Raw genomic sequence first — 144,179 nt, forward strand, 5'->3', positions numbered from 1 at the left:
CAACTGGTGGTCCACAGACCACTGGTGGTCGGTCCGTGAGGTCTGAAAGGTTGGTGACCGCTGTTCTAAAGAAATAATTTTTTAAAGGCTAATTCCCTGAAGTCAAGAGTTGGCTATTTTTAACTTCCATGAGCTATTTTAAAAATCAGACTTTTGAACCTAAATCAGGAAATCCAGTTTAGACCTTTGTAATTATGCTGCCCTGGGTCACAGGAACATAGGCCAAGGCCATCTTTCATTTATTCATTCAGCCATTCAATAAATAGTTAAGTACCTACAAAAGTGAGATGGGTAATGCAGGCCAAACGTCCTGCTCTCATGGATTTACCTACTACCAGGCATTTTTCAGTAGCCCCCATTTATTGAGCTATTACTATGTATCAGAAGTAGTAATGAGCCATTTAAATAAACCATTTCCTTAGACTCACATCCTCTGTTTCCCACTAGAAGCTAAACTCTTAAGAACGGGTAACCTTTCTATTTTGTTTCACTGAGCTATTCCCAAGGCTTGTAACTGTCCCTGGCACATAACAAATATTTCTGAATGAAATAAATCACTTTGTTAATGAGTACTTTGGTGGTTTCAATTTTTTTTTTCCATTAAGATAATGAATTCTGCTGACTCTCAGTTCAGTAATCTTGGCTTTAGACACATCTTCCCTGTCCCTGTTCCCATCCCATCCCACTGTCTGAGAAGCTGGGGAAAGAGCCACAAATATAATCCCATTGTCAAAAAGTTTCATCTTGCCTCCCAAGGTTCTGACATAACCCTCAGAGCTGCACAGAGCCAAATGTGTGTCCCAGCAGCCTTTCCTCAGCAGGAGGCATAGTCCCAGAGCCTGGCTGTGTGGGTGGTACCCATTCTAACTTCAGGGAGACAGGACTTTGAGGGGATGCTCCATGTTGGGACAGTATGGTCCAGGCCTCGGGGGCGGGGGACGATTCCCAGGGGCCTCTGGAAGGAAGGCTCAGTGTGCACCTAAGGGTGATGACAAGGCCCCACCTCCCAAGACCACTGGCCGGATGTAGAGACTACTGTGCTCTGTCAAAGCACATGCTTCCCCTCTAACTTTGTGCAAATGTTATATTTAAACCCTCTATATAGGTTTCACCCTGGACCCAGGGCTGCTTTTATAGGATTCCAACACAAAGTTGGGGCCACTTGACCTCTCCCTTGTGGCTCCCACTCTTTTTTTCTACCAGCCCTCCCCACCAATCCTCTGACTTTCATCAAATACTGTGTTTAAAATAACAAAAGAGCATTTGAAATGCTATGGAGTCATAGGGTCCATAAAGTCATAAAGAATCTCAATGGTCACTGAACCCAATGTCCTACTTAATACAGGGAAAATGGAAAATAATACTTTTAAAATGCATCTTAAAGCCTGGAGAGTTGAAGTGATGTTAACAAAATCAAGTGTTTATTAATGAAATGTTTCATTTTCATCCCAGTGCATGAAATAGGCAGATCTCAGTATGCTGAGCAAATGGTTACATCCTGATTAGGTTTTCTTACCCTACTAAAGGCCATTCACACAAAAATCTCTTGTTCAATAAACAGCCACATGAATTGTCATTAAAATAATAATAATAGCCCAGCTTGCATGGCTCAGTGGTTGAGCATCGACCTATGAACCAGGAGGTCTCAGTTCGATTCCCAGTCAGGGCACATGCCAGGGTTGTGAACTCGAACCCCAGTGTGGGACATTCAGGAGGCAGCCAATCAATGATTCTCTCTCATCATTGATGTTTCTCTCTCTCCCTCTCCCTTCCTCTCTAAAATCAATAAAAATATAAATAATAATAAGGTTGCTACCTCCCTTCTTTGCTAACCAGCAAACTTGCTCACTTCCCGCAAATACACACTTTGACGTCTATATTTTTTCTCAGGGTGAAGAGATGTCTGAGAAACTGATGGGGCCAACAGATGCTGAATTGTGGATTGTGATCATCCCACTACTCTGGCCCAGTGCTTAGCTCTATGAAGCCTCTGTTGGTCCTGGGGTCCACTCACACTGCTGACCTTCAGAAGTCAGAAGCTGAATAAAAGCCTGATGCTCAGCCACAGCTGCCAGAATCCATTCCTGATGAGTCTCATCTTCTCATGGTAACAATCCTTTTATATTTTTTCACATAGATCACTCCCCTTCCGTCTTATCTGTGCTTAGTGAAATACCACATTCAGTGTTGGCTCAAATGAAAAATCTAAGCCTTCCCAACTGTTCCTCCTTCCTTTTGCCTGTACAAATGGCACACTGTAATTCCCTGCAGCCAGCGCACTGTAGCAGCTACTCAGGAATGTCTTACCCACCTTATGTATCTGCAAATTCCTTGAGGGAAGGGACCGAGAGCCTTTTGTAAGCCTGGACTGTGCTCCCATTAATGCTCCTGCTCTCTCCTTGGTAATGTGGCCATACTGGAAAGGAGATGGAGCTTCTACTTAGGCTCTAAGCCACAGGTAATGGCAACAAAGGCATTTGCCACACCCTTCCTGTCACCTCAGCAGGTGGGAAACACTGATCCCAAAGGGAAGACAATCACAGAGGACCCAGAGTAAACAGAGGGCTTGATTATTCAACAATGTCTGTGTGCGCCTTCTGTGTACCATACACTGTGGTAAGGACTGGGAAGATGAACATGAGGGAGGGCCCAGACTCTTGATGCTTACTGTTAAAGGGTGAATGTTGACTTATAAACCAAATAAATAAGTAACATTTATAACATGTTGAATGGGAAAAATAATGCAGGGGAAGGAGAAAAGCATTATGAGGTAATATTATGCAGGATAGTCAGGATGGGTCTTGTTGAGAAGGCGTCTTCTGAGCAAAGTCTTGCAGCTGTTGGACATGAGTCAGGCATATATCTAGGGACGTTCTCTGTAGGCTGAGAAAGGCAAGTGCAAAGGCCCTGAGATGAAAGTGTGGCCTGTTTGAAGGCCAGCAAGGAGGCCAAGAGAGTTGACGTGAAAGAAAGGAAAAGGTTCTTGAAGTCTTGGAGAGGCTGATCAAAGAGATCTTTGCAGATCATTTTGAGGACTGGCTTCTGTTCTGCATAAGATGGAAAATTTAAGCTGTTTTTTTAAAGAGATAGTATCTGATTTATGTTCTTAAAAAAAGGACTCAGTCTGCTGAGTTGAAAATAAGGGGACAGAGTGGCAGCAAAGAGATGGGTGAGGGAGCTCCTGCAGTAATCCAGCAAGGAGAAATGGGACCTTACTCCAGAAGGAAAGCTGCAGCAGGAAAAAAATAAGTGGATTCTGTATTAGCTGATGGGCTGGCAGTGGGCATGGGTGTGGGAGAGTGCGTGAGGACAGCTGTCAAAGGTCAGTCCAGCCACAGGGGCTGGAACAGTCATTTTCTGAGGTGGGGAAAATGCAGGGGAGCAGATGTGTTTCTTTGTGGAGTATATGCAGAGAAGACGAGAGTTTGCTTTTAGTTATATTGTTTGGGACATTGAACATCCATGTGGAAATACTGATCTGGAAGTTTGTTGACTATACACATCTGAAGTCTAGGTTTGGAGGAATATGTTTGCGATTAACCAGCAATAGGAATATCTTTGCCTCCTCAGCAAAAAATAAATAAAAATTATATATATATATATATATATATATGAGCCTGGGTGAGAAAAGGTCTAAAACCTGAAACCTGGAAATTTCAAATATTAAGAGGTTCTCACAAGAAGAAACTAGCAAAGGTAAGTGAGAAGATATGAACAGGAAGAATAAGAAAAGTAAGGAGAGTTGGATATTGTAGAAAAAAAAGAGAAGAATGTATTTCAAAGGGAAGTCATTACAGAATAGTGTGTTCACAAGCTGGCCACTGTTTCTCACAAAAACACAGCTGGTTGCTTGGCCATTTAGGACATCTCCAGAGAGATTCTACATGGACCACTGCATCTCAGAATAGCTTGCTAAGGTAGGGCAGAAAAATTGAAACAATAATTTATCTAGCCCTGGCCGAGTGGCTTAGTTGGTTGAAGCATTGTCCTGTACCCCAAAAGGTTGCAAGTTTGATTCCACATCAGGGCACATGTCTAGGTTGCTAGTTCGATCAATGATTGCACAGGAGGCAACTGATCCCTGTTTCTCTACCTCTCTCTCTCTCTCTCTTCATTTCTTTCTCTCTCTAAAAATCAATAAAAAAATATCCTCAGGTGAGGATTAAAAAAATTTTATGTACTGACATCCTTGCCACATTCTGTTTTCCATTGACAAAAGTCTCCCCGGTGGCTATTACTTCTGGGTTATACTGTCCAGCCGCACTATGAAGCCAGAGACTCTGTGGATCCTATCATAGCTGAAGTTCTGGCTCTAACTATGGTTGGTTCAATGGAGGCCATGGCCAAAGCCAAGCCCTGACCTGGGAAAGGAGAAAGCTAGGCTATGTAACCATAAGAATATTCTGAGCCATCAGCAGGGCCACTCTCGCCTGGAAGCCAGCGAAGTGTCTGAGTTTTAAGATGCATTCAGCACTACATAGATTTGAAGTATGCATAAACTGAGTTCATACATTTTGTGAAGGTATAGAAGATCCTCCATTGCATTGCTGTGTCTTTCTCAGTTCTGCCAAAACCACACTCATCATACCCAGCCCATACATTTGTTATCTCTTTCATAAAGCCTTCCTAAACGATTTCAGCCTTTCTTTCTCTCTTCCTTCTTAGTGCCCACACTGGTCAGTCAAGGACTTGGCTTCAGATTTAAATATTCTGAGATTCCAGTTCTGGTTCTACTCGCGGCCAGCCAGGTGAACCTGAGTAGACCATCTTTCCTTTCCTAATATCAGTTTAATCATGTATCAGTTCAAGAAAATCCTATTTGCTCAGTGTCACCTGAAATGATTTCTGTAGGTTACAGCATGTGATAAGATTTTTATAAATCACTACATTGTGTACATCTACATCATTATTATTCCATCTTTGTTTTGTGTGATTGAGACCTTGAAACCAAGGATCACACCTTTTCTTTTACTTGCCCTCCCCCCAAATTTCCAGCACAATGATAAGCCACTCAGTGAAAAATTTTGGCCTGACCCAGAGTTCCCAAAACTTGAAAAAGAAAAAATTACAAATTCTTTGTTTCAAATCCTTTTTGCAACTTGGCTAACTATAAATAAATAAATAAGCACATGGAAATAAATTATAAACCCAACTGTATGCCTTGCTCTGAACTTTGAGTTTGCCATTAAAAATGGCCTCTCCTTTTAAAATTGAAATATGAAACATTGTGTGCAATTACTTTCTTTCCCTTTTAAAAACAGAGCTGCGGTTGCAGAAATAATTTAATATACCACTGTGCATTTCCCCTGCAATTGTGCTGATTCTGGTTACACCCTTCCAGATGCTGCTGTTTGTTGTGGTTCATTCACTTCTACCTGGCCAAGGAGCGGGATGGTTTGTCTTTTCTAGCAGCTCCAGCCAGGAACCCAAAGCTGATATGCGCTCTCGGTGATAAAGCACCTGGGTGATTGGTCACCCTGGAGCAAGTGTCCCCACCTCTCTGAACACCCAAGCTCAACACCTGTACCTTATGTTTAAAAGCCAAGGCATTGAGGAAGATGTTGAACTGGCCAACACAGGACAGCAGGAAATAAGCCTAAAACAGATGTAATAGAAGATCTCATTTGTTTCCACTATGTTTTGGTAAGATATTTCATGGGAATTGCCACTTGGGAGACACATAAAGTCAGCCCGGGGTATGGCCAACCCCAAGAGGTAAGCTGAAGGCTTCCCAGGCTGACCCCTGGGCTATAGGCAAAAAACCATGAGGAGTGGAGACTTCCTTCACGATGCCCAAGGCCATGGGATTTCTGCAGAAGTGCGGGCATGGGCAGTACACTGAGGGCAGAGACTGGAATTTTCATCCAGTCATCCATTTGCTGCTACCTGAGATAAGTCAGGGTGATTTTTCCCCCTTTGGGGCTCAGAATTCCCATCTATCAATTGAGGAGGCTTGGGTTTGTGAAGGCATCTTTTTCTAAGTTCTACTCTTTTGTAATACTCCATTATTATGCTCTGTGGAGGTGTGATATGGGAAAAACAGCACTCAATTTGGAGCCACACACCCGGGTTCTCACCTGCTGTTGTTTTTACTGCCTTTTTTGCTGTATGATTGGACCCAAGTTGCCCCCTTCCTGGTCCTCAGTTTTCCAAGATTTAAAATAAAGAAGGAACTGAGCAAACTTTCCGAGCTCTGATTTGATGGTATGGCATCCTGCTCCACTCCACACTGTTGATTTGCTAGAGGGCTATACCCTATAACCTATCAGTTCCCACACCAAGGGGGGAAGAAACCAGTGGAACCTTCCAAGGGGTATTCAGTGCTAATTTCTTTAAACCCCCTTCTCTCTCACCTTATCTGGTTGCTGGAACTTCTACGATAGAGTATTCACTCACAGTCCTGGCTATAGGGATGGAGGTAGAAAGGCCGCCTTGAGGTAAATCAAAACCTGCACCTTCTCCAAATTTTGGTTTTGCCCTTACTGGTGCAGGAGTGTAGGATAGGGGGTAGAGGCAGGAGGTGGGGTCCAGACTCACACTAACTTTTTGATTCTTCCACTTACCAAGCACTATCAGCTCACATCCCCTATTCAGTGCCCCACCCCCATTATATCTTGGGTTCCAGCCCAAACACATTTGCTCAGGTTGCTCCTAATCCAGAAAACCTACGCATCTTTTCCTGCCTGCTCCCTTCAATAACAGATGACCGTGAGCACACTGCTAATATAGCAACAATACATAAAACAGCTATCACTTATTAAGTAATCATTATGAGCAAAAGCAATTCAGTGTGATTTACATACATATCTCATTTATTCCTTATAACTGTCCTGTAGGTAATTTTTATCCTCCTCCCCAACTTTATGGATATGAAAACTTTAGCAGATGGAGGGACACTGATCATGTAACTGTTAGTGGCGGAGGACAGACTTTCATTTTGATGTGTCTGAATTATCTATCCTTGCTCTGAATCTGACCATCTAATGCTTGCATTCCTGGTGCTGTTGTTTACTCCTGGTGGTAGATCTCACCACTACAAGACCTCCAGAGGTCAGATTCCAACTGTTGATTTCTCTATATCTCTCAAGTATCTCTCATTTGGCCTGGTGCATGGTAGGTACTCAAGAGACAGTAGATTCAGTTGTCTCATTTAATCATCACATCAGATTGGAGGAAAAATATTAAGAGATACTAAGACTCTTTGCAAGGTCACACAGCTAATGTAAATGACGGAGCTGAGATTTGAGACTGTAAGGTTATGAATTCCATGAGGTTCTATCTTACCACAAAGTACATATATACACCTCAAGCCTTATTTTTTTTAACCATTGCAGGAAAAAGCATCAGGCTGTAATGAGGGCATGACAAACTAGGAATAACAAGTAAAGCAACCAGATCCAGAGGCTTCTATGCATGTGATTTGCTAGCAGGAAGGAGGAGAACAGTGTGCATGGTGGTGGAGTTGTTGCTGGCAGAAAATTCTCTTAGCTTCCACTTGAAAGTCCTCTCTCTTTTAAGTACATATTGATCAGAATCCAAATACCTTAATTCTATTCTTAGACCAGCACTTTAATTGCAACGGATTCTCAGTTCAGCCTGATGGTTCAGCTCTCTGCCATTCTCCACCCGCCCTCTTTTTAACACACAGATCAAAATAATGCATTGAAATGGCCTTCTTTTTGAAAAAATAAAAAGGATGATCTGCAAGCAAACTATATTAATAATATGATAGTCATGTTGAAATTACAATCTTAAGGACCCACAGAGCTATTTTCCTTGACTGGCTAATGTTTAATGCCCAACTTTAAAAACAGAGTTATATAGTATTTATTTATATATATATATATATATATATATATATATATATATATATATATGCCTAATATGCAAAGTGTCCCCTTGGGGGTGGTGTGGAACGAAGGAAGGCCCCAGCTGGCATCCAGCAGCCACTAGGAACCCTACCCGTGCACGAATTTTGTGCACTGGGCCTTTAGTAGTTGTATAATATTCATAATAACCATGATGACAGCAATAATTAGCTTTAGTCACTTGCTATGTGCCAGACACTATGCTGAAACAAGTATATGCATTATTTCATTAAATTCAATCAACATATTATTAAGAAAATACTGTCATCACTCCTACATTCCAGAATTGGGGTTTAGAGAAGTTAAGGAATTTGTCCAAAGTCACACAGCCAGTGAGTGGAAGAGTCTGGAAACTTCCTGGCCTGGAGGCTGAATTCTTAATTATTAATATAAAGTGATTCTCTTAGTGAAGAACTAGATCAGTGGTTCTCAACCTTCTGGCCCTTTAAATACAGTTACTCATGTTGTGACCCAGCCATAAAATTATTTTCGTTGCTACTTCATAACTGTAATGTTGCTACAGTTATGAATCATAATGTAAATATCTGATATGCAGGATGGTCTTAGGCGACCCCTGTGAAAGGGTCGTTCGACCACCAAAGGGGTCTCGACCCACAGGTTGAGAACCGCTGCACTAGATGATTCAAGAACCTTAATCATCAGAGAGGTTAACCCCACAAGAGATATGTTATCTTAGATGTGAAAAAGACAATAGACAGCCACACTTAAGGTAAAGATTGACCTTTATTAAGGAAGCTCCAGTCCTAGGATGTGATTGCCCACCATGACCCTTTTAGTTTGGAATTTTTATGTTCACACCATCCATGTGGTTGCTTTTGGTCTCTGAGTTTGTAGGGCCCATCATGCTGACCTCCCCTGAGCTTGTCAGGTTTAGTATGTGGCCCTTTTTCTGTCCACATTAGAGACACTGGGTAAAAACCAGAGGAAGCAAAAAGGGGCTTTACAAGAGGAACTATATGCACCAAACCACAACCAGCAAAGATCTAGATTATACAATTGTCTTTATCAAGGACTGACATTGTGTGGCTCCAGCTGGACATGGGGACAGGGTCCAGAATTGCCTTACTTATGAATACTCAGAAAAGAGATCCCAGGAAATATGAAAGGCACAGCTTGCACAGCTTTCTCTATAAGATTCTGAGATCCATCATCAAATCCTTTCATGATGATCAACCTGAGTTATGAATGTGAATTCAAGCAATGGGAACATTTACTACAATTTCCAATCCAAATGGAAGCCAGATCATAGGGGCAGACATATGAGGGCAGCATTTTTTACACCACGAATTCTTCTTCTCTTTCCATTTTATAAATTCTTTTCCAGAGTGAAACATTGCAGCTGTGGAAATATGAGAGCTCAGTTTCTCCTGGTGACTTCCATTGAAAGGCTGAAATGAGAGGCCGAACTAGCCTTAAGCTTTCTTGTGGAAGCTCATTTAGGTTGTCTTTCCAGACTTGTTTGTAACAGAGAGAGAGAGAGAGAGAGAGAGAGTGTGTGTGTGTGTGTGTGTGTGTGTGTGTGTGTGTGTGTGTTGTTCTATCCTGGTGATATTTTTTTAGACTGAATTCTCTATTGTTGTTTCTGTAGCAAAAGAAGACAGCAGAAATAAAATGTCATGGTATATGTTATTTGCTGTACATGTGGGGAGTTGGAAAGTGATGAGGGACATTAAAAAAAGGATGGGGCTATTCCATTCCAGCAGAGCTCCAAGAAGGGGCACCCCTATATTGTGGGTCGGTACAGAGGTGCCACACCTTGATTACTTTCTCTGCTTGTCTCACAGTCTGACTCTTTGCTACACCTTAAATATGACAGGCATGCTTCTGCCTCATGACCTTTGCACTGACTGTTTTCTCGACTTGAAATTCTTTATTTCTAAGCTGGCTTCCACACTTAGCGCTTATTCAAAAGTCATTGTCTCAATGAAGCTCACTCTGATCATCTTATTTTTAAATGCAACTTGCATCCTACTTCAAAATTTCCTTGTTTCCCCTCATAGCACTTATAAGTTTCTAATTTATTCATTTATTTAAATTGTTTACATACATCAGTACCTTTCAGAAGATGCACTCTGAAAGAAGAGCTCCACCCACTTTGTTTCCCAGTAAATCTCAATCACACAGGGTGTAGGCTACTCAAATATTTGTTAAAGAAATGATTGTTTATTCCATATTGCTTCCTTCAACTACTTTTCATTATGCTTGTAAAACCTGTCAATAGATTGTCTTTAAAAAAATAGATTGTCTTTAAAATGTATTTTTTAAAGGTGCCAAATTTTGAGAACATGCACAGATTTACAACTGTACCCACCTCTAACTCAGATAATATAATTAGTTAAACCAACCAAAACATGATGAATGAATGAATGAATGAATGTCAAACTGATGTAAATTACCTTTAAGGGAAAAGGTGAGGAGGCAGAGGTACTTTGTATATATTGTGTTCTGGGAGCCAGGCATTGTCAATTACCATTTTACAAAGGAAAACCTGAGGTTCAGAAAAGTTAAGTGACTTATGCAAGTTGTACAACTAGTGAAAAGAAGAGGCACGATCCAGATTTGTGAATCCTGACCCCAGAGCCTATGATTAACTACAACATACTGCACCATCTTCCTCCCCTAAATTCTGTGGAGATAATAGTTACACATAATTGGTGTCTTGGATTCTGTGATGTTCTATGCAGAAACCCTCTTTCAGGACTAAAGGATTCATTTGCCCAGAGGTTGAGATTGCTGGTCACTGTCAGCTCTCCAGCTACCAGTTGCCCTGCATGGTAGGAACACACTTGAGCCAAGGTCATGGGTCAGCCCATTTCCAATGACTCTTCAATCTGAGGTTCAAAGGCCTGGCTCTTTGCCTCGTGTGGAGCCACTCTGCAGGGCCATCCTAGCTTCATAGTCCCTGGGGCCTCTGGTGGCTGCATCGCAGCTCAATTCCTCCCTCTGCCCAGTGCTGGCACCTTCAGTCCCCACAAGTGAATCTCCCCAAAACACTTCCTTCTAAACTCCCCCCCCACATGCAAATCTCTGCCCCAGAGTCTATTTTGAGTCAATTTATTAGGTACTATTGTTGAGCTGAGAGATTTGCAATGATGATACCAGTAGCATACTCCTTCAATCTAGTCTCAAACAATAGGGAGTGCTGGCAGCTCATAGCTTTACCAAGTCAGAGGCACTCTCTCTTAACTTCCAGAAGCATGTTGGAGAAAACAACTGATTTACAATTTAGCCCTTGTGGGATCATCTGTTTCCTTGATTAGCTGAGTTTGAAATATCAAACCAGGTTGGTAGTCATCACAGCCCATAAGGAACTGCCCCTGAGAGCTCCTTTATTCAATAGGTTAGGCCAACTATATGTTGGGCATTATGCTCATTACACTTGAGGGAATCAAAGGTGCATAAAACTACCCCTGAAAGCTTCCCAGTCAATGAGTGAGAGCCATTATGTGCTGGGTACTAGGCTGTATTACACTCCAGAGAACCAAACAAGTAGCTGCCACAAGTAGCTCTCACAAGTTTAGAATGTGGTTCTCAAAATTGTGTGCATCAGAATCATCTGTAGAACTTGTTGAAAAATACCATGATTGGTCTTGGAATGGGACATATTCTTACTTAATTTTTATATTCTAATACAAGTGGTCCATGGACCACTTGTGGAGAAATTTTAATCCTGAAGGTGATATAAAACATGCATTGATTCATCTGCTATTACTGAGTATCACCTTCTGTGTTAGGCTCTGTGGAGAATCCTATATAATAAAAGTGTAATATGCTAAATGTCCAACCTATCAGTCAACCATTTGGTCAGCCGCTCAACCAGTAGCTATGACATGCACTGACCACCAGGGGCAGATGCTCAGACCAGTAGGTTAGCTTGCTGCTGGGGTCGGGCCGATCGGGACTGGGCAAGAGGGCCGGCCGCCCTCCCTCTCCCCCCGCCAGCCAGGCCAAGGGACTCCACCCATGCACGAATTCATGCACCAGGCCTCTAATATATATATATATATATAAATAAAATACTATACTGGTATAGTATATGGTATATAATATATACATATATAAAATGACATATGTAATATATAGTTTACATACTTTGTGTATTTTATACTTATTGACTATATTCCATAGTATATAGAGACATACTCTACTAGGAGAAATAATGTTTCAACTAATCTGTGTGCATTTACTGAGAAACCATTATGTATCAGATACTATGACAGACTCTGTGGCGACACAAAGATAAAACATGCATGGTTCCTCTCCTCAAAAAACTTTAGAACTAGATAAGAGTCATTAATTTCTGCCTTCATTTGTTTACCTATTCCTTCAATTAATTCATCCCTTCATTCATTCAATAAATATTTACTAAATTACCTACTAAGTGAAATATTCAATCAAAATGACAAGGAAATATATGATTTTTATGGGGGTAGTTTTATGCACCTTTGATTCCCTCAAATGTAATGAGCATAATGCCCAAAATAAGTACCTTCATGGAAGTATCAATATCCTACCATGGGAGGGTTGAAACCTTAGCTTCCATACACTTTTTGATATTTAAAGCTTAATTAAAATACATCCTATGGCAACAAACGAGCAACCGTAGCAGTCATCTTGAGGTGGTAGTCATTGTAGAGGTATCTGTTATTAATCATCCTAATTCCCTTTAGTTCACAAATCTGGGGGTTGTGAGGGAGGAGGAGCAGTGGCAAGAGTTCCCTCTGCTTTGCCTGACTCAAATGAACAATTTTTTAATTTGGAGAATTTCACAATCATCAATCTAACTGGCTCATGCTAGCAGTTTTCTGGATTTCTAGGAAAACCTCTGGTGTGTGTCATAGTGAGAAAATGCTCAAACAAGATAAAGAGGTAAATGAAGAACCCTGATGATTTAGAAAGAACTCACCCAGAAATAGAAGTCCAGGCTATGTAACTGACCAATTGCACATGCGGTTGCAGGAAATGCCTGATACATAGCAGGTGGGGCTGCGCTCCTCCCTCACCCACTCAAGGCAGACAGCAGGAGTGCGTCCTAACTCTCTTTCCTACGGAGGCAGAGGGAACCACAGAATCCTTCTGCAAATGCTGATTCCTGAAGCCCAATGCCAGCTCATTGTCATTGGTACAAGAGATATTATACCTAATTTCCACTCCTAGTGGAGTGATTCGGATATGAGAGTGTGGAGATTTGGGATTTGGGTCCAGTTCTTCTATCTACCAGAACATCCTGTCTCTAGTCTCTTATTCATGCCTCTGTGTGTTTATGAAAATCGAAGGTGAGAAAATACAAGCTATGCTCTCTCCTGCCCTCCAGGATTCTAGGGTTTTGACCATTTTGAACTTCTATCATTTTCACAAATGTCCTTACACTCTTTTACCTATATTCTATAATAAATGCTCTTCCCTCTCTCTACCTTCTCCCCTTACTCTCTACGCCTTGTCCAATCGCAGTCTGCTCATTACTTTAATACAGGATGTATTCTAACTCATTCATTAGCTTTACTGTTCCTTCCTCTGTGTGTTTTTCTCTTATGACATCAGCCTGAGTTGGACTATGTTTGTCTACAGACCCCCATTAGAACCTTATCTTGCCACTAACCTTTGACTTCTTTGAGTGCAAATACTATACCTCATGGCCTCCATTCTTTCTATAGTGCCTCACAGGGTGTTAACACTTAGTAGGTGCTCAATAAATAATTTGAGTTGATAATATAGTAGCAAGCATTTGTTACTGACAATGATAAACATGATGGTTTTACCTCCCTTTATTTATACTGGTTTCTTATACTACTGTTCTTTGTTTTATTTCATATTTTATATAATACATACTTAGTAAAATAATTATTAACTAGTTAATAAAGTAGCTAATTTAACAAAGACTCTAAACATATGAGAGAGGTTTGGTTAAATGTTTATACCATTAACATTTACTGAAACCTTCTAAGTCCTAGTAAATGGAAAAATCTAGAAAAAAATGGAGCTATCTCTTTGAGAAATCATAGTCTAGTTATGGAGACAGACATAAAATAATTGACTAATGAAATGAGTGCTAATTATTTGTTCCTATTAATTGCATACTGTTCTAGGCAGTGGGACGCAGGTGAGCAAACCAAAGTCCTGCCCTCAGTGAGTTTCTATTACGGAGCTATAAGTGAGGGGAGATGGAGAGGTATGAAGCATACTCCTAGAGAATGCCTCATTTGAGCTAAGGTAGGGGTTCAGAGATGGGTTCTATAGGAGGTGACATTTTTGCTAATCTGAGTGGAGCAAATCAGTGCTAACTTTTAAGAACAAAGGGATGCTTATTTAAGTATGGAACATCAAATGCATGACAGACATGGTTGTAGAAGCAGAGTTCCTAGCACCAAGTGGGTGCTTTATACACATGTCATTCTGGATAAATAATCTCATTCCAAAATGAGTAAAAAGTGGCCCTTCCCTCAAGAATCATGCATTCTAGTGGAGGAAATCAGTGAGGTACTAGACAGTGAATAAGAGGAGAAACTGAGAGAGCTGAAGCTCTGAAACTCACTCATCCCTCTCCTCCCACCACCCTCCCTAACACCCACTGTTCCTTCTGTCCCCTCCTGTGAAAAGTAATATTCTTCTTGGGAGTTCTAAGTTCTCTGGTGTATCTGTTTCCTTTGCTGGGTGCTCAACCTTGGCCTCCTCCCAAATGCCTCCTACAAATGTTTATTTTTATAAATGTTGCATGTACAGAGCAGGAGATAGGGAAGAGGGTGAGCCAGAGTCACTTACGAAAGCACTTTGGCACTCTACTCGGAAATCATTTCTGCACGGAGCTGTCCTGGACAGAGTGCACTTACTCTCAGACTTCCTATCCCCACTTCAAGCAGAAGCCATTGCAGTTTTTATTTACAGTCATGAGCTCCATGGAGTTCCAGGCCAAAGCCTTCTTTCCTGAAAAGCCAGCAGTGGTCTCCAGCATTCATCCTCACCTGTAACAGGGATGCTTTCCTGTTTGATATAAACCACCACCCAGGTACTTGGGCCAGAAGGAAAACTATGGACCTAATTAATCCCCATCAAGGGCATTTACTAGGAATTGTGCAGATGGTATACCCATCACTGAGGGCACGGACATGGGGTCCTGAAAGGGCAGGAAGGGTCTAGCTTTTCTTGAGAACATGCCACATATTGCCATAACTTACATACATGACTTCATACAATCCTCATGAAATAGAAATTATTTTACCACTTTTTTTAAAACGTTTTTTTATTGATTTCAGAGAGGGAAGTAGAGGGAGAGATAGAAACATCAATGATGAGAAAGAATCACTCACTGATCAGCTGCCTCCTGCATGCCCCCTACTAGGGATTGAGCCCGCAACTTGTGCATGTGCCCTGACCTGGAATTGAACTGGCAAGCTTTTGGTTCCTGGGTGGATGCTCAACTGCTGAGCCACACTGGCCAGGCTATGTTACCACTTTAAAGATCAGGGGAGGAGGGAGGGAAGGAAGGAACAGGTGAAGAATTTGAGGTTCTGTAACTTGTACAATGTCCCAAGCTGGTGAATAGAGTCATCCATTTTCCCTCCGTCTCTTCCAATCAAGCTTTCACCTCCGCCTTCCACCAAAACTGTTTTTCTCAGGGTCATCATTGACACCCACATGGCTTAGCCCAACAGTCAGTTCTCAGTCCTCATTTTGGTTAATCTATTAGCAACAAATGATATACAGTTCATCCCTTTGTCCTCCTTAAAACACTTTCTTCACTTGACTCCTAAGACATTTTTTTAACTTGTTTTGTTTTTTTATTCTTATTTAAAAAAATATTATAATAAGTATTACAAAGGGTATTACATATGTGTCCTTCCCCCACCCACCGCCCTTGACAATCCCCTGCCCTAAGACATTATAAACACTGGTTCTTGGCTCTTCACTGCCAGGTCTTCCCGGTCTCTTAGCTGACTTCTGCTCATCAATCTGATGTCTCAAAATTGGAATTTCTCAGAACTCAGTCTTTGGACCACCCCTTTTCTCTCCTTTCACTCCCTGGGTGATCCCATTTCTTATCATTGTTCCAAATATCACCTGCACACCAACAGCTCTTTTTGCCCTCGATTATGGACCACTTCTCTGAGCTTCTGATTGGTATATACAACGGGGTGCTTGACAGGTTTGGTACTCCCCCTGGTTTCAGGTACCCACTGGGGGTCCTGAAATATAATTCCGATAGATAAGAGGGAGAGTACTGTATAGTATATGTGGAATCCATAGGGAAGAAAAGTAAATGGAGTATCTCCTGTCCTTGAGGAACACACAGTCTCGGAAAGCTGATATTAACATAAAATTATAAGTGTTTTAAGAGCTTTGTGCTTTAGGAGCACAGAAGAGGGAGCAATTGATTTTATCAGATGGAATCCGATAGGAAGACCTCAGAGAGATGTCTAAACTTATTCATACAAGAGGGGGAGCCTTTGCATTCCAGCCAAGGCTACAGTAGGGATGAAGGATGAAGTCTGGCAGTGTGGGACCAACCCAGGGCAAAGCAGATACAATAAGGGGAGGAAGGGGGATCTGGAACTTTTTCCTGTTAAAGTCAGTTGTTTTCAAACTTGACTGTCCATCAAATTACCTGAGGAGCCTTAAACAATTCTGATACCCAGGACACAGCCCAAACCAATCCAATCAGAGTAGGGAGGGCAGGGGGCAGAGTAGTTTGTAAAGCTCCCCAGATGATTTCATTGTGCAGCCAAGCTTGAGAAGCACTGGTTTATGAATTACAGGTCTGGGTGACTAATTAAATGTGACTAGGAAAGAAGAAACATTAGAGATAAGGTTTTCCAGACCCCACGACTTGGGGAAATGCTATTGTTTCCATGTATTTTCTATAGGATCAGACTGTTTACAATTAGTACTTGATGAGTAGCCTTGAGCAAAGGACATACTTCTCAGCAATAGAAAATGGTAAACTTATCTGATATAATTACTGTGAGGATTCAATACGATAGTGTATTGTAAAAGACATAGCATGATGCCAGGAACATGATGAATTCCCCCCAAATTTATTGTATTAATTATTTAATTCTATTAGGTAAGAAGGGGCCTATAGGAAAAGAAATGGTGTGCAGATGAGGGATACTAAGTTTGGTCCTCAATATTGAATTTTGAGTATATGTAGGATGTCTAGGAGTCCTTTAGAAATAATACTTTAGCCCTGACTGGTTTGGCTCAGTGGATAGAGCGTTGGTCTGTGGACTGAAGGGTCCCGGGTTTGATTCCGGTCAAGGGCATGTACCTTGGTTGCGAGCACATCCCCAATAGGGAGTGTGCAGGAGGCAGCTGATCAATGTTTCTCTCTCATCGATGTTTCTAACTCTCTATCCCTCTCCCTTCCTCTCTGTAAAAAAATCAATAAAATATATATTTTTAAAAAGAAATAATACTTTAGTGTTCAAGATATATGTAGATACAAATCTGATACTGTTTGGTGTCATTATTGTTCAAGCACATCAGTGCATCATATCATTCAGAGAGGATTACAGTGAAGAAAGGGAGTGAAAGAAAGCCTAGTATTATTAGGTAGATGCAAATCATTCAAAGCCTCGGTTTTCCTTCTGTAAAGTGAAGATCATGGTAGAGTATGTTTCAGAGCATTTCTGTGTAAAGCACATTAAAATGTGGAATATAAGAGGCACCAGAGTGCAAAATGAGCCCTTGAATAAAATGGTATTTACTTGTTAATATATTGCCCTTCTTTAAATATGAGCTTCCTAACATTGAAAAAAAAAAAGAGGAAAATGCAATCAGTCATAAGAATCAAACAACACTTCTCACGAGAAAACAGTTATTTGCTGTTTTTAAGGCTGAAATCAATTTCTTTCCCAGGTCCTCATTGAAGGATTAACGTGTAATGTAATGGGTGGTGTCCTCTTCAATATCTCAAAGGCTTTTAAAAATGAGTTTTATGAGGCTCCTTCTCATAAAGGCTCTCTGTTTACACTACTCCATAAATGCATATTTACTTGGGACCAGATGATAATAATAGTGTCTGAGATTACCATAATAACGAAATCAGCCACCATTTAGCAAGCATTTATTATGTGTCATGCACTGTGCAAAGTACTTTATTTACATTGTTTGTATGCATCCCCAGAAGAAGTGAGAGGGCAAGTACTATTATTCATGTTTCCCATGTAACGAGTCGGAGGTTCCAAAAAGTCAAGTGACCACTCATTGTCAATATGTGATATGGCCAAGATTTAACACCAAGTCTACTCACCTCCATGGTGTATGCTGTTAATGTTACCCTGCTCTAGAGTTTAACCTACTATTTTGTCAGCACAGTTTCCAATGTGCGTGGGTAAGGCAGAAATCAACAGATCTTCTAAATTTGGGAAAAGAGACTCCAAAAGGTAAAATGAATTTACTAGGGGCCTCTGAGCCTTTTGATGAAGGTGCCAGCCCCTTCTGGCTAACATTGTCTTGTGTTCTGCCCTGCCAGATCTAACACCGGTTGACAGGAACAGAGAACAGAGATTCTTATGTTCCTGCTCTCTTATGGGCAGAGGGTATTTTTTAGAAAAGTGTAGAAAATGTCAAGCAGATCGGTTTAGCTCTAACTCCTGACCCCCAGTGATCAAAAATGATATTGCTTTCTACTTGTCCTTTCTAAACAAAGCAGCCCTTTTATGTTTAAGGTGAGTCAGTAGCCAGTGGGAGAAGACTTTGAGTGGAGGCATTTTCGCCCACATCATCTGGTTCTATAACACTTAATAAGGGCACACCCTCTCCAGGGGAGTGTTGTCAACCAGTCTCCCTGCTCTCACAATTTACATCTTCCATCCCTCCTCCGCTACAAAGAAAACTCCTCCTGTACTTCAAACAGCAGAGCCCTGCCAAATCCTCTGCCCTCATCAATCTCCATTCACATGCCAGCAAAATGACCCTTCGGATAAAGGTAGTGAGTTAATAAATCAGCATCCTTCTAAAGCATTTTCTTTTAACTGACAGAGGGAATTGGAGTGACCACCTTCGAGAAAGAGGCAGTGATGTAATGCAGCATATTGTTTAGACCTAAGGGACCTGCTGAGCCAGGGCTGTTTCCTTGTCATGTGACAGAGCAAGTGCCTCGCTCTCTGAGCCCCAGCTTTCTCATTTATAAACAGGTGAAATGAATGGCACTTCTTTCCCATGGTAGCTGGGAATATTGTTGGGGGAAAGGTTGTGTATTTCCCTGTGGAGGGACATCCACAGGCAAGCACCTCTAGGTTCTGTCCACCCCTCACTTATCTAACTGGGACAAAATGAGGAATCCATTCATAGCTCAGCACCATCTCTTTTCTCTTTGAGGTCTTCCTGTCTGAGAACTTGAGCACTGGTTTGCCCTCTGACCTGTAATAAACTAGGCAGTAAGGCCCTGGACATGCCCCGGAGGCCTGGAGATGCCCAGGGCTGCTATAACCAGCTGTGCACCTCTGTCTAGTTCTGGAAGAATCCACTGCACATTCTCAAACAGCTCTTTCAGTAATAAAGTCAACATTTTGCTCTCTGTCTTCCAAGCTTCTTTGTGTCACTTGGCTTCACATCTTCAGAACTTGGGAGACTCCCTAAATTCCCAACAAGTAAAATAATGTGGGTCACGTGATGCTCTGGGCTCCTTGTAAGAGGCATGTTCTCAGGTATATTCCTGACTAATGTGGACTTCATGTGGCCTCAGCAGCAGCATTTTAATTGACACCCTATCTCCCATTATTAATCATCAATAACTATTTAGAGCTTGCCAAGAGCAGAGTTCTGTTAAGAGACAGGGCATGGTAAGGCAGAGCCCTGCCTCCCTGTGCCTGCCTTACCTCTGCATGATTTTATTTTATCCCAGGGCATCTCTCAGAGGGGCAACTCACGCATTTCTGGATAATGTGGCACCACTCATGTCCTCCTGGGTACCATCTCCACTCTTTCTTCAGTCAAAACGAAAGCCAGCTTCAAAGCGACCAAGATGTGTCCCTGGTCTTGCTCAGGCAAACCATAATGGGCAACACCAAATTTTGGCTTTATCTATATATAAGCAAAGACATCCCATAACATCCCAGGGGAAGCCCCACCTGGGGTGTAAAATTTGGCATGTCCACTCTCTCACTGGGAGAAGGGAAGAGAGAGGGGTGGAGGAAGCACACACTGGGTTCAGTGTAGCCCAGCTATTTCAGTCCCACCCATGCCCAACGCTAAGAAATTAGGGAATCCAGCCCATCTCTCCCCCCAGTCTCCTGCACAACAGAATGGAAATAAAAGACCAGTGCCCACACCGCCACTTCTCATGTTGGAGGCCAAGGTAGGGAAGGGAAGGAGAAGATATGATGATGATAGTATGATTATCTATTTGGTAGTTACTACGTGCCAGGTACTGGACTAAGTGCTTTGTATACCATTCCATTGAATCCTGGAAACACTAGGATGTAGATGCATTATGATCCTAATTTTACGCGTGAGGAAACTGAGGCACATAGAGTTGCAGTCACTCATCCTAGGTCACACACCTAGCCAGTGGCCATGCGGAGACTGAATTCTTGTCTCCCTCCTAAACCTCTGCCCTGCACTGCATTTCTATGTGACATCCCTCCTATGAGGTCCATGGATAGCAAGTCAGTTTTTCTCCACTGGCCGCAGTTTCTTTGTCCAAAAAATGTCTCTTTCCTTCAAAAGAAATCCTTTTATATATGCCTTCTTCTCTCCATCCTGCCAATGTTGCCCTGGCCCAAGGTCTTTTTTGCCTCTCATCTAAACTGGACCTTCTGAGGCTGCCTCTTACACATCCACCTTCCACAATGACATATTTCTCAAAGCCAGCCCGGGCACCAGATCTGACCCTTCCATAAACTCCTCAGTGGCACATCCTTAAATGTTGAACGTGCATTCCACATTCCAGTTCTGTTTGCCCCTTCATTCTCACCCCCTGCCACTTTTTTCCTGTAATACACTTTATTCTCTACGCAGAGTACATTTCTGCTGATTCTATTGAGTGGCATAAGTTTCCCTCGACTCTGTAAGGTGGCATGTGCTGCACCTTCAACCTGTCCATGCCCCATCCCCAATGCACCCCAACCCTGTCAATTCCTATTTATCCTTCACCTGTACGGAGGCTGCCTCAGGTGTCACCTCTCCAGGACGTCTGCTCTGGCTCTCCTTGTAGGTTAGGTGCTCTTCCTGTGTGCATGTGCGGCACAGATGCCTGCTACACCTTCTCTCCTGTGTCCACACTGTTATTCTTCACCACCTTGTCAGCTCCATTAGAGCAAGGGCAGTGCCTTACTCATCATCATTTCCCTCGTCAGTAGCTCCATTGTATTTGCTGAATGGACAAAGTAACCAATAAAGGAGCAGATGAGAGAAATCTGGATTTGGAAATCATGGGAATTAGAATCCAGTGCTATTGCTTCTCTGGTGCTCTAGAGGTTCTTGGAAATTTGAAGTATAAAAATGGCTAGCAAAGAGGGAGTTGCGGCTCTCATTAAAGTCACTGATGCTCCCATTCTCCTAAGAGACTCTTGCTTCCTAAAGGTGGAAGCGCCCATGCCTGGTTGCAGCAGGACACTCAGCAGACGCTCTCTAAGCACGTCACACATCTGTCTGGGAGTATTAGAGCTGGATGGATTAATAGCGCATTAATCACCCCACCATAAAATACCATAGGTATTTTAGATAACGGGAAAGAAGCCCTTTTGCCCTTGAATGTGCTTTGATGTGCACTGAGGCAATGAGAATTTCTCAAAAGCAAGGGGTGGGGGGACTTCAAAGTTTCTTATACTGAGGAAGATTGAACTTTTCAGACTTAACCTCATTAAGGATACTGTGCAGTTTCAAGTCCACTAAAGACCCTCAATAAATATTAATTGAATGTGAATTGAATTAGATAGAGAACCCAATAATGACTCTTGTTTTTCTCCTCAGCAGAATTTAAGGAGCACTAATAGCTGTCTATTACCTTAAGATAATGGAAATTTCTAGTGCCAGCTCTGGAGAGAGAAGAAAAGATGTGAAAGGAAAGAAAGGAGATATTAGAATCAAACAGATCTAGGTTCAAATCCCAGTTGTACCATTAAAAGGGACTGTGTGTCCTAAGGGACTTATTCAAATGAACCTTAATTTGCTTATCTATAAACTGAAGATATTGGTACTTATTTTTGGATATTCTGGGATTTGATGAGAATAAAATATATGAATATGTTTATCTCTAAATTAGAATCTACATTTAAGAAATCTCTCATCTATCCATCCATGTCTGTCAACATTTCAGGCTCATCTTGATTCATTCCTGAATCATCTTGAGGTTGCTGCGGAGGGCTCACTGCTCACTCTCCCTCTCCCTCTCCCCTATTCTCTGCATTTAACTGCACTTCATTAAAAATAAGTGTCCCTTCCTAGATTTCTCTTTCTAGGCTAATGTCAGGCAATCAATTGTTCTATTTGAACTTGAGAACTCTATTTTCATGTCTTAGCTTCTCGCAGTTTTAGAGAGCAACAGCTAGTTACCTGGGGGATGTAATTTTTAACTCCACACTGAGGGGTTCCTGGGATTGAGACTTTCATTGCTAAAATTGGGAGAGTCCCAGACCAACTGAAAAAAGTTGGTCACCTACCTTCTAGCTTTGGTTCAATTGAAAAATAGACTCAGGATTCCATAGGGAACAAAAAAACTCCTTTAGAACTTACCATATGGCAGTAAAAGCCAAGAAAAGAAAGCACTTCCTAAAGGAAAGTTAGTCCAAAAGAGGGGGGATTTGCAGGCCAAATGGAAATAGTGATGGTTCACACCACACATTGAGCACTAATTGTCTAATACAGTGGTTTTCAACCTGTGGGTCGCGACCCCTTTGGCGGTCAAATGACCCTTTCACAGGGGTCGCCTAAGACCATCCTGCATATCAGATATTTACATTACGATTCATAACAATAGCAACATTACAGTTATGAAGTATCAACGAAAATAATTTTATGGTTGGGTCACAACATGAGAAACTGTATTTAAAGAGCCAGAAGGTTGAGAACCACTGGTCTAATAGAATAACAAGGCTCAGTGGAAGGCAGACTCTCCCTGTCTCATTCCTTAGAGAAGAATGAGTATGAGACCAATGAGTTAGAGAGGAAGAGGGTCTGCCATGCTTGTCTCTTCCAGATGTTTCTTCATGGATCTGTGATGATCTCGGAGTGACTGCTTGGTTAGGACAGGGTGGCTCTTCCAAGTTCCTCCCTGAGAGTACATAGTACACTGGGCCAGGAGGAATGGTGGAGGAATTTGGGACACCAGCTGACTGAGCTTGAATCCTGGCTTCCCAGACTCCCAGTTGTGTGATCTTGGGCAAGTAATTCTCTTTCTCAGATCCTTAGTTGTGGGGAATTTAATGTTTAACCGATTTTAAAAGAATTTAATATTCAACATATTTTGCAAAATACTGCATGAATGTGTTGGTTCATATTATTTAAAGCAGTAGTTCTCAGCTGCACGTAACTCCCCCACTCCTGGACAGGAACCTTGGGCGACCTCAAGACGCATTTTTGGTCGTCATGGGTGATACTGGCATCTAGGAGGCAGAAGCCAGGAGGCTGCTCAACATCCTGAAACACACAGGGCAGCTTCTTTTTATCTCCCAGCAAGGAATTATCCAGACCCAAACTGCAGAGGTGGAGAAATCATCATTGAAAGGTAGATATATGCTAATTATTGTTTGCCCCAGCATTTAAAAGTAGTATCTGAATAAAACCATTCAAGGACATTTTTTCTAACATGAACAAACAGTAAGAGCCATCAGTGCTTAGATTCACCACTATCAGGGGCACTAATATTACGATTCCTTTATCTAGTGGCTTTTCAAAAGCACAAGTGTGTGTGTATACATACCTGTGTGTATGTATGTTGTGAGTGTATATGTGTGTTCAACATCCCCTTTTAATATTTTCTGGTTTTACCAATAAAATAACAAATTTGAAAGGTCATAGCAGGCCTATGAATTTGTGGAAGAATACTTTAGGCTGTGTTTCTCTCTGGGTAAATGATACTGTTCACAACCTCTTAAAAGTGTTGCACATTGAACAGGATTCATAGAATTTTCATGTGTTAGTTGATCCTCAGAACACCCGTGAAAGGGAAGGAGTGCAAACAAGTATTCCCATTTAATAAGTGAAGAAACTGAGATCTGAAAGTTCCAGGACGACTTGCCTACAGTCACAAAGTTATTATCTAGGGAAGTTTTTTTTTTGTGTCTCAGCACTGGCAAAGTAACAGATAGATAGAAGCCAGTAGAGATATGCATTTGAACTAAGGTTGAGTATTTATTTTGGTTCAACAACCTAGTGAAAATTACCAAACATTTCTTAGGCACCAACCTTAGTTTTGAAGATAACCAAATGACACAATTCCTGCTATCAAAATTTCAGACACTAGTAGAAATTTAAATCTAAATATTGGGTAGATATAATAAGAAAAGTATTGTTGATTTTTACAGAGGAAACAGATGTTCAAATGAATTTGCTAGGAGAACTGTGTCATCACATAAGAGTTAATTAAAAAGTTAAGGCAAATAATTCTTTTTAACGACATTTTATATAATTAAACCTGTGTATATACAGATGTGTTTTATATTCCCAGTTGGATTTCAAGTACATTGCAATAGTGGTCTTTCTCATATCATGCATAGGATGTTTCCTAGCTCATATTTGGGTCCTAATTTAAAGAAAATGCTTTTGAGGGGAGGGAGGCAATGAATGACTGTATTGAAAAGATGAGGCCCTGGCCAGGGGCTCAGTTGGTTACAGTGTCATCCCAGTATGCCAAGGTTGCAGGTTTGATCCCTGGTCAGGGCACATAAAAGAATCAACCAATGAATGCATGAATAAGGGGGGACAATGAATAGATGTTCTCTCTCTCTCTCTCTCTCTCTCTAAAAGAAAGAGAAGATGAAGTAGAAAACAAAGGACTACGTTCATATGGTAATAATTATATTTAAAATGTGTGGTGGATTATTAATTTTAAAGTGTTTTCTGATTAATATTATCCCTCAAAATAAGAAGCTCTTCACTGAACCCAATGTATATGTTCTCATTTATAAATTAATTTATCTATCAGCAGCTGCTGTCAGACCCTTTGTCTCTGCTTTTCCAGTCCATTTTCTGATAGAAACTCTCGTCTCTGTTCACAGTTTGCTAAGAGGGTGGCGGCACGTACAATTTTAACCACTGAGGACAAACATTCCCTCTCTCTCTCTCACTCGTTCTTATTTTAGTTTTTGTTCATCTCCAATGGAGAGGGGGAAAATGGATGTATTTACTAGCTGAAATTTAGAAGCTAGTATATGAAACTCTATTGTTCTAGAAGGCAAAGCCCTTTTAGGTACTTTTATTGCTTTTGTGTCCAGCACATGCAGATTATATAACCCCTTTGAAGATTGTAAAATGATGTATAATGGCTATTATGTATTCTCACTATGGGGACCTTTAAGTTCTGGGATTCTTCTTGGTAAATCCAGGTTCACTGGTCATGGGTACATCTTAAGGTCACACTCTGGGGTCTTTGGATCTGACGGGCAGGTGTTGCAGCCCTGGTTCTTCTTACTTACTAAACTCTCGAGACAGTTGTTTTGCCACTCAATCTCCAATTTCCTTTTTTTTTTTTAATTTATTTATAAAATGGGGCAAATTCAGTCTGAATTCAGGATTACTGGGAGATTTCACTATGGGAATGGGATGCAAAAAACCTAAACTGGGATCGTGTCAATGGTAGCCACTCAGTGGCGGCAGCGTAGTTACCGTCATCACTGTAATTGCACACCGTCACCTCTGCTCTCTTCACAGATTTCAGCCCCGTAATCTTTTGTTCTTTATCCTAATCCTTCACTTCCTCTGACTGTTCCTTTTTGGTTCCGAGCAAAGCAGGCCACTTATATCTGGATCTGGCAAATCCTGCAATCTCTGCTTGGCTTTGTCAGACAAGTTCAGACTTGTACAGACATGTCCACAAGTTTCTTAGGAGGTTGACATTGCCAAAGCCAGAACCACTGCTCACCCTCCCTTCCCACTGGGTCCTGTGCTCCAAGCCGTTGGACACAAGTTCCTGCTGTCGAAACTTCAGGATGTACACAGAGTCTGTGCCTTTGGTTTACCCTGTGTCCAGCTGCTGATACTTATCTTGAAATTCGAAGTGCAAGGCTGCCATCAAAGCATCAGGGAGGGCATAATGTGAACAAATAAAGATGTTTGGGGACTGCCTGCTTCTCTCGTGCGATTTGCACATTTTTCTTGGCTTGCATAATCCGAGGTGGCTGGGCCCACAGGCCCCTTCATTCCTTGGCCCCGTGATACAGCACATGGCAGGGTTACAAATACAGAAGCTGAACATAGGAGAGGCCTCACCCCTGCTAGGAAAGCATCCACCTCTGTGCCTCCCAGACAGCGTTGACGCATTCAGACAAGCTGGACAAAGAACGCACAGTCTACATTCCCTGGCCTTTGAAGGGGAGATGTTGCAATGCAGAGGCAATGCGAGTGTTTGCCTAATTCATCAAAACATTCACATTTGCTAGTAATACAATGCATCTATGATGAGAAGGACTCAGGGGGAGCTCTGCAGATTAAGGGTAGGATGGCTCATGTCTCCTAATTTCTATCATTCTGTGAAGCTTTGAAGCAGCCATCCCTTCAATAAGGAAAGTGTTGCAGGGTTGTTTACAAGGCCTGGGCTTTGGGACCAGATGGATCTGTGGCTCCTACTTGCTCCCTGTGGGATCTTGGGCAATACACCCTTTCTAAAGCCTCTGTTCTCATCTGGAAAGTGAGGGTAGTAAAACTAAACTCTTTGAACTTTTCTGAGGATGGAAGTTGGGAGATCTGGAGAAGCATATTTTGAAAGAGGCAAAGAAGACTTGAGACTGGTTCCTGTATTACCTCTGACTAATCTACATGGCCTTGGACAAGAGACATGTCTCTGAAATTCAGTTTCTTCAGCTGCCAAGCAGAGTAATTCTTATATCAAAAAGCAAATGGAAATATCTAATAATAATTATAACTAGCATTAATATGCAGCTTATTAGTTTCCTAGCACTTTATAAGCATTTTAAATTTACTGTTTTATTTGATCATTGCAAGATCTCTAGGAAGCATTATTATATACATTTTACAAATGAACCAGAGGGGGAAGAATTTCAATGGCTTGTCCACAGTTAGCAGTCAGAAACCAGCTAGTCTGGCTCCAGAGGCTTTTTTTTTCATCATCCCACTTTGTGTCTGGTGGACTATACAGCCCTGTATAAATGTAGAGATTTATTATTATCACTTTGGAAAATTATTCCTAATGAACTTCATTTTGCTCTAATGGTTGTAGGATTCAACATGATTATTTTTAAGGAAACTGAAGCAATTGCTCCACAGTGTATTTTTTCCTAACATTTTATTGTGAAAAATAGTAGACATACAGAAAAGTTGAAATATATTTTTACAGTCAACCTCTCTCTTAAATAAAATCTAGATTCTGCTTTACTGTTCTAGCTTTATCACTATCTCTAGACCTCTATCAATCTGTCTTGTTTGTGATGCATTTAAAAATGAGTTGCACAATACCACCATACTGTCCTCCAGTACTCCAGTGTGCATATCATTAATTAGAATATAATATACCTTATGATTTTTTTTCCAAAATGCATTTCAGGTTCCTATTTGGGATGAAGTTATGGCAATCTCAAAAAATAAACTAACATTTAACCATGGGATTTTCTGTTTTTAATATTGTCATTTTTTAATTATTGTTGTTACTGTTGTTGGTGGTGGTTTTTACACCTGATTTTTCAATACTAAGGGCCAGTCTGCTGCTCAGCTGCTTTCTTCCCCGCTCAGCCCTTCTATTTCATCCCAGACATAATGACTCCTGCTCAGCTTTTCCCATTCCCACTCTCACCCTCTTGTGCCCAAACCCAACCACAGTTTGCTCTCTGCCAGACCTCCATATATCCAGTGGCATCCCAGGGCTTCCACAGAGTTCCACACAGTATCCAAGTATCTGTCTGACCCAGCCAATTATTACAACGACACCTTCTACTTCGCTGGTGCTGGTTAATTATTTCATTCAGTAAGTATTTATCGAGAGTCTGTGTAACCAGGCGACCAGGAGAGGGAGAGGCAGTGAGTGGGCAGGGCGCTCTGAATACCAAAATAATTCAACAAGTCAGCATACATTTATTGCTTGACTTTTGTGTACCCAGAATTACCATCAAGGAATTTATAGTCTAGTTGAAGGAAGAAAACAAACGTGTGTGTGCGCGCGCACACACACACACAATTGGAGACCAGCTGTAGAGGGAAAAGCAAGCAAAAATTCTCTGTAGTCATGTAGATTTGTTTGTGTGCATGTCTGTCAAAGAGATGGAGAGTAATGCTGCTCATGGGATTCCATTGGGATTTCTGGAGGGAAATGGGGCTGTAAATAAATATTGGATAGAACCAGGGCCATACACCCATGGAAGGATAGAAGAGGACTTTTGTTTGAAAAGAGGGAAGAATTATGTTGGGCAATTGTTAAAATGTCTTAGCATTTGTGGAGGAATTGAATGATAGAGTCAAGAACTTAGAGCTGCAGGGATTGCTGCAAAGATCATCTCTATAAAATGATAAAGATGACTACACAGCAGAATTGAGATATTTTCTGGGACTGTCAGAACTGAGACTGTTTAGCAATGTGCCACGTGCCCCAAAAGACAAAAGTGAGGATCATCACCGAACCCAGCCCATGTGCAACTCTGCCCTTGACACACGTGGTGGTGGCTTTGAGTGAATATTTTTTTAACAAGAGAAAAATTGCATTATTTAGGGAAATTTAATTTTTCAAATTGACGGGTTAAAGACAGCAATGACATCAACACATCATTTCGCCCAGCCCAGGCACATGGCTGGGAGAGCAGAGCCCAGGTGGGTTTTAGCCCCACTCATACTCCTCTTCTCAGCCATGCTGTCTGGTTTCCAAACAACATTAGTGAGAGAAGAGCTATTACCTGCTCTACCAAAAGGGAGTCAGTGGGTCCCACCGAAGGTGCTATTCAGGGACTGAAACCATCTCTCTGGGTGGCTGTGGAGTTGAATGGAGGCATTAGAAAACCTCCAGCGCTCAGACTCTTTCTTCTGTTGTAACCCCAGTTCCCTGACATCACACTTCCCTTTACATATAGACAGGGTCACATGGCCATGTTGACCCATTTTTCTTCTGCATCACAAAGAATCCCAACTCCAAACCTCTACTTGTTAGGTCTCTGAAGACTTCAGGAGAGAGATGTCCTGCACAGGTTCACAAGTCCACTCATGCAGGTGCATTACGGTGGCCTTGAGCCCCTCCTTCACTTCGCCAGTGCCCCCTCTTTTATGTTGGATGATGGCGAATCCATTTGGGGAGGGATGCTCAGCACTTCTGAGGGTACTTAGGATCCTCCCAGAAATGGTTCTTTCTGCAAATTTTCAGGCATCTTCAAAATGCTCAGGTTGGAATGTGTTCTCCCCTGAGTGAGGAGGAGGTTATTTTGCGCCCATTCTGTGCCATGTTTTATCTCCTGGGACCAAGCATGCCCTTTTGTACTTTCGTGTCCCACAAAACCGTTGAATAAATAGCTCCTTCAGACACATCATAGGTACCCAGTTGTTCTCACCACCCCCCCTTTCCCCTTTTTCTGAAGCCTTCCCCACTCCACCCCCTCTAACCAGTGCAAACTGCACGTATAAATAAACATGCACCCAGCCAGCTCTCCAGACATGTATGAATCCCAGTGTCAGCCTCATTTGGACTCATATTGCTACATAGTAAATCTATCATGAGTATTTGTGAAGTCCTCACAGGATGTCCACTGAATTGAGTTCTTGAGACACATTTTAAACAGAAAGTCAGTGGACCATGCTGTGCAAAAGTGAAGTCAAATAAGGACAGGTTTACTTTAAAAACAACTTTGACTTTTTTTTGTTTTACAAAATATAACTGTCTCATTTCAAGCAGATTAAAAATTCAAACAAACAAAAAGAAAAATAGAAAAAACATTGATTTGCTGTTTCGCTTATACATTCATTGTTTCCCCTCTCTCCCTCCCTCCCTACTTCTCTCTCTTTCTCCCTCTCCTCCTCTCCCTTCCACTGTCTCTAAAATCAATAAATAATTTTTTAAAAAAGAAAGCAAAATAATAACTATAAAAAAGTCACGATCAAGACAAAATATCTGCTAATTTTTTATTTGCATCATCCCAGGACTTTCTGTAATTTATTTAACTAGGTTGAACGTTTCAGGAATGCAAGTTATTTCTAACATTTGGCTTTTTAAACCATGAACAATCTTATAGTACCTTTGAGGAGATCCATGATTATTACCTTGGAATAAATTTATAGGAGTGAAATTAGTGCCACAGATCTCCACAATAGATTACTTGGAGAATCATGCTAGCCCCAACTTCAAATATATCCCAAATCCCAGAACTGCTCACCAGTTCCACTTCCACTACTCCACCGTCTCCTAAACCATCACCCTAGTCCACCTCCCCTTAGTCCATCACCCTAGAACATTCTCTCATAAATGTACTTTTCTGTCTTACCACACTAGAACTTAAGCTTTATGAATCCTTCATCACTGTGCCCCCAAGAGCTAGAAAAATATCTGGATTAGTAGATGCTCAATAAAATATTAATTGATGTATAAATGAAAGAATGAATTGTTTTATCAAAGTGTATAAAGAATATGAAAGCTTTTGATATCTATTGCCAAATTGGCTTTTTTCTCTTTTTTTCTTTAAGTGTATCTTACCTCTACTCCTACAAGCAGAGGATTCAAGGGGATAGTTTTAACTTGACTGGCCCAGATTATTTTCATGTTTATTTTCTTAACATCACCACAAAATAATGTTTTTTAAAAGTGCCACTGATTAGGAAAGAAACACACTAGATGTTTCATCTGGTTAAAACTTTCCCTAGAAAGTGACTCAAAATAAGTGTGACATAAAACTCTGAAGATGAAGCAGAATTTTCCCCACAGTGGAGCTTTCTTCTCTATGTGTATAACTATGTGTGTGAAGGGAGGCAAATGAAAGATGAAAAATGCCAAAGTAGGTAAAACTCAAAAGACAGTTTGGTATATGAAAAAAATCTTAATCTCTGAAATCAGACCTAACTGAATTCAAATTCTAGAACCACCATTTATTCCTAGAATATCTGGGGACATTTTATACTACGTCATTGAGACTAATTTCCTTGTCCATAACATGGAGATAATCATTACTTCCCTTTCTTATTTGCAGTGAATACCAGGTAGGGTATTTTATTGAGCACATCTAGAATAGAATTGAATGTGCTCCATAAAGGAAAACTATTTTTATCTACATTCTTGTCATATTGGTGACTTCAGCTATTCACTCTGAAACCATATAGAGAAAGGATATCCTGAGATACAAGAACTGTCCTCCAATATGTGAGGAAGCATTTTTGTGGAGGAAGGGGATTCACTTAGGAAATAATTAAAATTAAACATTCCCTGGCCAATAAATGAACTCGGCTCTATAAGCTAGAACTGTCCAACAAATAATGAGATTCCTCATGGAGCACTACATACATGAAATGCTTAAGAAGAGGCTGGAAGGACAGATGGAAGTGAAATATGACTCTGGATAACATCACCCCTGAACTATTATTGGTGCTTGACCTTCCTCTGTCAATGCACCTCTCTTCTGCTTGTCACTAACAGAGATAATTAGAAAGAATTGTTCTATGGCTTCTAAGACCTCACCTCACAACAGTCTCCTCCATTAATATAGAATATTATATTAATGTACAATTATGAGAAAATGAACCCCAACATTCCTTATAAATATCAGTTGACGAAGAGTGTGAAGATTTCAGTGTTCTGTGAAAACTCTTGTTTACTAATATAATTTGCATATCCCAAATCCTTTGGTTGTCAGCAAATTTCAGTAAGAATAAAATCACTTCTTTTATTCTGGTACCCACTAAGGAAACCCAACAGATTGTCCCCTCTTTCTTCTTTAAATCCATTGCCATCTTTAGTCCTCAAATCAGTGGAGTAGGCAGCTCATTGGTTGGAGACTTAACAGAAATAGAGGATTTACTGGTATCTTCCTTGTGAATTGCACAGTTTTGAATTTTCTTCAAAGTGGTTTGCACACATCTATAGCATAAGTCTTAGAGTAGAGTCTCACCAGGGTTTCCCAAGTTTTCTCAGTTAAAAGATGTGGTATGAGAGAATGAGATAGCTTCAGTCCCAAGAAATTTTTGCTTATTAAGTGACCTTAAGCTAGTTGTTCTCTCTCAACCTCTAAGTATCATCATTGAAAGTGTAGGCTTTGAATCACACTGACCTGGGTTCAAATCCTGGCTCTGCCACCTAGTAATTTTGTGACCTTGGATTATTGTCTTAAACTTTCAGAGCCTGAATTTCTTAATCTCTAGGATGACTATTACAGTAATTGCTCATTGCTCATAGAGGCATCATGAGCATTGATTGCAATACCAGAATGTAGTGTTTCACCAAGTGCCCAGTTCATTGGAAGAGCTCAATTCATGTTCCACTATTATGATAACTAGATGAATATGTCCTTGTTTGAGAGAAGCCTCCTGTACATCAGATAGTGTCCCCAATTCTGCTTCATTAGTTGAATCCTGACTGCAGCTTTCCTATTCTCCCAGTCACCCAAGACAGAAATGTTTACTTATTGAACAATGAGTCATCAGGGTCCTATTATGATTCAGGCACTGTGCACATTATTGGGAGATATGCCCCCAGGCCAGATGTGTTTCATTCTCCCATGGTTCTTACTATTTACAGAGTCATCTTGGTTTCCTTCCTCTCTGATACCCCTCCCCCAGCCAATAACTTACTAAATTCAGTTGAGTCTTTTGCTAAAACATCTCTCAATTCTACCCTTTTGCTCCATCTCACTCTCACCAACTCTTCAGTTCTCCTTTCATCATGTCTCACTGTATCACCACAGCCACATCTTCACCATTTTCCTGGTTCCATATTCACACTCCTGCCTGCTACGCTCCACAATCAGTCAGAAGTCTCCTACCCACATACAAACCAAATCCTGCCCAGAACAAAACCAAAACTCCTTGGCATTTCATGTGAGCCCTTTCATCATATGACTCTTTTGACCTCTAGCCTGATTTTCTGGCCCTCTTCCAACACGGCAGACTGACCACATGAAACAACTTAAAATGATCTGAATTCACAGTTGCTATTTCATGTTTTGTGCTTTCGTGCTTTTGCATATGCAATTTCCTCTTTTAAGAAGCCCCTTCCCCCTTGCCTACTAGGAAAATTCACTCTTCAATATTTATTTCAAATGTCACATCTACTGTGACCCATTCTCAGAGAGAGGTCACTTCATCTTCTGAACTGTCTCTATACCTTGAACTATTTATGGTTTCTCTTAAATTTTTATTAGTTACCAGCTCAAATATCACCTCTATAGAGAAGGCTTTGTTGACCACTCCCTATCCCTGAAGAACTCCCAAAGCATGAATTTCTACACCAAATTATTTCTCTTGCATCTTCTTCCTGCTTACAATTATAGTTCATTGAGTCTTAAAAACAAGTCTTTGCAAAACAACTACATCTTTATGTAACTGTGAAACAATGAAAAATTTCCCATATCAAAAATTAAGAAAAAAATACCATGCATTTCATTCTTCATGCACAAACAAAACAAAATCTTAACCATCTCAAGGAAGTACTGGGCTAAGAACATGCTGCCTAGTCAAACCTTAAAATTCTCTACATTGTATCCATATGTTAAGCCAGACCAGGAGAAAGTCACATCCCTGGACCATGTTCTTTGGGCCCCCTTACCAATTGTCCTTTGTAATTATGATTTAGCACTATTCTGTCTATGTTCATCCAGGCTGCTGCGATTATAAAAAACAGATGTTTCCAGAACATCTTTTGGAATCTTGATCAAAGTGCTACTGAGAACATCTTCCAATGTATTGCTCAGTGTCTTTTGTGACAAGTTCATCTCAGAAGTAAAGTCCAGGACAACATGTGAATCCATCTATGTTTTCTTCTATGAGATGCCAAGAGATAGATACTCATCATGTTTCTCTCTTTGCTTAGACTTCCAGGAAACTCAAAACTGCTTTTGGCATTTAATTGCTATAACTTTGCTCAACCAAGATATTTTTTAAAATATACTTTTATTTTCATTTCTCTTTCTGTTACTAACTCTGCTACCTCTTTTTCAGCTTTTAATATGTGACTTTTTCCACATATTGGTTAAATGATTTGGAACCAAGAGAGAATGAAGTGTGTGGTAGAAGAAGCAACATGCATTTTAGAGTTATATGATACTGAATTTCAAAGTTAGTTCTGTCTGTTACCAGATTTATACCTTGGTTGCCTCTACTCTCAGTTATCCCAACCCCCCAAAAACCGAAATATAATGTCAACTAGATGTGATTATAATATTATAAGTGCAAAAAAGCATATACATAAGCATACCTACTACAATGCTTGAAATTTAAGAGGGGAATGCTTTTTCAATTATATCTGTGCCTCTTCAAATCCTGTTGGAAAGTGGGGAATAAATGCATTGATAGACAAATGATAAAAGGGTAAAATAAAAATAAAGATGACGGTATTGTCCATGATCAAGTATGTAACAGATTATAAGAATTTGATATCAGATGAGTTTGTAGAGGAGATAAAACATTGGGCTTTGAAGGGTGTGTGTGATTTACATATATGAAGAATAGAAAGAATATTCTGGACAGTGAGACTTTGGTGGGAAAGAGTAAACTGAGAAAACCTAAATCTTGTAGATCTCATAGCAAGTTTCTTAGCAGAAGTACCAGAGTATGGGTTACAGTGATAAAATTAAAAATTCCGAAAGCTTTTATTTATAAAACTAAGTATTAAAAGGAAAACGGGTGGTATTTGGAGTGTTCCTTTCCCTCTTCAAATTCTAAACAATTGAAGATTCAGAAAATGTAAACAGGAGTAACTCTAGGGAATCCCAGGATCATCTATTCACCCTTCAAAAGTCAAGAAAATGATCATAGAGCAGAGGCACTAGATATGCTGCTCAGCATCCAAGGGTTGGACATCTGAAGAAGAGAAGAGAGGTCCAAAGTATCGTACCAAGATAGGGGTAGAATGTGGACAAACATTCACATTCCCCAATTCCCAGTCCACTCTGAGACTTCTGCTTGGTCAGTATACCAAGTCCTATCCACCTCCAGGTCACTGCATCCTATCCTATTCCATGTGGGTATGTGAAAGGGAAGTTTGTTTAAGTTTGTTAAACAAACTTATATTATTTTTCACCTCCTGAATCTTGATCCATTTTAGTCACAAATTTACAGTGATCAGAAATGGTCTGCATTGTGTTTGGAGCATGTTCCTTGCTCGTTTGTATGGCTGGATCTGAAATACCAGCAGAAAGTGTGTTTTGAGAGTCTGTTGTGAGGTTGCCAACAGAGTGTTTGGATTCAGATGGATCACACGCAACACTTCAAATGGTTTTCAGCTCAGTATCCAAACATTTGGTTTCTTATCTACACTAATTCCAAATTTTATAAAGTTGCTGAAAGTTTATTGTGGATAAATTCAGACATGCCTGAAGAAGATGCAACTAAAAGGAGGTCTTCATTCGTTGGGTGGGGTTGGGACATGCCTTCCAAAGAAAAATATGTATGTACTAGTAGATGAAGAGAAGAAATATTCTTCTCTGGCAATGGAATTTTTTTAAAAATCTAGAAAGGATATAAAAAATGATCTATTCTGGAGATGAACAAGAGGCTTAGCAGACAGCTGTTCTCTACTGGGATGTGTTGAGAATCCTGAAGCTACACTCTTGCATAAATCATGAAAGATGGTCACAATAGATTAGTGATGTCTGCCTTGTGTACGGAAGGTATTGGTGGCAGCACATGGGTCAGACGTATGCCATTCCTGATCTGACCTGATGCACTCCTTTTCTAATGTCAGAGAGTGATAATGACTAGACAGATGTCAATCAGGTGCAGAACCTAGATTTTTTGACTTTCCTTCTATGGCTTTTATTGTTCTAAACTAAATTCAGACTTGGTATCTTCTAGTTTAATAGAGAAGAGACTTACTATCTGCTCAGCAGTGTCTCCATGTGTTTTATTCTTTGAAGCCAAATCCAAACTACTAGGGAACTAAGGTTTCCTCCATTCTGTAAGAAATGTCCCAGATGGGACCTCTAGAGCTTTATGTGGGCTTGACACAACATCTCAACTCTAGCCACCCTCCATGGGAAGAACTTGTGGATTCCTCATAGATGTTCTCGAGTTAGAAGGCAAAGCCCAGCCCTTCTTGCCTTTCTCTAATTGATGGTTGTCTGCACAAGGAGTAAATAAGCCCCAGATTTTTACTCATCTGTGAAGATGTGGCTATTTTTTTTCTTTGAGCCTGCCAGGTTCTATATTACATAAAGGAGAATTTTAGAAAGGAGCCCTGCCTTAATCCAGGGAGGAACCAGCCAGGCAAAACATACTTGTAACATATGGGAAGAAGCTTGAGCAGGCGTGAGCAGTGTTGGACAGATGTGCAGATGTGCAGAGGAGGGGCGGAGGAGGAACAGAATCCTCCCCTCCACTCTCTAATCCCTCCAGCTTATCCTACCCAAACAAACCACGCTTAGGATTTCAGAGACACTGCACAGAAAGCGGCACATACCTTCCGGCTCTCAAACTCTCATCCTCTTTTATTCCTTAGGGGACTCTGAACTTTGAGCTTTCCCCCCACTAATTCAGAGTATATTTTAGGCTTCTAGGGACACCAACCTCCCCACAAACATGCATACCCAGATATAAACATCTAATACAAAAATATAAAAAGCTGAGATTTGACTCCAATTTGTAGGATCCACTGTGTTTTCTAAAAAGAAAATTCTAGTGTCACCTGGGCCCGTATGGAAACAAGTCCTGAACGTTTAGAATGTAAAAATTCAAATGGTGGAGAGTGAGCAACCCAGGACTGTGCCACATGGGTTGGACTTGACTTTAGAACATCTCAACATTAGCCCCTCCTTTTCTGGGCCTAAGTTTTTTCTCTGCCCATTCTATCTATCCCCCAGCTTCCTTGCCCTCCTCTAGCAGCTGCTCCTACTGACCTTGGATTAACTTCAATCATCCGACTGCTACTGCTGCATTGGATTGGAATTATGTGCTTGGTCTGCTTCTGTAAAGTGAGATAATCTGAGGTTTAGAGGGAGTTTTGGATTGAAACCCTGGATCTGCCCCCTCAAGTGTATGGCCTTGAGCAAGACATTTAGCCAAGCTTAATTTTATAAAGAGAGGAGAACTTGGTGATGATAATGTCTACTTATGAAAGTTCTTTAGAAGGTTAAACCATTAGAGCACATAAGAAAATATCTTCCTGTGTATAATCTTCAGATTTAGGAAATTTTAGTTTCCCTCCCATTTCTTTAATATCTAGCATAAGCTCGGAGAATTCCTGTTGGAAGAAAGAAAGGAAAGGAGGAAGAGAGAGAGGGAGGGAGGAAGGAAGGGGTGGGGTGAAAGGAAAGGGAGAGAAGGAGGGGTTAGGGAGAAAGGAGAGAAGAAAAGGTGATGGGAAAGAGGAAATGCTATAAATCATGCCATCTTCATTAGACTGTTAATTCCCAGGAGACCATCTGTGGTATTTTCACATCTGTATCCCCAATTCCTAGTATTGACATTAGTATATCATAACTACTCAATGTTTTCTGGCCAGATTTTATTAATCTTTAAAATGGGGATAATAATTACATAATTTATGAAGTTATTCCCCTGATCATTGTTTAACCACTCTGTTGTACACATGAAACAAATATAAAATAAAATAAAAATAAAATGAGGATAATAATAGCTGCTGTGCTGTACATAGGGCTTTCATGGGCACCTGATGAAATCCTGAGTGTGATTTCATCCGATGTCCATAGAAGCCCTTAAGCACAGGAGGTATTATTATAGTACTAGGGGCCCAGTGCACAAATTCATGCACCTTGAAAGGAACTGTGGGCCGTGAGGCTGCGGTGAGCACAGGGACGAGTCTCGGCCCATCCTCTGCATCCCCGCAGGGCCCCTCTCACTGCGGCCTCTGGTCCCCTGTCTGCTGGCAGCCCTGCTCCCGCCGCCGCTGCTCCCGCTCACGCCTGCTGATGGCGCGGAGCTATTAGGGCTGGCACTGTCAGCGGGTGTGAGTGGAAGCTTCTGCCCCAATTGTCCCTCAGGAGCAGGGGGAGGTGGAGTAGCCCTCAGGGGCAATCAGGGCTAGCAGCCACAGCTTACACCCACTGACTGCACCCAGGGATCGGGGCCGGTGCTGGGTGCCAGCAGCAGGTGCGAGCAGTGGCTCCAGTGCTGGCTGCGGGTGCAAGTGGGGCTGGCACCAATAGTGGATGTGAGTGGCGGCTCCTGTGCTGTCAGCGGGTGCGAGCGCTCAGTGGGACCGCAGCACACAGGAGCAAATAATTTTCAATAACCACCTGAGGCTCGCCCCAATGACAGTGACCGGCGCCCTGCCTTGGTATGGCACCCCCGCTCACCTGCTCCACCATCACACCATGGCTGTTGCCCATCATGTTCTGCATGTGCCCCCTGGTGGTCAGCGCATGTCATAGCTACTGGTTCAGTTTGGTTGTTCTGCTGTTTGGTCTATTTGCATATTAGGGTTTTATATAGATAGATAGATAGCCAGAGTGCTGATAACTGACCTAAGATCTGGAATATGATGTTAAGCCACACTGCTTGTCCCAAGTCCCTACTTGTATAATCTAGTAAAATGGGGACTAAGGAGTCTAATTAGAAAAATTAGCACTCACATTTTAAGTACAGACATACAGACAAATTTGATAACAGTCTGTTTGGAAGGGATGAGAAAGAAAGGAGAGCTGAAAACTGGATTAGAAGGAAGAATTGGACCATGGATTTGTAGACAAAAGAATGCATGATCAAGGAAGAAGGAATTGGAATGACAAGAGTGCTTGAGGAGTAAAAGGGTCAATAGAATAGGAAGAGTTGTAAGCTCCATATCACTTAGAGACCCAAGGAGCCCTGTGGTGGGACTTGCCCATGGGAAGAAATAAGTAATCTCCCCCTTTGCAGGAAAGTGATGAGCTGTCACATAGGATTGGGAGCATGGTACACCAGATGAACAAGGGCACATCTGAGCCAAAGACAACTTTGTACAGACTCCATAGTGCAGGGTGATAGACAATGCTTTATCACAGATCTATTTTAAATATATAAATTGATTTCAGAAAGGAAAGGAGAGGGAGAGAGAGATAGAAACGTCAATGATGAGAGATAGTCATTGATCAGCTGTCTCCGGCATGCCCCCTACTGGGGATCAAGCCCCCAAACAGGAGGCATGTGCCTTGACCCCAGGAATCGAGACTGGGAATTGAACTGTGATCTCCTGGTTCATAGGTCGACGCTCAACCACTGAGCCATGCCAGCCGGACTATCCCAGATCTTTAGGGTAGACACCACTGGTTCATGCTAGGTAGTCAACAGTGATTAATAAACTATCATAGAGGAATCCAAAAATTATTGTAAATGGTAGAAAAGACTGATATGGTTTTACGATAAGTTTCATCATATTGGAAGCCACATGTAATGTATGTCTTCTTTTCTATTCTGACGATTCTAAAAAATGAGGACATTTATGTTATATGAAGTAGCATGGTATGTAAACAGGATTGCTGTGCTAGATATTCTAAATTCCTTGACTCAGAGTTTACATACTTTGCTGGGTGTAGGATCCATGCATAAAATTTCCTTTCTCAGTCAGACCAGCTGTGTCTTATTGGACTAATTCCAAAATCAAAATAAAATAAAAATTATGCTGGGGCTGAAGGAGGATTGCCTTCTAAGAAGGCAGTATATTCTTTATCCAACGGGAATCCCACAGCATCTTTCCATTCTAAGTGGCATTTGCTCAGATTGAGAAATATATAGCCCATTAATTTAGCTGTTTAGGTTGATCAGGGAATTTAGAATGAATTTCCTCTTCATCTGCTCTTTCAGAACCAGAATGACCTCAGGAAATATGTCTCAAAAGAGAAAATTATTTTCTAGGTGTTGCTCACCATCTGTGAAATCCAGCCAGTAGGGTAGGGGCAGAGGTGTATATTTCTTATAGTCAAGAAGAGCCCAGAAGCATGCATACCTGAACCTCAGACAATAGATCGCTGTAGGTAACAGATATTCATCATTGAAAGGAAGGTGACCATAGCCATTTCAACAAGGAGGCAATAGGATATATGAAATGAAAAATGAAAAATAATTAGACCAGTACTGAGCAAGAATAAGTAGCCACTACATTGTAGATATCAGTACTGTTATTATTAGTAAACTATTGCCAACAGAGTTAGATAGAAATTTGACAGCAGGATTTAGGGAAGATGCCTCTATTTAATTCACTGAAATTGCTGAGCTCTTAATATTGGCTAGGAAATACAAAGAGTATTGAAGCTTTTTTTTTTTTTAACCACAGAATCTCAAAATTTATGTGATGAGAAGACAATTTACAAAAGCGGTGTGAGATAGAGCAAAGAGTAATTACATTCATTAATGTTAAGAGATTTTTTGGCCTTTCAAAGAGGGAATTATTTTACCTAATGGGAAGGTCAGGACGGACTTCATGAAACAAGGAGTTTTGGACAGCTCTGGACAAAAGGGGCTGAAGTTTGGTCAAGCACAGATTAAATGATGAAGGACAGCCATGTTAGTGTGAGAAAGAAGGAAGTACAAAGATACAGTAGACTAGTTTATATGCAACAACACAACTAGGAAATGAGGCTGAAAATGTAGGCTAGGAGAACATCAATGTCTTAGAAATTCTTAGATCTGTAGGCAATGGAGAAGAATTACACATCTTTCTTGAGTGGACTGTAATTTCTCTATAGACAGGACATTTAGTTTTATATCCGAACTTCTTGTGATCTCAATTAACATGCAATAATTACTTGCATAATTGGTGGGTGGGTGTACACATAAGTAATAGTTATGGAACATATTCACCCAGCTGTCTTGTATTCATCGACTTTTTCATTCATTCACTCATTCAGTATTTAGTAAATATTAAATATATTGATATTTTATTAACTGTGCTACATGCTATTTGTGCCTTGAACTTGACAGTGATTCTCCTCTCTGTATAGGAAGCCCAGGGAAGTAAGCTCAGGGAAGAGCCTCTTGCCCCCCTGTGGTGAGATTAACTTTCTGTGTAGTATACTCTACCTATTGGAAGCCAGGGATATTTTTTTCCCTTAGTCATTTTTTTTAAATAATTAATTTTGTTAAGGACAGCTCTTTAAAAATTTGAATCCCCCCAAAACCAATTTTTATGTTTCCCCAAGCACTGCAATGGAGGCTGCTGTGCCTGGCTATTAATACTCTAATGGAACAGCATGCCCTCCTGCAGAGGGGAAATCAGACATTGTGCTGAGCTGATTAGAAGTGATGGCATGGAGCTTCTTCCTGAGAACGGAAGTCCTGTAACCTCAAATACCAAAGACTATAAATCTCAGCAATATATAATGGTAATTGGTTTGAAAGGCCTAATCGACACAGAGAACGGAAGCCAAGTGCAGAATGCTCAGGCCTGGGAGCTCCAGGCCTCCGCCTCCTTCCAGAAGGAGATGTGTCATTTTCTCCCTCAGTGCTGGGAATAGCAATAAGGGATTTCAAAGCGGGGCCTTGCTAACTGCCAGACTCGGAGCCCTGCCTGGTGGCTCGTAGGGGCTAAATGTGGAGTTCACTTGCAGCACACTAATCTGGGAAGCTGGTAAAAACGTGGATTCCCAATTATCATTTTAGAAGTATTGAATCAGAATCTCTAAATTTGGGCTCCGCCATTAGTATTATTAACAAGTGCCTAGTTGATTTTTGTGTGTGTGTGTGTACACATTTAGTTTTATTGTAACAGAGCAACTTGTACACTTCTAATGTTTAAAACTGAGCATTATCTTTCCAGTGAAGCAAAAAGAAAATTTAAAAATAAACAGAACAAAATTACAATAGAGAAATGTCAATTCCGAATAAGATCCTACAGGTTCTGCTGATTCTCCCATCGAGTGGCAGGGCTCAAGTCATCATTAGGAGAGAATTTTATTTTAAAAGTGTCATCTTAGACTGCAAGGATGTCTGTTAAACATCACAATTAAACATGCCAAAGGAGAAGCCATGTTGTCAAAATGCCCACTTAACCCACCCAAACATCTCAAACCTACCCTTTGCTGACTTTCTATAACCCCCCCTTTTTAAGTTTTTTTCTTTTTTTAAACAAGAGAAAGTAGACAGATACAGGTTGGTAAATGCTAACTGTCCATATTCACATAGAGACATAGTTTAATCTCTGAGCCCAATATACAGAGAAAGGAGGGAAAAAAGCTAGAATTCCTTGCATTTCTACACAGGAGCCTAGCCACCTCCAGCTCCCAGCAGAGCTAAGGGAGCAGAAGGTTTTTCTTTGCCTAGTTGATTCTTACCCACAGTGATGTTGGAGGACTACTGCTACAATATTGATCCCCATCTACTCCATGAGATCTTCCCCAGTCCCTGCCTCTGTTTTAAGGAAAACACCTGTGACCTTGGGTAGAGCCAACCCATGTTCACAACTTAGGTCACCTGCCCACTCACTGAGTCCTTTAGGCAAGCTCTGCTTTCTTCCTCCAAACCCCATTCTTCTCATTTGTAAAATGAAAGAAATAAAACCTACCAGGCTAGACTCTTTAAAGGTCCTGAATGATTAGACAGTATATGAAGTCATTAACAGATGATAAAGAATCATTATTATTGGTCATGCTCTTGAGACATGCATAACTTTGGAGAGTGCAAAAAAGGGAGTTGATATTATGTGTGCCTTCATTTAAAACTAACATACTAGTAGGCAAACCTTTTTGAGCCCAGATGTAGGATGACTGATACAGAGTTGGAGAGACCTGGGTTTGATTCTCAGTCTCATTGCTTATTATTACAGAGGCTTAGGCAAGTCAATTAGTTTCCCTCAAACTCTAATTTGTCATCTGCCAAGTAGGCATAAACCATCTACCTCTCCTAGTTACCATATTAGAGCCTTGAAGTGGAACTGTTAAAGGCTCTCATAACCTTCCTTAGTCATACCCCCATTATGATATTCAAGAATTGAAGTTTTCTCCATTACATGTAATGTGTTAAAATTAAGTTTAAATAGTGAAATAAAAAATGCGGAAATATTCTGCATATGTAGACACCTCAGCACATAATCACACACAGTAGGGGAGTATCATGGTGGTATCTAAGAGAGCTATTAAGTAGACCTAAGGATATCAGGCCTGGCTCTACTATTTGCTGGTTGTGAGATCCAAACTCCTTAGAATGGTATGCAAGCCCCTCATGGTTTGGAATATACCAAAATCTGAGAGCTGAGCACCTTTCACCATTCTTTCCTGCATGTGCCCTCTGTTACAGCTAGAGCAAGCTTTTAAGGTCCCATGTGTGTCCCTCGTGCATTCTTTATTTTATACAGGATTTCAATATCTCCTACCATCACAAGTGTGGACCTGTCTCTACCCTCGGCCACACACACACACTTCTATGCAGCTCCTACCCAATCTTTACATGGATCTCCATCTCTTTCATTAAACTTGTCTCCACCTTATTTTTGCCTTATTCCCTATGGTCCCGTCACTGGGCTTAAGCCACTGATAGCAGTTGTTGGGATATTTTCTAATTATTTATGTGGCTTCCTCTCTCACTAATCTATGGGCAAAGAGTTTATAGTTTTTATGGAAAATAATACCACAATTAATAATAATACAAGAATAAAACTACTTTTGCCCACCCCTGTATACATATTTTTCCCCAGCATCTAGTGCGGTGCATGATGCATGATGGGCATTCAAGGCACATTTGTTAATCAAATTGTTTTTGCAATCATTTGTTCTCTTTCAGACTCAGTGTTTTCACCTGTGGAAATAAAGAGTACTTGCCCTACTTAATTCATCCATGTTCCTGTTAAACCAGGAAATGTACGTACAGTGCTTAGCGAAGAGCCTGTTGTATAGTAAGTGTGAGTGATTGGCTCAACAGACATTTTAGCACCTACTACATCCTTGATCAAGCACATAAAAATACTTTGCCAGCAAGTAAGCCCTCTGGAAATAGAGGCATACATTTAATGATCATAATGTATTGATATAATATTGAGACAAATATGTGTACACACTACTGCTTGTTTAATTATAATAATGATAACAATATCAATAACCCTGTTCCTGTTCTTGAAGAATAATAAGACTAAGGAATTTGGAGTTTGCAAACATTGGGGTTCTGAACAAGATGATAGTACTTGATGCATAACCAGTTATGAATTCCAGGGTCAGTGAATTTAATACATTTTATATCATTGCAAATGTTTGTTCTACTCCCAGGGAAGATTTAAAAAAAAATTCCTGTGTTTGGCTCAGGAGCTTGCTTCTCTCCTGGCAATGCTAATCAGGCTAAATGTCACAAGAATATTTCAGCATATGTGGGTAAATATTTACACTCATTTTAAACAGATATTCCAAATTCCTTGTTGTTTTTCAGTAGAGGCCTAAACCTGGTGGTAAAAGTTATGAATAAAACTTTTTCATTCTCACTCAGTGAGAAGGGGCTTTGCAAGGATTCTTGCCTCCAGGGTGCTCTATATTTTTGCTTCCATTCTCTTTGGGTTGAGCTGTTGGAAGGAAGAACTGGCCCTCTGCCATGGAACTCTCTACCAAGCCACTTCGAATTATTGCTCCATGGTCCCTGAGAGCCAGTAGAGATTCAGCTGTGATCTCTTGCGGGGGGGGGGGGGGGGGGGGCGGGGGGCAGATGGTATAAAGGAAAGAAATATAGGAGCTATACTGTGAAGAACTCACTCTTGGAAAAAAATGCAAAATGCATAGTGTTATGGCCTTGGGTTGCAAATCAGTGGACAATCAGTCTAAATTTCTGATTCTAAGAGGAATGAGAAATCATGGCTGGAACAAATCAAAGATTGGGCTAGTTCTTTGGGGGATGTAGAGAGTTAAAGAATATTTCTAGGTTGACAAGTTGATATTATACAAAGCTTGGGGTATAGTCATTTCTGTTTGTGTTTGAGGTGCACTGAAATGCTGTGTGTGTGTGTGTGTGTGTGTGTGTGTGAGAGAGAGAGAGAGAGAGTGAGAGAGAGAGAGAGAGAGAGAGAGAGTGTGAGAGTGTGTGTGTATGTATTTTCCTAGTAATTTCTTTTGCTTTCTTTCTTTACTAAAATACCTCAAGACTAGAGGCCTTCATCTGAGGAAAAGGCATAACAATATCTGCTAATAGAGCAAAGGAAGAATCTAGGCAAAGCTTCCTTCTGGTCTAATGGGATACTCTGAAACATCCTGGGAGCCGTAGGTTTGCCCCATCTCGAGGCAAGCAGGTCCAGTCTTATGGCCCTGTATCAGCTAGTTCTTGGCTGCAGGATTTCCAAGGAGTTTGAATGCAAGGGCTACCTCCAAGGTTGTCTGAGTAATGAACCTCAGCCTTGGCCGAGGGGAATTCTGTGGCTGGGAGTGTGAGTGCACTATGAGCTGTTAGCAGCCAAGGCCCACAACTGCTAAGGGATGAAAGGGAATCTGTGTGGCACCATCAGCAACTACTGGATAGGAATTGAAATCTGTTGAGGGGCAAGTTAGAATCACAGAGTGCTGAAAGTTCAGAACGAGAGGAATTGATTATTTTGTTCTATTGAGTGTCTACTCTGCTAATAATGATGCCAGGCACCAGGGATATGAAAACCAGAGGGAGCCATTCTGCATTATATATCCTAGTATAATCAGGGCAAGAATTATACTTTAGGATCCAATAAAAGAGACCAGAGGAAAGGACACAGGAGCTTCTGATCACAAGCCAGTACATATATATTGTGAACCTGCTAAGTGAACAGTTCTATGATGAGTATTATGGAAGCAACAAAGAAATGTAAACTTGGCTTCCACCTTTGGCAAGATAACAAGTGAAAAGGACTTAAGAAAATACAAGGCATAATGTACTCAGTGTCTCATAAGAGGCAGGAAGATGAAGTATAGGAGAGCCCAGAGGAGAGGGAGGTCATCAAATGGAAAAATTTCCAAAATCAGAGAATTAACATTGGAGGTAACTTCTCAAGAATGGGCAGCATATCAGCAGATGTCAATGGGGGGAAAGGTATTCCAAATAGAGAGAACGACTTACAATAAGGAGGAAAAAATAGTTTCACATAAATTATGCTATATGATTTCCAAAAAGTGGAATTTTGCTACGGTCGCAAATACAAATGGAGAAGCCATAGGAGATAAACCTGGAGAAACAGGCAGCAGTAGAGGATCTTCAAGTCTCAACAAACAAGGATGGGGGACTTGAACCTCAAACTAGTGGGTAGATATGAATAGATTATGAAGAGTAAAAATTCATAATTAGAGCAGTACAGTGGGAGAGTAAGTTTGGCAATGCATAACACATATACTAAAGCATCAAAAGCTTCTTAGAAGAGACTAAAATAAAGTACCTCGTAATTCTGTGTGGCATGCAGTTTACCTGGCATGGGTTTGTTAAAATAGAACACTTTAAAACAAAGAGTAAGCCCTAATATAAACTAGAAACTTTCATTAATAATAAATTATAAATATTTGTTCATCAGTTGCAACAAATGTACCACAGGAATGTAAGATGTTCATAATAGAAGAAACTATGGGTAGGAGAAGAAGAGGTATATGATAACTTTCTGTTCCATTTTTATGTAAACCTAAAACTGCTGTTAAAAATACTATTAATTTTAAGAAGATCTAAAATAATAACACCTTTACCCAGCCCTTTCCCATTGCCAGTTTCAACTCATTCTTCGGAATCTCAGTATAAACAGTGTTTCTGTTCCTCTGTATGGTTTCAGACCACCCTGAACTTGTCCTTGATTTGGTTATTATTTTTATAAGGTTAATGACTAGGAATACTCTCATTACACTGTGATATGAATGAAAAGATACATTTTATTCTATTAAATCATTGAGATTATGATGTTGGTTATAGCAACTAATGCTGCTTATCCTACTATCTGTCTTTACAAAATATGAATCAGGATTGTGTTTGTCTTATTCATCCATAATTTTCTGTCTGAAAGAGCACCTGGCTCATAAGAGGTATTCAATAAATATTTATTGGTTGAATGTTTCATTACAAATTATTTGGTCATAGGTATGGGATAGCCTATATAATTAAAGGATAATATGCTAATTGACCGAACGGCAGAATGACCAGTCGCTATGACATGCACTGACCACCAGGGGGCAGATACTCATCGCAGTAGCTTTCCTGCGAAGCATGAAAGGATAGACATACTAGTAACTGCAAGGTGATGAATTCTTCTGCTATCCACTGTTCTGTGATCAACCATGAAGGAACACAATTGTACCATAGAGGGGGGGGTCCATTTGGTCAGATGGGCCATCTCCAATCAGTGAGTATGGAGAATCCATACCTCAGAACAGTCCATGTGACAGAAGAAGGATATGGGATTGACCCTCCTGCACTTTGTTTCTCATGGTGACCAGCCCACATGTCTGGACTGCTGCATCTGGCTCTTTGGGCAGCTGTTCCAAAATCCTGATCCCCCACCCTGTGCTGTGCATGTCATCCAAGTCTGGAAGTAACAGGGAAAACATGAAATTCAGGACATGCAGCTAGTCGGTCTGACTTTCCATGGGCAACCAAAGAGTAGGAGGCCCACCCTCCTGGGGAAGTTTCTGGCCAGCTCTAAGAGGCACAACCACGCATATTCAAGCAGAGGTTCTTGGCCATTGATAGACAAGCTTGTGAACAATCAATCCTGGATAAAGAGCGGTGATGGTTGATTTGAAACTAGCAGTTGAGGACCAGAAGAATGCAAAATCCAATCTAGCGTAGAGGATGCATCCAATAGGGCATGCAAATAATTGATCACAGTGTCTGGCACATAGGAGAACTTAATAAATATTAGTTATTGTTTTATCTTCCTTTATTCAGTTACTTCATATTTAAAGCTATCATCTCTATGTCAAAGGAGATAGATTGAATAGGAGAGAATGAGACCTTAAAACCGAAGATAAAATGTTTTAAATAATAAATTATGATGACTACATGACATCACCTATATCCATATGCCTATATGCTCTATGTACACATACAGTGGGGCCTTGACTTTCGGGTTTAATTCGTTCCGAGACCGAGCTCGTTAAGGAGCTCGTTAATTCAAATTACTCTGTCAACTCAATGCAAAAAATCAGCTGAGAGACAGCTGATATCTCAAAAAACTCGTTAGTCGGGACACTCGTAAGTCAAGGCCCCACTGTATATGATATGCAATAAGGGCTGATATACAATAGATTTTATTTGAAATATCTGTTGGACGAACAGATAAATGAATAATAAAAGTCAGTCTGATAAGGCTATAATTCTAGGCTATTGGAATTAGAAAGGATTTTAGAGATTGGTTATTGCAAATTCCTCTTTTATAGAAAACCATATTGAGGCTCACAGAGGAAAAATGCTTTCCTAATATCCAACAGCTAATAGGCAGGCATTCAGGATTATTTGTGATTACTTTAAGCCTTATTCTAATAATCTATTGATCATATCCTTGTAGTGCAAAGGAATCTGATAATCCTATGTAATAAAAGCCTAATATGCAAATCGACCAAATGGCAGACTGACCGGTGGAACAACGGTAGCTATGACACGCACTGACCACTCAATGCAGGAGCTGCCCCCTAGTGGTCAGTGCACTCCCACAGCGGGAGTGCCGCTTAGTTGACTGACCTGGTGACCCACCAGCCTGGCGGCAGCCACTCCCACAAGTCCTGCAGGTCCAATCTCCAGCGCTGGACCTGCGCTGCTGGCAGGATCCCAACAGCCCATCAGCCTCCTGGAAGTTGGCCTCAGGCACCGAGGCCGTTTCCCCTCCCTAGCTGCTCCACAAGGAAGAAATGATATAAAAGCAGCTGCCAGGTGGCTTCCAACAACCTGCATGAATGTCAGCTGGACAGATCTGGATCCCGGGCCAGCAAGGGCATCCCACCACCCACCGCCCACCCCCCACCCAGAAGGCCGATAGCATCCCAGCCTCCCCTAACCCCTCGGGACAGGCACTAGACACAGGGCTCATAGCTGGCGAGCACTGCTGTGATGGCACAAGCCTGTCCCGATCAGGACTGACTGGTTGCGAACCCATGGCAGGCACAGTGAGGCCGGGATGAGCAGGAGCGGCAGGCAGCATTGGATTGCTGGTTTCGGCCCGATCCCCACAGGCCACGCCGAGGGACCCCTCCTGTGCATGAATTCGTGCACCCGGCCTCTAATTATTATAATAAGAGCTATCCTTTTTCTAATACTGAGAATGTGTCAAGCACATTCACCTGCCTGAGGAACTTACTATCCTTATTTCATACATAGGGAAACCATGGTCACGTGTTGAAAGTACCTTGCTGAGTTATTAAAAGGTAGAGTCAGAAATCAAATACAAGTCTCCTTGTATCTGATGGTGCTCTGACCTTCTGTCTCTACATTACATAGCCTGAGGTGATGAATGTTCCCTCTTGTCATTCTTACAAAGTTCTTGTGAAGGGAGGAGATGGAAGCTGCAAAACTTATGACAAGAAACAAGGGCACAGAGGGAAAGCAAGAGGAGGGAGCCATGAACCAGCAGAAACTTTAAAACTGAGATTCCTCCTCTATCTGCTGAATTTGCCTTCAGTTTTTGGGGGTTTTGTTTGTTTGTTTGTTTTTTGTTTTGTTTGTTTGTCCCTTCTGGGAAAGACTCACTCAATTCCAGATACCTTTCTAAGATATTCTTGGAGCTGAGACTCACATATCCAGTGTGATTTTAATTAGGCGATCTCCCTCTGGGGGCTGGGAGCTCTGGTGGTTGAACTTCATAAAGGACCCGGTGGGTGGGCAGTGCACCAGGATCTCAGAGGTGAAGAGCGCTTAGGACAAGCCTCCTGAAAGGGCCGGGTTGTCTTTTCATGAAATTTCACCTATTTCTTCTTTCTCCTAAAGTAATTGGAAAGCACTACACCCGAGGAGAGACGTGGCCTCCCTTGGATAGAAAAGAGCTTGGAGTTCCTGGATCAGATCCAGCTAATATCCAGGGCATTTGCTGTTCAGCCACAGGGCCCCTGTTGTGGATTAGTCTCTCAATCCAGACAGGTGTCCACCTTCCTTGCTCCAGGAAGTCCTTTTGGGGCCTGGAGAGCTGCTCGTGCCACTCCCCAAGTGAAAAGTTCGTGTTCCTCCTGCTCGTGAAATACTGTGATCCCGCACGTCCCTCTTGGGGTGTGTCCAGTGATTTAAGGCCCTTGACTTCTACACTGGAGCGCAGCACAGAGATAAATTGTTGGCTGCCGACAGTGTCTCTTCCACACTGGACAGAGCCGAGGCAGTGCAGCTGGGTTTGTGGGTGGGCCTGGTTACTCCAGAGGGCCTGGCCAAAAGCTGCCGAGGGGATGGAAATCCAACAGCTTCCAGAAAACCTGAAACTTGAAAGAGAACCCAGGAGGCACCTCCTGCAAGACTCCCCTGGCTCGTTATCATCCTTTGAAAACTGGACATTCACCTCTGATTTCCAGAGAACCTGAGGGAAATCTCTAAAATGAAAATCCAATCACATCACCCTTCTGCCTTAAAGCACTCAGATGGGTCCCTGGCCCATGGACATTCAAGTCTGTATCACTGCATCACACCTTTTTATGTTGCTGTCCCCACATTGCTCTCCAGCTTTATTTCCTCTTGTTCCACACCCACCTCCTACAGGTCACAATTCAGTTATGCCTTTCAGATCCTATCTATACCCTTTCTTCTAACTGCAGTCATCTTTGAGGCTTCTCCCTCTGTGTCGGTGGGCTTCCCTTCCCTTCCATCTGGAACCCCTCTTTATCCTTGCTTGGCTAAATTTTTCTCATTCTTCATAACTCAGGTTAGCATTTACTTTCTCTGGAAGGCTTTTCCTAAAAATTCCTCTGCCACTCATTGGCAAAACTAGAAGACCTGACCATGTCTTTAGAGGTATTTTGACATCTGTTTTAATACTTAACACACTCTATTGTAATTGTCTGTTTAATTTGCCTTCTCCCATTTACTGTAAGTTCTGTGAAACTACAGGCCTGATTTGTGTTTTATAATTATATTCCTAGTTCAGTGTCAGACATATTTTTTTGAGAGAGGGAGGAAGGGACATTGAGAGAGAGACAGATGCATTGATGAGAGAGAAACATCAACATTGATCAGTTGCTTCCTGCACAACCCCTGGTATGTGCCCTGACCAGGAATCAAACCTGTGACATCCTGGTGCATGAGACAATGCTCAGCTAACTGAGCCACATCCATGGGGCCAGCATCTGGCATATTTTAAGCACTCAATAAATACTTGTTAGCCCAGCCAGCATGGTTCAGTGGTTGAGCATTGACCTAAGAACCAGTAGATCACAGTTCAATTCCCAGATAAGGCACATGCCCGGGTTGCGGGCTCCATCCCTAGTAGGGGACACTCAGGAGGCTGCTGATCAGTGATTCTCTGTCATCATTAATGTTTCCATCTCTCCCTCTCCCTTCCTCTCCAAATCAACAAATATGTATATTTGTTAAATTAATAAATGAAACCCCCAAGGGCACCCTGTTAAATAATGATTTTCACCAATCCTTGGAGATTAAATACTTCTCTGGAAAATCTGAAGAAATTGGGGATTGGTACAGCTTTTCACTAATAATTTACAAGCGGAATGTAAGACCTGTTGGTAGTAAACACTGAGTTTTTATAAGATTTTTCATAAACAGTTTTGGTAATACTTTAAAATATTAATATAAAGCATGGCAAGAACAGGTGTGGGCATAATCTGTTAGGCCTGGAGTCCTTCTTTCTCTCTCTAAAATCAATAAACATATCCTTGGGTGAGGATTAGAAAAATAGACATAACCCTATTTTCTCATATAGTAATTCCCAAAGTGACTTCCATAGAACATCTGTTCTGTGAGGTTAATAAATGCTGAGAAAAAAATAGTTCCATGCCAAAAAGTTTGGGAAAATACATTATACATATTATAGACTCGTCTTAGAGAATCACATTGCACATCAGGATATTTAAGACTTTTATGAGTCCTTTTGAAAAATCAGATATTCCTATATTCATTAAACAATAGAACTTTTAAAAGAAATGTTAAATAAATATTCTACTAAAAAAAAACTTTAGAGAAACTCCAGTACCTCATTTAAGTATTGTGAATCTATGCACACAAATGTTTTAATTCAGTATCTTGTTTATAAAATAAATAAATGATGTGATTATTTTATCAAAATATTATGTTAACTAGTTATTATTATAAATGTGACCTATTTTGCATGCCTTTACTGTTTTGGATAAAATATACTTTCTGCTTTATGAGGAACTAGAAATTTAAACTCCATAAGCATTAATATAATGCCCTATAAGTGCAAGATGCTAAGTTCTACATTAGCACAGGAGACAGTAATAACAATAATAACCTTGTAAATAATAATGACAGTCTTTTATTGAGCCCTTAAATATGAATCAGAAACTATATTGGGTACTTTTATAACTATCTCTCATTTAATACTCTTAATAGCCCTAGAAAGACTTATTTTTTGTCTCCATTTTACATATGGAGATTCTGAGACCCAAAGAGTTTAAGAAATTTTCTAAAAACTGTATAGCTATTAAGTGGATTAGTCTGTCTGATTACTTAATTGGTGCTCTTGATCCTCAAGGAACTAGTCAATCTAAATTGTAGAAGTGAAGGGGTTTACACATATCTGGTCTATTTTTGTTGCTTCTGGGAAAATGATGCTTCTTATTTCATCTAAGTTCAGTGTGCATTCTCTGCCCAGGCTAATAAGCAAAGCCTTAGAGAACTTATTGGTCTTCCTTAAAGCAATAACATAGGAAATGTCCCTCCTTTTGACAAATGGTAGGCTTTTGTAACAACATTTCTAGGCAGGAGAGCTACCTTCAAGTCAATAATAGTGTCTTAAATGTCTACTGTGTGTTATACTCTAAGGTGGACAGAATCACTAAGACTCCTATACTCTAAATTCCCTTACGCCAGTAGCCAGAATTACTATTCTAAAACACAAAACTGTCATGCCCTTTCTCAGAATACTCACTGGCTTCTCATTACACTCCATGTAATGACTTTCTATTTTAAGTTAAGAGGGCTTACCTTGTGGTACCCTTACTTAACCTTTCCAGCCATATCTACTATGGTAATACCATGAAGAAATTTGTTAGCACAGCAGAACTTTGGATTCTTGAAGTTTTAAACAAAAGAGTTACATGGTCAGATATTTGATTTGCTTTATCTTTCTCCATTTTTACTAATTGTGTTCTTACTGACACCAATTATATGTATGTTTTATCTCCTTTGTTGGTCTTCCATAAACATTTTTTTCTAAATTTTAAAAACTACTTTTAGTTTACTTAGGTCATTTTCCTTAAGTATTAAATACATGGCTTCCATAGGTCGAGTATTATTTCCATCAATAAAGATGGTGCTTTGAATGCAGTTTGTGACAGCCATATTTTCAACTTTTATTTTATTCCAGACCTTATTTATCTTGTTGTTGTTCCTTGAGTCCCTAAATAGTTTTTGAGCTCTTAATTCATAAACATTTGTATTTATATTTATAAATGCAGCAAAAATGTTTGGTAACAAATGTCATTTCATTTGTGATATGATTTTGGGAGGGGGCCATTCTTCAATCGTCTTTTCTTTACAAGGTTCCTTTTCCATTTTTTTCTTGCAGGTATTATTGCTCTAGATCTTATGCTGGCTTTTCTTGCATTATCATCATCACAGAGTAAGGTTAGTTCTTTATCATTTATTTTTGTGGAAAATTAGTGGTGATGTGAGAGAAATGCAAATAACAGGAACCAATCTGCAGCCTAATACCTTCTAATATGCAGTATGGGGGAGGTGTTTGTGTGTGTGTGTAGGGTGTGTGAAAATTTGAGAAAAGCATAAAGTATATGTTCCTCTTTCTTTTTTATTGAATTCTGTTGGTTTAGAAAGAAGATGGGTCAAAGATACATTTAATTTTCCTTGTTAAAAACCAAAGTGCACCTATGTGTTTTCCAAGATCATGCTAGTTACACTGAACAGGTTGAAGGGAGGCAAGAGATGATGGGAGGAGCTATAAGGAGACTATTATAAAAGTGTATATAAATATGATGGCTGGTGGTATTGGAGATAGAGCAAAGAGAATTGAAGTGAAATTAATAAGACCTGGTCATTGTTACAGGCTCTAACCTATGATCTTTTTAAAGGCTGGAGATGTTTATTTACCTATACGTTCTGAAGGACCTAAACCAGGTACCAAGTAAATAACAATAACGATTTATTGCAACCTGACAATTCTAATTAATTACAATAATGTGCTGGATTAAATAATTTTCATTTCTCCTTGGGGAGATGTGTTTGCCCTTTTTCTGGGCCAGTTCTGTGAGATTTTGTAGCTGTTTTTCTTAAAGCCCTTTAATGCTTTGGAAGTAACCAATGCAATTAGTGACTTCACTCTAAACATCCGTTTTCACATGTTAAAAATGGAATGATAATAATAAAATACTGCAACCACTACTACCACTAATAACTTGATGGTTTTTTCTTGAGATTAGTGAGCAAATGCTCAGTGTTCCTCTCATGGGCCTAGTTTGGTACTTCGTAAGGGAGCTCCTGCTTACTCTTTCTCTCTCATTTTGCAGAAAAGGTCTCAGGCTCGGTTAGACTCTCATCTTAGTCTTCCCATTATAATTTCTGCTTCTCTTTATCATGGTTCTTTGCATAGAGTTTTACAATTATCTGGTTATGTGCTTGTACCCCCATTAAACCAGGATTCATCACATTGTATCTTCATACATCCCAGTACCTGAACATAAAAGGTCTTCAGTATATTTTTAATGAATAAAATAATTTATTCCTATGTCAGGTCATTGTTATCATGGTTGAAGATGCAACTAGCCCTCACTCCTTTAAAGCAAGGCCACACACAGACTTTGATCCTTGGGTTTAATTGAGAGGTTCATCAATAACAGAAACAACCCAAATGTGCCATATTTGGAAGAGCATGTTTCTCAGACATACGGGCTTCTGTGAGCAATAGTCACAAGCTATCATGTTTTGGTGAGTCATAAATGGCTTCAGCATCAATCAGTTCCAGAGAAAGGCTTTAATTCATGAAAGAATATATTCCATCAGAGAAGATACATATTTCTAAAGCAGAAAACAGCTTCTTGTGAAAACACAATCTCCCTGTATAAATACATAAAATAAAGCAAAATTGTATTATCATCCAACACCTAGATTTCCCTCTCTCCTTTTGAAAATATTTGTTATCTGGTAAACCCTTTACTTTTATTTGGGAAATTGAATAGTTGTAACTAACCCAATGAAACTGTGCTTTTGTAGAAGTTGGCCTTCTACAAATCAATTTCACTTCCTTCTCTCTAGTGGTGCCATAGCTCATCCTAGTAAGACAGTCAGTTGGCAATTGTTTTGTGAACTCCTGCAGGGTTCTCAGCAGCACATTAAGTGATAGATGGCTAGAAAGTTCATGACTGAGAATGGGGAGGGAGTGTTGACTGTTAGTCTAGTCACAATTTTATTGAAGCTGGCAGAAGAACTATTACCATTCCTGAAGTGTAGCAATTCTTTGAAGAAAACAAGCATTTATGTAAACTAATTTGTTTTTATAACCAAATGAAATGCTATTAACCAAGCTAAAATGCCAATGTAGAATTTTATCCCTTGTCCTATATAATAAAAGGCTAATATGCAAATCGACCAAACAGTGTAACAACCAGTCGCTATGATGTGCACTGACCACCACGGGGCAGACGCTCAACAGAAGAGCTGCCCCCTGGTGGTCAGTGCGCTCTCACAGGGAGAGTGCCACTCAGTCAGAAGCCAGGCTTATGGCTGGTGAGTGCAGCAGTGGTGGCAGGAGCCTCTCCCACCTCCACAGCAGCGCTAACTGCCCTAGGGGAGCAGGCCTAAGCTGTCAGTCAGACATCCTCCAAGGGCTCCCGGACTGCGAGAGGGTGCAGGGCTGGCTGAGGAACCCTCCGGATGCATGAATTTTGTGCACTGGGCCTCTAGTTTATGATAATGAGGGTATTAGATATGTTTTGTGAAGGCTAACTATGCACGAGGCATTTTGCATGTTATATCAGTTCATTCTTATTTAAAAAGAAAAGTTGGGGGAGGGGAAGATTTAGCCAGGCACAAGAGAAGTCAGAATTTTCATACATGCTTGGTAGACTTATTCTATTATTTTTAAATTAATTTTAAGAATATTTATCAAAGCAGGATACTATGTATTTTCCAAAAACCAAACCATTTTTAAAAGAGGCAGAAGAATTCTTTTATACCCTAGATTATCATTCTTGTAAAGGCAATCACATTTTAACACTCCTAATTTCTTTTCTATTTGGATTATTTTCTGGTTGTAGGTGTTTTCTTTTGACTTTTTACAAAAGATAATTTATGTTTTTTCCACACATAAACACACACAGATTTACATACTAGTACATCTTCTACACATGACCTTCTAAGTATACTATCATATTAATACCTAAACCATTCTAATGGGCCCATGGTGTACTGGTACTTACATTAAATACTGCTGCAGCAAATTTTCTTTGTTCTATTGGTTAAAATTGCATAAATACCCATATAGTTATTTAGTTATGTAACTATTGTACCCATCTGAGCCACCAGAGTGTACACTGTGATTATATTTTGTTTTTGTATAGTTTTTGTTTGTTTTATTGGAATTAATAATTGTCTCCTTACAATTTACTCTATTTTTAAAGTGTCTACCATTAACTTAGCCTGCATTTTCAATAGAACCACAAAGCTTATTTCAGTGTGAACACAAACACTACTTTGTTCAATCAGTTCTTTTTATTTAAACTTGAATATGATCCTTCTAGAAATCTCTGTCTTTCTGCCCCTATGTGACATGGTTATTCCCCAAGCCTTTGACTTATCTGCCATCCTGAGATTTTTTTCATTTCCATCATCCTGATAGTTCCGTTTTCCTCTCTTTCCTGAATTGGGACCAAGTGTTCTTGAGTTATCATCTTCTTCTTTCTTGGTTTGCTCCCTCAATTTTTGGGATTATTTCTTCCAATAGATTCTTGGGGTGAGGGGGAGGGAAGGAGGTAAATTCTTTAAGAGCCATATGCCTAAAAATATTTTTATGTCAAATAAAATTTATAAATAATTTTCATATAGAAGATTAGTTTGCAAAAGGAAACAAAATCTATATAATAAAAGCCTAAGCGACAATTAGGGCGGAACAACCAGAACAACCAGTCACTATGATGCGCATGGGGCAGATGCTCAACACAGGAGCTTCCCCCCTGGTGGTCAGTGCGCTCCCACAGGGGGAGCGCCACTCAGCCAGAAGCTGGGCTCACGACTGGCGAGTCCAGTGGCAGAGGGGGAGCCTCTCCTGCCTCTGCAGCAGCGCTAAGGAGCAGTAAGGGTAGCGAGCAGGCAGGCAGTAAGGAGCGAGGGGTCCAGGACTCCAAGAGGGATTCTGGACTGCGAGAGGGTGCAGGCCAGACTGAGGGACTCCCCCCCCCCCCCACCCCCCAGTGCACGAACTTCGTGCACCAAGGCACTAGTAAGATAAAGCCAGAAAGATGAGGAGGCCTGATCATTTTAGGACCTTCTGGACCTTGTTAAGAAGTTTGAAATTTATTCTGAATGAGATGGAAAGCCATTGGACAGTATCATGTAGCAAAATGTCTAAACATAATTTTGGTTTTTTAAGTATTCTTTAGTTATCATATGAAGTAGAGACTGTAAGGGGATTAGAGATAAAGCAAAAAGGCTATTGAGCATGATTAAAATAACCCAGGTAGATAGAAATTTGTGTCCTGAACTTAGTAATGAAGAAAGAGGGTAGTGAGGGCATCAGTATTGTGTAAACAGTGATGCCATTTTCTGATGTAGAGAAGACTTGGAACTAAATAGGTTCAGGGAGAATAAATGGATAAAAGTCAAGAGATTAATTTTAGTACATATGTTCTTTTTGAGAGGAGTTGTCAAGTGGTAACTTAGATAACAGAATCTTGAATTTAGGCAATTTAGACATGATATTTAAAGCAGTGGGGTCAGGTATGATTATCTACAGTAGGGGTTATCAAACTTCCATCTTTGAGCCAAATCTGACCACTGCCTGCTTTTGTAAATAAGGGTTTATTGGAGCACAACTGCACCCATTGTTTTATGTAATGTCTGTGGCTACTTCTGTGCTACACTGACAGAGTGAAGCAGTTGCAACAGAAACCATGGGGCACCAAACCCTAAAACATTAAAGGACATTAAAATAACCATTAGCTTTTACTTAAATAATTAAGGATTATTGTTTTTATCCTGAGGTGCTTCCCAATGACTGCTGGCCCTCCTCTATAAAAATCTAGCATTAAAGAGTTTGAGTGTAGCATGAAATCAATGGCTGGTGCCTTTCGCCTTTAGAAATAGGGTTGAGTTTAAAACTAAATTAAGAAGGAATCTTCATATCACTTAATGTCCTTTCTTAAATAGTTTCCATGATGTTCCTTTCATCTAATAAATGTCCTTAATTTATGGCCTCTTTATTAATTTGGAATCATAGATAGAAAGAAACTCATCAAGTCTCTAAACCCAACCATCTCCCCACTCCAGAGACACCTTTCAGAAATGAGTTGGTGGGTGCTACCCATCTTTGCTTGCAGGCATCAAGGCATGATGACCTCAGCAAATGTTTTCTAGTGCTGAGTAAAAATGGTTCTCCTATAATTTCCATCCTTCAGTTCTGGTTCTACATCACAGAACAGGTTTAATTTATCTTCTGAAGGAGAGCCTTTCAGAGAGTTTTAGGTAATTTTCAGTCTTCTTTCCCTAACTTTTTAACCTAACTACCCTAATACTCCTCTTCTGCCAGCTAAATATATCCTTCATATTCATTCAACTTAGTCATAATCCTGTAAATTCTTGAGATAAGTATGCACTCTAAACACCAGGAAATAATTTCTAGTATTTTTATCATCCCTGTTGCTCTCCTGTGTTATTTCCAACAAAAAAATGGGGTGCTTCCTCTTGGTTAAGGATGTATTTCTCCTTTTTCTTTCTCATCCTGTCCATACAATCCATACAAGATTCTCTCCCTAAAAAATCTTAGCCAACAGGCACCATTTACTGACCCCTTCCCTTTGATAGGCAGTGCACTAATAACTTTACTGTCATTTTCTCACCTAATATTTACAAGAAACCTGGAGCTAAATACTTTTATTATCTCTGTTTTATAAGTGAGGAAAGTAAGTCTTTGAAAGCTTAGGCAACTTGCCCAAGGTCTTAGATAATAGGTGGTAGAGACAAGAGTCAATCCCACTTCTGTCTGACTCCAGAACCTGTGCTCTTAATCACTAGGCTATATTTATCAATATTACCCATGGCTCTAAATAGTATCTAAGTGCCAGTTACTCCCCAAATGGATATCACCCTTGTTTGGGTTGAATTGTGTCCTCCATACAGATATGTTGAAACCCCAAACTCGCAGCACTGAAGGATGTAAATTTAGTTGGAAATAGGATTGTTGCTGATGTAATTAGTTAAAATGAGGTCCTGGTTAGAGTAGAGTAGAGTAGACACTTAATCCAATGTGACTTGTGTCCTTATAAGAAGAGGGAAATTTGGACAGAGACATAGAAAAGAAAGAGGTGAGGATTAGAGTTATTCTGCAGCCACAGAACACCCAGGCCTGTCAGAAGCTGAAAGCATCAAGAAAGGAACCTCCCCTAGAGCCTTCTGAAGAAGCACAACCCTGCCAATACCTTGATTTCAGACTTTCAGCCTCCAGAACTGTAAGGCAATCAATGTCTGTTGTAATCCAGCCAGTTTGTAATACTTTTTATGACAGTGCTGGAAAACAAATAGAGCTCCTCAGGCCTCTATTCCATGCTTCAGACTCACATTTCCAAGTGTTCCACAACATCTTTTTTGGATAATCTCCTAGGCAGGTACAGTTTGAGGTAATTTCATGACCCCGCCTTCTTTTTTTACAAATTAAATAAATTGGACATATAACATTGTGCAAATTTAAGGTGTGAAGCCTCTTACTTTGATACATTTATATATATTGTCATGCCATTGTTGACATAGTAATATTTATCACATTACATAATTATAGTACATTATTATTGACTACATTTGTTATAATGTGTATTAAGTCTCTATGGCTTATTTTTCCCCCTATTGCTTATTTACCACTCATTATAAGTCTGTACCCCTAAACATTATCACTCTTATTCCCCCATTCCTATCCCTTGGTAACCATCATTTTACTCTCTATTTTTAGCAGGTTTAATATTTTTTATTCCACACATAACTAATATCATATAGTACTTGTTTTTTTTTTCTGATTTATCTTGCTTAGCTTAATGTGTTCAAGTCCATCTATTTTGTCCAAAATGGGAGTTATATCCTCCTTTCTCATGGCTGAATAATATTCCATTGTGTATATGTAACACATCTTTTTTATACATTCCTCTGTTAATGGGCATTTTGGTGGTTTCCATATATCGGCTATTGTGAATAACACTGTAATAAATATGAGTGCATATATCTCCCAGAAATCCTGTTTTCACTTCCTTTACATATACACTCAGAAGTGGAATTTCTGGATTATATAATAGATCTACTTTAAACTTTTTGAAAAATATATATATTGTTGTCCATAGTGGTTAAACCAATGTACATTCATACCAACAATATATGTGTTCCCTTTTCACCAGATCCTTGTCAACACCTGTTGTCACTAGTGTTCTTGATGATAGCTATTCTAGCAGGTGCTAGATCATTGTTTCGATTTGAATTTCCTTGATGATTAGTGATGTTGAGCATCTCTCCATGTGTCTGTTGGCCATTTTAATGCCCTATTTGGAAAAAATGTCTTTTTGTCTTCAGGTAGTTTTTGTTGTTGTTATTGTCATCATTAAGTTGACTGAGTTCTTTATATATTTTGGATATTAACCCCTTATCTAATATATGATTTGCAAAAATTTTCTCCATTTTCTAAGTTTTTTTTTTTTTGGTTAATTGTTCCTTTTGCTATATAGAAGCTTTTGGTTTTGATGTAGTCCCATTTGTTTATTTTTGCTATTGTTGTTTGTGCTTTTGGTGTTATGTCCAAAACATCATTGCCAAGACCAATTGGATGAACTTCTTCCCTATGTCTACTTCTAGGAGTCTTATGGTACCAGACCTTATGTTTAAGTCTTTGATCCATTTCGAGTTAATTTTTGTGAGTGGTGTGAGAAAGTGGTGCAATCTCATCATTCTGCATGTGTTTCTCTATTTTCCCAGAACCATTTGTTGAAGAGACTACACTTTTCCTGTTGGCTATTCTTGGCTCTCTTGTCAAATATTAGTTGACCATATATTCTGGGATTTAATTCTTGGCTCTCTATTCCATTGATGTATGTGTATATTTTTGTCCCAGTACCATACTATTTTTATTACCATAGTTTTTCAGTAATGTTTGAAATCCAGAAGCATGATATCTTTGGCTTTCTTCTTTTCACTTAGGATGGTTTTGGCTACTGAGGGTCTTTTGCAGTTCCATGCAAATTTTAGAATTGTTTCTTCTATATCTGTAAAGAATGAGTTTGCTGTTTTGATGGTGATTGCATTGAATCTACAGATGACTTTGGGTATGTTTTGCCTGCCCTCTTGATCATGCTCACCTTTTAGTACTCTTCCTACTCAGGCTTTCAGGCCCACATTCAAACAGTTACTCATACCTGGAAGATTGTTGTTCATTTTTCATTCAATTTTAAACATTTATCATGTGTCTACTAGATGCTAGACACTGGGTTAGGAGGTGGGGACAAAGAAGAGAACAATTAAAGTAGCTAAGACTTAGGATGCACCTGTTTCTATTCTAAGGGCTTGCATGAATCATCTCATGTATTTCACACAACTCCATGAGTCAAGACTAGTAATACAGTCATTTAACAGGTGAGGAAACTGAGGCCCAGAGAGGTTAAGTAACTAGCATGAACTCACACAGGTGGCCAGTAGCAGGATCAAGATTTAAACCCAAGCAATCTGGCTCCAGAGTCTGTGTACTTAATGGCTGAGCTTTTCTTCCTCGTGGGAGGAAATAGCTCCTGCTTTCAGCGATGATACAGAATTTTAGAGGATCTAAAATATTAAAGAAATAATTACGTAAATGAAAATAATTTAACAAACTGTGATAAGTGATATGAAAGGAAATTAAACAGCATTAGGAGAGAGACTAGAGGATCCAGTTTCCCTGGAGAAGAAACACTTAAACTAAGATCTAACAAGGGAGTAACATTTTGCCAGGTAAAGAGAGCAGAAAGGGGAATTTCAAGGCACAGGAAACAACATACAGGGTGTGGCATAAGTAGGTTTTCTGTGCTTTGTGGCATTCTTTTTAGTTAATTAAGCTGTTGTAATAATCAGAACATGCATGTCTTTTCCATATGAAAAATTGTAAACCTACTTTTGCCCACCCCCTATATAAGATGTGATGGAGTTAGACCGCACATTTCCTTCTCCCTCCTGCCCCAAGTCCAACTGATCACTTAGTGCTGTTGAATCCATTTCCTAAATATTTCTCAATCTTTATAGTTTTGAATCAATTTCTTAAATATTTCTCAATCTTTCTACTTGTCCACTGTCACTTCTAGACAACTTCAGTGGTGTCCTAACTGCTCTCTCTGCCAGATTCCCCTTGTCATGATGTCACACAGCAATCATCTTTGTCATTTAAAGACAGATCTGGTTGGGTCTCTCTCCTGCTGAAAACTCTTCGGTAGGTTCCCCTTATTTTCAGAAGGGATTCCCAAATATTTGTCATGGTACTCTGAACATCAGATATTTTCGTCTGTCTGGTGTCATTTTCTCAGCTCTGAAAATAGCAATCCACACTCCCTGACGTGGCCTTTGGAAATCACCTCTACACCAGTTTTTGTGGGGAGATGATGGGGGCTTCTATCAATTACAGGACTTTTCCTTCTAGACCAAAAGGGTGAGCATGTGATCAGAAAATGACCAGTCTTTGAATCCATCTCCTTAGATACAATGCTTGGTCTAAAATGATGGTTTACAAACAGGAGTGTATACCAGAATGACCTGAAGGGCTTGTGAAAACCTAGATTTCTGGGCCTCACCTCAGAGTTTCTGATTCAGCCTGCCTAGGGTTGGGCCCAAGAAGTTTCATTCCTAACATGTTTCAAGGTGATGCTGCTGCTGACATTGATTCCATTGATGCTGAAGATCAATTATAGGCCAGAAGAAGCCATAGAAGTTTATATCTACTCAATAAAGGAAAGAAAAGCTCTCCTTCTTTTGGAATCTTGGCCAGGAAGATGTTTGGAGCCATCAGTGGCCAAAATCTCTCAACCCCTAGCACCTAGAAAGAGTCTAGCTGCTGGATAAGATGTGACCAAAATAAAGAATAAAAACACGGACCTGAGAGTTCAGGAGAGTTTGTGCAGAATAATGTTAGTCCCTGGATCTAATTATCACCAAGACTACTGTTGCTCCTATTTTCCTTTTTTAATATGAGCAAATATATCTCTTGAATACCTATCAGCCATCCCTTACCCCTGTCCCATGGATGCTTTCTTATTCAAATAAGTTATGGTATTTCTATCAATCACTTGCAATAGATTGGTCCTAATTATAAATGCATGGAACATAGTAGGTGCTAATAAATATTGTTGAAAATGACTAAATAGTGAATGAATCAAAAGGTGATAAGTCAATAAATCTATTTTTTAAAAGTAACTATAAATATTGACGTAGAAGGAAAAGCACAACCCATTTGAAAGCTAAAAATTGTTTATAAGATATTATATATACTAGTATAACCTTATTTTCCTAAGAAAAAATATATGGTCAGACATTTACACAGAAAACGTCTTTAAGATCAATCCATTAATTGTGGTTATTTCTGGAGAATTATAGGTAATGGACTTTTAGTTTCTACTTTATATAATTTGGTGCTCCTTGAATGTCTTAAAATAAGCACAAATTCCTTCTTATATTAAGAAGCAATCAATAAATATACTTTCATTTTGGAAAATAAATGCATAGTTTGAAATGAAATGAAACACTTCAGATGTGGTCTGACCAGAGTAGTTTGAAGATAGCTATTGCTTGCCGAGTTTGGGAGGCTGGACTTCTAACTTAAGAGGGACATATCATATGCCAAGTTGCCAGCAAGGTATTTTCTAGCCTCATGTTAATTCTGAAAAGGTTGATTTCTACCACAACCTAGCAACCCACTCTCTGGAGATTTTTCTGGACAGGGCATGGTTTTCATACAGAAGCATGGGGAGATTGGAACTTCAGGAGACTAAGCTTAGAGGTAACCTTTTGTGGGTTGGCTATTTTAACCCTCCCTCATCCATCCCACACACTGCACACAAGTTTGTCTAACCAGAAAACCCTACCCAAGAAAATCAGGCCTCGGGTGGAAATTGAGAGGTAGTGTTTGGCCTGGGAGGAAGGATGTTATTATTGGTGAATCATGTTGGGTGGGAGCTTATGGGACAGCTGAGCCACCTTCCTGTCTTGATATTTGTCATCAGTGGTACATGAAGTTCACACATAAGTCATGGATGAGAGCCCATGGGCTGTTTGGGGGAAAATGACTGTGTAGAGAAGGAAGTGGATTCTTCAATTATGCCATGGCTTTTAGTGAATGAGAAGAGACTATGGAGAATAAGTTCAAGTATGGGTTCAATTTGGAGAGAACATGCAGGAGAGGGTGTTGGATGAAAAGAGTCCCCACCCCGGAAGTCGGGAACACCTGATACTAGTCTCAGGTCTGCCAGTAATTACTTTTGGGGTTGTGGGCAAATCATTTAATCTGCTTGAACTTCTGTTTCCTCTATTAAGTGGGGAGTTTGAACCAGGTGATTCCCAAGGTATATCTTGTGTAGAAGCAATGGCTGATATTGGGCTTCATCTCCCACCTATGCCACTTACTAGCCTTGTGTCCTAGAGTTGGTACTCCTGCCTAGCACAGTAGGCCAACTCTAGCCTGGTTCACTGCATGGATAGTGCTCATGGCAGTGCCCCTGACACCATTATGAATGAGATTGTGTCCTACCCACCACATTGCTCTTTTAATAACAATAATAATTATGTGTGTTTGTATATATCAACCACCCAAATTATGACTGCTCATGTACATGGTATGTGGATCTGATGGAATGTTCACATCTTGGTAGAGGTCATTCTCACTCATCAGCTAATGAAGACACAGAAAAGTTCGTGGACTTGTCCAAAGTCACGCAACTAGTCAATGTAGCAGCTGGGATTTGAACCCATGTTGTGTATTCCCAGCTCTCTTCTTCCTAACCCTCCATATTACACAACCCCTCCTGAATATAATGTCTCAGGAGCACCTCATTCTTTTCCCCTGTGTATCACAAATCAGAGGCACTTTAACATCAGAAAACACTTTCAGTTGCCTTGACATTTGCACTACTCCAGGCCTTTCTGATAAAGGTTCACACACTGGCCACATTGGAATAATCCTCGCTTGGAGTTTGCATTTAAGGAGGATCTACTTCAGTCACAGCACATATTTGATGTGCATTTCTGAAAGTGGAGGAGTTTTCAAAATATTCTAAGTCACTTCCCTAAGGGAAGAAGACAAGAAATGAATAAGTAATACTGATTAATATTTTAACATAAACAATTGTTAGGAAAACCTGCAGAGAAAGTGGACTGGCATAACTCCTTTGTCCCATAAAATGTGTTCCCAGCCCATGGGGATTTTTCTTCTTTCATATTTCCTGTGTTCTCTTTGCTTAGTTATCCTGCTGCTTCAGCCACAGACAGATCAGATCTCATCACAGCAACCCCCTGGCTGGTTTCTCCCTCCCTTCCTAGACCAGAGTTGGTTGCTATTGATTCTTTGGCTTTGTCACTTATTTGGTCCAAAACCATCCATGGTTCTTCTTTTCCTACTGATATTTGAGCTTGGTACTCAAGATTTTTGTTTTCTGACCACAAACCACAGTCTATACATAATATCCACCAATTTTTCTCCTTTACGTATCCTTTAATCCACACTTGACTATTCCAGGTACATTGAACAACTTCTCTAGTCTTTATGTTTTTGCATATACTACTCCTTTTCCCCAGGATGTCCCTCTCTTCATCCTACATTTCTTATTTTTACATTTCCTTGAGAGCCAGTGTTAACTCTTGGCCTGTTCCACTGATTCTATCTTTCAATCCTCTGGACCCACCTGCTTGGTTGGTTCCTCTTTTATGGCTCTAGAATGGAAAGTTTGGGCGTTTAAGTGGATGTCCCTCTCTTTCTAGCAGCAACTTTCTCACCTGCCCAGATCATGCTGAATGTTGGGTGAACTGGATATGGGAATTAGGTATTTTGCCTCCTATTCCTGCATCAGGAATATGACTCTACATGCATACAACACCAAGAGCTGTAGTATGACTTATGGATCGCACACAGAGGAAAAGCCTATGGCTCTCAATGACCTTAAAGCCCCACAAGATCTGAGTCCACATCCCTGCTGTTACCTTCCATCACTCATTTCCATCCAACCACACTGACATTTCTGGTCCTAGAACATGTTCCTAACTCTGTATTTTGTACTTGTTCCTCCTCCTGTCAAGTTGATCTTTCTCTAATACCAACCTGTCTCTTCCTTTACCAACTTCAAGTTTTTGCTTAAATACTCCTTCTGTCAGACCTTCTCTTGATACATAACATAAAATTGCAATGACCTCCCATGCTGACTCTATCCTTTGCTTGATAGACTTTCCTCCATAATGCCTATCATCCTTTGACTCTATATTTTTTCTATTCATACATTGTCTGATTCTGCCACTACAATATTAGCTGTTCTATTCACTGCTGGACACTTCATGCCTAGAAATGCACCTTATGCAGAATTGGAGTCCTATCACTATTTGAACAAGACATGCTTGGTCTTTACCCTCTTGTTTCTTATGGACCACTGGGAGGATATGGTTGACTCAACATGGAATCTGAGAAATGTTCTGGTAGGGAAGTAGGGGCAGGGACTCAGAGTAGGACTGTCAGGGAAAATAAGCAAGTCATTGTTCTTGCCCTGCAAGAGGTATAGCTGTAGAGAGGAATGCATTGATAAATTAACAATTAAATAGCAAACAATGTGGAAATGACTTTGCCAAAGGATAAAATAAACTCTCTCTTATCCCTCCTACTTGTCTTTAAAGCCTTTAAAGATTTAGTCCAGAGCAATTCATCCTTTTTTCCTCACACCTCCACCTTCACCACACCAACCTCCAGGTACAGTACCTGGAGGGAGGGAGCATGCAAGAAGATACTTAATGGATGAATGAATGAATCCTGAAACAATATGCAAGCACGTGGTCCCTCTCATCTTTAAGCAATATAAATGCCAGTGGTGATTTGGCTATGAGATGATTGTATTTTCCTGTTTATCCATTTGGCTGGCACAGCAAGGCAGGATTTCACGGTCATTCACTCGCTGATATATGGTGTGATAAAAGCAGGCATCTGCCTATGAAGAGCAGTTCTCCATAAAGCTTTTCTGAGGAAAACAGGTCCAGTAAACTGAGCTCACGCCTATTACTGGAGATATCTCCAAATTTTATTACTGGAAGTGGTATCAGGAGGAGAGTGGCATGGCTTTCTCCTGGTCAATTTCATCAGTGGTGATCTGGAAGGCCAAAGACCATCTCAGCCAGTGATGGCGAACCTATGACACGTGTGTCAGAGGTGACACGCGAACCCATTTTTTTGGTTGATTTTTCTTTGTTAAATGGCATTTAAATATATAAAATATCAAAAATATAAGTCTTTGTTTTACTATGGTTGCAAATATCAAAAAATTTCTATATGTGACACAGCACCAGAGTTAAGTTAGGGTTTTTCAAAATGCTGACACGCTGAGCTCAAAAGGTTCGCCATCACTGATCTAAGCCATGGAGACCTTCTTGCCCTTATCCACACCCTGGAAGGCTAATGTGGGCTGCTGGACTCTGAGGGGACACTGCCTCTCTTAAAGTGATTCCCTTGTCTTCAGATTAATGGATGAGAAAACTGGGTCCAGTGGGGGAAGGGATTTGTGTACATTCACACAGCTATGTTGCAGCAGAGCCTGGGCTAGAACCCGCCATCAGATCCATGCTGGTCTCCTAATCATTGCTTGCATATCTCCAATGTCAAAACTTAATATCCACTTGAAGCTTCCAGTGTTTATACTAATGTGACTAATAAAAGGATTTGGTTGAAAGCATTCTCTAACATGAAACTAAAACAAAAGTAATAAAAGTCCAGAAAAAAACACAAATTAGTTCAAGAGAAGATTTAGTGGCAGTATTATATATACTGATCAATATGTCATTTCATCTCTTCAGCCTATATTACCTGTCTACCAGTTACCTGTCTAGGACTAGAGATGCTGATTTAAATAAGACAGCCTCTGCCTGTCTGCCAAGGTGGTTCACAGATGTGGTTCTCAGGGTATTAGTAGCCAAAGAAAATAAGGAAGGTTGACATTATATTCATGGTGTCTACAAGGACTGGAGAGTTGTGAGAGGGAGTGCAAGAGAAGCCCACTGGTCATGGCTGGCTCCTCAAATGCCCAGTCTGGACACCTAACTTTAAACTTTCTGAAAGTGTGTTTCGGTTTATTTGGCAAGCCAAGGTGAAGAACTAGAGTATAAGCTCCAGCAAATTAGAAAGTATGCCTGATTTCTTACTATCTTTTCAATGACTCACTAAATTTAACACTTAGGCGATGCTAACTCATGCATCCTTAATTGTTGAATCCAGCAATTGACAGATTACACCAAGCAACAGAGAATTAAGGGCCAAAAATACATGGTTCAGGCTCTAAATGCCAATCAAATGCCAATTCAAGAAATTAGTGAAGGGTAGAATATCTAGTATGGTGGGGTAGAGTTTGAGTTACATTTTGATTCATGATAATTCTCATCTGTTTGGTGATTTAGAAGACATTTCTGTATTCACATTATTAATCTAGCTCTCAAAAAACTGAAAAGTTGGCAGGGGTTATTTACTACCCCCCGGGATAATAGGGGTAACTGGGTCTTAAAAAGATTCACCCGTAGGTGTGTCTCAACGCAGCATTATTTGTGCTTTATATCAGCATTCTGCCAATATTAGATTATTAATGTGTTTTAAATGTGAGAAAAAATTAGGCAATGTGGAAAATTGTTTGCAAAGTCAATTACAACAATTCTATTATCCTTGTATGTCCACCTTCCTCAGTGTATCTGAGCCTTTCCTCCTATTAAGAAGTGGGGTTTGCTTCTCCACCCTTGAATTAGAGCTTGGCCACGTGCATTGCTTTGGACAGTACAGCAGCATGTGTGACAAAAGCAGAGGTTTGCAAAGTGCTTATACATCAGAGCTTACATCCTTGTCTCTGTTGGAATCCTGAGAACACACCTTGCAAGAGCTCAAGCCCTCCTCCTGGAGACATCCCAGTTACCAGCCTGCCCACTGCCAGACCCAAGTGAGGCTACGTGACCCTCCGGCTTTAATCAAATTGCAAGATAACTGCAGTCATTGTAAATGACCTCAAGTGAGTCCAGCAGCAGAAACAAAACCAAGCCCAAACAAAAACTAAGCCCAAATTTCTGACCCATAGAATTGTGAGCAAATGAATTAGTGTCCCAAGCCCCTAAATGTTAGTGTGGTTTTACAATGAGAGATAACTGATGCACGGGATGTTAGTAAAACATTATATAATTAAGGTATGGGCCTCTCTTGGGTTCCTTATGCCACAAATGTGAATGGAAGAACAGAACTTCAATAATTTCCTTGTAGTAAAATAAGAGGAAAGGCATGTAGTTTTCTGCTTTTGGTTCATGGCCAGAGTACAAAGGTGGATTAATATGGAAAGGAACCCCCATCACTTCTATTAGGAAATCTCCATAGCAAATTATTTATGTAGGACCATTGAAGCCACCAGCATCCAGTGAGACTTTCACCCTGATCATCCAACAACTCTCCAGATATAAGTAACTGTTGGAATTGGGTAGAAGGCAATATCCAGAATCAATCTGGGGGGAAACATATTTCATTGTGTCCATATTTGTTAAATCAGAACATAAGTAAGTCTGGTCTTAAGATATAACCTACAACTGGTCACAGAGATAGAAGAAAGGAAAAAGGCTTTAGGGGAAATAACCACATAATTCACAGTGCTCATTAAGACACTAAAGGAGCACTAAAAGTATTAAGGCAATTACATAATTATTTTAATATTAATATATAAAACAATTTCTAATGATAGATTTTTATAAAAATTTGTTTATTGCCTAACAAATGGGCTTTATGTGGACCTGTATAATAATACTAACCAAAAACTATTTTCAAAAATTAAATTACTTTTTAAATTACAATTTGACTTACACTTCCAGAAATATTTATTTTACACATTGATAACTATTAACAGGAAACAATTTTTATCAGTAAATATTTAGGTAATGTAATAATTTTTGTCATATCTACATATAATTTGATGTATGACATTTTCTGAAGAATGGTTTTTGCTCTCAGTATGGTCTTTTTAGTTTTGATGTTTTCACTAAGTTGCTTGCAATTTTTGTCAATATTAAAGTTAAAAAATTTAAAATTGTAGACATCTTCAAATGACTCTTTCCAGTAGACCATAATACCGAGAAAATGCTCTCTGTAGATACTGAGGTCCTTGAGAAGCTCAGAGCAGCTTCCGCTAAGTAGAGGAAATTATCAACCCCATTTTTTTACATTAAAATGTGAAAATACTTCAGCCCGAATATTTTTACAGGTACCATCTTTCCCCCTCAATTTAGCCAAACGGCTTTTTCAGCAAATATTTTTACAACATAAAAGCTCATCAAATAAGTGATACTAAATTTAGATTTTACAAAATTGAACACATTCTTGATTTCATCCCAATACAGTGTAGAATGTAAAGTTATCTAATTAACCATAGGAGCTCCTTCAAAAGATAGTTGCTACCAATCTAGATACTTCAAAATATGACGTTCAACCTCACTTTCTGCTGCTGCCCACACCCAGTCACCATTTTCTAACCATCATCTGAAAATGATCTTTAAAAATCTTTTGAAGGAGATTCAGAAACTCAGTACTTAATTTTTATTTTATTAAAAGAACACTTATTTTTTTTATTGATAGTGAAAGGATTTACTGAAAATTTAAAAAGCATTACCAAACAATTAAAGCCACATATGGTTGTAGATCTACACCTTTCAATAAATGATGAAAACATCTGTACCAAGTGCATTCTGGACCACTCTCTGTGGAAGGGCCACTCAGTCTTTATTTACCACACATATTTCATGCATATCTCACTTCTGTATTTCTCACTGACCTAACTTTATTTCCACTGGCCATTTCCTCCATCTCAGAGCCTGTGGCGGGGCCATGACATTACTGCATGGCACACCAGGTGGCCAATAGGAGCAGCACTGTTGACTTCTTTGTTCCTGCGCCTCCAAACACAAGAAGGATGCGGCTTTTCCTAGCCAGCCCTGTCTATGCACTGAGTCTAAAAAGGAAGCATTGGTGATTTTTAGTGTAGAAAGAGTCTGAGAAGAAAACTAGGATATGGATGATTGTCATTTGGACTGAACTCTTAAGTTAAAGAGGACCTCCAGGTCAGTGTATCTCACACTCTTAGATGAGGCCATTGTGAAATCTGGAACACAATGTGGAGGTCTTCCACACCATCCCAGCTAACTTAAATGCAACTATTAATTATAACACTTTACAAAAAATAGAAAAACTTGGGCAAATGGTAAACTTGGACAATAGGACCATATGTTCCTGGCAAATTGAGTTCTATGGTTACCTTACTTCAAGGTGTTTCTATTCCCGCCGCTATATTCAAACAAATGGTATTTGACTTAAAATATTGGTTAAAAATAATCTTAGTTTATTGGCCTTGAATAAGAAAATGATTTTTAAATGAGAATAAATATCAGTACCTATAAAATGTTTGTGTTCAGCCCCAGCTGGTTTGGCTCAGTGGATAGAGCATCAGTCTGTGGACCGAAGGGTCCTGGGTTCAATGGGACTCTCTCACATCGATGTTTCTCTCTTGTGTTTCTCCCTTTCCTTCCACTCTACCTAAAAAAATCAATGGAAACATATCCTTGGGTGAGGATTAATCAAAAAAATGTTTGTGTTCAAAAACAAAATCAGACCATTTTTGTTGCACATTCTGCATATGTGAAAAATGTGTTCCGGAGGAAAGAGTGACTTCCCTCTCATCGCACAGATGTGCTGCAGAGGAAGGCTGAAATACAGATCCTGTAGCTCCTTCCAGTGCTCCTCTGTTTATTGTTTCATTGGGTGGTGTTATTTTAAGCGATGTGTAAAGCCTTTCCATCGATGCTCCATCGTCTTGAGATCAACATTAAACATCCTCAGCTTGTAACTCAAAATCCATCATGCTTTGACTTACTCCTTACTCTAGACTTATTTACCTCTCTACACTGTCCTTTATGTTCTTTCTCAGCCAACTATGATACTTTCCATTGTTGGTAACATGCTTCCTGCCTCTGTGACTTTGCCATTGTCTCTACCTAAAATGTTTTTTTTAGCTCATGTCTTCTATTCATTTAGCAAGTATTTATTCATTGTCTATGAATGGGACTTTAGACTTTGTGCTGGCATAATGGATTGGTAATGAATAGATAAATAAATGGATAAATGAGGAACCTTTATCAATTTGATGAATAGACAAGAACTACAGTGGGGTGAGACACAACATTCCAGGTTAAACTGGTCACATGAGCAAATGGCATAAAGGCATTCTCAGAGATTCCTTTCTTTTTCTCCCTTACTTTTTGGTTTGTTGCAGATCAAAGCAGATGCTGGAAAGTGACCTCGATCCATTTAATTATTCTTACATTCAAGCTGGTTGCACTAAATGCCTCAATAAAAAGTGAAAACCAGACCATAACATGGTTACAAATGGCAGAATTCCAGGTGAGGCTGTGGCCCATCTTCTAGGACACACTTAAAGGCCCCCTTCTCAAGGATGCTTTCCTTCATACTGCAAACCCACTCCAAAAGTTGTGATCTCTCCCTCTTTGTCCTCCAGAACACTTAATATACACCTTTTTTTGCATTTATTTATTTCTGCCTTGTATTTTTAGTGAAAAATGGCTCCTCCTTGTCCTTACATCCTTTACTACATTGAGAGCCATCTGAGGACAAGGCAGCGGGAGGTATTCGTTTTTGTAGCACCTGCCAACACACCCTTAGTGTTCTGTAATTTGACTGGAAAATTTAATCTATTATTTGGGTGCATTTTAGCTTAACCATTTTCACTCAGTTGCTTGCAAAACATAGAACTATTACTTCTTTTATGTGGGTAACAGTTTCCAGCTCCCTTGTCATTGGCCTCCAGCCATGTAAGTTTCCACTTGATTCTTTAAGCATACCAAACCCTTTTCTACTTAATGTCCTCCACACATATTTGTTCTTCTGCATGAAACACCAGTCTTTCCCAGTGCATGTGCATATGGTGAACGCACACATGCACCCTCCCCGACACATAAGCACACAACACACATATACCACACTACACACCACACACACCACACACCACGCACCACACATCTATACACCACACACACACCACACTACACCACACATACATTGCACACATACTACACATACACCTTCTACATGGCAGGGTCCTTCCCAACTTTCAAGCCTTAATCTAAATATCGGCTGCTCTGAGCGGACTTCTCTGACCACTCTATATTGACTACCCTTTCCTCAGTATGCTAACTCATGCCATGAAACTCCACCCCTCCTTTTAGTGCATTTTACAGTCTGTCACAATATACTTATTTGTATATCATCTGTCTCCACAACTAGATTATAAACCCCCTAATGGCACAGAGGCCTATTTCATTCACCCCGTACCCTGGTGTTTAACACAGTAGTTGGCCCTTGGCATATACTTGTGGAGTATATGAGGTTCAGAGTGCTTTTACAAAACTTGCTCCTTCCTCCAAGTCTTCCTACAATCATGAAAGTTGGAGGTGACAGGTGAGAATGTGCCTATTTCACACGGAAGGATGCTGAGCCTTAAGGAATGATCAACACCCTGCAATGAGTCTGTGAAGAAGCTGTGCTAACCTCCCGATGTGTATGTAGCTCGTTATCTACAACCTCTGGCCAACACTCTGCTCTTTCCAAACTGGACACATGGTTAACACATGCTGTTAGCATGACTTTGACCAAGGACTTCTCGGGAGATACTTTGAGAGGTCTCAAATGCCCACTTGGGCAAGTAGCCTACAATCCGAAGCAGGCACGTGCTGTGGGCTCTGAAATGGGAAACCTTCCGTGTGTCACAGCTGAGAGCAATGCTCGGGTATTTAAAGCAAGCCCTTTTTAAAACATTAATGACCTGCGAGAGGAGAGAAGAAGCTGCCTGTGGAATGTGGAAAGAGGAGCCAGATGACCACAGCCCTGGTCCCTCTCCAGGTGATGTCATCATCGGTCTCAATAATAAATTTGTAACAACGTGGCTGAGAGAGATGGGACATGATTTCAACATAAGTCAAAGGAGCTGGTGGCAGCAGAATCTAAAGGGAGGAATATTTTTTTAAATGGCTGGCATACTAGTACAGTTTTCTGTCCCCTGGGTAAGTAGATTATCCAGAGAGCTGGCAGAAACCACAGGGAGCTCTGGCTCTGGGAGCCTGATAGTCCCCAGCCCACCAGAATAGTCTGAGTGGAAGCCGACTCCTTGCTGTTGTGTCAGCTAAGCATGCCCTTCTAGCTTGAGAAAGGAGAGCTGGGACAACACTAAACATGTATCATAAGAGGAAATCCCAGAGAAGGTTTTTCTCAACTATATAGGACCTCGCCATCTTTCTTGTTCCTCCCAGAGCTATTAATGGTAACTTCTCTCTGGATTTGGTCTAGAGCCGTGGTCAGCAAGCCTCGGCTCACTAGCCACATGCAGCTCTTTGGCCCCTTGAGTGTGGCTCTTCCACAAAATACATGCAGGCGCGCACGTACAGTGCGATTGAAACTTCGTGGCCCATGCGCAGAAGTCGGTATTTTGTGGAAGAGCCACACTCAAGGGGCCAAGGAGCCGCATGTGGCTCTCGAATCACGGTTTGCCGAGCCGCAGTTTGCTGACCACTGGTAGAGTATACAATCCCTTACAAGGTCCATGTTGATCTTGGCTATTTCACATGTGTTCTCAGTTACTCAAGGTGTCTTGTTTTAAAAAATATTTTTCATCCCATCTGCAGTGTTAGAATGGAATAGAGCTCAGTTATTGTGGCAAATCTAGTCCCAAGGTCTTACATGATATATCTCTAGGAAGCCTCACAGATCCTTATAACTGTAAATGTTTGATAAGGAAATGAATGAATGAATGCATAGGGTTGAATTCTTGCATAGGGTTATAAGAATCACAGAGATGATGTAATTATTTGTGAGACACATGCCACCAACTCTTTTTATCTCAATTCTGTCATTTTACCAGTCTCAAAGTCAGACTGAAAGAGAGTGGATCCATGTTTATGCTTCAGTCCATCTCAGCTGAGCACTTAGGAAGGATTCACTAGTCCGGTCTATTCTATTACCATCTTTGTCCAGGCCACTCACTTCTCTCCTGGTCCAGTAGAGTAAACTTGTACAGGTTTCCCTGCAGTCTTATTTGCTTCCCTCCAACACATTCTTCCAGTGCCAATTTGCTGTTTAAAAATGTTAATTGGTTTTTGTTACTTTCTTGCCTAAACACTTACATGGTTACCTATTGCTCCTTGGATAAGAACTAAGATTCTTCTGGGAATGACCTGCAGAGCCCTGTGGGGTCTGATATGCACCCACCTCTCCTCTCTTGACTTGAAGACCCATGGATCTTTGTTCACTTTCTTCAGCCACATTGTCATTTAACTCTCTTGAATATGTCTTGATCCTTTCCATCTCTGAGACTCCACATTTACTGTGCCTTCCATCTGGGATGTCCATCGCCTTACTCTTACCTGGTTAATTATAATGCGTCATCAGCTCTCCATTAAAGTTACTGCATCACTGAAGCCTCCTCTTAGCCCATTCCCTCAGTGCAAATCAATGTACATATGCATGTGCGTGCGCGCGCACACACACACTCATAATAGCTCATCTCATAACTTGGCATACCCTCTCTCTTAATAGAACATGTTTCCATGTATAACTATGTGCTAGTTTGTATGACCAGTTGCTTAAGTGATTGGAAGGTATGGAGGGGCACTGTTTACTTTACAAGTCTCTGCTTATTCCCAGAGCCTCTAGGATAGCACATGATCAGTAAACATTTGTCAAATGAGCAAAAGAAAATGTATCTCAGCCCCGGCTGGCGTGGCTCAGTGATCGAGCATCAACCTATGAACCAGGAGGTCATGGTTTGAGTTCCAGTCAGGGCACATACCTGGGTTGCAGGCTCGATCCCCAGTGTGGGGTATGGAGGAGGCAGCCATTCAATGATTCTCTCTCATCATTGATGTTTCTATCTCTCTCTCCCTTCCCCTCTGAAATCAATAAAAATATATCTTTTTTTTAAAAAAAGAAAAAATGTACCTCAGGTTTCATGAACTCTAAAAGTCAAAGACACGAGTTCAATTCTGAGGGGCCTCAGGATATCACATACTACAATCCACAACAAAGATGATGATGATGATGATGATGATGACGACGACGACGACAACGATGATGACGATGACGACAATGACTCAATGATGAAATTGATGACCTACCAGTTATTGAGCTGTTGCAAGTCATTTGGCACTGAGCTAATAGGTTTTCATATATTTCTAAATCAGCTCCCACATAAGTGCTGAGGTTCAGTGAGATCAGATGCCCTGTGAAGTCACAGAAAAAATGCCAAACCTTAGACTTGGAGCTAGGTCTGCCAAACTCCATAATCAGTTCCTTTTACAGTTCACCTCAGGCTTCTCCTTCTGACTATTTAGAAATAGTTTCCCTGCGGCCTGGGAATAAATCAGCAAGTCAGAAGACCTACTCTGTGGACGTGGGGCAGGGACATGATCCTGTGGACAAAGGAGGGAAAGTCATAAAGGAGGGAGCATGTCACAGAAAAAAAGGGGGTCCCGTGTGAAGGGGTGCAGGGGAGTTTGTCCCTCCCCCCCACTGGCTGAGATGTAAAAATGTTGCACACTGATGTTTTTTTGACAGTAAAAATGAGTTGTGATGGTGTGTTAAAGCATAGAAATATTAGAACATAAGGTGTAAGTTGTCAGAAAAAGAGTTAGCTATCTTTTGAGGATTTTGCCAAATGACTAGTAGAGAAAAGTTGAACTGCAGTTAAGCATCTGGTGAAACTTCGTCCACATCTGCAGCTTTCCCTCCCCACCCCCACCCCAGCCCCAGTGAGATTCTTCCTATGGAAATACCTGAAATGGTTAAGAAATCAATTATTTTTAAAATCTCATGATGGTTTTTCTCTTTTTTACCTGTTACTATTTTCCAAAGCATCTTAAAAAGAATGCCATGAATTTAGTTTCTTAATTTTTTGAATGTTTGAAAAATTGCACATAAATTGCCTGAATAATAACTACATGTGAATGAGTGAGGCTTATCACTGCACTCATTTAAGAGAAAGGATGTGCTTAGCAAATAAAATAACTTTGATATCGTTGTAAAGAATGTTTAAACACTATGAAGAGAACAAGCCATTCTCCAGCACTTTACATACCAACTACTGATAAGCTTATTACAAATCACTTTTCTTTATTTACCAAGATATGTCCCTAGAGACACCTACTTGGCAACTCTATATGGAACTAATATATCTTCTTTAAAAGATAATCTGCATTTATTTTAAACTTTATGTAATTCCAAGCATTACAGATGCACACCGATAGGTGCGTATTAGCCAGAATTAGGAAAGTGCCAATGTTTACATAATGCCTTCTACTTAGAAGTCTTCAAGGGCCACTGAATCTCAAGGTTCTTTTCTTTTTTTCCTGCTGCCTTTTTTTTCTATGCCCCAGTTTCTAATGCATGACTCTGCTTACTGTAACTGAATGCTTGGATTCAGAAAAGAAGGTGTCCAGAGCAAAATCAACCTCAGCAGTAACAACATAACAAAAAGGGAATTACATATTGAAACTTAGATTTCCAATATTTTAGCTTCTAAAAGAACTGGCCAGCATTTAAAAACATTTTATTACAACAGAGTGGTTAATGTCTATTATGCATGTCCTCCTGTATAGATATAGGAGAGAGATAAATAAGTGTGCCTCTACATCTTGAAGAGCTTAATCTTGTTAGAAAAGCAAGATCTTTGTATGTATATTGATAGATCAATGGTGATTTTGCTTCCCCCACCCCCAGAACATTTGGCAATGCCAGGGGACATTTTTGGTTGTCACACCTGGTGGGTTCGGTTGGGGGGGGGGGGGGTCTGACATCTAGAAATTATAGGTCAGGTATGCTGCTCAGCATCCTTCAATTTCCAGGATAGCCCCCCTCACCCCTACAACAAAAAGTTAACCAACCAAAGATGTCAATAGAGCTGATATTGAGAAACTCTGGTGCATAGATAGATATGAAATTGCTACAATATGAGATCCTTAAAGGCAGGACTCTTGTGGTCTTTATCTCTGATTCTCCAGTATCTAGCCAAGAGCTTTGCACATTTAAGCAGTTACTAAACATTTTGTAGTTGTATAAATGGATAAGTAAACAGATGAGGAGAATTGAGGCATGAAACAGAAGGACAGCTAATCAGCATTTTCATTGATCTTCAACAAACTAGTTATGGGGTTTGAGTGTTTCACTTGCAGGTTAATTTCACAGCACTAGTCCCACTACTACTTCCCCAATAACTGCCGTTGTTGGCAGACCAGTTTGCCAAGCAGTTTACATCATATGTGTCCAGCAATAAAGACACTGCAGATATTGATTGGATTACATGGCCTAGAGATGGTTCAATGTGTTGTAGGTCCACTTTGATATTCACATCTCCATGAATTTAACATTTTTGAGCATTTTTAAAAAATGCTTACAATGCTTTTCCAACAGACTTTATTTTACTTTAATAATTTTTATTTCTTATTTATTCTGCAATTAGTAAGCTCATGTGAATATCATAATAAGAACTACTGGTATTATGAAGCTAACATGTATAATGAAATTCATCATACTTCAGAAATTGCCCTGAGCACAATAAATTTTATCTACATCAGGAAAAAAGACACTCTAGTGATGGCGAACCTTTTGAGCTCGGTGTGTCAGCATTTTGAAAAACCCTAACTTAACTCTGGTTGCCATGTCACATATAGAAATTTTTTGATATTTGCAACCATAGTAAAACAAAGACTTACATTTTTTATATTTATTTTATATATTTAAATGCCATTTAACAAAGAAAAATCAACCAAAAAAAAATGAGTTCACGTGTCACCTCTGACACACATGTCATAGGTTTGCCATCACTGCATACAGAAATACTCCATATTCCCAGTGAGAAGCTTAAAACAAATGTAACCAGCTTGAAAATATTTATTTTAGTGATGTAGACGAAATAGTTAAACATCTACTTAAAGAGTGTATCATTTTAGTTAAATATACTTAAAAGTATATCTTATTAAATAATATATTAACTTAGAAGTATGCTTTTTCCCTTTATTTCATAAAACAATATTATTCAAATTTTTACATGCTTTTTTATATTGCTTAGTCATTAGTTGATCATCTCCTTAAATTTCTACTGTCTACGTTGCTTCAGACACAGAGGTTATTACAACAGAGTGGTATAAAGGTCTGTTCACTGGGATTTTATTTTCCTAAACCACAGCACTCATTCATGCATGATTATGAAAGGTTATTTTTTCTTCCTATAGATGATTATTCAAGATTTTCACAGTGGAACCACTTAGTTTATTCCTTTGTAAAGTGTTGTTTATAGGGCTCATTTATTTGCACATTTTGTCATTGGAAGGCCATCCTCTCACTCCATTCTCATGCCCCCTTACCCCCTCTATCTCCACTTTACTCCCATGAATGAGGCACAATTTAGAGGGGAAATACCTTACCTGGTATTTAGACAGACAGGACATTTTCTCATTCAGTCCTAACCACACCCTTTCAGTAGCCTAGTTGTTTACATCATCATAACATTATGAAGCTCGGGGTTGTGATCAACCCCGATGTAATATCCAGGCCATGTAGCTTGTAGAAGCTTGAGGACAGCCACACCCCCGTCTCCCAGGTCCCAGAGGACAATCTACTTACCATTTACCTCAACAAGTTTCATGAGTGGAGACCGACTGTGGAGGAAAGTAGAAAATGGAAACAAAGAAGAATTAACTTTCCTAATGATGCTTCTTCTCCCAAGCGCAATTTTCTTCCCAATCAATGTGTAAGGCACTTGCTCAAATGACTATATTTCTGATTTTATGCATTAGGCATTATTCATTTAATGATCCTTATATGTTAAGAAAGATTCATTAAAAAGGGTTAAATGCCATTTATGTACTGAATGCCATCAACTCCCAATATCAACATTAGGCAAAAATATTTAAGGTGTTTTATTTTAAAACCAAGCAACACTAGCTAGGATTTTAAAACAAATTTGAGACGAAAATATTACTTTCATCAAAAGCCTCTGAGTAATTTGCTTTTCCATTAATGAACCTATTTGGTACAGCCTCCTAAAAGTGGGATTTGAGTGTTCGGTTTCCACATCAATAAAATTCCTCAATCACAGTGCTGGTGTGAGGTTGGAGATAAAATATTTGAAGCACAGAGCACTAGATATGATTCACAGAGAACACTGAGTCAAAGTTAGTCCCTCTGCCTTTGTTCTATTCTCTTCTGCTCATGTCTACATTCAGACCAACAGTGGTACTTGGGGGAAAGTATCAGAAGATGTAACAGTTCAGGATGGAAAATAAGTTAACATGAATATGTTTGTGACCTGCACCATTTGCAGGAATGTTAATTATCATTTAAAGATGATCTTAGAGGCTAATCCAAAAGCTACACTTTACAGGCTTAGTGATTGGAAGTAATTTTCTAAAGTCATCGGTTAAGTGATAAAACTAAGGAAAGCTTATTTTAAAGAGCTTAGTGGTGCTGTGACTTTTTTAAAAAATATATTTTATTGATTTTTTACAGAGAGGAAGGGAGAGGGATAGAGAGTTAGAAACATCGATCAGCTGCCTCCTACACATTCCCCATTGGGGATGTGCCCTCAACCAAGGTACATGCCCTTGACCGGAATTAAACCCGGGACCCTTGAGTCCGCAGGCTGACGCTCTATCCACTGAGCCAAACCGGTTAGGGCAAGGTGTTGTGACTTAAAAAAAAGAAAACTGTCAAAAAATTCAAGGGCTAAAGTGTCCAAAAACTTGATTACAATCTAGGATCTGGAATTCAATTATAGAACTTCCTTCAAAATTCTACTCCAGGCTGGTGTGGCTCAGTGGTTGAGCATCAAGCTGTGAACCAGGAGGTCACAGTTCGATTCCTGGTCAGGGCATATGCCCAGGTTGAGGGCTTGATCCACAGTTTGGGGCATGCAGGAGGCAGCCAATCAGTGATTCTTTCTCATCGTTGATGTTTCTACCTCTCTCTCCCTTTCCCTTCCTCTCTGAAACCAATAAAAATATTTTTTAAAAAGCAGCTCCACTCCACCCACTGGATTCGGGTTCTCAGTTCCATGCTGCTGAAGCCTGGACACAGTCAGCCAGCAGAAGGCAACACAGCTTCCTTTCTAAGTCCTAATCCTGGTTGGCAAGAATGCTGAACTTTGATGAATTTCAGACCTGTTGGAGGCAGTAGTAATAAAAGACAAAACAAGACCATTGACTGCTAGCAAGATGTCCACAGAAGGATACATCAGTTCCTCAAATACAGTAAAATAAATGTTGCCACTGGTCCTCAGTAATGAAGAGAACCAAGTGGCCAGAGGGAGACTCAGAGATTACCTTTCCAACATGGTCAATGATGCAGGTGGAAGAACAGAGCTCCAGAAAAAGAGAAGCAACTTGCCCATGGTGCATAATGAATCATGACTGAGCCAGAACTACAGTTCCTATCCCGTGGGTCTCTGGTAAATGAACAGATACAAATGCATAGGTACACACATGCAATCATCCCCTCAGAAAGCACTCTCAGGACACTCATCCTCTCCCTCTGACATTTCTGACCAAAGCCTGTTGTTGCGGTGTGACCTGGATAGGAATACAGTGACATCACTTCTAGGACATCTGCCCCTAGTAGGTAGCATCTAAGACCGTCGCCAAGGACATTTCTGGTCTCCTTGGACATGCTGTTTCAGCTACTTGCTTGGCTGACATCAGCCTGACTCACAGCTTCAGAAATGGCAAGATGTGCACAGTGAGGGATGAAACAAACTCATGCCCAAAGCTAGGTCAGGTTTGCTGAAATCATCCCCAAACCCCTGTAGCTACCTGGAAATGGCTGCAGAGGGCCTACCTCCATGCTGCAGCTGAGCAACAAAAGTGCCTCCACGGGAGACTTTACCCCCCAGAGGTGGCTGAGATAATTTCTGGCAGTGTAATACTCCCGAGTTATTTTTAGATCAATGGAAGGGAGCTCATTGGTTGACTGCTGGGTGCACACAAATCATTTGGAAGCTACAGCTCTGAAAAGATGTCTTCCAAAGAAGTGATCTTTAATTCGTTTCTGTCTACAGTAGGAAGAAAAGAGGTTGCTTATGAGGTCCAGGAAGCTCTGCTTTATCATTTTGTTTCTTGTGTAAACATGGATGTGTGTGAATGAATCTGTGTGCCTGCTTTTCTATGCAGAGATAACATGTGTAGAATAGAAGTTATCCTTAAAAGGCACTTAGTACTGCTTACTTTTTCACTCCTACATCTATTCATACATTTAATAAATGACTATTGTGTGTATTTCACTAAATGACATTATCATGAACTGCCAGTCTAAATAAAACAAGCAATAGAATCATTTCAAAATTAATCAAGTATTTACTGAATGCCTTCTATACGGCAGACATTGTTCTAAATGCCCAAGACATGACACTAGATAAAATAGAGTCCCAGTTACAAGAGGACAGAATGCAGGGAGTGAGGTAGCTTTGTACAGAGAAGAGCAGAATATGATACAGTAAGTGACAGAAAGAGGCTCATAATGTGCTCTGTGAGCAGAGATAAGTGAGCCATGTACTCATCCCAGGGAAAGCCAAGAAGGCTTCGCGGAGCAGGTGACACCTGACCTGGGATTTCCCCCTCGTCAAGAGGAACAAAGGGGGGAGAGACCAAGATGGCGGCGTAGGTAAACACCGGAGACCGCTGCCGCAAACAACCATTTCAAAAATACAACTAAAAGACTGAACGGACATCACCCAGAACCACAGGAAGGCTGGCTGAAGAGAGACTCTACAACTAGAAGGAAAGAGAACAGCAAATCGAGGCTCAGATTCGGCGCAGTGTGGAAAATACAAAGGTACCGAGGTGCGCGCGCAAAGCGGGCTGGTGGCTGAGGGCGCGGTTGTCGTTTTCTGCCGGGAGTGAGTCTCAGACTCTGGGCTCCAGATCCGGGCGAGTCTCTAGGGACCCAGACTCAAACGGGAGAAGCGGGATTATCCGGCATCAGTTGGGACCTGAGGGCAGCTTTCTCTCCGAGGTTTGCAGCGGCTGCCGGGGTTCTGAGAAGCAGAGCCTCTGGGAACGGGACTGAGCGTGGCCATAACTGCTCCCTCCGCCCGCCCTGTTGATCCCGCCCCGCCCAAAGCCTGCGCGCAGCCATTTGCCGATCGCCTCAGGCAAAGGCTGGATTAGCACCTCCCCAGAAGGCAGACGTTTTCCACACAGCTGATTTCCACAGCCAGCCGGCCTGGTGGTCAAACCCCTCTAGTGTTAACTACAACAATTAAGGCTTGGCTAGAACAAGACTGCGCACAGAGACCACAAGGGGGTGCACCAAGAAAGCATAAAAGATGCGGAGACAAAAAAACATGACAGAAATGGAGGATATGGAGCTAAGAATCGCAATTTTGAGGGCTTGCCATAAATTTGTGCAGAGCCTCACGAAAACTAATGAGACCCTCGATGCTACGATAAAGAAATTAGAAAGTAAGCATACACGGACTGAAATAAAGAATATTATACCCAATAGCAGACCAGAGGAGTACAATAATCAAACCAAAGATTCGACAAAAAACACCCAATTGGAAAAGCAAAATGAAAAAAGAATCCGAAAGTGTGAAGATAGTGTAAGGAGCCTCTGGGACAGCTTTAAGCGGTCTAATATCAGAGTCATTGGAGTGCCAGAAGATGAGAGACAGCAAGATATTGAAAACCTATTTCAAGAAATAATGGCAGAAAACTTCCCCCACCTGGTGAAAGAAATGGACTTACAGGTCCAAGAAGCGCAGAGAACCCCAAACAAAAGGAATCCAAAGAGGACCACACCAAGACACATCATCATTAAAATGCCAAGAGCAAAAGACAAAGAGAAAATCTTAAAAGCAGCAAGAGAAAGAGGCTCAATTACCTACAAGGGAATACCCATACGACTGTCAGCTGATTTCTCAACAGAAACTTTGCAGGCCAGAAGGGAATGGCAAGAAATATTCAAAGTGCTGAATACCAAGAACCTACAACCAAGATTACTTTATCCAGCAAAGCTATCATTCAGAATTGAAGGTCAGATAAAGAGCTTCACAGATAAGGAAAAGCTAAAGGAGTTCATCACCGCCAAACCAGTATTATATGAAATGCTGAAAGGTATCCTTTAAGAAGAGGAAGAAGAAGAAAAAGGTAAAGATACAAATTATGAACAACAAACATGCATCTATCAACAAATGAATCTAAGAATCAAGTGAATAAATAACCTGATTACAGAATGAACTGGTGATTATAATAGAATCAGGGACATAGAAAGGGAATAGACTGACTATTCTTGGGGGAAAAAGGGGTGTGGGAGATGCGGGAAGTGACTGGACAAAAATCATGCACCTATGGATGAACACAGTGGGTGGGGAGTGAGGGTGGAGGGTGGGGCGGGAGCTGGAAGGAGGGGAGTTATGGGGGGGAAAAAGAGGAACAAATGTAATAATCTGAACAATAAAGATTTAATTTAAAAAAAAAAAAATAATAAAAAAAAAAAAAAAAAAAAAAAAAAAAAAAAAAAAAAAAAAAAAAGGAACAAAGGGACAGGAACAACTTCTCAGGCATAGGAAACAGATCTATCTTTCCTTTTTTCCCACTGGAAGATGAAGCTTCCTGGGAAAAGAAAATCTGAGAAAGCCCCTGAAGATTCCCCACATGACTGATGGCCAAAAAGAGAACTTGTGTGTCTCCAGGACTCTCACATGGGGCATATTGCACCATTCCAAAACTTGCTGCTGCAGGGGAAAAACTGCAGGAACCCGTGTGGTTTTGGAAGGTGCTTTCCCTCTGAATCACTGCTCCACGACACCCACGCCGAACCCCAGTCAGGAGCAGAGTGGGTTTCCCTAGCCCAAGCCAACATAAAGCCATGTTCAAACCGGAGCTTCACAGGAGAAAAAAGAAGACTTTGTGTGTCTGCTGTTAGAATAATCAAACTCCCCCTTCTCAATTCAGCAGTGCTGTTAATATACAGACCCCCCAAAAGCACTTGGAAGTGAAACCAAGTTATAGGATACCCAGGAGCAAGATTTCAGAACTAAGAAAGTTGTGAGTTGCACCCTGGACAGAGATTTTTGGAGGCTTTTGTTCAATTATCAGCTCTCCCACTCACTGTCAATTCGTAGGAAAATCACAGTCCTTTATCTAGGCTGAATTTTTCCCTATGAAGGATGGTGATTGGATTACACTGCCTTGTGCGATTCTTACATTTGATTCTGTTTAAACATGTTGGCAGCCTAATAGATCTCTATAGATTGTACCATTCCTTAGGAAACCCAGCCACTTTGGCCAGGCCATGATGGGACCTTCCTGTGCAGGAGACCTTAGAACCCACTGCTTCACAGATGTAGATGCCCCTCAGTGACCGAAGTCAGTTGTATTATTTGTCTCCAATTCTTCCTTCCCTACCTGCCTTTGCTATGCTTCACTGGCAGAATGTCCTTACTGGTCCCAATACTTGGGCAACATTTTATGACTTACTTGGGACAATGAATGTGTGCAGACCCTGGCTTCATCCCGAGACTCTGAGGCATGGCAAATATATGCCAGTCTTTTGGAGCCTTTCCCCTTGGCCAGGAGAACAGCATGCCCCAGAGAGCCATTGCTTCTTTAGCCCAAATTCTGCAATGAAAATTTTGGAGTTGACCTAAGCCCATCTTTAATCCTAGAACCCAGTGTAGCCAAGTCAAGTCCAGTCAAGCTTAGCCATATGATAATATATGGATTAATGTATATACTGCAACTGAAGTCAGCAGCAACCTATCCATTCCCCCGTGAGCCTGGGAGATCTCCTCATTGTTTTCGGCCACAGAGACTTGGGAGTTGTTGTCATGCAGCAGCATTATCTCAGCCAAAAGCTGACTGATGGATTGGGTTCCATAGATTACCCTGCAGAGTGTGAAATAGGTCTCTGTATTCGTTTCCCATTGCTGCTGTAACAAACTTAGTGGCCACAAACTTAGTGACTTAAACAACACATATTTATCATCCTACAGTTCTGAAGAGCAGAATTTTGAAGTGAATCTCATTGAGCTAAAATCGAGGCATTGGCAGGGCTGCATTCCTTCTGGAGGCTCTGAGGAAGAACCCATTTCCTTGTCTTTTCCAGCTTCGAAAGGCTGCCCACATTCCTTGGCTCATGACCCCCAGTCCTCCATCTTCACACACAGTAATGTTCTAAACACGCTGCCATCTGATTCTCTCTCTCTTTTTTTTCTTCTATCTTTTAGTTATAAGGATGCTTGGAATTATATATTGTCCACTTGGATAATTCAGGATAACTTTCTTATCTCAAGGCAAGCTGATTAGCAACCTTCATTTCATCTGCAGACAGCATTGGTTCCTCTTTGCCATATAACCAAACATACATACACCATGTCTCAAGTGTGAAAGAACCCTAAATAATACCTAGTCTAGCTCTTGTGATTCGGGAAGGTCCTCGTCTACAATATCTCTTACTACAGGTTGTCCAGTCTCTGATGATGCACTTCTAGGGATGGGAAAACCACTGTCTCTTCAGTCAGACCATCTACATGGAGGACAGCTTCTTTGAGAGATGTTCTCATTACTTCTAGTTTAATCTTATTACTCTTTCCATAATGTCACATAATCTTATTTTATAAAAATGCTCAGAGAGTTAGAGACAAAAAAACAATGCTAACTGAAACTTTCCTTCTTTATATTAAGCCCCAGGGTCTTCAGGCATACCACACAAACCTAAATGTCCTCACTACTGAAGGAACCCTCCTTGCCAATATACTGAAAAGTTCATAGCTAAGCTGAAGATAATGTTTCATGACCAAGCAAGGTAAATCGGTAGAAAAGAATGGGTTCGAAAATTGGCTATGTTACTTGTTAGCTCTGTGTGAGTGAGTAAGACAGCTTCACTCACCAAGCCTCAGTTTATTCATCTGTAAAATAGGCATAATGGTACTCCCCTCAAAGGGTTGTCATGAGGAGAAAATCTATTAAACAAATGAACTATCTGGAAAGGGCTCTGAAATATTGTTATTGTTCAAATTCACTTGTTCAATTTCAGTTCAACCTCTAACCAAGAAAAAGAACATCAACATAATGGACATGGAAATGGAGCCAGATTATAATAAATTATTTCTTCACTTTGAAATGACTAAGATATTCTGTACTGAAATAACAAAGGTCATGGTGCATTATAATGCTTAATTTTCAATGTACCTTTAAGTTTTATTTGGTTACTGATAATATAAATCAATCATACTATACTAGAGGCCAGGTGCACGAAATTTGTGCGGGGGGATGGGGGGAAAGGTCCCTCAGCCTGGCCTGCACCCTTTCACAATCTGGGACCCCTCTGGCATGTCCAACTGCCGGATTAGGCCTAAACTGGCAGTTGGACATCCCTCTTGCAATCTGGGACCTCTGGCTCCTAACTGCTCATCTGCCTGCCTGATCGCCCCTAACCACTCTGCCTGCCTGCCTGATCACCCCTAACTGCTCGCCTGCCTGCCTGATCGCCCCTAACCGCTCACCTGCCTGCCTGATTGCCTCTAACCGCCTCTGCCTCGGGCTTCATCTGGAAGGTCGTTCAGCTGTCCCATTTAATTAGCATATTACGCTTTTATTATTATAGATGGGACCAAATGTTCCATGTTCTTACACTCTGTGGTCTACAAACCCTGGTCCTCTCCACCCTTGTCCATGTAGCACTTCCTTATACAATAATAATACAGCAAATTTTCTTCAAGGTCATCATATAGAGGGGGGAATGGGGGCTTAGAGAGGGAAATGTACTAATTGATTTTCTGAACTGGTGGCAAAAAGCCAGTTGAAGATCTGAGGCAGAGCAGTATCAGCCAATGGTGCAGTAAATGCAAAGGCCCTGAGGCTAACCTGGCCTATTCAGAGTAGCACAATCACTGGTGTGTCTGTATGGTGGTAATAGATGAGGTCACAGAGGTAAGCTGGTGTCAGATTAAATGGGGCATTTAGGATATGGGGAAAAGTTCATAGTTTAATTTTAGTAAGGTGAGTAGAGGTTCTTGAAGACTGGAGTAACATCTGATTTCTATTTTTTAAAATCATGCAGTGCTAATATCTGACTGTGGAGAGTGAATGTGTCCCAGAGAGACTGGTGAGCAGGCAATCACAGTAATCTATGTGAAAGCTGCATTACATATGTTGATGGTAATGCAGTTCAGAGGTAGGGTTGAATTGGATGTAGATTGTTAGGGAATGAGAGGAATCAAGAATGACTCACACACATTGAACCTGAGCAACTAGGAAAATGGTGGTGCTGTTCATTGAAATTGGAAAACTATATAGAAACCATGGGAGGGGGTATGGAGGGAGGCGGTAGAAATCAGAAGCTCAGTTTTAGACATATTGCATGGAAAAGATCAATTAGATAGTAAAGGGTAGGTGTCAGTTTTTTAAAAAAGGTATGAACTTCAGATAATTGGTGAAGTCACAGTAGGAGAAAAGAAAATGTAAGTGCCATCAGCATATGCAGGGTATTGAAGGCCCATAAAGTCCATGCAACCATCCAGTGAGAGGAAGCAGAACAGGAAGAAGCCTGTAAAGAAGGCTGAGAAAGGCAGGCCAGTGAAATAGGAGGAAGCAGAGAGAGGGTGGCACTCTGGGTGCTCACTGGAGAAAGTACATCAAAGAGAGAGTGGGCAACCATGTCAAATGAAGCTGATAGAACAACACAATGACTGAGAGGCTATCTATACTAATAAAAGGGTAATATGCAAATTGGTCACGATGCCCTCACAGTCACGACCAGATATACTAATTAGTCATGACCAGTGTGCAAATTGACCATCACTCCAAATACACAAGATGGCCACCCCCATGTGGTCAAAGATGGCTGCCCCCATGTGGCCACAAGATGGCCTGCAGAGGAGGGCAGTTAGGGGTGACCAGGCCGGCAGGGGAGGGCCATTGGAGGGGACCAGGCCTGCAGGGGAGGGCAGGTGGGGGAGACCGGGCCGGCAGGGGAGCGATGCTGAGGGTGACCGGGCCAGCAGGGGAGGGCAGTTGCAGGTAACTGGGCCGGCAGGGGTGGGCAGTTGGGGGCGATCGGGCTGGCAGGGGAATACTTAGGCGTCAATCAGGCTAGCAGGGGAGTGGTTAGGGGGTGATCAGGCTGACAGCCAGAAGCGGTTAGGGGCAATCAGACAGGCAGGCAGGTGAGCATTTTGGAGCCAGCAGTCCTGGATTGTGAGAGATTGTTTTAACAGGCAGTCGGACATCCCTCAAGGGGTCCCAGTTTGAAGAGGGTGCAGGCTGGGTTGAGGGACACCCCCCCCCCCAGTGCATGAATTTCATGCACCAGGCCTCTAGTGTATATAATAAAAGCCTAAGCGACCATTAGGGTGGAACGGCCAGAACAGCCAGTCACTATGATGCACATTGACCACCAGGGGGCAGACGCTCAATGCAGGAACTGCCCCCTGGTGGTTTGTGTGCTCCCACAGGGGGAGTGCCACTCAGCCAGAAGCTGGGCTCACAGCTGGCGAGCGCAGTGGTGGTAGCAGGAGCCTCTCCCACCTCCACAGCAGTGCTAAGGAGCCACTAGCTGAGCGGTAAGGAGCAGCGAGTAGGCGGGTGGTAAGGAGCAAGGGGTCCCAGACTATGAAAGGGGTGTCTGACAGCCAGCAGGTGAACATCCCCCAAGGGCTCCCGGACTGCAAGAGGATGTAGACCGGGCTGAGGGACCTCCCCACCCCTGGTGCACGAATTTGGTGTACCGGGCCTCTAGTACATTTAATATGTTGGTGAAACTTGCAGGAAAAATGACCTCTTTAATTTTATCGAACCCACTTCCCAAATTCATTTGTCTAAAACAACATTTTTCTTGTTCATATCCGTTTCCATGCCCAGAGTACTCAGATATAAGTAAAGAAGAAAGAGTGAGCACCTCAAACTCCCATTCCCACCTCACCCTTTCCTTCCTACCAAGAGAGTTCCATGAGAAGAATAAAGAAGGGGAAGATGCCATGCGTCCTTGCAAATGTGTGTGGCCTTTCTGTCTGATTTCGATTAGGCAAGGCCTGGTTTCTTAGGTATGAGAAGACCTCACATATGGACATTAAGCCACAAGCAAAATCCAAACCACAGCATTCAGAGGCTTGCTTGTCACCAGCCAGGTCTGCCCTTTGGCAGTGGTCCCTGGAGAACCCTCTGCAGTGTGGGCAGGACCTCGCCTGGCCCCGTCCTGCTTCTTTTCCGGGAGTCGCGAGTTCCAGTGTTGCTTAAAGAGAAGTGTCAGGAAAGATTTTCTTTTCTTTTCCAGATCCTTGGCAATGTCTGTGCAGATCTATTTTGGTGTCATTAGCTCAACACTGCTGTGTTTTTCTTCCCAAAGATTTAGAAGGGTATTTCAAAAACACATTCATGTTCCCTCTCTGTTTTTACTCCTGCATCCCCCTATTTTCTCTCTTTCTGTCTCTTTCTATCCTTCTTTCTTTTTTGACCTACTTGGATTCAGCATGAAAAGTTCATGCTGTCATGGCATAGGAAGGGCCTGTGTGGCCAAGGCAGGCTGGACCTGCTCTGCTGCCACACTGACCCTGGGCTTCTGCAGCATCCACTTAGGTTGCAAACCAGAGCAGCTGCAACAGATGTAGAAACACCTGTCAACCAAGTCAGCTTCAGGGACCTTTGCTTAATGCACAGCTCACGCTTGCTGCTCTTATACTATATGTGAGACAGAATCTTTGTTGAAGAGCAAAGGGGAAGGGATGGACAATCATTGAAACTGTTAGATGCCCATTTCCAGGCTGATTGCTGTCAAAACATTCTCACTGAATCCTTTACAAGCACGTTGTAAGGTAAGCTTTATCTTGCAGTTCAGGAACACTGAGGCATATTGAGACAAAGGAACTTGCCTGAGATCAATCAGAACTGGTTTATCTGCCCAGGGTTTTCCATGAGGAGTAAGAGAGAGAAACAGGAAAACAGTGGCTGTCTTCCAAGAGGAGGGGAAATTTATTTAAGGAAGGTAATGTAATTAAGAACTTGAATTAATATAAGATGCAATCTCTACACCAAAATAGACTTCAAGCGCGTTCCCTTGTGTTTTGTTTTATGTGGTTCCTCTCTACCAGGTAGGCCGCACACTTGGCATACTTTCTTCTTTACTTACTTCCTTTTGTAAAAAAAAAAAAAAAAAAAATCCCCTCCAATGTCTTTCTCAGTGACATAGAGATTTTAATGCTGGCCACAGACATGCATACCCTAAAAGAGTAATGAGCACTTTATTCCCAGCTCTTTTTTTTGTATTGGAAACACTTAACCACCGTTCCAGTTTGATGCCTTAAAAATCCTATGTACCGAGAGTGGCATAACAAAGAACCTCTCTCGTCATCTTAAAGCATCTCCACAATTTTTTTTCCCCAATGCTGGGCTAGGAGTTCTCCCAAATTTGGCATCACAAAATGAACAGGAATGTAGGAGGAAACTTTTATTTCTCCTAGAAAAATATGATCTACTCCTGTTTTGAATCACCTTCAAAAACCTAGACATTTGGTCCTATGAAGTCGTGTTTCAACTACAAAATATGGGGATGTTGACGTCTAGGTGAACTGCAGTAAATATTAGATTCTTTCAGCTGGCTCACTTCTTAACTCCCACCAGCAGCCTCGGTACCGGGCCAGCCCATATTTTAATCCCAGTCAGCTAGCCACTGTTCCCTCCAGGGTCCCACTCAGCCCATCCAGGGAAAGATGGAGATAGTCTCCTTCTCCCCACTCATCTCACACCGGATAATGCCCCTGGTGAGTATATGGCACCCCGGTTTTCCATGTATTCCCTCCTGGCTTCAGAAAGGAGACAAAAGGATCAGATATGACTGTGGAATAAACCTGGAATGGCCAAAAAAGAAAATCAACAGTCCAAGCTTCTCTTTAGTTGTTTATAGGGTAGCCATTTATCAAGACATCCATTTTTCATATAGCTAGAGAAGAATTAAAGTCATGGGCTTAACTCCTTCTGGAGTCCAACTAATCCTTCTTGAATAGCTGGCACAAGGATTTGTTTCTCTCCCAACAGTTTTGGGCTCTGAAAGGCACTCACATGTTCCACTGAATTATACCGGATATATCAAATTAATTCTATTAACCAGCTTAGCCTCTGAATCTTTAACCAGGCCCTGATGCACATGCACTCACTGGTGTGAATGACTTCCAGCAATCTCAGAGATTGCTCCTTGGAGCTGTAGCCACACTGAAAGGTGAGCCCGTCTCTGACCTTACTGCATTCCACAATGTTAAATAATTGGCTAAATGGTTACAGCCCTTTTTCAAAAAGGGGGTACTTGCATTCTCCTCTTACCCCCTCCTACTCCCATGCTAACTTGGAATTTGCCTTCAAACCAGTTTCGGGACCCATGAACTGTAATGGGCAAAAGCAGGCAATGTGAGAAATATGGTCTCCACTGAAACTGAAAACAGAGGAAATCCAGGAAAGCTGTTGCTAAATCCTGCCGTTGTCCTCCCTCCCCTACCTGCCGCTTATTGGAATATGCACCCTTGCTGTCTGTGTTCTAGACTGTTTTCCTGCCCACCCACCACAGCTTCAGTTAAGCGCCTGTTTGGGGTGGTGGTGGTGGTGGTTTTTTCTTTTTAGAACATCCTGTGCTTACCTCTATCAAATATAATCACAACAATAATAGTAGTAGCTAGCATTGAATCTTTCCTATGTGCCAATTTTCTAAGAGCTTTATAAATACTAACTCACTTCATCTTTGTTACCATCCAATGAGGCAGGTACTATTATGATCACAATTTACATATGGTACTACTGAGACACAGGGCGGTTCAATACTGGGCTTGGGGACACAAAGCCAGTAGGTGGTAGAACTAGGACTAGACCCAGGCAGGTCCAGGCAGGTGGTCTTAATTCCATCATAACAACTCATGCTATTGCATTATATATGCCCATACACGGTTGTTTATGTGCTTTATTCCATTCTCCTGGTGGCCCGGGGTAGTAGGGGTCACATAGTAGCCCCATTTTACAGATGCAAAAGTAAAGTGATGTGTTTGAGTCCATATACTGAATACACTTAGCATCAGGATTCAAATTCAGGTCTTTCTGTTTCCAAAGCCCAGGTTTTCCATCAGTAGGCCTTAGGAGATAGTTTTATAATTGCTTATTTATTTTTCCATGAGTTTTCTTTGTGTATGATCTCAATATGATTCATTTTTCTGTGCTGATCCCCTCTGGACAATAGCTACGATGTGCCACGTTTTATAGATGCTTGTTGTGCTCACTTGCACTGAATATATTTTGAGCCTTAGCCCTGTCAGTTGATCTCATGAGGGTGAAGAGAACCTCCAGGGACTGGGGACCATCTGTCTTAGCTTTGTGCATGTGTTTGCTCTGTTCTACTTTTCTGAGTGAATGGACATGTAGAAACCTCCATCCCTTCCATTCCCATGATAGCACACATGATGTGTGTAGTGGAGCCCCAACCTACAATACAGGGACTGGGGACCATCTGTCTTAGCTTTGTGCATGTGTTTGCTCTGTTCTACTTTTCTGAGTGAATGGACATGTAGAAACCTCCATCCCTTCCATTCCTATGATAGCACACATGATGTGTGTAGTGGAGCCCCAACCTACAATACAGGACTGTGCTGGTGTGGTGTGACAGACATCTCCTACCACCTTCGGTGGTTCATTGTCTGCCCTGCCAATGCTGGGGACTTGCAGATGATCACAGTAGACTTCAGAGGAGCAAAAGCTGTAGAATCAGAAGGTCCCAAAGTTGAGACTATTTTTTGGATGTCTTACTCTGGGAAAATTCCTAAACTTTTCTGTGCTTTGATAGCTTGCATGAAAAATGGGGAGTAGTACTTACCTTATAATATTTCATGGTAATTAAATGAGAAATATTCAAGAAATGCTTGATACAGTGCCAGGCAAGTTAATAAGCTCTCGGTAAGAGGTAGCAATTTTAATGACTGTGCTAAGCAGTCTTTGCTTTTCTCCTTCTTATCTCCTGGACACTGTCTTCCCTGCTCTAAGCCCAGTTATATCCAATGTTTTGTTGTATTTTCAGAACAATATTTCATTAGCAAGATGCAAGAAACTATTTCAGTAATAACCTTATATGTATTAAGTCCTTGCTGTGTGTGCCAGGTACTGTGCTGAGTACTTTAGCTGCTAGATTAACACATTTTATTCTCACCACACCCTATGAGGTAGGCACTGTTATTTTCCCCATTTTACAGATGAGGAAGCAAAGGCTTAGAGAAGGTAATCAGCTTGCCCAAGGTCATGCATTTAGTCAGTAGCAGGGATGGGATTCAAACTGAGGCTAACTCCACAGTCTGATTCCTTAACCAAACCTGGCATGCTAAAATGCTCTCCCTGTAAGCTGGGGTTGAATCTCTTATTTTTAAAATGGGTGACAAAGAAGAGCAAACACTTGGAAGGTCAAGTTTACCCAGCTGTAAGGAACATTTGGGACTTGGCTTGCCAACATGGGAATCTGTTTTGTTTGCAAGCTTTTATGAGTAGCATTGTTGAGTCCCTTCACAGGCTGTCTTCTATGTATTCTTTACAAATGATCTTCAGTGAACTTTGGGGTTCCGGGAAGCAGCTGGAAGGTTTGCGTAACTGCCTGTGCACTTTTCTGGCACAGATGTCAAATGTCCTTAAATTTAACACAGATAGAACTTAGTGGCTATTGCTCAGACTCTTGACACAGAGCTCTCAGGTTTTCCTTCTGACATATTTTACTACAGCCCATGGTGATGTTGGTGACCTCCTAAGCTTTCTTTGAAATCGTATTGATCATGCAATTAAATGGTCTCTCCATGTGTGTCAGAAGGCCAATTTGGATTAAGCTCCTGCTGCCTAGTTCTCACAGCTTCAGCCCACAATTCCAGATTATCAATCATCATATAGAACGTGGGTGCCGGGTTTGAAAGGCTAACTCCAAGATGGGTCAGAGCCTGCATTACAGAAAACACTGCCAGCATGCCTCTTCTCATTCGTTCTTCCCACTTCCAGGAAAGCAGTGTCCTGATATTTAATAGGTCCCCGTTCAGCAGGCAGTTCCCCTGGAACAAGGGACACACATTCCACAGCAGACTTGCAATGTCTAAAGGCTTATGTATTTTCTCTGCATGGCAAAACAGCTCAGGGGAGGCCCCAGAGAGTTCAGGAGGAAGCCACCATTGGAAAAGTGGTGAATGTGCCTGTTCTCCAATTGATCAGTTGCATGGGTTATATGCTTGCTGAGATCTGGGCCACATTTGGGAGATGGCATGGTTCATCCATCCATCCATGACCCACCATGTAGAATAGTATAAAAGACTTATATAAATGAAATATGGCAAAGCAAGGGGGGGGGAATCAACTGTAGCCTATGATTCAGGAGACAGGAATTGTGGTGTTCCTTAGCTCCTGATGTAACCTCAGCAAGCCCCGCCTCCTCAGCAGGGATCAACTCTACCATATGTAGATTGAGAACATAGGTCCCGACATCCCCTTCTCTATGAACAAGTTTATTATTCTGTGTAGCCTGCATGAGACAGCCTCCCCCTCTCAGAGTAGCTCTCAGGATGCAAAGTCTGTAATAAGTAGGAGTGAGAAAGCAAGGAATGACTTTCCATTCTGTTTTCAAGGAGAAAAACCTCACCACTCATTGGTCCACGGGGGCAGCCAATGTTTCCAGAAGTCTGGTGTTAACTGATCTCAAACCTGAACCCTGGTGAATTATAAGGCCAATTTTCCAATCAATTCCAGCTGAAATTCAAAATGCTTGTGGAGATTTAGGGACTGGTGAACTGCAGAATTGCCAGAGATAATTTCTATTGCTCTGGACTCAGAGCAAGCCCTAGGAATAATAATAATAATGTTAATAAAAAGACTGGCAATATTGCAGAGAATCCAATCTGGATGTCAGCAATGCATTCAAGCCTGTCTCCAATTCAGCAACAGGCAGGCAGGATTTCATCCTCGATGTATTTTTAACACCTTATAAAAAGCTGTTGCATTGGTTGTTTTATTTGTTCCTTAACAGGAGAGTACACACTCAACAACAATGGCAACATTTCCTCCAACCAGGAAATAGGTTACAGGGAGTTTTCTGACATTACTGGTAGTCACCCAACTAGAAGTTGATGGCTTTGCATTTATTGCCACTAAGGTTAGTGTTTAGAAATTAGGACACACTCATGTCAGTGTAGGCTATTCAGGAGCTCCAAGAGACAGTTGAAAATTCAGTAGTCTGTGACTACCAATAGTTAGGCACTTCCTGTGTACCTGGAACAGTGGTGACCTCTTCACATAGAGCTCTAAACCTGGGACACCATGAGGGTCTCTCATTATACTGCCCGTAGCGAGGAACCCGAACTCTGAGCAGTTAAGAAATTTATCCTAGGGCCTATAGCTGATAGCTTTGAGATTTGAACTGCATTCTCTCTGGTTCTGGGACCCATGCTGATTCTGGAAGGCTTTAGGGTGCCTGTGATCGGCCTATGCTATTTGAAGCATCTCCCATGAAACTCATGCTGGTGCAGTCATTGTGCAGAGGGAAAGTTATTGGCTGATAGGCTGTTATAAACAGCCATCGAACATAAGACATTTTGCTTCATTTTAAGTAACAGTATAAGTAATATTTTCTAGTTATGAAAGTAACATGAATTCATTGTTAAAGTTTTGGAAAATTCAGGAAGTCACTTAGAAGAAAGCTATCTATTATCCTGCAAATATGAGACTACTATCCATGGCTAACATTTCCTTTCCTGAATTACATCATGGTTAGGTGCTCAAATTCTGGCGCCAGACAGACTAAAGTTCAAATCCCAGTTCAAGCAGTTATTTTTGCATTGATGTGAGTCATCATGTTGTTTGTTTATTTGAACTTTGAAAAAAATAATTTACGGATGGCACCACCTAAAAAAATAAAACAAATAGCCAACACTTCTATAACATTTACTCTGTGTCAAGTACTGTTCTAAAGCTTCAGCTATAAATTCATTTAATATTCACAAAAACCCTATAAGGTGATTACGGATGTTGTCCCCAATTTACCCATGAGGACACTGAGGCAGAGAAGTAATTTCCAAAATCACCTAGCAACAAAGTGTTAGAACTGGGGTTTGAACCCAGGAGTTCTGATTCCACAACTAATGTTCTCAACCATTAATGATACTACTTCTGGTATTATTATTATTGTTTTCTTTATAATTTTTATTTTACAAAGTTGGAAACATGCAAAACATATTGTTTTGTTATCTGCTTTCTTCATTTAACAATATGCCTTGAACATGTTTCCAAGTCATTAAATACTTTGAGGGAACAAGCTTTTTTTTGGATGTCTGCATGGTATTCAATTGAATGTCTGAAATGTAATTAGCTTAGCCAAATCTCTATTGTTATGCATTTCAGATGTTTCTAATTTTTATCACTGTAATAAACAATGCTAAGATGAACATCATTGTACGTGCATTCTCTGGTTATTTCCCTTGGAAATTTTTCTAGAAGAAGAATTGCACAGTCCAAAGGATAGAACATGTTTTATGTGGAAGTTGGTGGGGGATATTTTTGTTTGATTTTTGAGAAATGGGGGCTCTCTTTGTAACCTCACCACATCAGACACACACTGCTGTGACAAGGGAGCTATTAAAAGTCACAAAACTAGAGTTAGGACACACACATTACATATAAATATTTATTAAATATAAAATTAGTGGTTCATCAGACCAGAAGCCTTGCTAATTCATGGTTGGAAAAAATGTAATAGCTACTTACCCCTACATGTTGGGACAGCCCCACTTCAGAGTCTGGAGATGTTCTGGTTCATGGCCTGGCGAAGAGAATAGTGCTTTATTGAGCAATTACCATGTATCAGCGCAGAACCAGGTCATGTAATGACCCTGCATTGGGCAAAGGAAAGTGTACTTCACAGATAAGAAGATGAAAGGTTGTGTGTCGTGCCCAATGTCAGAGAGATGAAGAGAGGCAGTCAGAAGGAGACCCAGGTGTTCCTGTCTTCACTTTGCTCTTCTGTATTTCAGCACATCACCCCAAAAGTTCAACAATTCTGTATCAGAAGTCATGGGAGGAAATGTCACTGTGACCTTGGGTGTCAGTTCCTACATCTAGACTTCATTTTGGTCCTGTGTGTATTATGCACTTCTGTGCTTCTGCCTGTTAGCCTTTACCTGAGACCTTACTCAACCTAAAAAGCTCACTGCATGGATGCCTCCATATTGCCACTGTCAGTCTCAAAAACTTGGGTTTGTATAGGGGACCAACTCCTTACTGTTTGCATGATGCATTTCCAGGAAGCACTAAAGGTCCCTCATTCCAGAAGCCCCATCTCAGGCAAACCAGGACAGTTGGCCATTCTAAATATGTAACTATACAATGTATCCTGGGTCATACATTCACCAGTGTGTCTCCTTGAGAATCAGTTCATTCTTTTATAGTCATCCACCCACTCCTTCATTCATATCTGGCCAATAGGCAGCCATCTGATACTAACTTCCATACTCCAGGTGAGATTCAGATAGAGGTAACATCTACATTTGTTCTACTCTTGGTTAACAGCTTCCAACAGGAACATGACAGGAAGGCATGGTTCCATTGTGGTATAATAGAACCACATTATACCACATATAATGTTCGCATTCATACCCAGAAATGGATGGTGCATTTGAGAAACTATAAGAAGTTAAGCATTGCTCAGGCATGGGATGAGGGAATAATGGTAATTCCAGTACCCTAGTCAGAGATAAAAGGGAAGTAGAGGGGAGATGTTTACTGAGAAAGTTGCTGCCCATTATAGAAAAGGCTGAGATTGAGAGGAGGAGCACATAGATGACCATAGTAGGACCTAATGCAGAAAGCTGTAAAAAGTTGGAGCCTCATGTCTTAGGACTTTATTTATTGAACATCTGTATGCCTGTAAGTGTTGTAGGTTCTATAACTATAACAGTGAATGAAAAAGAGGCAACTTGCCCAGCTGGGCGTGGCTCAGTGGTTGAGCGTGGACCTATGAATCAGGAGGTCATGGTTTGATTCCCAGTCCGGGCACACATGCCTGGGTTATGGGCTCAAACCCCAGTAGGGGGCATGCAGAAGGCAGCCGATCAATGATATTTCTATCTCTCTCTCCCTCTCCCTTTCTCTATGAAATTTTATATATATATATATATATATATATATATATGATCCTATATAATAAAAGGCTAATATGCAAATCAACTGAATGGCAGAATGACTGGTCGCTATTATGCGCACTGACCACCAGGGGGAGGACGCTCAATGCAGGAGCTGCTCCCTGGTGGTCAGTGCACTCCCACAGGGGGAGTACCACTCAGCCAGAAGCTGGGTTCACAGCTGGCAAGTGCAGCAGTGGTGGTGGGAGCCTCTCCCACCTCCACAGCAGCGCTAAGGATGTCTGACTGCTGGCTAAGGCCTGCTCCCCGTGGAGAGGGCTCCTGGATGGCGAGAGGGTGCAGGCCTGGCTGAGGGACCCCTCCCATCCCGCACTGAATACATGAATTTCATGCACCGGCCTCTAGTCTTCTATAATAAAAGGGTAATGTGCAAATTGACCCTAACAGCACAATGACCAGAACGACCACTGGATCAATCACTATGAGGCACACTGACCACCTCTTGGTCAATTTCCCTGGATGGCAGGCTTCAATTGCCTGATGGCCACCCGCGATGGGGGCGGGTCCAGTGAGAGGGTGGGAGCAGCCAACCTCTCGGTCCCTTCCCCTGGCTGTCAGCACTGATCACCCGATGGCAAATGGGGAACTGGGGATGGGTGGTGGCGGGGTTAGGGGGGCAGCTGTGGGCAGCTGGGGAAGATGGCCCTGATCGCAGGCCTGGCCTAGGGACCATACCGGTGCACAAATTTTGTTCGCTGGGCCTCTAGTATATATATAAAAGAGGCAACTTTTCTGTTCTCATAGAACTAGCATTCTAAAAGGGCCTGGCAAACAGTAGATAGATATATAAGTAATAGAGCTCCTTTCATATGGGAACAAATACAGTGCAAAATTAAAAGAGTGATGTCATAGCCAGGGTCTGGCCAGGAAGTACAAACTGGGTTGTCAGAGTAGGCCTCTTTGAAGAAATGTCATTTGAGCAGGAACCACAAAAATGAGAAAAGCCAGCTGCGCTAGGATAGTCGAAGATTGTTTCAGGCATGGGGACAACAGCAAAACGAGAGTGAACTCAGCAAGTTGGAGGGACAGAAATATAACCAATGAAGCTGGAAACTGGGAATGAGGAGAGGGGACAGGGATGAAGATGAAGACATCCATCAACAAGGGCCAGACAGCATCAAACTTGTAGAATGGAAAGTTACTGAAAGTTCACTAATGAGGGAATGATGTCATTGAAGCTAGGCCTTTCTACAGTATTACATACACCCCCATAGACCACCATTCAATTTCTGATATTTTAACTTTACAGTTTTATTAACATAGGAAAGACACTTAACTCGTGTCCAAGTGCCAGGCATATAGTGGTGAGGAAAATTGACATAGTTTTTGTCTCCATGAAACCTTGTCTCTGTGAAGCTTAAGTTCCTGGACCAACATTACGGTGATAATAAACCTCATTCTTTCTAATGTTATGATGACCAAATAGGATTGCAAGAGATAACACCTAGCTTAGTTCTAGGTACATGGAAATAGCTGACGAATGTTGAGCACAACCCCCTTCCATTAATGAAACCATCATTCACGGGAGCAGCTCAGGGTCTTTTCCTACTTCTTGCTAGGGCTGTCTTAGTTCAACTCAGTTAAGTTTTTCAATAACAGATTCTCCATTTGGAGAAATGACCTGTCTGCATTTTGGTATTCCCATTATGGTCTCAAACTTCCATGGGCTACTAATTTATTTCAAATCCTACTCTTTGTAAACCTAATTCTTTTTTTCAAAGGATCCATTTATAAAGTTAGAAAGTCTGTGAGGATGACCATATGTCACAGATACTCTGGAATCAATGGACAAAAGCAGTGGAACACGGGTATATTCAGAGTAGAAGTTGAGGCTGCACCAGAGCCAGATGGAGAACCTCTGTGGCTATTAATTTTTGTTTATGTAGCATCTACTGACTTCACTCTCTGGAACCAGCATTATGCAGGGTCATGCCCTACACACTGGCTTTCCGGAAAGGTTACTCATTACCTGCTCCATGTGTGAACAGGGGCAAGCCATTTCCGAAGAAAGCCATCTGAAGGATTGTTCTGCATTTTCTTTCCCATGTTCAAGAATTCTTAGAAAAGTGAATGATTACCGATAGGTTTTAAGATCTTTTCTACTTGAGAAAACTCCAAAGGCATTAGGAAGTTTCTCTAGCAAGTCTGGCTCCCACATTTGGAAATCTAGGATCATGAAGCAACCACTTCTCAAGCTATACTATGTGCCAGATATTACATGCCAGGAAGGGTTCACAAAATTGATATGACCTAGAAGTCTGCCTTCAAGTCATTTCTATTCCAGTAAGAATGGCTTCCCATTGCCTTCAGGCAAAATCTCAAAGCCCTAAGTGAGGTCCAAGAGGCCCTTGGCTGGCTGCCTCTGCTCTACCGTCAGATGTCCTCTGGCCAAATAAAGAAGTCCTTCTTTTCCAGACACTTCTTGTCCTTAACAGCCACTGCAACCATGCATTTGTCCCGGATGATTTCCCAGAAACAATTTGATGGAGTAAAAATACAAATTCCAAGTCCAAGTTCTGCAAGTCACTTGCTGTGTGTCCTTCAGCAGGTCACGTTTCCTCTCTGAGCCTCCGTCTCTCTAGCTGTTAGAATGGGTGAGTAGTGCTAAGTCATCTCTATTCTTCCTTCCATCTCTGATAGTCCAGGATTCTAGAGCTAAATGTAGAGGAAATAGGACATCTCCAGAATATTATGGATGTCTTCCCACACCAAGAAAGAAGAAATAGCTTTCTTCTGCTCACTCAATTCTTTTTTGCCCAGAGTAGTAAAGCTGAGGTCAGCAGAGCTGGCCATGCTATTTATCTGCTTCTGTGTCTTGTGAACCTCTAATAATACCAATCAAGGGTTCATTCAGTGCCATTCCTCAGCTCTCACATCAATCCTGAGAAGTGTGAATTGTTATTTCCATGTTATATGTAGATAAATGGAGGCTTAGGCAGGGGACTTGCCTGAGGTTGTATAGAGTCAAACCATGGTGTCAGGATGTAAACCAATGTGTGGGCTCCTCCTGGAACCACAGAAAGTCTCCCCTATTCAGCCATGTCTTGCCTCTGTTCCTCATGTCTGGGTCCCCATGCAGAAGTGGCAGCAGTGGGAGAGTCTGAGACAGACTGCTGTGCAGGCCTATTTACAGTGACTGGCGTCCCCCTCCACAGCGGGGAGAGGCCAGCTCTGTATGTGATATAGGGAAACCACAACAAGGCAATCCCTGAAACTATAAAAGCAAATTAAATCAGGGGTTCTGGCTGGGGATTTAAACATCTTAGCCGCTTTAATTTCTCTAGAGAAGCTGGGAGATCCAGCCAATTCCCGTCATGCACTCCCTCCCCACTCAACGCATATTTTTGCCCCAGGTTTTCAATCTGGTTTAAGTTGGCCATTTGGAGAGAAGCGAACTTTCTGGGCTTGAAGAAAAGAGGACTTTCTGGGCTTGGGGAGGACTGTTGTTTGCCAGTCTGCTCCACTAACAGCGTTGGGGGACCTGGGATGCTGGTGGGGGCAAGCGTGAATAAGGGTAATGGCAGGGCCCCAAGCACTTTTCACCTATTAATTTCCACAGCAATGCCATCACAGAAATGCCAATAGGTATTGTCTTCATCTCCATTTTATATATGAGGGAACTAATGCTCAGGGAGATGAAGTAACTCCCTGAGCCTTAGGGAGTTGGGGGTCATGCAAACAGCAAGATGAAGCTGTGTTTCAAATTCTGGGCCATATGACATGAACACATTTCCTGTTAGACCACATAACCATATTACCTCCCACTGTCCTACAATGTTGTCTGGATCCCTGGAGAGATATTTTATTTGTTTCAAATATGTTTTTATTGATTTCAGAGGGGAAGGGAGAGGGAGAGAGAGAGAGAAACATCAGTGGTGAGAGAAAATCATTGATTGGCTGCCTCCTGCACACCCCCTACTGGGGTTCGAGCCTGCAACTCAGGCATGTGCCCTTGACTGGAATCAAACCCAGGACCCTTCAGTCCACAGTCGACATTCTATCCACCTAGCCAAACCTGTTAGGGCCCTAGAGAGACATTTAAAAAGAATAGTCCATACTGCCCCAAAGGAAACATTCATTTTCAGCTACCCAGACTTTTCTTCCTAGGAGAGGGGCAACACACATAGGTTTTTATGACACATTTTTAGAAGGACTTTGACACTCAAATAAATAAAGATTCCCGGCACAAACCATTTGGCAGGAGAAAGCATACAAGAAAAGCAGAATTGAAGAAGGGAAAAAACAGAGGCATTACATGTATTTTATAATTGACTAGAGGTCCGGAGCACGAATTCGTGCATGGGTGGGGTCCCTCGGCCTGGCCGGCAATCGGGCAGATCTGGGCCACGGGAGGTTGGCCAGGGGGAGGGGCCGTGGGAGGTTGGCCGACTGGCCCCAATCAGGGCCTATCAGAGCCAGCCAGCCGGGGGGAGAGGCCACAGGAGGGTGGCTGTGGGAGCACATTGACCACCAGGGGGCAGCTCCTGCGTTGAGCTGGAGACACCCTGGAGCCCTCCCGTGGCCCCTCTCTGGCTGGCCAACCTCCTGCGTCCCTCCCTGGCCTTGATCATGCACTGATGGGGTCCCTCAGCCTGGCTTGCGCCCTCTCACATTCAGCCCAATGGCGAAATGACAGGTCACTATGATGCGCACTGACCACCAGCGAGCAGATTCTCAACATAGGAGCTGCCATCTGGTGGTCAGTGCGCTCCCACAGGGGGAGCGCCACTCAGCCAGAAGCTGGGCTCCTGGTTGGCAAGTGCAGCAGCGGTGGCGGCAGCCTCTCCTGCCTCCACATCAGTCAGACATCCCCCAAGGTCTCCCGGACTGCAAGAGGGCGCAGGTCAGGCTGAGGGACCTCCCAAGTGCACGAATTTTATGCACCGGACCTCTAGTTGATATATAATCCATATACCATATAAATCACACATCTGAAGTGTGAAATTGAGTGGCTTTTAGTATATTCACAGAGCTGTTGAATGATCATCACTATCAGTATTAGAACATTTCATCATCCTAAAAAGAAACCCTGTGTCTATTAGAGACTCTTTCCCCACAACCACTAGTTTCTGTCTCTACAGATTGACCTGCTCTGGAGGTTTCATTAAAATCTATCTATAGCCGAAACCGGTTTGGCTCAGTGGGTAGAGCGTCGGCCTGCAGACTGAAAGGTCCCAGGTTCGATTCCGGTCAAGGGCATGTATCTGGGTTGCGGGCACATCCCCAGTAGGAGATGTGCAGCAGGCAGCTGGTCGATGTTTCTCTCTCATCAATGTTTCTAACTCTCTATCTCTCTCCCTTCCTCTCTGTAAAAAATCAATAAAATATATTTTTAAAAAAATCTATATAAAAGCTTAAGTGACCATCGCAACCCAACGGATGACTGAACAGGCTGCGTGGGGCGACCAGGCTGGCAGGGGGGGGGGGGGCGGTTGGGGGCAATCAGGCCAGCAGGCAGAGGCAATTAGGGTTGATCAGGCTGGCAGGGGGAGCAGTTAGGGGCAACCAGGCTGGCAGGGGGGGTCAGTGAGGGGCAATCAGGCCGGCAGGAAGAGGCGGTTAGGGGTGATCAGGCTGGCAGGCAGGTGAGCAGGTAGGAGTCAGCAGTCCAGGATTGTGAGAGGGATGTCCGACTACTGGTTTAGACCCAATCCCTGGGATTAGGCCTAAACCGCCAGTTGGATATCCCCTGAGGGGTCCTGGATTGGAAAGGGTGCAGGCTGGACTAAGAGGACTCTCCCCACCCTACCCCACCCCCTCCCCCGTGGACAAATTTTGTGTACCGGGCCTCTAGTAGAATCATAAAATGTGTGGTTTGCTGTGACTGGCTGCTTTCATTTAGAATAATGTATGGTTCATCCACGTTGTAGCATGTGTCAATACTTCATTTTTCTGATGGTTGAATAATGTTTTATTATGTAGATGTATCACCTTTTATTTGTCCTTTTATCAGTTGATGGACATTTGAGTTGTTTCCACGTTTTGGCTACTAATAATGCTTCTCTGAACATTTTTGTACAAGTTTTCTTTAGTCAAACATTGTTAAATTTTTTTGCACATATACCCAGGAAGGGAACTGCTGGGTTATATAGTAACTCTGTTTAACTTCCTGGGAAGCTTGCTACTCTGTTTTTCTTTCTTTAAAAAAAAAAAATCTTTATTGTTGAAAGTATTACAGATGTCCCCTTGCTTCCCCTCATTGACCCCTGTAGCCTGCACCACCCTCATCCTCCCCCAGCCCAGGTCTTCACCACACTATTGTCTGTGTCCATGGGTTATGCAGATATGCATACAAATTCTTTGGTTAATTTCTCTCTTCCATCCCTCTCCCTGCTTCCCTCTGAGATTCTGTATTCCAAAGCAGCTGCTTCATTTTGTATTCCTACCAGCAGTATAAGCAGGCTTCAATTTCTACACATTCTTGTTAACACTTGTTTTTGTGTAACTTTTATTTTCACCATTTTAGTGGGAGTGAAGTAGTAACTAATTGTGATTTTCCTTTGTATTTCCTTAATGGCTAATGATGTTGAGGATCTCTTAATATGTTTATTTTTTATTTGTACATATTCATTGGAGAAATATCTAGGCGTATCTTATACCTATTTTTAATTAGGTTATTTGTCTTTTTATTATTGAGTTGTAAGAGCTCTTTCTATATTATAGATTATTTGTCCTTATCAGAAATATTATTAGAAAATGTTTTTATTTTCTAAGATTATGAGATGCTGGAAGGAAAGGGGTGGGGGGAGTCATGGTTCCGTAGGATCATGAGCTTTGGAATTTGTTCTGAGTTTGAATGCTACAGATTGCCATGTGCTAGCTTTTTTTTTTTTTTTTTTTTTTTTTTTTTTTTTTTTTACCTCAGATCGGTTACTTAACTTTGTAAAGTGGAATGACTAATTCTGAAGCTTCAAGTTGTGAGGATTAAAAGAGCTAACATATGCATTGCATATTTCACAGCAACAAGCATATATGAGGGCTAGAACATAGAGGATCTGTTATTGTACAGTACATCAAAGAGTTCAAAGCATTTTTGTGGTAATCAATTTATTTTATTTTCAAGACAATCATGCTATCTGATAATATGTTTATCTTATAAATTAGATCACTTGCATCAGGAGAGTAAGTAATAAACCCAATAGAGGTAGAGGTTACATGGATTGCAGGATAGATCCAGAACTCAAACTGCTTTCCTCTGACTTGAAGTTTAATGCTATACTCAAAGTACTTGATGGGATGCTTGAATTTTTCTGTGCATAAACAGAGAATGGAAATTTCTGGGATTTTAGAAATTTTAGAAATACCCCTATTAGAAGCAGTTATGCAAATAGGCGGATCATAAGCAAATAAATTAATGTGTAATCATTCAACCAATTAATCAGATCACCTCTAGCCAAAACAATATCTCCTATCCCAAATTCTATCTTCTGATGTAAACTTCCCATTTCTTTCTAAATAGGTAATACTCATTCTCCTCCATTTAAATCTGAATTGGCCCTTTTGTTTGATTTGACCAATAAAATGTGGCATAATTGATGTTGTTTGATTGCTATGAAGAAGACTAATTCATCACATAGAGCAGCTCACATGGCAAAGAACCATGACCCTTGGCTGATAGCCCCAGATGAACTCCTGGCCAGCAGCCAGCACCAACTGCCAGCGATGTGAGTGAGGCCATTTTGGACCAACCCCAGCCAGTAACAAGTGTAGCAAAAGAATCGCTTGGCCCAACCAAGCCTAGAATTGTAATAAAATAAAATATGTGTTCCTCAACTATATGTAAAGCTTTGTTTTACTGGATCCCCAGGAATGCCGATAAAAGACCATCATATTCATCTAACCATGTCTCTTTGCATCCATCCAATAAATATATAATGAGTGTCTACTAAGTTTCCAGCTCCATAGCAAACGCTGAGGACATAGAAATGAATGAGGGAACACAGTCTCCTGCTCTTGCATATGACTGAGAGGAGACTGACGCTGAATAAGTAGCTATGAATTGACAAACTAGGAAGAATCAGGTAGCAGAAGGGCTTATAAGAGTGCGTGCTAGCCTTTCAGCAGGACAGGACTACTCTCCTTTCAGGGGTCCCTTGCTTGGAGTGCTGAAATGGTGGCTACTGTTTGAGTTATTATTACTGCATAACAACAATCTCTTCCCCCTCGTCCCCTTAGGACTATTCAAGTCACATCAGAATTGCAAGAAAAAAAAATTGATTCTAGAATGGGGGCAAGAAATGTGCAAGATGAGCCTGGAACATTTTGCAGTGCCAGAAAATAAGGAAGTGTTCATAAACATAAGGCAAACAAACAAATCCCACATTGATGAGAGTATGTCCAAGGGAGCCAACTAAGAGAGCGCCCGATGACCGACGCGGGAACAATTGGCATAACAAAATGAACAGAGTGGCCCTGGATTATAACTCTAAGTAGAAAATAAATAGCCCTGCATCCATACAGATGTGAATAAATGAATAAATAAATAAATTAGGGAGGACAGACAAATCTACCACATAGAAGAATTTCAAGTAATCTTTGTGGATGGCTGTGCCCTCACAGTCCTATTCCTTCAATGTGGGCTGCCCATAGCGACTTCTCTCCAGTGAGTACAGTATGGAAACTGGGTAAACAAAGAGTACATTTACTGCAGGAAACCTGACACCTGGGACCTTAGCCAGGTGATCAAGGCTAATGCTAATAGTGCTAAATCATGTTGATAGTTCATACCTTTAATAGGTTGTCATAAAAATGGCACTCTATCTCTGCGATTTTCCTCCCAAAGATACACAACCCCATTTTAATCGTGAGAAAAAAACAAGCACCTCTGACGAAGCCCAGTGCCACACCTGTGCTCCTTACAACTGTCAGGTCGTCATCAAAAACAAGGAAACTGGCTGAGAGACTCACTGCCAAGAGGAGCATAGGGAGACAGGGTGACTAAATGTAATGCAGCATCCCATTGGGATTCTGGGACAGAAAAAGCATATTAGGTGAAAACTAAGGAAATTGGAATGAAACGTGGACTTTGGTTAATACGAGTATATCAATATGGCTCATTATAACAAATTTACCATACCATATATCATCAGATGTTTTAATCAGGGAAACTGGATGTGGGATATGTACTATCTTCACAATTTTTTTGTAAATATAAAATTGTTCTAAAATTAAATTTTTATTTTAAAAATCCCAAGGAAAGACATATATTTTAAAACTTCCAGTTTCTCATTTGAGAACAGAATCTATATAAATTACCAACACAGCAAAGTCCCTAAGTCAGTGGTTCTCAACCTTGGCTGCACATTAGAATCACCTGGGAATCTTTTTAAAATCCTGATTTCTGGGCCTCATTCTCTGGAAATTCTGTTTCTTTGTTATGGGGTGGGGCCACAACATTAGTAACAAAGAAACAATTTCCAGAGGATGAGGCCCAGAAATCAGGATTTTAAAAAGATTCCCAGGTGATTCTAATGTGCAGCCAAGGTTGAGAACCACTGCCCTAAATGAAGGGTTCTTCATCTTTCAACATGCTGAAACCCTGACAGACTCTACAGTTCTGATTCTCATCTTGTTCCCTGAATAGGTTGCAGCAGGGAATATGGGAGGTGCGCATGAAATTGTCTGAAAAACGTGGCCTTAAGGTCTGGTGCAAAAGATCCTCTGAAGTTGGGAGCAAAAACAGTTTCACTCTATGTAAATATCAAGAAATGAAATTCCGTAGGTTGCCTGCCAGATGTGTTTAGCTGCCACAGCTGTGCACAAACGGTGAGCACACAGTTTGCATTGTCAAGCAGAAGTGTCTTTCTCTGCAAAGGAGAAGCCTGTGGCTGCCAGTTGGAGGTCAAGGGGTAATACGTGTGAGTGACTTGCTCCCAGCAATCTGACAAGTGAAATCACTGGACAGTGGAGAATTCCATAGGAGGCTTAAAAATTGGAAAAACTTGTAAGGGGTGTCATAGTCTTTGGAACCAGGGATTGCCTTTGAAACATGTTGTTTATTTTAGAAACTGTATTTAAATTGCATGTGTCTGATGAGTACAAAGATGGGAGAGAGACTTCCATTGTAATTAAATATAAATGGTCATAGTCGTGGGAGAGGGACAAGAGCATCATCAAATGTAAAATATAATAAAGCCTGCTTATTATGAATAAAATGGATACATATGGGATAGCGTTTAAGCTTTCAACAGGTGTCTCAACCCTCTCTAATGCCGTTTGGGTTAAATGTGGTTTAAATCTGAAGATAGCACAAAACCTGGAAGTGACTAATATTTCAGAAATGAGTGGTAGAACATGAGCGTTTAGGGATTAGAATAAGAAGTGATGTGTAACGTTATAGGTCTAGCCATCTTTGAGAGGTTGGGAAGCTAAAATATCTAAGAAATGGACTAAGTTTTCAGGAGGAACTCTCAAATCAAGAGACTTGAATTCTACTTTGAACTCATCCATTAGGTTTCCAAACACATGGTTTCCCTGCTGTGGAGCAGAAAACAGAGCAGAGGGATTGGTGCTAAGATTCCTGACTTTGAATCCCAGTTCTGGGCCTTAACTCAGTGACACTTGACAAATAGCTTCAATAACTTCATCTCTCAGTACCTCAATTTCTTCATCCATAAAATGGGCACCACATCTCTCTTAAGTATTGTGTAGAGAATTCAGTTAGTGAATTTAAAGACCTTACCCCAGTATTTGACACTTGTGAATTAAACAGCACCTGTTTTTCTTTTCCAGGATTTCAACAACATTCTTTTTTCCCCTTTCTTATTAAATTTATTGGGTGACATTGGTTAATATGATCATATAAGTGTGTGTTTCTGTGTTACAAGATCTATATATTGCACTATGTGCCCACCACCCAAAGTCAAATATTCTCCTGTTCCCATATATTAGCACCCCTTTCCCTTTGACAACTACCACACTGCTGTTTGTGTTCACGAGTTTCAGTTTTAGATCCCACATATGAGTGAAGTCATATGGTTTTTAGCTTTTTCTGACTGACTTATTTCACTTACCATAATATTCTCAAGGTCCATCTATGTTGTTGGGAATGGCAGTATTTCATACTTTCTTAGGGCTGAGCAGTATTTCATTGTGTATATGTACCATATCTTCTTTATCCAGTCCTCTATTGCAGGACACCTTGGTTGTTTCCATGTCTTGGCCATAGTGAATAATGCTGCAATGAACATAGGGGTGCATATATCTTTGCGAATACATGATTTCAAGTTTTTCAGGTATTTATCCAGGAGAGAGATTGCTGGGTCATATGGTAGCTCTATTCTTAATTTTTTGAGGAATTGCCAGACTCCTTTCCATAGTGGTTGTACTAGTCTACCTTCCACCAGCCGTGAGTGGGCGTTCCCTTTTTCCCACAACCTCTCCAACTCTTGTCATTGTCTTTCAACAACATTCAAAGTGACCTGACAGACTAGAATACTAATCTGAAATATACAGAAAGGTTTTAAAAGAGTTAGTATGAAACTGAATTTCATCTGAACCAAATCAATGGCACAGTTGGGATGGTTCTTTAGATTTAACTATGGATTTGTGGAATGAGGAGAAACCAAGTCAAGGTCACATTTCCAAAGTGAAAGTCACTTGGTTAGTCTCATCGAGTGTCTGGTCATTTTCGTAGTCAGGTCACACTTAGAGCATTGACTTTAATTCTGAACATCTCCTTTTAAGAGAGATATTTACAACCAAGAGTCCCAAAGAAGCCCGAGTAAGATCATGAAAAGTCTGGAAATCTTGTTACATGGGACAGTTATTTGGAAAGTGCCTATTTAGATAACTATGAAAACCACTGAGTGGCATTTTGAGTGACAGATTTTGAATAAACACAAAATATATTCTCCGTATCTCGTTTTCTTCTCTCTTCCAAAATATCCAGAACCTCTTCATCCTCACTCTCAGCTGACACCCTTATTTAATATTTCACTGAGAAGATGAAATCAACCAGGAGGCAATTTTAACAAGCTCCAACCTTCACATCCACCTCTCTCCCTACATCTATAAAATAATCTATATTATGACCTACTAAATGTTTTCAGTTTCTTGGCCAAGATAAAACTTCCCACCTCCTCAAAAGGCCTTATCCTCCCTCTCATCCATCTAGACATTTCTCAGGCAATTCTCCACTCCTTTCTCCTATGTCATTAATTTTCCTCTCTCCAGGATTTTTCTGTTTGGTTGTAAAGTTGTTATTATTTCCCTCAAAAAAAATTTGGCCCTATTATTCCTCCCATCAACTACCACATTTGTCTTTTTCCCTTTGTAAACCTTGAGTTTCCAATGTCTTCTCACATTCTCTTCAAACTTTTGCCCACACTGCTCCAGCAAAACCACTCTTACCAAAGTGACCGGTGATTGCTGTGTTGCTAACTCCAATGGTCAATCCTGTCCTCGTCTTGCCTGATTTATCAAGCAGCATCTGATAGTGCTGATCTCTGTCCTCTTTGAAACACTTTGTTGTCCACCCACATACTCCATCCACCTAGATTTCTTCTTTCCTCTCTGGCCACTCCTTAGTCTCCTTTGAAGATTCTTTCTAATTTCTTCCATCTCTAAACATTGAATGCTTAGGACTCAGATCTGGGATGCTTTCCCTTTATCTATATTCACGCCCTGGTTAAAGCTATCCCTTTGCAGGCCTTTAAAATGCCATCTCTTTGATGCCAAGATTTTACCAGCAGGCCTGAACCTCAGATTCTTATAACCAACTCAACCCAACATCTCCACACAGATATCTCATTCTGTATTTAAAACTAAAAGTCCAGTACTGACGTCCTAATATTTTCCCACCACACCTACACCAAACCTTCTCTATCTATAACATGATTTTCTACATTGTAGATCATGTGAGTGTCATTGTTTTCTACCCAAAGGCCAAAACATATAATCTTATGATTTTGCCCTTTCACTCTCTTGCTCTTGAATGCATCTATCCTCTTGGCTTTGCATATAAAATATATCCATAGTATGATCAGTTCTCACCACTTCCACTGCTATCTCTGTGTTCCAAGCTTCCATATATCCTTTCACCTATATTATTTCAGTAGCTCATGATATTTTTAACCGGCCTCCATTGCTGTTCCCTTCAGAAAGTCATCAATAAAATAAAAAATGAAAAAGCCTGGCCAGTATGACTCGGTGGTTGAGCATTGTCATATGAACGATGAGGCCACGGTTCCAATGCTGGCCTGGGCACAAGCCTGGGTTGATGACTCCATCCCCAGTGGGGGGCATGCAGGAGGCAGCCAATCAATGATTCTCTCTCATCATTGATGTTTCTATCTCTTTATCCTTCTCCCTTTCTGTAATCAATAAAAGTATATTTTTAAAGTCCTCAAGGAGCAGCTAAGGTAGTCTTTTTAAACTTAAGTTCTATCATGAATCTCCTTGCCCAGAACCCTCTCAGAGCATGAAAGCCAATGTACAAACCATGGCCAATAGGACCCCGCAGGTTCTGCCCACCTCCATTGTCTATCCTTATACTCTTCTTTTTCTCTCTTCACTTCAACCACATTAGCCTCCTCAACTCGTCAAGCATGCTCTCTCTCACCTTTGAGTCTTTGTAGTTTTTGTTCCATCTACTTTGAATGCTCTTCCTCCAAATAGTTTCTTGGCTCGATTACTTCATTCATGAATGCAATGGCATCTTCTCAATTTGACCCTTGCTGGCTGTTTACCTCTCACACTTCCAGCGATTCTTATCCTATATCTCTCCTGTTTTATTTTATTCTCCTTAATCTTTTTTGACATCAATATGCTATATATTTTACTTGAGCATTCTGCTAGAATATAAGTGTCAAGTAGGTACCAATCTTTGTTCCTTAGGATACATCCTCAACACCAAGAACAGCCCCGGGTGTATAGTACGTATCCAGTTAATACTTAATGAGTAAATGACTGGCAGGAAAGAAGGCGAGATAATCCAGACTTCTTGGAGAGGCAGTGAGCTCCCTGTCATTGGGCCTGCCTCTCAGAGATGCTGAAAATAAGGCAATTGCATAGGGTAGGTTATTAGGTTATTTCCAACTCCATGATTGTATGAATGAGTTATAATTTGAGAAATTTGGAGATTTGGATGTAACTATGTGATACTGACAATCATAGAGGATTAAAGCAGCATGACATACTGTTTACACCTTAAAATAATCAATAAATCATAATATGGATACAACTACATTTTATGGATGAACCATTTTTGTTTCAAAGGTTGCAGCTGTTCTGTTCCATGATGTATGGTCAGCAAGTGACAGTAAAGAGAACACTTAGCCATGGCTTGAAGTCTGGATCGATGTAAAATCTTATAGGAGAAATTTTTTTTTTTTTTTTACCTCTGTTCCCATGGTTGAAATTTAAGTAAAAGAAGACTCACTTTATATTGTTTCTGAGGACGTGTTTGTCTCATTAGGCACATGTGCTATTTTACCTACACAAATTACTTTAAAAATGTTTTTTATTACAGTGTTTCCTAAGAAAGAGTTTAAAAGGAGTGTTCAGTCTGCACTGGTTATTTTATGTATGGAAGCGGGTAGGCAGAGCATTTGAAAAAAAACATGCTGCCTTATTGCCGATAGCTGAGAGGTAAGAACTAGGTCCCATGTAGTTCCCTTTACCAAGAATTATAGGTTTGAACACAGGAAGGTGAGGTAATGAGGCCCAAGGTGCGGATGATTCAGCAGCTGAACCACAAACAGAACCTTAAAAACTCCCGAATTGGAGACCAGAGCGCTCACTTTCTTCGGTGGTGACAGGGGAGTGACCTGAGGTTTGGCTCATAACACCCTTGTCCTGTGGAACCTTGTCAGGAACACACGTAGCTGCAGCCTTTGGGCAGCTGAATCCTGGAAGGAACACAAAGAACAGCTCGATCCTCATGGGGTGGCTCCTCTCCTTAAGTACAAAATAGATGTTGCTGGTGCTTTGAAATGGATAGAAAGCCACATCTTTGGTTCCTGAGGGAAACCCAACATGCTCCCCGTCAGGGATGATCACATCCTGGATGTTGCCCCCTCAGTCTTTTTAGGATCCACCAAGCCCCTACCCCAGCCCTCACTTCCGGCTGGCAACCTGGCTGGTCAAGCTGGACTTGTGCCCCAGTGATAATTTAAAACCACATCTCAACGTACACCATCCACACTGAGAGACTGAATGACTACATCTTGCCCTATTCCCTTTCCTTTTGCTTTATTTTTTCAACCCACATGGAAAATTCTCTCTCTCAAAAAGGGAAAAATTAAGGACCTCTGACATCATTATGGACTGTGTGTGGATCAGAGTGCAGGGACTGTGATGCATTTGCTTACAGAAGGTTGAGAGGAAGGAGGGGCATGTACGTGAATCACTCGACACAAGGTGAAAATATTGGTGGAAAAATCCAGCCAGCTGATGACTCTGAAATTTATTTAAATATAGTATCTATGACCCATGTTTCCAGGGAATTTAAAACAGTGGTTTCCATTGACCACACAACCCAAATTCCAAAGATTCATATACTTAAGTGTTCTTTTATGGACTTAACACAAGTGAAGGAGGAGAGAGAGGAGGAACCAAAATAGTTCAGAGTGATATGTAAATAGTTTAGGCGTGTGTGTGTGTGTGTGTGTGTGTGTGTGTAGAAGCTTGTTGGCCTTAAGGGGAATATAAAATACTTGGGGCCTGCCAAGGTATATGGTTTCTTTTACATTACTCTATCATATTGGGAAATCCCTCAGCCTCCCCTAGCATTCAAGACACAAAGAACTTAAGGACACAAGTTTTGCCAACAAAAACTACCGTTTCCAATCTCACTCCTGTGGGGCCCAGCTCAACACCACTTGTCAAAGTACTTCCTGCACCCATTGCTCACCAAATGTCCTTTGTTTTTGCAATATGCTTGGCTCACAGTTTTAGAAGCCAACATTTTGTAAGTACAGGCTTTCTGTCCACGCTGGAGGGGAAAGGGGCCATAACAAGGAAGGGTGGGTTTCCTAACTACTTCAGCACTGATCATAGACCTGGATTCACCAGCTATTTTGTGCAACCTGGAGGCTTTTTACAAAAACCTCTCTTGGCCTTCCTCCAATTGTATCTCTGTCTTGTTGGGAGTGATCTGTTATGTCACATGTTCCTAATATTCTCCTTTCCCTTCTTTGATGAACATCCTAATACTATTTACCTTTGCATTCATTGCTTGTACATCATAGTAAAGTTATGTTATTTATGGTTTTGTGGGTTAAACTTTTTAGAAACCATTTTCTTTTTTAATTCAGATTTTCTGTGTTTTATGTGTCTGGCTTTTTAAAAACAATTGTGGTAGGGAAGATATAGTTGATCTTGCTGAGGGTTAAAAAAAAGTCAGACTTTCCTAATCTACAACTCTCTGTCCTTCATCTTCCCTCTGTTCTGTTAAATTTTTCTTCTAGAAAGTTGACCCTTGATATATTTAACCTTGCTTTTACTATACTTTAATTTAATTGTATGTAAAGTTTTATTCCTTTATTCATTCATGAGTTCCTTTATGAGTTTAATTATTATTTTTTCCTCCTAATGGTCCTTCTACCTTAATTATCTTTCAAACCCATTGCATTTAATACATATGTCATTTTCCCCTTGGAAATAATCTCTATCCCTACAATACTCAAATGTGGCATTTTAGTTTATCTTGATGACCTGAATAAAAATGATTGCCTTGTTTCATAAGCCTTTTTAGAGCAACGGAAGCAGTTGGCAACTTCAACATAACCCTCAGTCTAGTTAGTTTCCCAGTATGTCCAGGAGTAACCTCTTGTGATGCTCATGTATTCAGTTATATCCCAGGAAAGTTTTAAGTATCAATCTACATTAAGTTCAATGAACCCTTGCATTGTTTCAAGTCTAGGTTTCTCACTCTGGTCTTTTTATGAGTTCTATACCTTCAGAGTCTACTGCATACTAGACAGCTCAAACTTGAAGTCCTGAAACTGAATTTATCTTCTTCCTTCTCCTCTATCCCCTATCCTAATGGACAGTAGGGCCATCCACAAACCACTTAACCTGAAGCCAAGTGTTATTTTTGACACACCATTAACCCTTACCCCTTGTGCCCTACCACTTCCAGAATCCTAGTGAGGCTACTTGTTCACCGTCCTCACGTCTGACATCTCACTCCACCTTGCAGAAGTTGGGCTGCATCTGGACAACAATGACCTCCTAACTGGTCCTTATACTCACAGTTTTGCCCCTTTTACTCTACCTAGAAGTCAGAGTGATGATTCTTAAGCACCAGTTTGAATCTGCCACTCTGTAATCCCCTTCACTTCGAAGTTTCTTGCTGTCCTCAAGAGAATTTCAAGTCATATATATATACCCGTCTATCTCTAGGATCTCATTGCCTTCCATAAGCACCCTGCTACCCTGCTACAAACATACTAAGCCTCTTTGAATTCTTCATAGCAGGCATGCTTGCCCTTCAAAGGTATCCATGCCTCCCTACATGCTGCTGCTTTTGCCTTGGGACACCCTTCAAGAGCACCGACCCTGTCGTTCCCTTAATACTTACTTGCTCTGTTCATTCACTAAATGATATGGAGGCCCTCCTTCATGTCAAGCACTGGGCTAGGCACTTGAATAAGGGATCTGACATGATTATTTTACTTCAAGGCTCACAGTGTGGAAAAGAAGGAAGAGCATGGATAACTATAATGATTGGTAGGCTGAAAAGAAGAGGTTGGCCTAAAGGAAACAGTGTGGTTAATGAAGAAATGTGGCTTTCTAGATGAACAAAGCCAAGAGGCACAGGGACAGAAACCAGCTGTCAAAAGTTGCACAAGTTTGAATACAGGTTGCTCTTCCAGGCCCAAGATCAGTGCATCCTTGCTCTGGTAACAACTAGGCACAATGGTTCATGATCACAGTGTAGGCATTTGTAGCTGTTGTTAATGGCTGTTTTTTGTTTGTTTATTTTTTATAATTACAAAAATAGGGAATCTTGAGATTTTACCAGAATTTGAAGTACATCTACCTTATCTCCTAGCAAATACTTTAATCTCCTCAATAAAATTCACTGTAGGTGGTCTTCCAATCTCTACTTGCATATCTCCTATTCTGAGGACCCTACTCCAACTTTTGACAAAACAGAGTGCTGGGTTGAGAATTAAATGCTATGTGTTGAAATCCTGCTTCAAGCATGCCTTGGCCATCACAATGCTGCCACTTCAATTCACCTCTGTTTGCTCTTAGAAACAAAACTTAAAAATCTGTATCTTAGAAATATGCCTTAGGTTACTTATTGAAAAGTAGAGAGAGAAAGTATGTGAAAGTGCTCAGCCCTGCAACCAACACATAGCAAGTGCACAATAAATGGTAGTCCCTTGCCCTGTGTGATGCTTTCTTCTTCATAAAACACCTGTTAAAACCTCACCCTTCTCTGGCATTTCTGCTTTCATATGTGGCTAGGAGCTCTCAGGTTTGCCATCTTGCTTATGAAATCTAACTTACACTCCCCTAGAGATGCATAATCAAGTGATTTTGGCATGTGAAATAAAATATAGCAAATGTTATTGCTATGATTATTCAGCTGCCAGTTTATAGCGATCCTCAGATGATGGGTTACATAGGAAGCTCTGGGGTAAATAAAATGAGTTTCTGCAAACTTATAAATGGTTCATTTAACCTAATTCTTTAGGGACAGAGAAGAAAGCCTTCACCTCCCTCCCTCTTAAAAGGAATGAATGTTAAAGCACTCTGCCAGATTTTGCATTCGGCAACTCGGGAAGTGTTTCTTGTTTCTGTATTTTACTTTTTATAAAATATATTTCTCTTGGCCTCTAGAAACAGTCACAGAGATGAGAGACAATAAAAATATTGGAGTATGTTCATTGTCTAGTACAAATCTTACCGCTACTAGAAAGTTGGTTTTGTAGGGGAAGGCATAATTTTCAATGTACTATCTATCACTGGCAGCCTGAGCAGAGCTTTACCTCGAGTAGTTGCTTGAGAATTAGTCAATAAAATAATTCCCGTGAAATAGGTTGATATTCTTACGCCAAGTAAGTACTTTACAAATCCATCTTCATTTTAAGAATATTTTAGATGGGGTGGGGGTTTGAAATGATAAAAGAAATATTCAGAAGCACATGTACGAGGCTTTTGTCGCAGCATCTTATACAAAACAAATGTTTAAAGCAAAATAAAAATTGAATTGGAATATTCAAACTAGAATGTTATAGCTAACCTGTTTTAGACTTTAATATGATAATAGAGATTCATTAACATAAAATAATGCTAAAATATAGTATTGATTGAGAAAAAGATATACTAGTATGTAGATCTATATAGATAGATCTGTATGTATAATGACATACCACAATTTTTGTCTTATGATGAGGGGATGTGAATCGTTTTATTTCCTTTCCTTTGATTATTCTTGTGTAAATTTCATATTTAAACTATCTTTTTACATTATATTGAATAAAGAAGGATTTCTAACAGAAGAAGGTCTTGTCTTTTTTTTAAAATATATTTTATTGATTTTTTACAGAGAGGAAGGGAGAGAGATAGAGAATTAGAAACATCGATCAGCTGCCGCCTGCACATCTCCTACTGGGGATGTGCCCGAAACCCAGGTACATGCCCCTGGCTCCATCCACTGAGCCAAACCGGTTTCGGCGGTCTTGTCTTTTTAATTTGTTATAAAGGTACTTTTTGATATTGGCACTGACCCAGACCAGTTTCTCTCAAAACATTTCATCGTACATATACCTTGTTAGGCTACCTCACTTGGCTAAAGTCATCTCAAAAACTTCTGATGTTCAGCTAATAATAATCAGTTGCACTGGGTGTGTTTATTATAATCCTCTTTGGAAAACTCTGTTTGAACACATGTTGGGAAATGGCCTTGGATTGCCCTGCCTTAAAAAAAATAAATACTCTAATTCTTTCTGTCTCCCCACCCCAAACCACCCCCATTTTTTAGAATGGTATTGGCATAAAATCCACATTGCTTCTAAGAAAAAGGGAAATTTGCAATTCTTTGGCAGGAAAAAAGCATCATAAAATGTATCTTAAATTTGTGTTTTGATCATCAGAAGATATGAAAAATAAATTTAGCCAAAAATAATTTTCTGATGGCAGAAATAAAATGTGGTTTTTATTGTTAATGATACTAATAAAAAAGTCAATTCAACATTGAATGCTGGAGACTGTGGGTCATATACGGACAAATATATCATTATCCCAGCCTGGAAGGCACCATTCTACTCTCCATTTCAGTGAGTTTGACTGTTGTAGATACCTCGTATATGGGGTCCTGCAGCATGTGTCCTTATGTGACTGGCCTATGTCACTTAGCATAATGTCATCCAGGTTCATCCAGGATGTTGTCTATGGCAGAATTTCCTTCCTTTTTTTAGTACCAAATGATATTCCATTGTATGTATATGTCACATTTTCTTTATCCATTCGTCAGTGGACTTTAAGTTGTTTTCATATACTGGATATTTTGAATAATACTGCAAAGTATATGAGAGTGCAGATAACTCTTTGAGATCTGAATTTCAATTCTTTTGGATATATACCCAGAAGTGGGATTGCTGGATTGTACGACAGTTCTATTTTTAATATTTTGAGGAACTGCCATACTGTTTTTCATAGAAGCTACACCAGTTTATATTCCCATTTAACAGTGTACAAGGGTTCTAATTTCTTCAAATTCTAGCCACTACTTTTTATCTTCTATTTTTATTTTGTTTTTGATAATAGCTGTTCTAACAGGTATGGTTTGTTGTTATGTGGTTATCTCATTGTGGTTTTGATTGGCATTTCCCTGATGATTAGTGATAATGAACATCTTATCATACTAGTATACCTGTAGGCCATTTGTATATCTTCTTTGGAGAATGGTCTATTCAAGTCCTTTGCCCCTTTTTAAGTTGATGTAGTTATTTCTTTTACTCTTTGAGTTGTTGGAGTTTGTTACACATTTTGAATATTAATCCCTTATCACATATGAGATTTGCAAATATTTTCTCCCATTCCAATGTTGCCTTACTTTGAAAAAGTGTTTTACTTTGATGCAGCCCCATTTGTCTGTTTTTGCTTTTGTTTCTTGTCCTTTTGGTATCATCTCCAGGAAATCATTGCTCAGACCAGTGTCATAAAGTTCTTCCCCTATCTTTTCTTCTAGAATAATTATGCTTCTAGTCAGTAAATGTGAATTGAATGATGGTAGGTGTGACAGTTGAACCCTGCAGGTATCTATTTGCACACCTAGGAAATGGATTGCTATCTGACCTACGCTTCTCAAAGTTATTGATAAGATTTAGTGAGATGTCTATAAAAAACAGTGACATGTTAACACAATGGATAGGTAGTACACTGATGCAAAACGAAATTATTTGCTTTGTTGAAAGAAAAACAACTTGGCTTGAGGGTGCTGTTAATGGCTGTTAATAAGGATTACATTCATGATAAGTTTTAGACAGCAAATTAAATCAGTCACCAATCTCAAGTAGAGCCCCCTCGCCGAAAACATCCTATCACATCACTTCTTGATTTTTGTTGTCATGCCTTTCACTATTTGATGTTTCTTGTTTGTTCTTTTGCTGTGTCTTTTTTCCCTGCATTATAATGTGGCTGCCACATGAGTGGTGACCCTATTGATCATATTCAGTGATCTGTGCTCAGCGCCTGCAACAGTCATGGTCACCTCGTGTGTGACTGTGGAAGAAATGAACAGATGCACAAATAACTAGACCTCAGTTTTCAGGGCCCTAAGAAAATCTGAAGGAAAAAGTTCTTATTTCTATTTTCTAGATAAGAATCAGAGAGGTTGAGCACATTGTCCAAATAGTTAGAAAACGGTTCTAACTCCAAATCCCATGTCTATTTTTTTTCAACACATCATGTGTAGTTTTTCTCTTGGATGGTGCATTAACCCTCTATGGCTGCATCACAAAGCACCACAGAGTAAGTTGTTTCAAATGCAGAAATTTATTTTCTCATAGTTCTGGAGGCCAGATGTCCAAGATCTAGGTGTCCATAGGTTGATGTTTTTCCTGAGACCTCTCTCTCGTTTGCATGTGGTCATCTTCTCTCTGTGTCTTTGCATGGTCTTTGCTCTGTAACTAACTCTGGCCACATTTTCTCTTCTTATAAGGACACTAGTCATATTTGATTAGAGTTCACCCTGATGATGTTATTTTAACTTAATTACATCTTTAAAAACCCTGTCTTTAACTACAGTCACATTCTGAGATATTCGGAGTGTTAAGCTTCAGTATATGACTTTGGGGAAGACACAAGTTAGTCCATGAGAGGTGGTGATTTGAAATATCTGTCTAGTCCTGGTCTGTCACTAACAAAACAAAACATGATACTCCATTGGAGCTCAGAGGAGCAACTAACTTGAGTCTATGTTAAGGTAAACATTCCAATAGGAGTCATTCCTAAAGCGACTTGAAAGGCAGGTAGCAGGTAGGCAGGCAAGAGTAGAGAGGGGTAAGCACCATGGACTGAATAGCAGACCCCCAAAAGATATGTCCACTGGAACCTGAGAATGTAACCTTATTTAGATAAGAACTTAGATATAATTAAGGTAAGCCTCTCAAAGGCAGTGAAGGCTGACTCTGATCCACAATGAATGAAGAGAAGGCAACCAGACCGTGGGTGATAAAACAGGAGAAACCTTACTTGGAGGCAGGCAGGGACAAGGGGAGAAAGGAGAAACCCCCTCAGAAGCAGGCTCATCAGATGCCTTCATGGAAAAGTAAGTAACTCTGTACCCCACAGTAAGGTCCTGAGCCTTCACTGTGGGGCCAGGAGTCCTCTAATCCCCCTTGGAGATAGAACTCAGGGATAATCATGGCTACAGCAGGAACTCCTGGGATCTTTCACCTGGTGGTAGGCTCGTGGTGGTGTTAATGGTAACCCCCACCTCCACAGCAGGTAATGAGAGTCAGGGATATCTTCTCTGTAGGGCAACACAAGGTCAGACTGGCCTGTACTTGGGTTCAAACCAGGTTTTTGGATTCAGGTTGGGGGGGGGGTGTAGATATTTTTAAGCTAAAAGACTCAGTGTCACTCAGAGATCCAAACAGCTGAACCTTTCTGCCAGTTTTGAAAAGACACACGTCAGTGTGCAGGTTTGAGTGAGGAGTATGTTCCCTTGGCCCTCTGCCCGGGCCCCTCTATGTCTCTGCCAGAGGTGGGGATGCATGGGAAGACACAGCTCATTGTGGCCAACCTCAGCTCCTCGGCATGTCTGGCTCTGGCAACCACCAAAGGTTAAAATAATTTTAATAAAGTCTAATGAACAGCTCAAAGCCTCAGAGTTATTCCTAGGTCAATGGTGTTTCAGGCAAAAGCCTGGGTTCAGTCCATTTGGTTAGAACCATTTACTGTCATGGTTCATGGCAACCGCTCACCCACGAAACATTTGCAGAGCACCAAAATTAATATTTATAGTAAGTATAATAGCATTCATCGTGTGCCAAGAACTGCACTACACACTCTGCAGGCATTATCTCATTTAGTGCTATGAGGGGGGTCTCGTATGTATTGTCCCTAATTTACAGATGAGCAAACTGAGGCTGAGCAAAGTGAAGTAACTTTCCCACCATGACCTAGAGAGGAAATGGCAGTGAGGGGATTCAAATCCAAGTCTATTCCACTCCAAGCCCGTGTGTTTTTATTGCTATGTAACATGTAGTTTTCACAAGAGTCAGGCCCACGCTAAATAGGGGGACTCAGAGATAAATAAGTCATATTTCCATCCCCTAATTACTCACAGTCTAAGAGGATAGATAAATAAGTAAATAATTACAATACAGGAGCATATGAATAGCGTCCTAAGGCAAACCTGGAGAAGCTGTGAAAATTCTAAGGAAACGCAATTCAGTGGTTGGCAAACTCATTAGTCAACAGAGCCAAATATCAACAGTACAACGATTGAAATTTCTTTTGAGAGCCAAATTTTTTAAACTTAAACTATATAGGTAGGTACATTGTTATTAACTTAATTAGGGTACTCCTAAGGCTTAGAAGAGCCACACTCAAGGGGCCAAAGAGCCGCATGTGGCTTGCGAGCCGCAGTTTGCCGACCACTGGCCTAGGCCCTAGGACAGTGATGGCGAACCTTTTGAGCTTGGCGTGTCAGCATTTTGAAAAACCCTAACTTAACTCTGGTGCCGTGTCACATATAGAATTTTTTTGATATTTGCAACCATAGTAAAACAAAGACTTATATTTTTGATATTTATTTTATATATTTAAATGCCATTTAACAAAGAAAAATCAACCCAAAAAAATGAGTTCACGTGTCACCTCTGACACGCGTGTCATAGGTTCACCATCACTGCCCTAGGAAAACAGAGGGTCCCTGGCAGGTTTTGAAGGATGAGTCAGACGTAGCCATTTGGGCAAAGCAAGAATGGTGTGATCAAGGCATAAGGAATCAAGAATTTGGTGCAGTTAGGGAACTTCCAAGTCTTGCAGTAAATCTTGAATTTGCGTTAGGCAGCAGGGAGCCAGTAAAGGAGTTTATTTGCGGAGAGCTCACAGCTGTGTATTCCTGAGCTCACCGTGGCAGCACCTTGGGCAGCCGGAGAGTGGAGGGCTGGGACTGGGGTTCGGAGCTGGGCAGCCACGTGCACTGTGTCTCCTCTGGCATCGGTGGGCTCACTGCCCGTGTGAGAAGTGATGCGCATGGCCAGTGCTTGGTTCACAACCCACCTGTTTTCCATCTGCTCATCTGCACCTTGGAGGGTCAAACTAGCCTCCTGTAGGCCCCTGCAAAGTTGTTCAGCCGTGGAAATTGAAAAGAAAAAAAAATCCTCAAATTTGATTTTTTTTGTGGTTGCTGCTGATTAAAACCACATTTGACAGAGTGCAAGGAGGAAAACACCCGGGTTTGAAGGCAGCGTGTCAGAAGGAGGTGAGCGATTAGGTGCCTTCGTCTCTACAACCATATCCTATGCTGATCCAGAAATTGGCCTGCTGGCCTCCTCCCTGGTGAACCTCAGGAAAGAGCATAGTGAGGCATGGGAAGCCTCCCCCGCAAAGCTCCCAATTCTGATGGGACAGTTACGCTCCTCGTAGCTTCCCGGGAGCCCACATCTTTCTTCTCCCACAACTCCCATGAGTGTGACTACATTTCACATCCTGCTCTGCCTCCAGTAGGGGAAGAAATAAAGTAAATCACTCTGTGGAGGAAAGAGGCTGGCGTGATTGATTTATGAGAAAAGAAAGGTTAAAGGAGCAGTGTAGTTCATAGCTGGACAAAGACTCGAGGGAGACCACATGAAAGGGTGCAGGTTGGAAGAGCAGCTCTTGGGAGATGTCAGGGAAAGTAGTTCAAACAATTCGAGGCAGAATCCACGGAGAAGGAGGAGAGGCATGAACAGGTGCTGCCTGTCTGCCGATGAGGGATTTTATGGACATTGATTCTCTCAGTCCTCCTAGTATTATCGTGAGATGACGTGGTATTGCCTTCTTTTATGGGAAGAAATAGACACTTAGAGGGATTAAGTATTAGTCCCCAAGTAATGCAACTGTAAAATGGTGCAGGGGACTTTTGAACTGAGCTTCAACCTCTTTTCTTGAACTTACCAATCAGCAGGAAAGCTGTACTAGTATTTTTCAGGCTGGTTTATTAGATATAGCCCAGGTAATTTTATAAGTGTGGTTGTAATACTTTAATACTATTCTAATTGTGGAACCAGGACCTTACTAAATAGTTCAACCAAATAAAATAGAAATATCATTGTGGAATCAAGTCAAGAGGAAAAGCAAATCATCCTTCCTACAGGCTCTTTGCCCCAAGACAATGAGAAACAGCCTAGAAATGGTCAGTCTCCTCCTTTGGAAGAGAAAGTGTGTTACAGGGAGGAAATGTCACATGGGCCTGAGTTTAAATTATAGCTCTTTTTGTTTTCAAGCCAGATGATCTTGATCATGTTATATTTTTTCCTTCCTCATATCAATGATTTTATCTGTAAAATGGACATAGTATTTCTTACCTCACAAATTGGTCACTAGAATTAAATGGGGCCGTTTTGTAAATTTTTAAAAAATTACTAAAAAAAAAATATTACTAATAATACAGGTCCTGGCATGTAGCAGGTACTTAGTAAATGCTTAGTGACTTTAAATTGTTGATGACAGGATTAAATGATGATTATATTATTGCTATTACTGTTGTTATTGTTTCCACGGCTACGATTATTGTTACTGCTTCTAAAGTCTTTTGCTTCTACTAAAGAAACTCCCTTGATCACTTCTGTTGGAAAATGAATAGCTAGCTCTTTCTTTGATTCTCCCCCCACCCCCGCCCCCTTCAATTCCTTTGGCTTTTTTCCACGAAAACAGAAGGAGACTAACAGAGAAGAAACACACACACACACACACACACACACACACACACAAATGCGACAGCCAAAATGGTAGAATGCATCTGCCAAAAATCTACAACTTTACACCAGGGGCAGACATGTGACTTGACTTTCCCCACCAGGCTAGACTTGTGCTGTCACAGCAAAAATTGATCTTCTGTTTGTGGAAAATTATACACAGTTCCCTCTTGTCTGTGCTGGGGAAAATTCAAGTCTAAATCCTTGCTCACAGATTCTGGCAAGTGTTTCCTACTTTATATCTGCTGATTTTCCCCCACAAGTATTTATTGAGCACATAGTATGTGCAGGCCTTGGGATAGTCATGAGGGGGAATACTGAAGCAAAGCATTGTTGACCAGTCTTTGTCAAGTTTATAGTCTGGGCTGTGGAGAGGAGGGAAAAATTAATATGAATTATAGACTCATAAAATGTGATTCGAGCGAGGATTAGGACTTGACTAGGTAATGAGAGAGGGGAAAATGTCCCAGTAAAATTATCTATTCTTTTTCTTAATGGTAAGAAATGCTGTAAATTGTAGAAAATAGAAGACTGACAAAACTAAGGAGAGAGCTCATGGCTTTGGGGTCCAATCCCAACATTGTCACTGGTGGTTTAACTCAGTCTTTCTTAACAGGTTTTGATCTGTTAAATTGGAATAATCCTCCCAAGGCCTAAAAAGAATAATTCATATAAGTCGGCTCTCTCTGCCTACACAGCTCTCCCTACTTCTGCTGCCTGGTTAACTCTATACACCTTTAAGGTTTAATTTTAAATGTTGCTTCTTCAGGAGTCTTCTTTGACCTTCTGAGACTAGGTGAGATCCATCTATTATACACCCCAATAGCACCAGAAGCTTCCTCTTTCTGCACTTACTACATTGATAATAAAAAAGGTTTTCATGTATACAGCTGTTTAATATCTGTCCATTTCATTGATGAAAGAACTGATATCCGTTGATGAGAGTAACCATATCCAGGTCCCACTGTATAGGATTTTAACCAGGGACCTCCAGAGTCCAGACAGGTACCTTATTGGGATGCACAGCTGGGAGGGGCCTGGAAGGAGGAGCAGTCCTGTCAATGGCTGGCAGGCAAGGTTGACAGATGCTCAATTTAAAACACACCCTTACACAGTGAGAAATCTGGATTTTTATATGTTTTCACCACTTTTTAATGTTGGCTTCTGATGCAAATTATTTTAAAACCCATTGCAATCCAAACCAAACCCAGCCATGGGTCGAATTCAGCCCATGGACCACCAATTTACAAGCTATGATTTAGACTTTGGAATCTTCCAAAATAGTAGGCATTGTCCCTCCCAGAGGGTCAAATCTCAGAGGCAGGCAGTCCTTGGACCCTAGGGGTAGTTCCCAGGTGTAGTCCCCTGGCTGGCAAGATGAGAGCAGAATATAGTGGGCGTCTTAAAGGCTTGACTTGGCCACATTGTACTCCACTCTTGATGTTGGTAAAGTGTACTAGGTCGTGAAATCCAGAAGTCTGGAATACAGTGGTTTATTACGACCCCCCACTTTTATGGAAAAAAAGAGTAAGATCCAGGGATGTCAACTGCATGAACCCAAACATCCAGTTTATGGAGCATCTCCCTCTTGTGTAAGGCCTCTCACTTCATACATCTCTCACCATTTGCAAGACCATCTAATTCCCACCTCTGCCAGAAAAACTGTCACCTCCTTAAGGGAAGGAGTCATCTCTTCCTTTTCACGTATTATCACTCAGGGATGCGCAGGAAATAGGTGTTTTTTTGAGGACTTGTAGCCAAGATGTATTCCCCATCTTCTCCTGTGAGGTTCTGCTTAAAAGTTCAAAGTTTCACGGAAAACCCACATCTTCCACAAAAGCCTTCTTAGATCCGTCCAGTTAACATATTTTTTTCTTCTCAGTGTCCCTATAAAGTATTTCTGTATTTCTGCCTCTTTATTATAATCTAAGCCTTGTGCTAGAGTTACTGCTGACATACCTGTTTCCACAGAAGGATGGTGAGCCATTGGTGGGCAGAGCCATGCCTTTTTCACTTTGTGTCTCTCACATGGAGACAAGCTCAGCATCTGGGTCCAAGGAAAGCTCCCTAATATCTATTGAGTTATCTTCTTTGTAATGGCCTGACATTGTGCTAGTGTATAGTTGGTGCTTAATAGTTCTCTTTTGATTGCTAGTTCCTTTTAGAAGCTAACAGAATACTTGGAATTATGATAGGCACTCAACGTTTTTTCAGTGAATTAATGAAAACAGGACCTGACTGGCTAAATACAGGGAATTTCAAGAAACTTTCAACCTCATACCTCTTTTGTGAGTTTTTTCAGGGGAGTTTGTTGCAAGGTCTCTTGTTAGCTGTTTGAGGCAGGACTAGGGTAAGGCAACAAAAGGCCAAAGGTAGAAATTTAAGCAGGTATTTATTCATGGGGTCATGCAAGCCCAATGATGCCCTTGCAACAATGGTATGAGGGCCTCCCTTACCTTGAATCCCCTCGTTCCAGTCCTAGTCCAAGGTGTGTTGTTGGTTCCAGTATTAGTCAGCTCAGGCTGCCAAAACACAGTACCGCAGACTGAGTGGCTTAAGTCATAGAACAGTGATGGCGAACCTATGACAAGCGTGTCAGAGGTGACACGCGAACTCATTTTTTTGGTTGATTTTTCTTTGTTAAATGGCATTTAAATATATAAAATAAATATCAAAAATATAAATCTTTGTTTTACTATGGTTGCAAATATCAAAAAATTTCTATATGTGACACGGCACCAGAGTTAAGTTAGGGTTTTTCAAAATGCTGACACGCCGAGCTCAAAAGGTTCGCCATCACTGTCATTGAAACTGGCTCTCTCATAGTTCTGGGGGCTAGAAGCCCAACATTGCAGAATCTGCAGGTTTGTTTTCTCCTGAGGCCTCACTCCTTGACTTGCAGATGGTTTGCCTTCTTGTTATGTCTTTACATGGTTGCCCCTTAGTCTGTGTGTTTGTCTCTGTGCTAATCCCCTCTTCTTAAAAGAACACCTAGTCCTATTGGATTAGTGCCTAGCAGTGTGACCTCAGTGTACCTAATTACCTCTTGAAAAACCCTATCTCCAAATACTGTCACATTCAAGGTTCTAAGGGGTTAGGACATCAACATACGAATTTGGAGGGATACACAATTCAGCTTGTAACAGCCCCCAAATGCCATAGCTTACAACTTCTTTGATCTCCTTAAGATGGTTTTTACCTTGGGAAATGGACACTTGTAATAATACCATAAAGTGTTCATAAAAAGCCAGTTATGTGGGTTTTAATGCAACTTAACAGTACTTGCTCCTGTAAGAGATAACAGAATCCCTTCTTCCTGCCACCATCCCTGTGCCATGCCAGCACCTTCTTGTATACCCCTCGCTACCTAAAGCATCAGGCAAAAGAATTTACTACGTGCTAGACATCTCTGGTTATTATGTATGATTTTCTGTGATGTGAACAGACAGGGAAAGAGGAGAAAGGCCCACCATCATTTATGTTGTCCATAAAGCACCGTTACAAGCAGTACCTACATTTACGTGCCCGTAAATTCTGGTAAAAATGATATAAATTATAACTACTCCAGAAATAACTTTAACTGATGGGTTACCCAATGTTTAATTCACTGGTGGAGGTTGTCTGGGGATCTTGGCACATTGAAAGGGACACAGCTATTTACTTGAGTCATCTTTAACTTGGATAACTGATAACTATGTTTAAAAATGTAATAATATATAGTTTGAGTATAAGGAGAGAAGTGGGAATACTTTAAAGTTAAAGATTTATAGCTCTATGTAGTTTAGAATATTCCAAAAACGTGTGGGGGTGCTTGCTTAGGACATGCATCATTATTTGAGCAGTTCAAGAAGTTGTTGGAATCTCCCATCTTTCCTTGCATCAGACTCACTGCCTCCCCTCGGGTGGGTCTGGTGCTTTTTGCCAGAAAGGATAGATGAGGAGGGTAGGAAAGGCAGTTTAAGGTGAGATGAATGGCAGTGAGTGGAAGATATTAGTTGGGTAAAGAAGGTCGCAGCATAATGACTGGCCAGGGCTTATCGAGCAATCCACCTTCAGAGTTCCTCCTGGTAATCATCCCACACCATGAATACATGCCCCTGGATGACCAGCCCATCAAGTGTCCCTCTTACAACTTTACTTTCAGATTTTCTAAATCTTCGAATCTCTGTGCTCCATGCTAAGCAGTGTTCTAAAATGTATTTTCTATTTTACTAATTCTTTCTTCAGTTGTATATAAACCTCTGTTAAAACTCTGCTGGCTCTATCCATTTCAGATTACAAGTTTAATTTTCAGGTTCTCCTTTGAAAAGTTCTTTTGCTTCGATAGTAAGATACATATCTATTTCAGATTGTTTTATCATCTCTCTTGGAGTCACCATTTCTTCTGTTTGCTGCCCTTGATAGTGGGCTGTTTCTGCGCATCAGTTTTAATATTCTGTGTGGCCTCATCCTTTGTGAAGGTTATTGTTTGTGTGGTCACGGGGAGATTTCTAAGGGTGATGGTCAGGGCATAGAGGTCAAGCCCAGTCCTGCTCAAAATTCCCAACAACAATTTAAAGCATGGTAATGGATCATGCTTATCAGGTTTCTGAAACAGAGATAGGATTGGAAGTATAGTTAATACACTGGAATAGAAGGTCCTCCAGCTTTTGCATATATGATGACTGCCAGGAAAGCAGGGGCCAATGACAGAGCAAGGCTGCTGAGAAAGCCAGTGGGGTCTCAGGTCCTCTGAACGAGAATGCTGAGCCCAGGACGGAGACTGCTGTTCTGTGTTCTGGCCTCTAACTGGAAACCACTTCTGCTTCTGGGCACAGCACGTTTAGAATAATATTAACAAATTGGAAAGTGCCTGGAGTCGCTATACTGGTGGATGAAGGACCCTGATGTCATAGGGAAGTTGAAGAATATTTTGCCAAGGAAGAAAATCTTAAGACTCTTCATGAATGTATTTAAATGCCCCAGTTGCTGCCTTGAGGCAGAAGCAGAGTTGTTCTGGGCGGACCCCAGAGGGCGGCACTATGACTGATGGGTAAAAGTTATAGAAAAGGACATTTCTGCCCCACAGAAAGGAGTTTCTAACCAAGAACCTGCGTGATAGATGTTATAAGTGTTGGAGAGAGGAGAGAGCCCTCTAACACCAGAAGTATTCAAGGAAAGCCTCCGAGTCCATAGAGAAGCAGAGCACAACCAATGATTGGGCTGGATGACCTCCACAGCCCAAGTGTGATGATGGGTTGCATAGGTGGGTCTGTGACCAGAGCACCAGGGGCCTCTACCACTATGCTCTGATGTCAGGCACGTGACTTTACCTCTTCAACAAGAGACTTGTGAGAATCAAACAATAATTCATCTGAGTACCTAGCACATCAAGTAAGATATAATAGACTTCTAATAAATGGTAGTACTTTTAAAATACTTTTCATAGTACTGTTGCATGAAGGGAAGTAGACAATTAATATTTAATAAACATCTGTCAAAATGAAACTATTGAGAGTTCATATATATATTTATCTGTCTATTTATATATATGAACATCTTTTTCTCTCATGATCCTATTATCGGTTGTTAAAATAATTAGTTGTTAAAATTACCCTTTTAACAACTGAGGAAACTGAGACTCAGAAAGGTGAAAACAAGTCATCCAAAACACATGCATAATAAGTGAGTAAAGAAAGGCTTAAACCTAGATACTCTCCCTCAAAGATCTGATCGCTTAAAAATTAGTTTATGTAGCCGTCTGCAGGTATGTTCTCTTGTCCTAATGATGCCATTTTTATTGAGTGTTACAGAAACATTTGTCTTAGTTTCTCCACGTGGCCAAAACCTTTGGGAGTCAGAAACTAGAACCATATGCTGTTTGTATTTCTAGCTCAGTCCTAAGCACATAAAGGATCTCAATATTCCTCACACTATAATTTTACTGAGACTTTATTTCTGGAGAAGATGATCTCTTAAAGTGTTTATTTGGGGCTGTTGGATGTTAGACATTAAAAATCCACAATTATGAACGTTTTAATATTTCTTTGGGAGATCCTTACCCCATCTTTCCCATCTGAGTATGCAAATGGACCTCCCTCCACGTTCATCTGTCTGTGCTTCCAATTCAAAGTGTGGGCAATTCAAGTTAATATCAGGGGAACCAGCTTGTCAATGCTAATTGTGTGACTTTGGGCAAGTGACTTAGCAGCTCTAAGCCACCCATGGGTAACATATGTAGACTAAGCCCTCTCTTGCAACTAGTTTGTGAAGATTAAATGAAATGATAGAGCAGAGGGCAAACAATGTATTCAGTAAAATGTTTCCTTTTCCTTATGAGAACATAAATGGTCTTCTTGCCCCTTATTTCTAAGTGAGGACATTGGTGCTTAAATCTAGGCAGAAGAATGGGAGCCTTATGATAAAGGATATTTCCAGCTCAGGACCTCAGGACCTTCTACTCACTGATTCTTCACTCATTGACAGTTGGGTATGAAAAATAAGTCCAGAGGGAGACTCTGAGGTCCTAAGGAAGACCAAGATGAAAGGTGCTACTCAAGGGGAATGGGGTGAAGCTGCTCCTGCCACAGCCATGTTAGATTGTGGTAAGGACAGTATATATATATAATTATTTGGGGACTGTTTAGTATAGCAACTAGTATTACTCTCTCTGACTTATACAACTAATAAATGCACCAAGCATAGTATCCAGCACATAAGAAACACCCCAGCCTGGCCAACGCAGCTTAGTTGTTGATCATCAACCTATGAACCAGGAGGTCACAGTTCAATTCCCAGTCAGGGCACATGCCTGGGTTGCAGGCTCAATCCCCAATGCAGGGTGTGCAGGAGGTAGCCGATCAGTGATTCTCTCTCATCATTGATGTTTCTATCTGTCTCTCCCTCTCCCTCCCTCTCTGAAATCAATAAAAATATTTTTTTAAAAAACACACCTCATAAGTGCTTGCATTCTTATTTAACACCACAATATGCCAAAATAAGGACATTTTCAAGTAGCAACAGCAAAAACTCCCCTTGTCTGAGCATTGTCCATGGGCCTTATGGCCAAGTAAGTACTTTGTTCAAAGTGCCTCATACCTGGTAATGCAGATTGTTAGCACTATGGAAACATCTCAGAGAGGACACCGGTACTTAGAGCAGGCTCCACGTGTGTATAACTGCTAAGTGAAAAAGTTATAAATTCAGCTTGAGCCAGCGTGTCTCCCTAATCCATGTCCCTTTGGACACACAGACAGTTTAGCCTCCTGACGGTCCCACAATCAGCCTTCCACTGAGCTTGTGGGATTCTACAAAAGTGTAGACTCCGAATGCACACTGACTGCCTTCCTCTGCAGCCACGTGCCCTGAACTATTGTAAGTGGTTTCCTAGCTAGTCCAAAGATGGGAATCTTTTCCATCTGCCTCCCTTCTCCAGAAACACATTGGAGCAGTGGTTCAATGAATCCATTAGATTTCAGATATTTGGAGTTAGCTGTGATTATCCCTTTATAACATCAAATAAATCAAAAGAAATATGCTTTTTAAACATCCCAAGAAGTAAATATATTTTCCACAAGGGAAAATATGGGTGCCATTTGCCATTGAGTAATATGGCAGCAGATGGAACTCAGCATGAGGCACTGAAATCCATGGGTGTTTCCTCTTGGAGATGCTGTCTGCCTGAAAAAGAAAAAAGCAAAAAAAAAAAAAAAAAAAAAAGCTGGATGGTAAGGCTGTTTTACAGTAATGAAAATAAACAACGTTATTCCAACATAATTAATCTTCCCCAAAATGTTCATCCTTCCGTGGTGTTTTTGTTCTCACCAGTGTTTGAGGACTCTCTCCCTAGGTTTGAGTCACCAAACACCTAGTTTGATTTTTTTTAATGTTTTATGTTTAGATACAGGCATGTCATTACCCACTGAGAGCTTAGTCATCCTTTCTCAGGGTCACCTCAGTTCCTCCACCCATCCCCAAGTCTAACTTTTCATCCTCAGTTACCCCTCTTACCTTATTCCCAGCTTTAACTACAGCTCAGCCAGCTGCCAACTGAGTCCTGCATAAGTCCTGCACCAAACCACCTCATCTTTGCCTCTCCTCCCTCCTCTCTGGTCTCCTTGCCTTCATAGCCCCTAAGAAAATCCTCTCACTTCCCACATCCTCTCTCCTTTCTAAAAAAAAAGTATTTGTGTGTTTGTTCAATAACTATTTAAAGTACATTATTGCTATAGATACTAATTTACCTGACTTCTTCCAATTCCATTAGTTTTTGACATAAAAAAAAAAAAAAGACTTCCTGAGAGTCAGTGTCAAGAAAGCAGGAAACTGACATCTTTGGAGCACGTGGTCTAGGCCTGGCACTGTGTCGAACACGTTACAGATGTGCCTTGTCGAGACACATGACGACCCTGTGAAGTAGATGGACCTGTTCCTACTTCATAAATAAGGAACGTACGTCTCAAAGAGTTTCAGGAATTTCCCCCACATTACCCAGCAATATAACAAATGGTAGAGTTAAGGATGTGGATTGAGATCTCTTCGCCTCCAAATCCCTTATTCCTCCATGAAATTTGGAGTCACATATGCCTAGATTCAAGACACTTAATAGGTCTGTGATTTTAGCTAGTTTCCTCTCACCTCATGGCCTACCACTCCTTCTGAGCCTTAGTGTCCTCATATTTAAAATGGCAAAACTGTATCTTCTTCAGGTGATTTTAGTGAGTATTAAACAAAATAACATATAAAAGTAATTAAAATGCCTGAAATGGTGTCCCCATGCTGGAAAGCCTCAAATGGAACCTCTGTTTATTAGAGATGAGTTTTGAAACATTGACCTTTCGACTGTGAAACCAGTTCAGACAGGACATAAGTTAAGGTGTTAGAGCTGGAGAGCAGGTTGAAATACTTCAGCTCAGGATGAAGGCGACAGTCCAGTGCCGGGTGCCAGGGTACAGATTCACAGGGCAGCCAACTGGATCCTAAAATAGTTTTCATCAGTGGAAAACAGGTGCTGTGTGAGAAAGCATTGCCCGGTGCAAATACAGACATCATAGAATGAAACTAAATTTTTTCTTCAGAAGCAGAGGTTTGCATTTCTATCTGGAAAATAAGTGCTACCCGATACTACCTAGCAAGGTATTGAGTTTGTTGTCCCTGGGATTCATGAAATAAATAGTCAACTTCCTATCAGGGCTATAATTACATGGCCTTCACATTAGCAAAGTTAACTCAGATGGTCAAAGGCACTTGCAAGTTGTGATCAAGATCTATGACATAGAGCTGTCCACTCTTGTTCAATATCTACCATATGTAGGATATGGTGTTTATGTTAAGCATGCATTATCTATTTTAACACACACACAAACGAAGATTCAGATATCATAATCCCCATTTTAGAGGTGGAAGAAACTGAGGTTCAAGTTTAGAGTCCTTGCCTAAAGTCATAGAACTGGCAAACAGGCATTTGAAACTAGATGTTTGTGGTAACAATCTCTAGGCTATAGGTTTAACTTACTATCTAAAAAAAATGTTACAAATATATGTAAAGTAAAAATATATTTAACATATAAATATATATATAACACAGCATGTACTGGCCCAAGGCCATGCCGCAACTAGATAACTAGATGATGGGGACAGTTTTGACCCAAGCAATGTGACTGGAGAGACCTAACCTATATTCACACCACTGTGATGTCTCTAAATAGAACATCCTCTGGACCCCATTTTCCCTGGGAAGTCAGGGAGGCATGACTTAAAAACAGAATAGAGATGACTAAGTAGTGAGAAAAAAATATCTGGGAGTTAGGCAACCTCACCTCTTATTCCGGTTCAGAAACTAGATTTCTACATAACTGGGGCAAGCCATTCTCTCTTGTCAGTGACTCTGAAGCTGCAGAGAAAATTCTAGGGGGCTCCAGAGCTTCTTTAGGGTCTCTGAAGGGGTGGGTGTGGAACCAGTTAGATAGTGTCATGGGACAGATGAACAGGAACTAAAATAGCTCTTATCGAGGTTCCCTGAGAGCTTGGTATCACATGCTTCACATGTATTATCTCATGTAGTCTTTCTAGCAACCCAAGGAAGGTAGTATCATTGCCCCCATTTGACAGATTAGATAAGCAAGGCTTAGGGAAACTGTATAAGAGGATTGAAAATCTAAGTCTTGTTGACTCCAAAGGCAATCATTGAACCACCTCACTAGTCTAGAAGAGGACGCTGCCTTTCCCAGGTGTCAGAGGAAGAACAAATCAAATGGTGAGACACTAGGCCCTGACCCTGCATCCATGTTATCTGGCCTTTAGATTCACAGGCTCTGATCCCAGACCTACTGGTTTCTGTCCCAGAGATCATCTTTTTAAAAAAATAAATAATTTTATTGATTTTGAGAGATAGGGAAAGGGAGAAGGGAAAGAAAGATAGAAACATCGATGAAAGAGAAACATTGATCGGCTGCCTCCTGCACGCCCCTCCCGCCCCCTCCCACACACACACACTGGGGATCAAGCACACAACCCCGGCATGTGCCTTGACTGGGAATTGAACTGGGGACCTCTTGGTGCATGGGTTGATGCTCAACCACTGAACCACACCTGCTGGGCAATATCATCTTTTAATGAGCTTCTAGGATGATGCTCATGAACACTGATCTTGTAGAACCACTGGTTGAAAGGAACAGTAAATGACGAACGGGTAGTTTTATGCTGTGAAGGCAGAAGCAACCAAGACTGATGGCTCAGATCAGAGGAGGAATGCAGAGCATGCAAATGTTCATGTGTGTGTGCATGTGCGTGTGTATATTGGTGCTTAAGTGTGTGTGTGTGGTGGGGTAATGCTAAAATATACTGGGGAGTGGAGAGAAAAGAGAGTCCTATGTTTAAGGATTGATTTAAGTGTTCACTCCAATGTCAGTGCCTCCGAGAGTCTTCTTGGGCCATCTTATTCAAAAGCTCATCTACCATTATTCTCCTTTTTTTTTTTTTTTTTTCAACGTGCTTTGTTTATCTCTGTTTCACCTTCTCTTACTTTACATATATTATTTCTTGGTGCATTTGCTTATTGGCTCTCCTCTTATAGAGTGTGAGCTGCATGAGGACAGGGACGGTGTTGTGCTCACTACTCTGCATCATCATCTCAGCAGGGCCTGGTATGTAGTAAAATCTTACCATGTGCTTCTTGAGTGAGTGGATAATAGATGGGCTTTCAAAGAAACATAGTTTGTGAATATGGAAAAATGTGTGGAGCTAGTCATGGAAAGATTAGGCAAGCTCCCTGCCAGGTCAGTGGGACAGAAAGGAAGGTTAGGGGACCCCATAGGAAGCAACCCGGTGAAAGATACCACAGAAGAAGTCTCTACCATTTGGGAGCCTTAAACAAATTCATTCTTCTTTCTGGAAATGAGTTTTCCCATGAATGAGCACATTTACCTCCCGGGTCAGATTTAGGGAGTTACGTGTGAAAATGCTACAAAGGACTTAGTATAACAGTGAACATGAAAGGCAGACTCATCCGTGTGTGTTCCTTGGGGACGCAGTGTAATGAAGTAGCAGTCTAGAGCACAGCTCTGGCGTCTCATTGCTCACATTTTTGTTCTGGCTCCCCCATTGTTTTACTGTTGTACCTTCAGAAAGCCTCTAAGCCTCTCTGAGCCTTCATTCTTTTATCTGTAAAATTGGATAAAAATATTGCCTGCCTTTGGGCAAATGGGAAGAGTAAATGATGAAACTCCATGGGAAACATTTAGCGTTGTGCCCAGTACAGAGGTAGCACTCTCTAAGGGTTATCTTAAGTTTTAGGCTGATTTTAGTTCTTTCTGTTCTCCTTTCTCTATGGAATTATTTGGGTAAGTTCTGAGCTCCACACTTTGTCTGTGTAAAAGAGATTGCAAGCAAAGTCTCCTTCCCGAAAGCAATTATTTGTGGAATACACTGAGAAGAGTGGACTCAATAGAGCATCCAAATAAACTACACACCTTTCTAGCAGTGTAGTCTTTTCAAGAGAAAATGCACTGTTCAGTACCTGTATTAGGTGCAACCACCAGGAGTCAGGGTGACCTGGCACAGCTTGGTGGCTGCATGGAAACTTTAAAAGGGAACTTTGGATGAAAAGTCTATCCCAAATTTGTCCACAGAGAGGGGAGTCACAGAGATTGGTTGAACTGTAGGAAGGTCATGAGTTTGGGATCTGCCATATTAAAGCTGAAATGCCAGGAGAACATTCCATGTGGGGATATCTAGATGTAGGAGGTATATATTAGGGATAAGCTGCATATTGGTGGTGGTTGTAACCTTAAGAAGGATAGGTTTGCCAAGGGCACGGTCTAGAACAGTATATTCCCATTTGCTCCAAGGTGTTTATTGGGATTTTCTAAGATGAGAATAGGGTAGTGTGTGTTCCCCGGAGTTTTTTTCACCTTAAAATCCCTTTAACAGACAACCTCTCAGAGCTAGTATCCTAGAGAACACACTCTGAGAAACTCTCATTTAGACCAGCAAGCAGAAGAGGGCCCCATTGATGAAGACAGATTGGGTTTTGCTTCAGTAACAACTAACCTCCAGCTCTCAGTGGCTTAAAATAACACAGGTTTGTTTATTTCTTATCCATCATCAGCTGGCAGGGGAACTTTACTAATCGCTGTTACTCGGAGGCCACATTGGTGGAGTCGCCACCATCTTCAATGCTGCTGGTCTCTACAGCAGAAAAGAGACCCCTAGTGGGTCACAAGTTCATTTATTAAACTCCCTGGCATGGAAGAGATACATATGACTTACCTTTAGTACTCTTTCACCAGGGGTGGCCTCATGTTCCACTTAACCAAAGAGAAATAAGAAGTGTGACCCTACTGTGTATCCAGGGGGCTAACCTACCATGTGATCAGAATTATTTGGTGTGCAGCAGTAACATTGATCCCAAGGAGAAAACCTTAACAAATGCCTTGACTTAGAGAGCAAAAGAGAGAATCTTGAAGAAAGGAATAACAAAAGAGATGGATAAAGGATTTCAGAGTATAGTTCAAGACAGATTTTTCTGGGTTTTATCATTGACACACACTCTCCAGACTTCTCTTTCTTTCTCCTTGGAGGGAGTGACAGGGATTACTGGGAATTCTGTGCTGGCCTAAGGTCACATCTTTTTTTGGATGGGGATGTTGATTTACCATGTTCCCAGCCTTTACCTGTGTCACTTTTTTATTTATTTATCCTGAAACCCCTTCTGTTTCCTGACCTGTTTCTTGTTGGTGATTTAACTTTTCCCTTCTCTCATGGTTTAAGGTTAGACAGGAATTATCCATTTGACCTTTGTGGGTTTCACTCCTGGTGTTCTCTTGCTCAGACTTTGGTGCATGCCTTCAAGGAGCCCCACCCCTGGATGGTGGGCAGCCTGTCCTCCCCTCTCAACTCTTACCCCAAAGCCAAACACCCTAATCAACTCAAAACCCACTGGCTAGCTTGGGATTGTCCTCATGGCAGTTGGCAGGGATCCAAGAGAGAAAGTAGAGTGTGAAAAGCCTTCTGCTGTGTTCTCTTGGCAAAGCAAGTCCCAAGTCATGCCCAAACTCCAGGGGTGGTGAGGTAGACTCTACCTCTTGATGGGGGAACCTGTCAAAAGGTATTGATGCAGGAATCAGCAGGACATTGGAGTCATTTTTGCAAGCAATCTACCACAGGACCATCTTATTCCTTCCTCTTTCAAGTCTTTCCTGTCCTACTCTAGCACTGGTCCAAGTGGTTGTGAGCTTTCTTGAAGGCAGGGACTATGCATTGTACATTTCTGCATCTACACTTCCTGAGCATCAAATGAACACCACCACTACCATCACTGTCACTCAGTAAATGGTGAATTTATTCCAGGTTCTATTTTAATCACTTTTCAATATATCTCTTGGCCCTTATGACCATTCTCTGTATAATAGTTACTCTTGACTGTCTTCCCATTCCCATGCACTTAGTAGGTACCCAATAAAAATCTATTAGATAGACCTTTTGGGGGGGAGTCTTAAGCTATGTTGTGAGGTTATTACCTGGTTTGTGGTTCTAGGAGATGGATTCAGGAGTGAGATGGTGAGTCAATCATTCCCATCTCTGACTTCTCCCAATACCCACCTGTTTCACCTCCAGTTCACCCTGTAGACTTGTTGTCCTGGGTTGAATTCAGCCTCCCATGAACTCCTGTGATATTCATAATGCCCCAAAGTGCCAATATTACTCATCGTGCTCACCCACACACCTCCTACTTCCCTCCATTCATGTATTTGCCCACAATCATTCTATCCCTTGGCATATGCGAGTTTATCACAGTTACCTTTCAGAGTGAGATACCATAAACCCTTATGCTTCATCATAAAGAGCAACAGTAATAGCAATGTCTTTCTATTGCCAAGTACTTGTCCTGACATGTCATCTGATTTCTGCAACTGCCCTGATAGTACATGAGGCAGGTAAAATAGTCCTCATTTACAAACATGGAAACCAAGCCAGGGAAAGATTTAGTGGCTTTCTCAAGATCACACAATACAACAATGTTCAAGATAGGAGGAAAACTCAGGATTTAATGCTTTATAGGCCAGCAATAATTCCACCCTCTTGCCATTCAACCTGATCTATTCTCACAATGTAAACTCAGTGTAATCAAGGAACATCTAGTGGTTGTTGACTATATGCCAAGCACAATTCCAAAATGGAAGGCAGATGAAATCTGTCCATCTAAGGAGAAACATTGCTGTGTTGTACCTGGAAGTGTTTTATATTTAGGTGATCCTGGTTTCTAATCAAGTTTCTATCCCTTGCTCATTTGTGATCTTGAGTAAATTATACAATATGTTTCATCCTCCATTTCTTCATCCCTCAGAAGTGGGCATTCACTTCACACCACAGGTTTATTAGGAAAATTACATGAGGTGATGTAAATAAAACTCTGACACATAGGAGCCATTCTGCAGGCTATTATTATTGTTGTTGTTGTTGTTGTTAAATGTGAGTGAGGCAAGAATGAGTCATGTTAGTCAATTGCTCAACCCTCCCCTAGTCAATCTTCATCACATTTATGTCTCTGTTATTGATGTTTGCCCAAGATATAAACGGTTTGTCTCCTTAAGATATAGGTGGACATTTTTGTTTCATGTACCTAATTCCAGGATGGCCCTTCTAGCTCAGATGTGTAATTTGAAACATAAATGACATATATACATCGATTAAGTGTCTTTTCCCCCCTTATGCAAAGGTGTGTATGACCTGGAAGAAATGGTAACTTAGAAAAACAATGATATTCAAAAAAATCCATGGAGACAAAACTGAGTCCATGATCTCTGCAACCTTGTGGGACTTAGTTTCTGAACAGCATCCTGGACTTTGATGCTCAGGAGAATGGTCATTTCAAACTCTCATGATCTAAAATTATTTGAAGGCAATTTTACATGTATTGTAACTTTCTTATTTTTTTTAGCTGTATCAAAACCCACAGAAGTTAATGACAAAACCTAGACAAATTGTAAGTCTCTACCTCCCGGCTCTCGTGCTCCACAATGCCACAATAAGAGTCAATCAACATCTTTGTTGTATTTGTTTTCTGCCTCTTTGTTTACAAGCAGGTTTGTGCTTGCTTCTTTTTACTTAGCCCCCTCACCCATACGAGTTAAAGTGACCATTGTAGCTCATTTGTAAAACTAGCGGTGAAGGAATTAGACTCAGAAGAGTAAAGTGGCATGCCATGTACTTTGAGTTCAAGATGAAAGATATGTCAATCATACCTCTGTAAAGAAGATATGTCAACCATACCTCAGTAAAGTAGTTAAAAAAAAACAACAGCTGGAAGTTGAGAGCGCACATTGCCTGATACCAGTGCATTTCCCAATGGTGTGCTGCTGGAAGAAGATAAAATGGAATCCGAGCTGGTCTGATCAAGACATTTTTGTCCCCACTCAGCTCTGCAAGAATGCTTGTAAAGCCCGTGGAAGGGCTTTTACTTTCTTCTTGAGGATTGGAGAGTTGGAAAGATCTGAATGGAACCATGGAAGACAGATCACTCTGTAAGGAGCAAGGAAGGGACTGAATAATTCAGTGAAATTTAATGGGCATTTCAGAACATGCCAGCAATCTATTCCCATTCTCTAACCAGATGCCACAGAGCCAGCTTTCTTCCTGTCTGTCTGATCCATTTGGGAGGCTTCACTGGGGGATAAGTAGGGTTCTTCCTAGAAGCTGGAGGCCCCTCTCCTTGGTTGTCTTGTGGGAAGCTCATTGTAAATGCCAGGGGCTGGATTGCACAGGTGTAGATGGGGCTAAGTGTGGTGGTAAGAGTCTTGAGGACTTCCCATCTTTTGGACTGATTGTTATACACTAGAGTAGCAGAGTGGTACTAAATAGAGTTTCCTGGCCTCATCACGGCAAGCTCTCCTCTGTGATGCCATGATTTTGAGTACCATTCTGGATTTCAGCATCCCATTGTAAAACAAGGAGGTTGGACTCTTGTCCCTGAGCATCCTTTGAGTTCCAAATTTCATAGTTTTGAGTCACTTAGGAAAGTGAACAGCTCTTGTTAGGGCTCATTTAGGTGTGACAGTCTAGTCATATCACCCGCGTTGGGCACATTAAAATAATTGAGCCTTAGTTTATTTATGTAAAATAAGCATAAAAAGATGATACTTGTCGCATGGACTTGAAAAGTTTGAGTCAGTCTTGCCTGTAAAATTCTTTGTTGCTGAACTTAGCATGTAGCACTCACATTATATCTGCCATTGTTATTATTTAATATTGTTTTTGTTGTGATTCTTACTTCTTTTCTGCTCCCCCATGAACCTCTGAGGCCAGAGCAAGATATACAGCTAAATAAACATCCCTAGGGACTTCTTGGGCCTCCAAGAAAAATGCTTACTTTACATCCTGTGGGCTATCAATTAGTAGCATTTTCTATGGAAATCAACTCCCTGAAAGAAAGAGAGGGATTTGATTTCAAGCATGAGAAAGGAGAAGGAAACAAAGATTAGTCACACCTCTAATGTGTTCCAATGCCATTGGTGTTATTATCTCAGCAGCCAGGTATCCAATGCTTCCACAGCTAGTGAGCAGAATGGAGAGCTGCTGAAAAGTGTCTCAGCAGAGCTCTGCCTTGCAGATGTATTAAGAGTGGTATTAGCCTGGACTTTATTTGAACAATATGCTCTTCTCATGACTAAGTTGAAGGGCTTTTACTTTCAGCTACAGCATCTGCTTAATATAGAAATGCTGTTTTTCGGCTGCTCTTATGTCTCCACTAGATCACTCGAGAAGATCCAAGTTCCATTCCCCAACACACAGAGTTCAAAGTTCAATTGGTTGTAAGAGAGTCAAGTCCCCTGTTAACTGGTTTCTCCTCTCATTCTGCAGTGTTTCATCACCAGAGAGGCTCAGCTTCTCATTGTCACATGTCCTTTTATTCCAGGGGTATCATCCAGCCCATGGGCCATATAAGGCCTGTAAAATCATTTGGTCTGGCCTTGCCAAGGCATTAGTGGTAAATTAATTAAATGTTTGACCAAATATAGCAGGCTAATTTTTAAGTTGACAATTTTGTATGGCCTGCAAATGATGTTATAAATACCCAAATGGCCCTTGGCAGGAAAAAAGGTTCCCCACCCCAGTTTCAGACCATAGAAAGAGTGAACTGGCACTGTGTATATCTCCTATAATTCATGTGATTGTAAACATAAAACATACTAAGAAAGTTCAAGCAATAGAGAAGTATGTCCATGAAAATATAAAATCCCTTAGTCAACCATATATCCCAGTATCTATAAGCTCAGACCCTAAAGATTGTGACTATTAATGGTATAATGCTTTTGTCTATACATTTATAATTGTAATTAGATGGAAAACTTGTTCAATGTGCATTTGTTTGGGAATGCATTTGAGTTAGAAAAAAAGCTCTTAAGAAAATAGGGCTTGGGAAGAAACAAACCCAAGAATTAGGCTGTTGCTCTGGAGGTGGAGGAGGAGTGGAGAGGGCTGGAGAAAGAGGAAAGAAGTCATAGTGAAGCCAGCAA

The sequence above is a fragment of the Myotis yumanensis genome, unplaced genomic scaffold (genome assembly GCF_028538775.1).
Source record: "Myotis yumanensis isolate MYYU_CA2020_CCGP unplaced genomic scaffold, mMyoYum1.0.hap1 SCAF_12, whole genome shotgun sequence".
NCBI lineage: Eukaryota > Metazoa > Chordata > Mammalia > Chiroptera > Vespertilionidae > Myotis > Myotis yumanensis.